The following is a 144,179-nucleotide window of genomic DNA, read 5'->3' as shown; positions in this document are numbered from 1 at the left end:
ACTTGACTAAGCAAAGAAACATACAGCCATCTGGTGATACAAAATATATAACTTAGTAACAACCCATCGAGTGTTCCTGTATAATACAAAACGCCATCAAGTTCCCCCCCACCCCTATTTGAACTTCCCCATTCCATACCCCTTCCCCTCCCCCCCCCCCCCATTAATATTCAACAGTTTTTTAGTGACAACAAATTACAAAACCACTAACACCAAAATAACATATTCACAGTATATTCTGCTGGTATATCACCCTGACAACATAAATCATTTTCATTGTATTTGGACCCATATATTCTCCTCCCTTCCTCTACACCCTCCACCCTCCCTATATTCCCATATAATGTTTTCCCCACCGTGCACCAGCATTAAGTATAATATCAATCATAATTTATTAAGAATTAGACTTCTTCCCCGTTGTGTTATCTTGGCCAGGTAGGGGTTCCAAATCTCAAGAAATCGGAGCTTACGTTTATAAGAACCTCTAGCTTCTTGTGCTTCCCAAGTAATTACCTGATGTACTTGATTTCGCCAGTGCCAGTATTCTGGCTTGTCTTGTGAAGCCCATTTTTGCAAGATGCACTTTCTTGCTATCAAGCAAAGCTTGCGACACAGCAAGGCTTCACCCGCTCTAAGCCCTCTAAATGTGTCCGGACAATCAAGCACCACCTGGGCAGGCGTACCCTGTACACATTTCGGCATCATAAGAGAAAGAAATGCCACCACCCTCTGTGTATAACTCTGTATGCACACTCTCTATATCCTGCACCATTAATTAATTGTGTAATGTTCTTAAGATGCGCTGTAATATCCCAAGATGCTAGATCTTGACCTACATCTACCTCCCAGCGTCTCTTAAGCTGAACCAGCTCCTTTTCAGGCACTAATGCCCAAAGTTTCTTCTGTAGATTAGAAATGGAGGGGGCCTCACTAGAGACTTCGGCAAATAGGGTTAGAATTCTCTCTCCTAAGTGAAACTGAAGTGCCACCTTGTCGAGAGAGTGAACATAATGTTTCAGCTGACAGTATGCAAAGGTGTCACCCCACCGAATGGACTCTTGAGGGACCAGGTGGTCTAAAAGTCTAGGCTCTGTTCTTCGCCATTTTAAAGGAGAAATTGTGTAGCGTTTCCTTGAATTCTGGATTGGATATCGTTATCCCCGTTATTTCCGACTTATAATTTACTTTAAAGCTAGACAACTCTTCAACTACGTTGAGCTCCTTGCATATTTATTTATTACATTTGTATCCCACATTTTCCCACATACAGTATTGTAGGCTCAATGTGGCTTACATAGTATCGGAGAGGCGTTTGCTGGCTACATGTAAGAGCAAATACAAAGTGGTGGTGTGGTAGGATAAAGATCATGTGGTATAGCCACAATTAGGGAATCATACAACATAGTAACATAGTAACATAGTAGATGACGGCAGAAAAAGACCTGCACGGTCCATCCAGTCTGCCCAACAAGACAACTCATGTGTGCTACTTTTGTGTATACCCTACTTTGATTTGTACCTGTGCTCTTCAGGGCACAGACCGTATAAAGCTGCCCAGCACTATCCCCGCCTCCCACCACCGGCTCTGGCACAGACCGTATAAGTCTGCCCAGCGCTATCCCTGCCTCCCAACCTCCAGTCCTGCCTCCCACCACTGGCTCTGGCACAGACCGTATAAGTCTGCCCCGCACTATCCCCGCCTCCCAACCTCCAGCCCCGCCTCCCACTACCGGCTCTACTATCCAATCTCGGTTAAGCTCCTGAGGATCCTTTCCTTCTGAACAGGATTCCTTTATCTTTATCCCACGCATGTTTGAATTCCGTTACCGTTTTCCTCTCCACCACCTCCCGCGGGAGGGCATTCCAAGCATCCACCACTCTCTCCGTGAAGAGTTATGTCCATTACGTACTTTAGTTTTATTGTGTCACAGAGGTCAGGCATTTAGGTTGGAGCGGCAGGGTATGCCTTTTTGAATAGGTTAGTTTTTAGTGATTTCCGGAAGTTTAGGTGGTTGTGCGTCATTTTCAAGGCTTTTGGTAATGTGTTCCACAGTTGTGTACTTATGTAGGAAAAGCTGGATGCGTAGGTTGATTTGTATTTGAGGCCTTTGCAGCTTGGGTAGTGCAGATTTAGATATCCTATATAATAATTCTCACCTCCAACGTTCGAATGTGCCTGGGACTTTAATATTCCCTTATCTCTTGTTTGTCCTGTTTGTCTGTCATAATTAGATTGTAAACTCTGACGAGCAGGGACTGTCTCTTCATGTTCAAATGTACTGCGTAAGTTTAGTAGCGCAATAGAAATGATAAGTAGTAGTAGTAAAAGAGACAGCTGAGGGGAGATATGATTGAGGTATACAAAATCCTAAGTGGTGTAGAATCCCTCTAACTTTCCTCACAGTTAAAAAAAAAAAAAGAGAGAGAGGCTCACTTTCACCGTGTGGCGATTTCTGAGACTTTCTCCAGAGCTCCTGGTACGGTGCAGCTTGACCGAAGCTTGTTTGATTCCTGAGGTGAGAGTGGTGCCCAGCTCCTCCGGGGAGGTTCCCACTGACAGCGCTCTGTGCGGGGTAAGTTTTGGTGCAAAGGCGCCATTTTGTTTTCTGTATTTGATGGCTGCTGAAGGGGTTAAGCGCTGCTCCCACTGTGGGAAACGCAGATCAGCAGCGGGGCTTTGCAGCACATGCTGCCTAGATGCTGTGCTGGAGGCGCCGCGTTACTCGATCCTCGCGGTTTCGGAGGAGTCTGAGTGCAGGGGGACGCCTCGTTTCGAGTTTTCTAGAGGAGCTGATGCATAAGGCCTTTATGTTAAAAAGAGCACTGCCTGAGGCTCCTGACAATTCCTTGCGTACTGGGTTGCCTCCAGTTCTTGATAACCCAGCATCTGCTGGAGACTTTATTTCTTCCCCTGAGATTTTGGCTGATGCTAAAAGTAGACGAGTGAATACCCCGTCTGAGGGAGACTCTTCACTCTGTTCTCCCCCGTGGTCTAGTTTCGGGGAGTCTGAGGGGTCTGGTAGGCCCTCACGGACTGATGATCCAGATGAGGGTGGCTGCTTGCCACAGGAGTTGGATGACCCTAAAGCGGTTCGGATTATCCACCGTGACGAGCTGCCAGCTCTCATTTCTGATGCCTTACAGGACCTTTGTATTGAAGATCCTGATGAGTGCGCTGCTTCTTCTGTTAATCCTAGGATGGCTAATACTAAGAAGCCTTCTCGGGCTTTTCCCGTGCATGCTTCCGTCCAAGAGCTTATTTCAGCTCAGTGGTCGGACCCTGATGGTCCCTTGAAGATGGCCAGGGCTATGTGTCACATTTACCCTCTGAGTGAAAGTCAGTTGGCCCTCTTTGGGATGCCTAAAGTTGGATGCGTTAGTCACAGCTGTGACTAAAAAGACTACTCTCCCGGTGGAGGGAGGGGTCGCTTTGAAAGATATGCAGGACCGGTGGCTTGAATCTGCGCTGAAGCGGTCCTTTGAAATCTCGGGCCTTTCCTTACGGGCGGCTATTTGCAGTTCCTATGCAGCCTGGGCCTGCCTTTCCTGGTTGCAGCAAGCGATTGAGCAGCCCGCCGATGGAGCGTGTTCCCTCGCTGAGGTCGGCCGCGTATGGAGTCTACTCTATTTTTTTGGGCTGATACCCTGTTTCATCTGGTCAGAGCTTCGGCTAAGCAGATGTCGGTGGCGGTTGCTGCCCGCCGCCTTCTTTGGCTCCGGCATTGGGCGGCTGACATGGCCTCTAAACAAAGGCTGGTGAGGTTACCCTTTCGGGGCCTTCTTTTATTTGGGGAGGATTTGGAGAAGATTGTTAAGGACCTAGGGGACTCTTAAGTCCCAACGGTTGCCTGAGGATAGGCCGAGGCCTTCTTCCAAAAGTCCTTCTTTTCCCTCCTCTTCCAGGCCACGTTTTCGCAAAGCTCGCAGGTATCGCCCGGGGCGCTCTGCGGAGTTTATTCAACGTACCCGTTTTCAGCAGAGGAACTCCTTTCATTCAGACAAATGCGCTGCAGCCTCCGGGCAACATTCAGGAGTTCAGGGGCGTCCTCCATAATGATGGGGCGCCGGCCACTCGTCGGTTCCCACAGTAGGGGGTCGTCTCTCCCTCTTTCTCGAGGAGTGGACCAAGATTACTTCGGATCAGTGGGTCCTGGACCTGATCAGAGAAGGTTACTGACTAGAATTCGCTGCCCCGGTGGGAGACGCGTTTTTGGAGTCCCGATGCGGCACTGCCGCCAAGCGGGCAGCAGTAAACGAGACCTTGCAGGTGTTGCTGAAACTCGGAGCGGTGGTTCCGGTTCCTCCCGCCAAACGTAGCTGCGGTCGCTACTCCGTCTATTTTGTGGTGCCTCAAAAAGGCGGGTCGTTCAGACCTATCCTCGACTTACGCAGAGTCAACGAGGGCTAAGGAGTGCAACACTTCCGCATGGAAATCCTGCGCTCTGTCATTGCGGCAGTACAGCCAGGAGAGTTTCTCACGTCACTGGACCTCAAGGAAGCGTATTTGCATATTCCCATCTGGCCGCCGCATCAGCGGTTTCTCTGGTTTGCGGTATTGAGCCAACATTTCCAGTTTCGCACCTTGCCTTTCGGCCTGGCAACTGCTTCTCGGACACTTTCCAAGGTAATGGTAGTGGTGGCTGCCTTTCTTAGGTGAAAGGGTATCAGAGTTCACCCTTATCTCGACGACTGGCTCATCAGAGCGGATTCGGCAGATGAAAGCCGACTTGCCACAGCCAGAGTTGTTACAGTTCTTCAGACTCTGGGCTGGGTAGTAAATATGCCCAAAAGTCACGTGACCCCCCTCTCAGTCTCTCAAGTATTTGGGAGTCCAGTTCGACACAGCTTTGGGGTTCGTTTTTCTTCCCGACAACAGGCGTCTCAATCTTCAGTATCAGGTACGCCTGCTGCGGATGCCTTGCCCTCGAGCTTGGGACTTTGTTCAGCTCCTGGGATCAATGACGGCCACCATAGAGGTGGTTCCCTGGGTGAGAGCTCACATGAGGCCGCTGCAGCTTGCTCTGCTCCAGCAATGGTCTCCGATTTCCCAGGAATACCAACGCAGACTAAAGTGGCTTCCTGCGGCCCAGCGCAGTATGGATTGGTGGCTTTCCGACAGCATGCTGCGGCAGGGGATGCCACTGGCTCTTCCTTTTTGGTGTCTGGTGATAACGGATGCTAGCCTTTCGGGCTGGGGAGCTCATTGCCGGGGACACTATGCTCAGGGTCTGTGGTCCACCGCGGAAGCGGGATGGTCCATCAATCGCTTGGAACTGAGAGTGATATTTCAGGCTCTTCTGGCCTTCCACAGGACGCTGAAGGGTCTTCCTGTCCGAGTTCTGCCAACAGCAGTGGCCTACATCTTTCGTCAGGGCGGCACTCAGTGCAGGGCCCTTGCTGTGGAGGCGTCTCAGATTTGCGACTGGGCCGAGCGCCACTGAGAGCTGCTGTCCGCGGCTCACATAGCTGGTCAGAGCAACGTACAAGCCGATTTCCTCAGCAGACATCAAATCGATTCAGCGGAATGAGAACTGGCAGAAGAAGTTTTTCTTCAGATTTGTGCCAAATGGGGGACTCCAGGCTTGGACCTCATGGCGTCAAGCGTAAACGCCAAAGTCCCTCGCTTTTTCAGGAGAAGGAGAGATCCTCGCTCGGCGGGGTTGGATGCCCTGGCTCAACCTTGGTGCTCGGGCCTCCTGTATGTGTTCCCTCCTTGGCCCTTGGTAGGGTGAGTGCTACTTTGGATTCGCCTGCACTGAGGATTGGTGATCCTCATCGCCCCGGATTGGCCAAGGCGTCCGTGGTGGTACGCAGATATCCGGCAGATGCTGGTGGACGCGCCTGTTCCTTTGACTTGGGTTCCAAACTTGTTAGTTCAGGGTCCGGTGATCCTTGCCGCTGTGGTCTTACGGCCTGGCTCTTGAGAGGGCGCAATTGAGGGACAAGGGCTATTTTAATAAGGTTATTGCCCTGCTCTTGCAGGCTCGCACACGGTCTACCTCTGCGACTTATGCTCGAATCTGGCACACTTTTGAGGCGTGGTGTACTCCAAAGTCTATCTCGCCGACTCTGGCAACAGTCTCGCTTTTGCTGGACTTTTTGCAGGACGGGCTACAAAAGGGCCTGGCCTACAATTCCCTTCGAGTTCAAGTGGCAGCGTTGGTCTGCTTCCGGGGGAAAGTCTCCGGTTTGTCCCTTGCTGCTCATCCGGATATTGTCCGATTTCTCAGAGGGGCGCTTCGTCTCCGTCCTTCTTTGCGGTCGCCCTGTCCGGCTTGGAACCTGTGGCTCGTGTTGAAGGCGCTCCAGCGATCTCCGTTTGAGTCTCTTAAACGGGCTTCTGAGAAGGGTGTGACTCTCAGACAGTCTTTTTAGTGGCAATGATGTCGGCAAGAAGAGTGTCTGAGCTTCAGGCTCTTTCCTGTCGGGATCCTTTTCTACAGTTCTCGAAATCCGGGGTAACTGTGCGTACTGTGCCTTCCTTTCTGCCTAAGGTGGTTTCAGCTTTTCACCTGAATCAGCACATTTTTCTTCCTTCCTTTTGTAAGAAGGAGTTTCCGGACTTCTGTGGGCAATTGCGCCTTTTGGATGTCCGCAGGGCTCTGTGGCAGTATCTGCAGATGTCAGATGAGTTTAGGAATTATGATCATTTATTTGTTCTGTTGGCAGGTCCCTGACGGGGGTTTCCAGCGTCTAAGGCCACTATAGCCCACTGGCTTAAGGAACTCATTTTTTCTGCTTATCTGCTTTCAGGGCGGTTGCTGCCTGAAGCGTTTAAAGCGCACTCTACAAGGGCAATGTCCTCTTCGTGGGCTGAAACGGGTGTCTTTTCTCTTCAAGAGATCTGTCATGTGGCTACCTGGGCTTCTCAGCTCTCTTTTGTAGGCATTACAGGCTGGATGTGGCAGCGCGGCAGGATGCGTATTTTGGAGCGCAAGGGCTTGCTCGCGGAGTTGCCTGTTCCCACCCTACTTAGGGAGTGCTTTGGTACATCCCATCAGTTAATAGATTCATCTGCTGTTGATGACAAGGAAGGGAAAGTTAGGTTCTTACCTTGATAATTTTCTTTCCTTTAGTCACAGCAGATGAATCCATGATCCCTCCCTGACTGGCTTTAGTTTTTGTACATATGTTGCATACAGACATTGTGCCTCATCAGGAGTACTTGAAGACAAGCTGTCAGAGTTACTACATGCTGTTTTTATTGCAGGAGGTTGATAACGTCCCTCCTTTGGTTATTGCTCCGGTTCAGGGGTGTTTGTTCTCTTGAGGAAAGTTTATGTTATTTTGCCTTTCTTATTCACTCTGCTTTGGAGATTTCATATACTGAAGGCAGAGGGAGTTGGGCATCCAGGAACACCATGTGCTTTCAGTGTTCCATATCTCCACCTGCTGGTAGGCGGATACAACCCATCAGTTAATGGATTCATCTGCTGTGACTAAAGGAAAGAAAATTATCAAGGTGTGAACCTAATTTTCCCTTAAAACAAATAGGAGGAAGTATTGTTTCACTCAACGAATAGTTAAGCTTTGGAACTCATTTCCAGAGGATGTGGTAACAACAGTTAGTGTATCTGGATTTAAAAAAAGGTTTAGACAAGTTCCTGGAGGAAAAGTCCACAGTGTGCTATTGAGATAGACATGGGGAAGCCACTGCTTACCCTGGAATTGGTAGAATGGAATGTTGCTACTATTTGGGTTTCTGCTGGGTACTTGTGACCTGGCTTGGCCACTATTGGAAATAGAATACTGGGCTAGATGGACCACTGGTCTGTCTCAGTATGGCTATTCTTATGCTTATGCTCTAAATCTGAATTGTTTAAAAATCTGCACAGTTACAACCCCAAAAACAAAGATAGGAGCTGATTTCAAATGCATTCTGAGTACCTCCCCGTGTCCCTGACTGTGTTTCTGGTTTGTGTTTCAGATGCAGGTGACATTTGAGGACGTCTTTGTCTCTTTCTCCCAGGAGGAGTGGGAGTATTTAGATGAGGAGCAGAAGGAGCTTTGGAGGGAAGTGATGAAGGACAACTATGAGATCCTGATGTCTCTAGGTAAGAGTTTCCCGTTATTCTTAAAATCTCTTCTCAGGCACATTGGCAGTGGGTGAGGCTCAGTGCAAGAAGCCTGGGTGACTGATAATGAATGATGACGAGATGACCCATTCCATATACAATGCAAGCAAGAAAGAAAGAGGGAATCAGCAACAGAAACCAAACAACACAACAGAAGAAGTCTAGTGAACCATGGATGGACCTCAGAGGCGAGGTCTTAGGCTGAAGGAAGCAAAGTTTATTGAAGGACCCAACACTTTACATACAAATAAAGCATTAAAACTATTAGTACAGACAATATAAATTATATAGTAAAAACATACAAATTAATTGTAAAAAATAAAAACATAATTGTAAAAAAGGGTACAGAAACCATACGATGTTCTCACAGCATAGCATCAGGGGCAGATTGACGTATCGGGCAACTGGGCAGTGCCTGAGGGCCCAGAGCAGTGGGGGGGGGGGGGGGGTGAATACTTCCTCCACAAATCTCTCTGTCCTCAGGTCTGGAACTCCCTCTCTCTTACCCCCTCTCTCGCTCTGGCATTTTCCGTCACTGACACTCCTCCCCCAACCCCAGCGCATTTACCTCAAACGTTCTTTTGACTTTCGATTTAAAAAAAAAAAAAAAAGGGATTTCGGAGAAGGGCCTTTCGGTCTTTTTCCCCTTCCCGTATTTCCAGTTTTTGGCCCCGTTAAGTTTTCTTTCGTTTTCGGGGTAGGCCCTTTTGAGGCCTCGGGTCGAGTTTTTTCTCCCCCTCTTTTTGGTGCCTTACCGCAATTACAAGTTTTGATTTCGCCGGCGTGATTTTTCCGCCCATGTCATCGAAGTCTCCCAGCGGCTTCAAGAAGTGCACCCAGTGCGCCCGGGTAATCTCGCTCACTGATAGGCACGCGTCGTGTCTTCAGTGTCTGGGGGCTGGGCACCACCCGCAGGCCTGTAGTCTTTGCGCCCTTTTACAGAAAAGGACTCAGGTAGCGAGATTGGCCCAGTGGAACGTTTTGTTCTCGGGCTCTTCATCGGCATCGGCACCGGGAGTATCGAGTGCGTCAAGACCTCCGCCCTCGGCCGCGACTGTATCGATTGCATCGAGGCATCAACCCTCTGCATCGTTGGGGCCGAGACATCGGAAGGGTGCGTCGGCATCGGTGGTAACGGGACCTCCACTAGTGCTGATGTCATCAGACGGTGGTGCTTCGACTGGAGTGCAGGTGAGGGCTGTCCATTCCCCTGCTGGTGGCAGTGAGCCTTCGGGTGGGTCTCCCCCTACCCTGAGGGCTCCTGCGGTACAGCCCCCCCCGAGACCGACCTTCTTCGGCCTCGGCCCCGAGGAAGCGACGGCTGGATTCTACGTCCTCCTCGTCGGTACCGGGAAGCTCCGGTGACATGCTTCGTTTGAAAAAGTCAAAGAAGCATCGACACCAGTCTCCTTCCCGCGTCGGTACCGAGAGCTCCGGGTCGCCGAGGGAGTCGGCACCCAGTAGGCATCGGCACCGGGAGGACCGCTCACCCTCTGTTCAGGAGGTGTCGATGCGCTCCACCTTGGACAGCCCGGAACTGCCTCCACGCCCGGAACAGACTCTAACTTCGACACCTGCTTCGGCTTCCATGTCTTTTTCCACAGCCGCCCTGCACGAGAGTCTCCGGGCCGTTCTCCCAGAGATCCTGGGAGAGCTGTTGCGTCCTTCCCCTCCGGTACCGGGGGGTGCTTGCGCCACCGGTACCGTCGAGTGATGCGCCGGCTGGCCCCTTGCCCAGGGTGAGGTCTCCGACATCGGTGCCGCTTGCGGTGCCGACTGCGGTCGCCTCCCAGGAAGGCTCCCCGACGACGTCGGCGGAGGGAGCTTCACCGGTGCAGGCGAGGGAGTCTACCTCTCGACGCTCACACCATGGCCGTGTTTCCACGGAGTCGAGCCGGGCACGGCTTCAGACACAGGTTCATGAACTTGTGTCTGATACTGATGGTGAGGCCTCGTGGGAGGAGGAGGAGGACATCAGATATTTCTCTGATGAGGAGTCTGATGGCCTGCCTTCTGATCCCACTCCCTCCCCTGAAAGGCAGCTTTCTCCTCCCGAGTCTGTCTTTTGCGGCCTTTGTCCGGGAGATGTCTACGGCCATCCCCTTCCCGGTGGTTGTGGAGGTCGAGCCCAGGGCTGAAATGTTTGAGCTCCTGGACTATCCTTCTCCACCTAAGGAAGCGTCCACAGTACCCATGCATCATGTCCTCAAAAAGACATTACTGGCGAACTGGACCAAGCCTTTAAGTAATCCCCACATTCCCAAGAAGATCGAGTCCCAGTACCAGATCCTTGGGGACCCAGAGCTGATGCGCACTCAATTGCCTCATGACTCTGGAGTTGTGGATTTGGCCCTAAAGAAGGCTAAGAGTTCTAGGGAGCATGCTTCGGCGCCCCCGGGCAAGGACTCTAGAACCTTAGACTCCTTTGGGAGGAAGGCCTACCATTCTTCGTTTTTCCGTCTTAGGCAAGCATTTTCAGTTTTGTGCGCTGCCTTTCGGTCTTGCGACAGCTCCCCGCACCTTTTCCAAGATTATGGTAGTGGTGGCGGCGGCATTGCGGAGGCAGGGCATTTTGGTGCACCCTTATCTCGACGATTGGTTGATTCGGGTCAAGTCCAAGACGGAGAGCGAAGTAGCTACAGCTCGAGTGGTGCATTTTTTGGAGTCCTTCGGTTGGGTGGTGAATCTGTCCAAGAGTCATCTCAGTCCGTCGCAGTCACTGGAATATCTGGGGGTTCTATTTGATACGGTAAAGAGCCGGGTATTTTTACCGCCCCTTCGGATTCTCAAGCTGCAGGATCAGATTTGTTGATTTCTTGCGGAGCGAATGCCGACGGCCCGTGCTTACCTTCAAGTTCTGGGTATGATGGTGGCAGCCATAGAAGTAGTTCCGTGGGCCAGGGCGCATATGCAACAGTTGCAGTCAGATCTTTTGAGCCGTTGGGCTCCTCAAACGCAGGAGTTGGAGATGCGTTTGCCATTGTCCAGAATTCCTCGTTGCAGCTTGCGCTGGTGGCTCCACATAGGCAACTTGAAAAAGGGAATGCCTTTATAATCCCCAGCATGGATAGTACTCACTACAGATGCCAGTCTGACAGGCTGGGGAACTCATTGTCTCGGTCAGGTAGCCCAAAGTCGGTGGTCTTGGGAGGAAGCTCAGTGGTCCATCAACCGGTTGGAGACTCGGGCCATTCGCTTGGCTCTTCAGTTCTTCCAGGTTCTCCTTCTCGGTAAGGTGGTCAGAGTTCTTTGCGACAACGCCACGGCCGTGGCTTATGTCAAACATCAAGGGGGCACAGAGAGCCGAGCGGTCGCAGAAGAGACGGCGCTTTTGTTTCTCTGGGCAGAACTTCATCTTCAGGCTCTTTCTGCAGGACATGTAGCTGGGGGGGACAATGTGGACGTAGATGATCTGAGCAGGCATACTCTGGATCCTGGAGAGTGGGCTCTCCATTGGTCAGTGTTCAGTCGTATTGTGTTGGAATGGGGTCTTCCAGTGATGGATCTCATGGCGACAGCAGGCAATGCACAAGTCCATCGGTTTTTCAGTCGCAGGAGTTACTGTATGTTTTTCTGCCGTGGCCCCTAGTCGGTTGAGTGGTTCAGCTCATCGAGTGTCACTCGGGTTTGGTGATGTTGGTTGCTCCAAATTTTCGTGGTACGGAGATCTGGTGCTTGCAGCTGAAGTGGATCCGATTTCTTTGACAGAGGAGGTTCTTTTGTGTCAAGGTCCAATTGTAATGCCAGATCCGTCTCCTTTCTCTCTTATGGCTTGGCTCTAGAGAGGCAAATGCTGAGAAAGAAAGGGTTTTCTTCTAGAGTTATCGCTACGATGTTGAGTTCTCGCAAGCTGTCCACTTCTCGGGCGTATGTTCGTGTCTGGAAACTTTTTGAGCACTGGTGTCAAGATCGGGATTTTGTTCCTCGTCGTGCTTCAATTGCGGAAGTCTTGGATTTTTTGCAGGATGGGTTGGACAGGGGTTTGGCCTTGTCTATTTTGAAGGTGCAGGTGGCGGCCTTGTCTTGTTTCTGGGGAAGGATTCAGGGCAAGTCCTTAGCCTTTTCACCTGATGTGATTCGTTTTCTGAAAGGGGTTAAGTTGCTTTGTCCTCCTCGTCGTTGATTGGTTCCTCCATGGGATCTGAATCTTGTTTTGGATGCTTTGGTTCGGCCTCCTTTTGAGCCTTTGGTTTCGGCTTCTGTTAAAGATCTTTCCTTGAAGGCTGTGTTTTTGGTGGCCATTACGTCAGCACGGAGGGTGTTGGAGCTTCATGCTTTGTCTTGTAGGGTCCCTTTCTTGTCTTTTTCCAAGGAAAAGGTTTCTTTATGACCAGTGCCTTCATTTTTGCCTGTTGGTTTCCAGTTTTCATGTGAATCAGGCGATTTCTTTGTCAGTTCTAGGGGATCCGGCAGGAGATCCAGAGCAACGTCATCTCGCAAAGCTTGATGTTCGGCAGGTATTACGTTGTTATCTAAAGAGAACTCAGGAGTTCAGGACTTCGGATCATAAGTACATAAGTAATGCCATACTGGGAAAAGACCAAGGGTCCATCGAGCCCAGCATCTTGTCCACGACAGCGGCCAATCCAGGCCAAGGGCACCTGGCAAGCTTCCCAAACGTACAAACATTCTATACATGTTATTCCTGGGATTTTGGATTTTTCCAAGTCCGTTTAGTAGCGGTTTATGGACTTGTCCTTTAGGAAACCGTCCAACCCCTTTTTAAACTCTGCTAAGCTAACTGCCTTCACCACATTTTCCGGCAATGAATTCCAGAGTTTAATTACACGTTGGGTGAAGAAAAATTTTCTCCGATTTGTTTTAAATTTACTACACTGTAGTTTAATCGCATGCCCCCTAGTCCTAGTATTTTTGGAAAGCGTGAACAGACGCTTCACATCCACCTGTTCCACTCCACTCATTATTTTATATACCTCTATCATGTCTCCCCTCAGCCGTCTCTTCTCCAAGCTGAATAGCCCTAGCCTCCTTAGTCTTTCTTCATAGGGAAGTCGTCCCATCCCCGCTATCATTTTAGTCGCCCTTCGCTGCACCTTTTCCAATTCTACTATATCTTTCTTGAGATGCGGCAACCAGAATTGAACACAATACTCAAGGCGCGGTCGCACCATGGAGCGATACAATGGCATTATAACATCCTCACACCTGTTTTCCATACCTTTCCTAATAATACCCAACATTCTATTCGCTTTCCTAGCCGCAGCAGCACACTGAGCAGAAGGTTTCAGTGTGTTATCGACGACGACACCCAGATCCCTTTCTTGGTCCATAACTCCTAACGTGGAACCTTGCATGACGTAGCTATAATTCGGGTTCTTTTTTCCCACATGCATCACCTTGCACTTGCTCACATTAAACGTCATCTGCCATTTAGCCGCCCAGTCTCCCAGTCTCCCAGTCTCGTAAGGTCCTCTTGTAATTTTTCACAATCCTGTCGCAAGTTAACGACTTTGAATAACTTTGTGTCATCAGCAAATTTAATTACCTCGCTAGTTACTCCCATCTCTAAATCATTTATAAATATATTAAAAAGCAGCGGTCCTAGCACAGACCCCTGAGGAACCCCACTAATTACCCTTCTCCATTGTGAATACTGCCCATTTAACCCCACTCTCTGTTTCCTATCCTTCAACCAGTTTTTAATCCACAATAGGACATTTCCTCCTATCCCATGACCCTCCAATTTCCTCTGTAGCCTTTCATGAGGTACCTTGTCAAACGCCTTTTGAAAATCCAGATACACAATATCAACCGGCTCCCCTTTGTCCACATGTTTGTTTACTCCTTCAAAGAATTGAAGTAAATTGGTCAGGCAAGATTTCCCCACACAAAAGCCGTGCTGACTCAGTCTCAGTAATCCATGTCCTCGGATGTGCTCTGTAATTTTGTTTTTAATAATAGCCTCTACCATTTTCCCCGGCACCGACGTCAGACTCGCCGGTCTATAATTTCCCGGATCTCCCCTGGAGCCTTTTTAAAAAATGGGCGTTACATTGGCTACCCTCCAATCTTCCGGTACCACGCTCGATTTTAAGGATAAGTTGCATATCACTAGCAGTAGCTCCGCAAGCTCATTTTTCAGTTCTATCAGTACTCTAGGATGAATACCATCCGGTCCAGGAGATTTGCTACTCTTCAGTTTGCCGAACTGCCCCATTACGTCCTCCAGGTTTACCGTGAAGTCAGTAAGTTTCTCCGACTCGTCCGCTTGAAATACCATTTCCGACACCGGTATCCCACCCAAATCTTCCTCGATGAAGACCGAAGCAAAGAATTCATTCAGTCTCTCCGCTACGTCTTTGTCTTCCTTGATCGCCCCTTTTACCCCTCGGTCATCCAGCGGCCCAACCGATTCTTTTGCCGGCTTTCTGCTTTTAATATACCGAAAAAAAATTTTTACTATGTTTTTTTGCCTCTAATGCTATCTTTTTTTCGTAATCCCTCTTGGCCTTCTTTATCTGCGCCTTGCATTTGCTTTGACACTCCTTATGCTGCTTCTTGTTATTTTCAGACGGTTTCTTCTTCCATTTTCTGAAGGCGTTTCTTTTAGCCCTAATAGCTTCCTTCACCTCACTTTTCAACCAGGCCGGCTGTCTTTTGGAGTTCCGTCTTTCTTTTCTAATTCGCGGAATATGTATGGCCTGGGCCTCCAGGATGGTATTTTTGAACAGCGTCCACGCCTGTTGTACAGTTTTTACTCTCTCAGTTGCCCCCCTAAGTTTTTTTTTTACCGTTCTTCTCATTTTATCATAGTCTCCTTTTTTAAAGTTAAACGCTAACGTATTTGACTTTCTGTGTACAGTTACTTCAAGGTCGATATCAAAACTGATCATATTATGGTCACTGTTATCAAGCGGCCCCAGTACCATAATGTCCCTCACCAGATCATGCGCTCCTCTAAGGACCAAGTCTAGAATTTTTCCTTCTCTCGTCAGCTCCTGCACCAGTTGTTTGTTCTGTATGGCGGGGCCAGGAAGGGTGCAGCCGCTTCCAAGGCAACTATAGCCCGGTGGTTAAAGGAGGCGATTGCATCTGCCTATTTATTGAAGGGTCGTGAGGTACCTCAGGTATTTACAGCTCACTCCACTAGGAGAGTGGGGTCCTCCTGGGCTTCACGTCTACCCGTTCCACTCCACACATTATTTTATAGACCTCTCCTCATATCTCCTCTCAGCCATCTTTTCATCAAGCCGCTTTAGCCTTTCCTCATATTTTCGTTGCCCTTCTCTGCACCTTTTCTAATTCCACTGTATCTTTTTTGAGATGCGGCGACCAGACTAGCCGCCCTTGCTAGCCACTTTCCAAGACTGTGTTTGTTCCTAGTGTTAGACTAGCCGCCCTTGCTAGCCACTAACCCAAGACTGTGTTTGTTCCTAGTGTTAGACTAGCCGTCCTTGCTAGCCACTATCCCAAGACTGTGTTTGTTCCTAGTGTTAGACTAGCCGCCCTTGCTAGCCACTATCCCAAGACTGTGTTTGTTCCTAGTGTTAGACTAGCCGCCCTTGCTAGCCACTATCCCAAGACTGTGTTTGTTCCTAGTGTTAGACTAGCCGCCCTTGCTAGACACTATCCCAAGACTGTGATTGTTCCTAGTGTAGACTAGCCAGCTTAGGCACCGTCTGGCTTGTAGCCTGTGCATAGCTCTGCTAGTTCTCTGTGTTTGTTCCTGGTGTAGACTAGCCAGCTTAGGCACTGTCTGGCTTGTAGCCTGTGCATAGCTCTGCTAGTTCTCTGTGTTGGTTCCTAGTGATAAACTAGCCAGCTTAGGCACCGTCTGGCTTGTAGCCTGTGTATAGCTTTGCTAGTTCTCTGGGTTTGTTCCTATTACTTGACTAGCCAGCTTAGGCACCGTGTGGCTTGTAGCCTGTGTAAAGCTTTGCTAGTGTTCTGCATTTGTTTCCAGTGCATGACTTGTTAGCTTGGGCACAGCTTAGTTGTTAGCTGGTGTATAGCCTTCCAAGTCTCCTGAGTTTGCTCTGTGTATGTTCTTGTGTATGACTGGTTTGCCTGGGAATAGCGTTCCTATTAGCCTGGGTACAGTTTACTAGTCATTGTGTTGAATCCTGCCGACTGCCAGAACCCGGACAGTCCCTGCCTGTCTGCCTTGCCTTCGCCTAGGTGCCAGGGGGCACTCCTGGATCTTCATTCCTGCTGTTCCTGTAAGTCCTACCGGCTGCCAGCACCTGAGGGCTCAACCCTCGGGGAAAGGCAGTCAAGTGTAGGTGAAGCCTAGGTCCAGGGTGTTCCAGTTCCGCGGGTTCCGCTCCAGTGTGTTCCAGTCCAGCGGGTTTCACTTCTGTATGTTCCAGTCCAGTGGGGCCACTCCAGTGTGTCCAGTCCAGCGGGCCCCACTCCAGTGCGCACCCGTCCGGTGCGTTCCAGTTCCGAGTGTTCCGGTGTAGAACTCCAGTCCGGAGTTCCGGTCCAGTTTTGTTTCCTCTCTACCTGGAAGGTGATTTTGCCTGCCACGGCCGCTCCGCGGGAGTGGCCTATGGACTCACAAACCCCGCGCTCCCGGGGAAGAAGCCTGAAGGTATGCCAAGGTCCTCGAGAGCGCGGCAAGCGCGAGAGACGCGACACTAAGGGGACATTTAGATTTTCTGTCTAAAATAAGGTCTTGTATTTGATTTAAATCACCACCTATCACTATATTCTGAGAACCAAATGAAGCAATCTCTGAGATTATGTTGTGAAAAAACACAGGAGAATCAACATTTGGAACATGTAAATTAACTAACGAGAGATTCTAGTTTTGTAAAGATAATTTAAGTATTACCCATCTGTCTTCATTGTCAGAAAGTTGTTTTTCAATACAAAGCTGTAAAAATATACAGATTAAAATAGCTACACCGTTATGTTTTTGAGAAACAGGTGAGAGACTAGCAAGAGAGTAGAATTTGTCTTGTAGGCTCATACAATCTGACCTATTAAGATGGGTCTCTTGAATAAGGATTATATCTGCATTTAGATGCTTAAAGTATACTGACAGTTTTTTACGCTTTAAACGGTTGTTTAAACCCTGTGCATCAGGGGCGTAGCCATGGGCGGGCCTGGATGGGCCCAGGCCCAGCCACTTTCCCTGCAGGCCCGCCCATGTTGCTGTCGCTGCTCCGCCGGTCCGGGAAGCAGCGTTGCCTGCCTGCTTTTTAAAATAATTTGTCTCCCCAGGCTCCGCTGCAGTCTGGTTCAGGTTTGGCTCTGTTTCTGGCCTGCCTGTGGAAGCACAAACACTTGTTGATCTGAAATTGCCACGTACAGGGTTATTGATATACCGGCTAGTTGGGGTTCTGCACAGGTTATATATACAGTATCCAAAGCTCAGTGTTTCTCAGTCTCCCTCTGCTGGTAGGAGTGCATAACCCAAGCGTCTTGACCAACTCAAGACTGTTGGAATATTCTCGCATTTACAGAAAATATCAAAGAACCTTATGTAGCTGTTTCACTTGATGCCAAAAAAGCAATTGATAGAATTGAATGGCTTTATCTTTTTCATGTGTTAAAATGGTTCAATTTTAGCCCTCAATTTATTAAGATGGTTCAACTTCTCTCAATAAAAATATTTAAAAAAACAAAAGAAGAAGAAGAAAATCACAGTACAATAAATGAAACATTGATTACGTTTACTCAGACAAGGCAAGACCCGAACAACCACAACATGACGCCTGCCACGGAAGCCTAAGAGAATGTAGAAAGGTTGTTTTACCTGCAGTGCATAATTAAGCTGTTCGTTGTACCAGAGGATGTGGTCAAAGGAACTATGATAGAGGGGTTCAAAAGAGGAAAATCCATAAAAATATTTGTAGTCAGGTAACATAGTAACATAGTAGATGACGGCAGAAAAAGACCTGTACGGTCCATCCAGTCTGCCCAAGAAGATAAATTCATATGTGCTACTTTTTTATTTGTACTGTCCTCTTCAGGGCACAGACCGTATAACTCTGGCCAGCCCTATCCCCGCCTCCCAACCACCAGCTGTGGCACAGACCCTATAAGTCTGCCCAGCACTATCCCTGCCTCCCACCACAAGCTCTGGCACAGACCGTATAAGTCTGCCCAGCACTATCCTCGCCTCCCAACAACCAGTCCCGCCTCCCACCACCAGCTCTGGCACAGACCGTATAAGTCTGCCCAGCACTATCCTCGCCTCCCAACAACCAGTCCCGCCTCCCACCACCAGCTCTGGCACAGACCGTATAAGTCTGCCCAGCAGTATCCCTGCCTCCCACCACCAGCTCTGGCACAGACCGTATAAGTCTGCCCAGCACTATCCCTGCCTCCCAACCACCAACCCCGCCTCCCAACCACCAGCTGTGGCACAGACCCTATAAGTCTGCCCAGCACTATCCCTGCCTCCCACCACCAGCTCTGGCACAGACCGTATAAGTCTGCCCAGCACTATCCCTGCCTCCCAACCACCAACCCCGCCTCCCAACCACCAGCTCTGGCACAGACCGTATAAGTCTGCCCAGCACTATCACCGCCTCCCAACCACCAGCCCCGCCTCCCACCACCGGCTCTGGCACAGACCGTATAAGTCTGCCCAGCACTATCCTCGCCTCCCAACTACCAGCCCCGGCACAGACCGTATAACTAAGAATAAAAAACACATAGCACCCCACAAACCCCTCCCTTAAAAATATAAAAAAAAAGTTTATCTAGGCGGCTTTAGGTGGATTGTTTGTCCATTTTACAATTTAATAATTACTGGCTCATCATTGCTGTTTTTTGCCTGTGATACGTTTGGATTGTAAGATTGTTTTTATGTCTTTTCCTACAATAATACACAATGCTCTTTTTTTACTTTTAAGAAAAAGAGGACCCTAAAAACAGTAATACAGAGACACATAACTGGAAGCTCAGTGAGAAGCCTGAAGGGGAAAAGATGTTATCAGAAAGAGACAAAGAGAAAACTTCTTCCAGTTCTGACTGGGGAGAAAAGGAAAAGAATCAAAATAAACAAAAACCTTCACCAGGAGGCTCAGCTCTGTGTGAAAACAGTATCAGTAATCTCAAACAGGCAGGGGAAGAGGAGAGAAACCAGATGAGAGATCAAAGCTGTTCCTGTGATATTTGTCAGATATTCCTCAGCAATCATTTTGTTCTAAAATCACTTCTTAGATCTGATACTGAAGAGAGACCATCTACATGTACGGACAATGGGGGAAATGTCAGTCTAAAGAGAGAACTAGAAGGACAACAGAAAACAGTCCTAAAAGAGAAACATTTTACAGGTTCTGAATGTGGGAAAGGTTTCAATAGGAAGAAAAAGCTAATGCAACACAAGAAAACTAATAAAGAAACTACAATGTGTACATTTACAGAATATGGGAAAAGCTTTACGAACAAAGCAGACATTATAAAATATAAGAAAAACATCACTGATGAGAGAATATCTTCATGTCCTGGATGTGAGAAAAGCTCCAACAAGGACAGAGATCAGCTCCAACAAGGACAGAGATCAGTTTCAAGTGCTGAATGTCAGAAAAGCTTTAGTCAAGAGGAAGCAGTCATAGATCACCAAAAAGCTCAAACTGCTGGGGAACCGGACACTTCTACTAAATCTGAACAAATATTTTGCAGGAAGGCAACGCTCTCAAAATACCAGGAAATCAAGAAAAATGAGAGATTATATACTTCTGCTGACAGTGGAATAAGTGCTTGTTGGAAAGGAAACCTCACAATGCACAAGAGACTTAATTCAGTAGTGAAACCATTTACCTCTACTATGTGTGGTAAAAGCTTCACTACAGACAGTCTCCGAGACCACCTGAAAACTGACACTGGAATGAACCCATTTACCTGTACTGACTGTAATAAAAGCTTCAGTCAAAAAGAACACCTCACAAAACACAAGAGAATCCACAGCATTGAGCCATTTCCATGCAATGAGTGTGGTAAAAGCTTTAGTGAAAAGGAAACACTGACCACTCACCAGAGAATGCACACAGGTGAGAAGCCATTTACATGTACTGAGTGTGGTAAAAGCTTTAGTAGAAAGGAAACACTGACCACTCACCAGAGAATGCACACAGGAGAGAAGCCGTTTACCTGTACTGACTGTAATAAAAGCTTCAGTCTAAAAGAACACCTCACAAAACACAAGAGAATCCACAGCATTGAGCGATTTCCATGTAATGAGTGTGGTAAAATCTTAAGTACGAAGAGAACACTGACCACACACCAGAGAATCCACACAGGTGAGAAGCCGTTTACATGTACTGAGTGTGGTAAAAGCTTTACTGAGAAGAAAAGACTGACCACACACCAGAGACTCCACACAGGTGAGAAGCCATTTACATGTACTGAGTGTGGTAAAAGCTTTATTGTGAAGGAAACATTGACCAAACACCAGAGAATCCACACAGGTGAGAAGCCATTTACATGTACTGAGTGTGGTAAAAGCTTTATTGCGAAGGAAAGACTGACCAGACACCAGAGAATTCACACAGGTGAGAAGCCGTTCACATGTAGTGAGTGTTATAAAAGCTTTACTGTGAAGCAATCACTGACCATACACCAGAGAATCCACACAGGTGAGAATCTGTTTACATGTAGTGAGTGTTATAAAAGCTTTACTGTGAAGCAATCACTGACCATACACCAGAGAATCCACACAGGTGAGAAGCCGTTTACATGTACTGAGTGTTATAAAAGCTTTACTGAGAAGCAAACACTGACCAAACACCAGAGAATGCACACAGGAGAGAAGCCGTTCACATGTAGTGAGTGTGGTAAAAGCTTTACTGAGAAGAGAACACTGACCAAACACCAGAGAATGCACACAGGTGAGAAGCCGTTCACATGTAGTGAGTGTTATAAAAGCTTTACTGAGAAGAAAACACTGACCATACACCAGAGAATCCACACAGTAGAAAAGCCATATAAATGTAGTGAGTGTGATAAAAGCTTTCGTAAAAAGGAAAAACTGACCACACATCAGAAAATCCATACAGGAGAGAAGCCATTTATATGTAATCAATGTGGTAAAAGCTTTAGTAAAAAGGGAACACTGACCATACACCAGAGAATGCACACAGGAGAAAAGCCATTTACATGTAGTGATTGTGGTAAAAGCTTTAGTGTAAAGGGAACACTGATCAAACACCAGAAAATCCATACAGGAGAGAAGCCATTTACATGTAGTGAGTGTGGTAAAAGCTTTACTGAGAAGCAAACACTGACCAAACATCAGAGAATTCACACAGTAGAAAAGCCATATAAATGTAGTGAGTGTGATAAAAGCTTTCGTAAAAAGGAAAAACTGACCACACATCAGAAAATCCATACAGGAGAGAAGCCATTTATATGTAATCAATGTGGTAAAAGCTTTAGTAAAAAGGGAACACTGACCATACACCAGAGAATCCACACAGGTGAGAAGCTATTTCCATGTCCTAAGCCCATCTAAGCTCAGTCACTCTCAGACAATGGACTAGCAGATGTCCAGGCAGGAAGTCTTGTGATGTCATTGAGCATGTGACCTGTTGCCATGCTCCATCTCAAAGCCAGATGCCCAGAATTCAGCTACCCAGGAGCTTTCTAATTGGACCAAGGGCAACCACCTGACGATAAATGCCCAGTTCAGACACTTTAAAAGCAGGGGCTCTTTCTTTAGAAGGAGAGTTCTTCCTGGCTGTTCCTGATGCTCCTGTCCTAGTCGCCGCTGCCCTGAAGTGATTAAATCTAAAAGCAAGCTAGAATCTCCTGGAATCCTGACTTCTCAAGCTGGACATCACATCCACCTGAAAGAAACGGCTTCAAGCTCCATCAGACAGCAAATCTACAAAGAAACTTCCTGTTCCAGCAAGGATCTCCTGCATCACTCTCCATAGCAGCCTCCATCAATGTGAGTTATCCAGCTTCATTTACAATCAAACCTGTTATTTTGTAGCATACTTCCATTGGTAAAAGATCCTCTCTAAAATTGCCTCTCTATTGTAAATTTGTTATCTTGCCTGTATTAGAAATAAACATTTTCTTTTTAAAGTTAACTATCTGGCCTTTATATTGGTGAAAAGCACATGTCCTCACATGTGCAAGCTCCAAATGCTTTAAGCACATGTTCCTAAACGTACAATGCAGGTTAATGTAATTAATTCAAATTTAGTGTATTTATTGGGGAATAATAAAACAGAATAGAATCAAAATATAAATACAGCACATGTTGCGACCACATGCTCTGAGCGATCCCCTCTATTCTTAAACATCATTTTGGAACTGTAACATTTCCAGTAACACCTCCAGCAAATGTTCTTTCTTTTGAAGAAGCTTAAGTAAATGGGTTACCTCCTTTGTATAGGTCTTGTGGTGCTCCACTGGGGCTAGTTTGCACAGGGCTTTTGCCATCTTAACCTGCTTCCCCAACTCCACCACCTCCTTTTCTGTACTTTTTATCTTACATAAGTACATAAGTAGTGCCATACTGGGAAAGACCAAAGGTCCATCTAGCCCAGCATCCTGTCACCGACAGTGGCCAATCCAGGTCAAGGGCACCTGGCACGCTCCCCAAACGTAAAAACATTCCAGACAAGTTATACCTAAAAATGAGGAATTTTTCCAGTCCATTTAATAGCGGTCTATGGACTTGTCCTTTAGGAATCTATCTAACCCCTTTTTAAACTCCGTCAAGCTAACCGCCCGTACCACGTTCTCCGGCAATGAATTCCAGAGTCTAATTACACCCTTTTAATCAGGCCACTGGTCGGGACCTCTGGATCCTGAAATAGTCTGTGAAATCTTCCTCCTCTGAAGAGTCACTGTCCTCCTCCTCTGACACCGGTAGGGCCTCCCGGCAGATCTCCATGACCTCTTCTCTCTCCTCCCTCTCCTTCTCTGACCTGCTCTTCTCTGGGGCCTCCCCCAGCTCTCTCCCCCCCTCACCTGCTAGATGGTGTTTGTTTACTGTAGCCCCTGACGCAACCCTTGGTGGGCGAAACACGGCCTGTGTCGGGCAATTTGTTTACATGCGGTATCTTCAATAAAATCTTTCTGATGTTATATTGATCTGCTGGCTTCTTTTTCCATAGTCCTCCAGGTTTACTTAATGGCATCAACAGATCCCAGTTCACAAAGGGTATTAAAATATGAAAGAAAACCTCCAGAATCCTTTTGACAAGTAGAAGGAGTGGGTGAAAATCTGTCGGTGCCAAAAGGGATGGAAGCAACAGAATTTGTGAAGAGAACAAAACTTTTCAAGGAATTGGATCAGCAGGGGAGAAACAACAAATGGGATAATGTCATACCAGAGTTCAAATTATATTGCAGTGATAGGGCGGATTAAATTGGTGGAGTTATAGCACTGTATGTTAAGGAAGATTCTTGAATTGAATAGATTAAAAATTCTGCATATCACAACGGACTTTCTCTCTTGCAGCTTTGGTCCCAGGGGGGCATTACGTTTTGTTGGCAGTCGTTTTCTCCAGATGCCTGTACTACCGGGGGTATCACTCCTCCTGTTACTGCTCCTGTTGTTCTCTCACACTGCAGTCTGCCGGCTCACTGATACTCTCTGAGGGTTCTTGTCATTTCTGGCAGTCTGCTACCTTGAAGGTCTCTGGTTTTGTGGCAGTGCAGTTCCTGCTTTCTCTGTGGAGGGGTTTGCAGTTTCCAGGGTTTTATTTCTCTCCTAGGTACCTCTTCTGGTCTCTCTTCTTTTTGCATAGTCTCCTTCGCAGTTTTCCAACGATATTCCATGCCTGTGATGCCATTTTCCATGATTGGTTCCTATGAACCTAACCTGTACTTATATTGTCTTTAGATGAAAATAGTCTCTGTTAATGTACAAGGTTTAAATAATCCTATAAAACGTAAGAAGGTTTTGATGTATTTTAGAGGGCTGCAGGTTGATATTATTCTAGTTCAGGAGACGCATCTTCTTGCATCTGATGTGGCGGGATTCCAAGACCAGTTCTATTCTCTTGTTGCTGCCTCCTCTGCGGTGCATAAAAAGAATGGAGTTGCAATTCTTGCTCGCACCTCCCTTCCACTTTCCATTATAAAACAGTGCTCCGATACTGAGGGGAGATGGATATTAGTGAGCTTAAAACTGCACGATTCTAATTGGTTATGCACCAAATTCTGACTCTCCCTCGTTTTTTCATAATATAATTACTGAGATTGTTTCCTTTGGAGCCAGCAATATTAGAGTGGTGACTTTAATCAAGTGCAGGATGTTATCCTGGATAGGAAATCCACCTGTCCTCCCAGGCTGTTGAAATCATTGGATAGGATCCGGGATCTTAAGACCTCTCTGGGATTGGTGGACCCCTGGCGTCTTTTTCATCCCACAGAGAAAGACTTTACTTTTTACTCTCCTCCGCATGAGAGTTTTTCAAGGATTGACTACTTTTTAATCTCCTCCAATTTATTGCCACATATATGTAATTCAGAAATACTGAGTAAGGTTTTCTCAGATCACTCGCCAGTGTGTCTTAGTTTAACTGCGGTATTGCCTAGTCGGAGTGCACCACCTTGGAGATTTAATTCTCTGCTGCTGCAGGATGATCGCTTTGTTCAATTTATTAAATCCAAGATGGATGAATTTTTTCATTTTAACCCATTGGAGGAGGGTAAAGCACTCTTGTGGTGGGATGCTTTTAAAGCTACAATTAGAGGGCATATAATTAGTTATTCTGCCATGCACGCTCATCAGCGTAGATGAGACCTGGAGGTTAAAACTGCTCAACTTAAGCTATTGGAAGACCAGTTTGTCGTTGATAATGATTCAACGACTCTTTTGTGCTTGCAGAATTTGAGGTACGATTTTAATACCACTCTTTCTAAAGATGCGCTGGAATTAATTCATGCTCATAAGTCGACATTCTACGCTGAGAGTAATAAGGCCAGCCATCTTCTTGCGCAATACCTTAAAACTAAGAGAAATAGGATTAGGGTCTCGCAAATAGTTGACTGCGCACAGGTCATATATACCTCGGATGAAGATATTGCCCAGCAATTCCAATCGTACTACCACAAATTATATGACTCTGAGGTACATTTTTCATCAGGATCCTTTGGGGACTTTGGGAACCATCTTGATAGGCCTCTACTTGATGGGTCTCAACAGCACGCTTTGGAACAACCCTTCTCCCAACAGGAAATATTGGAGGCTATTCATTCCCTCTCTAAAGGTAAATCACCAGGTAATGATGGTCTCCCTGTGGAATTTTACCGGATGTTTGCAGATCTTCTGGTGCCCAAGTAACATATTATCTATAATTCGCTCTTACATTATGAAGGTCAAACTGGCTCTTTCTATCAATCTAAGATCATTGTTATACCCAAGCCAGATAGGGACCCATCTAAAGTTGAGAATTATAGGCCTATTTCTTTGATTAACATTGATAACAAAATCTATGCCAAAATCTTGGCCTTGCGCCTTCAACATATTGTGCCGGATATCATCCATAGAGATCAAAATGGGTTTACGATAGGCAAGTTGGCTAGCGATAACTCTAGACTCTTTTGGAATGTCCTTGCACATGTTGAGGGCTCAAGTGAGCCGTTTATAGCGGTCTCACTTGACGCTAAGAAAGCCTTTGACAGAATTGAATGGGATTACTTGTTTCACACTTTGGCTTGGTTTAATTTTGGTCCATCTTTTATTAAAATGGTCAAAGTTTTATATACTGATCCGATGCCTTCAATCTCAGTGAATGGTACAAATTCTCAACTTTTTCCTCTCCGGCAGGGTACTAAACAAGGCTGTCCATTGTCTCCTCTCCTTTTTAATATTGCCTTAGAGCCATTGGCTCTGGCTGTCCGGGCTCATTCCAATATCTCTGGGGTGTCTGTGGGAGGAGAGGTATTCAAACTTTCTATTTATGCTGATGCTATTTTACTCTATACCACCCCAAACTCCCTGCCAATTATTTTGGATGTAATCAATTCCTTCTCCTCTCTGTTTGGCTATAAAATAAATTGGTCTAAATCAGCCATCATGCCGTTAAATTCCCTGGTGTATAGATCTCAGATATCTCAATATCCATTTGCCTGGGAACCTTCTAAACTTAAATATTTGGGAGTTTGGTATTCCAGGTCGGTGGATCAGACCATGTCTCTTATTCAGAATCAAATTTTGAATTTAACCACTTCACTCCTGGGTTTATGGTCTCCGCTTTATTTGACGTGGTGGGGATGGATTGGGGCTATCAAGATGGTTCTGGCTCCGAAGTTGAATTATATATTTAGTATGACTCCCTTCTCTTTTCCAAATTCTTTGTACGCCAAGATTGACTCCTTGTTACTTAAGTTTCTTTGGAGACAAAAACCACCTCGCAATGCACTGAAGAAGCTTAAGATGCCAACTCATTCAATGTCCCTGATTTAAAAAATTATCACATGGCTTTTCGCCTATCACAGTCTTTAATGTGGTTCCAAAGGGAATTCTCTCATCTGACGCCTAGGTGGCTGATTTTTGAGGCCGCCTTGGTGCGCCCTTGCCCCTTATATCTTTTACCCTCTGCAGATTTGTATCCATATACCAAGCACTTGTGGTTGTTGAAGGCCTCTGCCTCTGCCTCTAATATCCGTTTAGGGCTGGTCTTGGAGTTAGCGCTGCCTCCCTGGAGGATGTCTCCCTCTTGTATAACTCTAGCTTGCAGTCTGTTCACCTGCAGTCCCAAAAAGCTGGTAAAGGTATATGGCTGTTATCACACCTTTATATTGCAGGTACGTTGTTGTCACCGGATGCTTTGGCTGCACTATACGATGTTTCTTTGCTGGCCTCTCCCGTGTGGAAGGATATCTCTGCCTTTTTCTCGACCTTTCAGGTCTCTAATTCTCTGCTCACTACTCCTTCAGATTTTGTTGCCCTCTGTCTCAGTATTGTAACTGGTAAGAAGAAAGCATCTGTCCTTTATAAAAAAACTTCAGGATTCGTGTGTTGATGCTGTTGCTCCTGTAAGAAATATAAAGTGGAAAGAGTTGAAAAGTTCACAGCAGCAGGAAGTGCTGACAGTGATTAATGCAACCTCCCCCCCCCCCCCATGTCTTGAGAAAGAATGTGCTGAAGTATGAAGGAAAATGGGCAAGGCGCCTGACTGTCTGTGAGAAAAGGAGGGGGGAGTGGTGAGGGGAACAGACGCAGCATGTTCTGCTCAAGATCAAAGATTTATGGTATGGTACAGCATGCACGTGATGTCAGGAAAAGATTAGTCATATAGCAAAGACAAACAGTATATAAGCAGGATAGAATAAATATGTAGCAAGCATTCTGACTTCTTTGCCTGTACATTGCTTGTTTGTGCAGATATGCTTCCTGTATAGACCATTGATGCTATACAGTAAATTGTAAACTAAGAGGTGAATAAACATTTTATATTAAATGTAAAATTCGTCTAGCCTTTTCTTCAAAGTGGCGACCGCGGCAGGACTTATGCCGCACATGGAACGAAAGGGCGAGACGAATGACAAATTAAGTGTTTGTTGTTAACGAAAGTTTTACAGGATTTTGAGAGCAAGCGTTGTCTAGCCTGACTTCTGTGCACCACTGACGTGGGAGTGATCAACCTACTGACGTGGACATACTCCTGGGCTTGCTTAAAAAGAAATAAGAAGACGCGTGAGTAATAGTGCACACTGACTTTTCTTTTTGTATATTTGTTTTCTTTTGTAGTTCTCTTTTTTGTATATATTCTTTGTTTAAGTACCTTAGTATATTTTTGTAGGTTGTGGTTATATCGGAGAAATTGTAATAGTCAGAATAAAATGGAAGGGAAAGGGGCAGATAAGAAAGAAAAGCCCTCTGTATACACTTTGTATTTAGATTTAGATAGTTCAAAAAAATGCACCCCTTTGCAGCACGTCATAGAATTATTCCCGTTAGACAAAAAACAGATTGAAAAAACACATGAGAAATGGGTCAAATATGATGCAAAAGATTCTTTTTTGAGCTGGTCTCAGTATGGATCGTTTGATCGCCCAAAATTGTTGTCTCTACTGAGATACATACAAGAAAATAAGAAAAAGCAGAAAAGTTTAGAAAAACATCTTACTATTTGGAATTTATTTTCAGTCGCGTCTGATTTATTCCATGCAGATGTAGAAAAAATACAGCAAGAACAGGAAAATTATAAAAAACGGCCACCTCCTTATGAGTCAGGTGGAATTACACGAGAAACCCTTTGCCCAATAAGGGACAAAGGATTGAAAGGAGAGCAGAAGCGCCCTAAACCGTGTGAGGGATTTTCTGCTTTAGACGACCCCTCCAGTGATAAAGGGTATGATACATACCTGTAGCAGTTGTTCTCCGAGGACAGCAGGCTGATTGTTCTCACGACTGGGTTGACGTCCGCGGCAGCCCCCACCAACCGGAAGAAGCTTCGCGGGACGGTCGGCACGCAGGGCACGCCCACCGCGCATGCGCGGCCGTCTTCCCGCCCGTGCGCGACCGCTCCCGCCAGTTGAATGACTAGCAAAAGATGAAACACACAACTCCAAAGGGGAGGAGGGAGGGTAGGTGAGAACAATCAGCCTGCTGTCCTCGGAGAACAACTGCTACAGGTATGTATCATACCCTTTCTCCGAGGACAAGCAGGCTGCTTGTTCTCACGACTGGGGTATCCCTAGCTCTCAGGCTCACTCAAAACAATAACCCAGGTCAATTGAACCTCGCAACGGCGAGGGTACAACGGAAATTGACCTACGAAGAACAACTAACTGAGAGTGCAGCCTGACCAGAATAAATTCGGGTCCTGGAGGGTGGAGTTGGATTTACACCCCAAACAGATTCTGCAACACCGACTGCCCGAACCGACTGTCGCGTCGGGTATCCTGCTGGAGGCAGTAATGAGATGTGAATGTGTGGACAGATGACCACGTCGCAGCCTTGCAGATCTCTTCAATAGTGGCTGACTTCAAGTGGGCCACCGACGCTGCCATGGCTCTGACACTATGAGCCGTGACATGACCCTCAAGAGTCAGCCCAGCCTGGGCGTAAGTGAAGGAAATGCAATCTGCTAGCCAATTGGAGATGGTGCGTTTCCCGACAGCGACCCCTAGCCTGTTAGGGTCGAAAGAAATAAACAATTGGGCGGACTGTCTGTTGGGCTGCGTCCGCTCCAAGTAGAAGGCCAATGCTCTCTTGCAGTCCAATGTGTGCAACTGACGTTCAGCAGGGCGGGTATGCGGCCTGGGGAAGAATGTTGGCAAGACAATTGACTGGTTAAGATGGAACTCCGACACCACCTTCGGCAGGAACTTTGGGTGAGTGCGGAGCACTACTCTGTTGTGATGAAATTTAGTATATGGAGCATGAGCTACTAGGGCTTGAAGCTCACTGACCCTACGAGCTGAAGTAACTGCCACCAAGAAAATGACCTTCCAGGTCAAGTACTTCAGATGGCAGGTATTCAGTGGCTCAAAAGGAGGTTTCATCAGCTGGGTGAGGACGACGTTGAGATCCCATGACACAGTAGGAGGCTTGATAGGGGGCTTTGACAAAAGCAAGCCTCTCATGAATCGAACGACTAAAGGCTCTCCAGAGATGGCTTTACCTTCCACACGATAATGGTAAGCACTAATCGCACTAAGGTGATTCCTTACTGAGTTGGTCTTGAGGCCAGACTCTGATAAGTGCAGAAGGTATTCAAGCAGGTTCTGTGCAGGGCAAGAACGAGGTTCTAGGGCCTTGCTCTCACACCAAACGACAAACCTCCTCCACTTGAAAAAGTAACTCTTTTTAGTGGAATCCTTCCTAGAGGCAAGCAAGACCCGGGAGACACCCTCAGACAGACCCAACGCAGCGAAGTCTACGCCCTCAACATCCAGGCCGTGAGAGCCAGGGATTGAAGGTTGGGGTGCAGCAACGCTCCGTCGTTCTGCGAAATGAGAGTCGGAAAACACTCCAATCTCCACGGTTCTTCGGAGGACAACTCCAGAAGAAGAGGGAACCAGATCTGACGAGGCCAAAAGGGCGCTATCAGAATCATGGTGCCGCGGTCTTGCTTGAGCTTCAGTAAGGTCTTCCCCACCAAAGGTATGGGAGGATAAGCATACAGGAGGCCGGTCCCCCAATGGAGGAGAAAGGCGTCCGACGCTAGCCTGCCGTGTGTCTGAAGTCTGGAACAGAACAGAGGCAGCTTGTGGTTGGTCTGAGAGGCGAAAAGGTCCACCGAGGGGGTGCCCCACTCTCGGAAGATCTTGCGTACCACTCTGGAATGGAGCGACCACTCGTGCGGTTGCATGACTCTGCTCAGTCTGTCGGCCAGACTGTTGTTTACGCCTGCCAGGTACGTGGCTTGGAGAAGCATGCCGAACCGACACGCCCAACGCCACATACCGACGGCTTCCTGACACAGGGGGCGAGATCCGGTGCCCCCCTGCTTGTTGACGTAATACATTGCAACCTGATTGTCTGTCCGAATTTGGATAATTTGGCAGGACAGCCGATCTCTGAAAGCCTTCAGTGCGTTCCAGATCGCTCGGAGCTCCAGGAGGTTGATCTGCAGATCCTTTTCCTGGGGGGACCACAGACCCTGGGTGTGAAGCCCATCGACATGGGCTCCCCACCCCAGGCGAGATGCATCCGTCGTCAGCACTTTCGTGGGCTGCGGAATTTGGAATGGACGTCCCAGGGTCAAATTGGTCCGTATGGTCCACCAGAGCAGTGAAGTGCGGCAACTGGTGGAGAGGCGGATGACATCCTCTAGATTCCCGGTGGCTTGGAACCACTGGGAAGCTAGGGTCCATTGAGCAGATCTCATGTGAAGACGAGCCATGGGAGTCACATGAACTGTGGAGGCCATATGACCCAGAAGTCTCAACATCTGCCGAGCTGTGATCTGCTGAGACGCTCTGGTCTGCGAAGCCAGGGCCAGGAGATTGGTGGCCCTCGCTTCGGGAAGGTAGGCCTGAGCCGTCTGGGTATTCAGCAGAGCTCCTATGAATTCCAGAGACTGGGTTGGCTGGAGATGGGACTTTGGGTAATTTATCACAAACCCCAGCAGCTCCAGAAGCTGAATAGTGCACTGCATGGACCGGAGGGCTCCTGCCTCCGAGGTGTTCTTGACCAGCCAATCGTCGAGATATGGGAACACGTGCACTCCCAGCTTGCGTAGGTAGGCCGCTACCACCACGAGGCACTTTGTAAACACTCGTGGGGCAGAGGCGAGCCCAAAGGGCAGCACACAATACTGAAAGTGCCGTGCGCCCAGGCGGAATCTGAGATACTGTCTGTGAGCTGGCAGTATCGGGATGTGAGTGTAGGCGTCCTTTAAATCCAGGGAACATAGCCAATCGTTTTTCTGAATCATTGGCAGAAGGGTGCCCAAGGAAAGCATCCTGAACTTTTCTTTGACCAGGAATCTGTTCAGGCCTCTCAGGTCTAGGATGGGACGCATCCCCCCTGTTTTCTTTTCCACAAGGAAGTACCTGGAATAGAATCCCTGCCCTTCCTGCCCGGGTGGTACGGGCTCGACCGCATTGGCGCTGAGAAGGGCGGAGAGTTCCTCTGCAAGTACCTGCTTGTGATGGGAGCTGAAAGACTGAGCTCCCGGAGGACAATTTGGAGGCAGGGAGGTCAAATTCAGGGCGTATCCGCACCGCACTATTTGGAGAACCCACTGGTCGGAGGTTATGAGAGGCCACCTTTGGTGAAAGAATTTTAACCTCCCTCCGACCGGCAGGTCGTCCGGTACGGACACTTGTAGGGCGGCTATGTTCCCGTGGATCCAGTCAAAAGCCCGTCCCCGGCTTTTGCTGTGGAGGCGCAGGGGGCTGCTTAGGCGCACGCTGTTGACGGGAACGAGCGCGCTGGGGCTGTCCCTGTGCCTGACGAGGCCTTCGGGCCGGCTGGTTGTACCTACGCTTCGCAAAAGAATAGGGTGCAGCCTGCCGAGCCCGGGAAAAACGCCCGCCCGCGGGGGCGGGTGCTGAAGGCGCCCGGTGGGAGAGCTTGTCGAGAGCGGTTTCCCGCTGATGCAGTTGGTCAACCATCTGCTCGACCTTCTCGCCAAAAATATTATCCCCCCGGCAAGGGACGTCAGCCAGTCTCTGCTGGGTGCGGTTGTCCAGGTCAGAGGCACGCAGCCATGAGAGCCTGCGCATCACTATACCTTGGGCCGCAGCACGAGATGCCACGTCACAGGTGTCAAAAATCCCCCTGGACAGGAACTTTCTGCACGCCTTCAGCTGCCTGACCACCTCCTGATATGGCCTGGACTGCTCCGGCGGGAGCTTATCGACCAGGTCCGCCAGCTGTTGCACATTGGTCCGCATGTGGATGCTCATATAGAGCAGGTAAGATTGGATGCGGGTCACGAGCATGGAGGATTGGTAGGCCTTCCTCCCAAATGAGTCCAGAGTGCGAGACTCCCGCCCCGGGGGCGCCGAGGCGGTATCCCTCGAACTCCGTGCCCTCTTGAGAGCAGAATCCACGACCGCTGAGTCATGGGGCAACTGGGGCCGCATGAGCTCTGGGTCAGAGTGGATCCTGTACTGGGACTCTGCTTTCTTGGGAATGGTGGGGTTAGTTAGTGGTCGCACCCAGTTCCGAAGCAGCGTCTCCTTCAGGACATTGTGCAGCGGTACCGTGGAGGACTCTCTAGGTGGTGATGGATAGTCGAGGACCTCGAGCATCTCGGCCCTCGGCTCTTCCACAGAGACCACGGGAAAGGGAATGCTTATAGACATATCCCGCACAAAGGAGGCAAAGGAGAGACTCTCAGGAGGTGAGAGCTTCCTCTCCGGTGACGGCGTGGGGTCCGAGGGAAGGCCCGTAGACTCCTCTGAGGAGAAATATCTCGGGTCTTCCTCTTCCCCCCACGAGTCCTCATCCTCGGTATCGGACATGAGCTCATGTAGCTGAGTCCGGTACCGGGCCCGGCTCGACGTCGAGGCACCGAGGCCTCGGTGTCGTCGAGCGGTGGACTCCCGCGCCGGCGGGGACGGAGCTCCCTCCATCGACGTCGACGGGGACTCCACCTGCGTGGCGGTCGAGACCGGCACCGCAAGCGGCGGCGGTGTCGACAGCCCCGGCGCCGGGCTAGAGCTCGCCGGCGCCACAGTCATCGGCGCCGGGGGCGCAAGCACCCCCGACGCCGGCACAGCCTGGCGCATCAGCCCTTCCAGGATCCCCGGAAGGATGGCTCTGAGGCACTCGTCCAGGCCCGCTGCCGGGAAAGGCGGTGGGGCCGGTAAGGGTGTCGGTGCCAGAAGCTGCTGGGGGCCAGGAGACGGCACCGAGGTGCCGGAACCCCGACGCGTCGGTACCTCCACCACCGACGGAGATCTCTCCTCTCTGCGATGACGCTTCGGCGTCGACTCCCCTTCAGGGTGCACCGAGGGCTCCCGGTGACGGCGCTTCTTGTCTTTTTTCCGGTGCACGTCACCGGCGCCGGAGGGCATGGAGGAGGAGGAGGTCGATCCCCCTCGGTCTCGAGGTACCGGGTCCGACAGGGTTCGGTCCCGTGGCTCACGAGCTGAGGGAGTGACCGGGGCCGACAGCCCACGCGGCCTCTCAACCCCACTCTCACCGGCGGACCGGCGGGCCGACGGGACCTGTTCTCCTGGGGTCGCTGCCATCGGTGCCGATGTCTCGGGCATCGATACCGGTACCGAAGATCCGGCCTTCGATACCGATGCCGTCGAGGTCGACGTCGAGGGGCCGGCGCAAGTTCCAAAAAGACGGTCCCGCAGAACTTGCCTCGCAACCTGAGTCCGTTTCCGGAGACCGAGACACAGCGCGCACGACTTGAGATTGTGCTCCGGCCCGAGGCACTGGAGGCACCAAGCGTGGGTGTCGGTCTGCGAGATCGGCCGGCCGCAGCGACCACACTTTTTAAATCCACTCGGGACCTTCGAGGACATCGACGGAAAAATCGCGTCGGCGAAGTCAAAGTCGGCAATGGTGGCTAAAATCACACCACGAAAAAATTAGCCGACCGAGCGGCCACTAGGCCGCAACGAGGCGTCCCCGCTGGAAGCGAGGGAAAAGGGGAGCGCGTGCTCCACACGCGCAGTCTTTTTTTTTTTTTTTTTTTTTTTTTAAAAGAAACGATAATAAAAGGAAATTAAATTAAATTAACGAAGCGCGATCCGCGTATACGCGATCGCAAGAATCCGGCGGCTGAAGTAGAGAGAGCGGCAAAGCACGACTCTCTCCAGGCGCGGAAAAAAAGGAACTGGCGGGAGCGGTCGCGCACGGGCGGGAAGACGGCCGCGCATGCGCGGTGGGTGTGCCCTGCGTGCCGACCGTCCCGCGAAGCTTCTTCCGGTTGGTGGGGGCTGCCGCGGACGTCAACCCAGTCGTGAGAACAAGCAGCCTGCTTGTCCTCGGAGAAAGATGGTTCAAAGGGAGGGGATAATGAGGACAGCGATGTGGGGACTAGGGAACAGAAAAGAGAAGCAAAACGAGTAAGACAAAAAGAAAAGGGGAAAGGTAGCACAGAGGAAGGCAAATATCCTGTTTTGAAAACTCTGGCTACGTCTGAAATGTATGATTTGGCCACCCAATTTGAAATTGAGGGACGACTGCGGATGTACTCCGAGCCTCCCATGACCACGTCAACCCCAACTCATAAGCGAACAAAAACTATGCCAACATCTTTAACCCCAGGGCCCCCCAGGCCAATTTTTCGAGGCATGCATGTGGCTGCAGAACTTATGAGACTGAATAATACTAAATATGGTGAGGAATGGTGGGGGGCTACTAGACACTTGTTAAATGTAAAACGGCTCCCCTTGCCGTGCGATGAAAATGGTCCTAGTACACATGAGGACATTCAGGAATTATTAAAGGTTGTCAACAAATATTGCCCGGGTATAGGGAGTGGAACATTTGTAAAAGAGGGATTAGAATTCTGGGATAATTGGTTCCACAAAATAAAATGTGATTTGGAAGAAGAACAAAAGCAGGAAGTCTGTGGGGCGATGGCCTCCAGCTTCAGTGAACAGGTCATGCCAGTTATGACACGGGTGGACGCGGCTGGCAACCGAATACGCCATTACAAACCATACACCCCTGTAGATGTTACAACTTTAGTTGCAAAAATTCCCAGTATAGTGAAAGGAGCTCGTATGTGGTTAGATGGGATAGAACAGGCAACTGCAGGGACGCAATTGACTATAGGAGACTTTAAAGCTCTGTGTGCGGCATCGGGAGTCAGTATACCTCAGCTTGCGGTACAATGCGGGTATCAGCGTTTGATGTCACACACAGCAGATGGGGATGTATATGTAGGAGATATCAAGGCTGCTCTTTCTGCAGCCCTGCATGTGATGTATCCAACCCCGATTGATTTTTCAGCCATAACGGCAAATAAATGGGACCCTAAAACTGATTTTTCGGCGCATTTGACAAAATGTATATATTTGTATAAGGCTCAAACAGGGCAAGATGCGGATGTGGACCATAATGTAGCAGTATTTTTACACCTATTCATGTCCACACTGCCTGATAATATGCGTAAGAATTTAGACGCTGTCATTGCCCTGTCCTCAAAGCCGTGGCCAGAAATAAGAGAGACGTTGATGCATTTTAGCAATGTGCATCTTAAAATGATAGAGACCCCTCAGAAAGAACATGCTAAATTAACTTCTAAGTTAATGACTATGCAGTTAAAGGATTTGGAAAGCAAGGAACAGGATAGAAACAAAAAACAAGAAACAATTATGACGCCCTCTGCTCCACCTCCACAGGTCATTTACTATGTACAACCGGGATATAGCCGGCCGTACCAACCAAGGGGACGAGGCATGGTTAGAGGAAGGGGTAGAGGTCGAGGGATGCAAGGATCAGGACCATCACCTAATAGAAGGGCACATGTACAATGTTGGGGATGTCAGCAATATGGTCACTATGCCTCAGAATGTTATCAGAATACAGGAATGCCCCAAGTACAAATGCAGACGCAGCAAGGATTGATGCCCCAAGTAGTAGGGATACCTGCGAGTGCCCCGCAGACTGCAATACAGCAGCCGGCGACGCAATCACAGGGACCAGGAGCGGCAGTACAGGGACTGGGCACTGTGAATGCCTTTCCAACTTGGCAGAATACTCCAGACCAGTGCTATTGACTGGAAGCGGACCCGTGTCAGGAAGAGGGAATGATTTTCAGGTTAGACACAAGGGAGCCCTTTATTACATTGACAATTGGAAAATATGGAACTCCTGTGAGATTTTTGATAGATACATGGGCGAGTACCTCTGTGTTATGTGCAAAACCGCAGGGAGTTAAACTTTCAAATCAGTATAGAACAACAGTGGGATTTACGGGGATAGAACAAAGAAAAAGGCTAACGGAGCCGACTCTGGTGCGCCTGGAATGCCAACCGCACGGTTCAAGGGAGGTTGTGGTACCCTTCTTAGTGGCACCCGATTGCCCAGTAAATTTGTGTGGTAGAGACTTGTTGTCTCGATTAGGACTGTGTTTAGATTTTGGAGATAATGAAATACCAAGTTTGCTCACCATGGTCCAACAGTTGAATAATGAAAATAAAGTAAGGGTTATGGAAGAATTACCGCAACATATTTGGAGTACAAGTGAGTCACCATATGGACTAGCCGTAAATGCAAAACCCCACAAGATAGAATTAATAGAAGGGGCACAGGGGCCGAAGCAAGACCCTTACCCCATACGACCTAAATTAGTATCCAAAACCCTGGAACACATTGGTAAATTATTGAAATGTGGTATTATTGAACCTTCAGTATCCCCGTACAATACCCCATTGTTTCCGGTCCCGAAAGGGGAAAACAATGTAAGGATAGTACATGATTTAAGAGAGCTAAATGAGGTTACAAAAAATCAATTTCCGATTTGTGCGAACCCCGCTACTCTTTTGCATACCCAGAATATATATGCGTACAATACTGTCATTGACTTGTCTAATGCATTCTTTTCAATACCTCTTCATCCAGAGTCTAGGGATTTAACGTCATTTATAGTACAGAATGAGACATACCGGTGGACTAGGATGCCGCAAGGCTTTACTGATAGTCCATCGGTATTCTCAAAACAACTAATGATGGATTTAAAGGATTTCAGGAGTCAATTGCCTGACACGGTGTCATTGTTTGTCTATGTAGATGATATTCTACTGTCTGCTGAGACTGAAGCAGAATGCCTAGAATGGACTAGAAAATTATTTTTGTTATTAGGAGAGTTAGGATATAAATGTAACAAGGAGAAATGTGTTGTAGCTCAGTCTACTGTCACCTTTTTAGGACAAAATGTTTCAGCAGCACATAAGGTCATTATACCGGAAGTTATATCTATTTTAAATGAGACTCCGGTACCGCAAACAGTTACCCAGTTACGTGCTGTTTTGGGAATGTTAAATTACTGCAGACAATGGATACCAAATTATACACAAAAAGTAATGAGACTTTATAAACATTTGAAACTGCCCGCAGCTACACCAAAGAATACACTAATTGTGTTGGAAGAGCAGGATAAGATAGTACTGGCTAAGATTGTGAGGGATTTGTTATCCCCAGGACCTTTAGCAGTAATAGATATCCAATCACCTGTGCATCTGTGGGTAAAAGACATGGGAAACAGTTGGGCAGCTATGATTAATCAAAATAATGAAGTAAATACACCAGTAGCTTTTTTATCAGGCTCTTTTAATCATGTGGAAAAGGGAATGAAAGAAATACCAAAGTTATTGACAGCTATTGTGGCAGCAGTAGGCAAATGGAGAGCACAAATGCCTTTTGTGCCTATTGTAATACATACCAACCACACGATTAAAACGCTGTTGAGCCCTAGCCAGACGGCATTGACAGCCACTAGATTTGGAAAATATCAAGCAGTACTTTTAGGACAAGATATAAGAATAATACCATTAACAAAAGAACAGAGAAATAAGATAGATCTGCTTTTTCCTGTCGATCAAGAGGGTGAGATCGATACTATAGAAATCCCTACATTTCACTGTCTTACTTTTGAACCCTTGTCTGATGGGTTGGTATGGTTTACAGATGGAGCTTGTGAGAGGACTGTTGCAGGCTTTGCCTGCGTGCAGGTAGATGAGAATCTAAGAAAGATAATGCAAGTACAATATAAAACCCCTCCTGACCATACTGCACAGCATGCTGAACTTTTGGCCGTTATTACGGCCTTACAACAAACTGATATGACTCAAGATGTTACCATATATACTGATAGTGGTTACGTTGCAAGTTCACTACAGTATCATATATTAAAATGGCAACGTAGGGGGATGATAACCAGTGCAGGTAAAAATCTACAACATTACACATATTGGAATTTGCTGTTTGAAATTTTGGCGAGAAGGGAACGAGAAGGTAGGAAAACGGCAGTTGTGTGGACCCCGGCCCACACTGAAAGGCCAACCTTTGAGGCACTAGGTAATGCAATGGCTGATGCAGCAGCAACGGAGGTGGTTAAGCAAAGTGAAAAGATCTTGTATAATACTAGACAGACACAGGAAGGGCCACTTACGAATGTAGATAAGATTGAAATGTGGCAGCCAGAGGAACAGGAAAGTGAAAAATGGTTGAAGAAGGGATGTATGAAATTGGGAAGTGAATGGTTTAATGAGGAAGAAGGATTACCTTGCATGCCAATGAGCCAGGCGATTAAGGTATTGACTGGGTGGCATGCAACCATGCATTGGAACAGAGAAACAATGAAACAACAATTTGAGCAAAGATTTTGGACTTTGAAAATTGATAACTTGATTCAACAGGTTGTGCAAAATTGCATGGTATGTAATATTAACATACCTAAACGAGGTCCTAAAATATCACCTGGGACACTTCCAATACCAGAAGGCCCAGCTAAGGAATGGTACATTGATTTCACTGATATGATTGTTCCAGTGCAGGGAAAAAGATATTTGTTAGTTTGGGTGGATGCTTTCTCAAGGTGGATAGAAGCATTTCCATGTAAAAGGGAGACAGCACATGAGGTGGTACAATGCCTGGTAACTCACATTATGCCAAGACATGGGTGTCCGTCTAGAATAATTTCTGATAACGGGACACATTTCAATAACAGTATTTTGAAAGAAATGGAAACGATTATGGGTTTGACACACAGGAAAGTATCAGTGTATCGCCCCACCTCCAATGGTTTGGTGGAGCGCTACAATGGTATTTTAAAAACAAAATTGAGAGTCTTACTAAAATCTCTCAATAAAGAAATGGTGGGAAAATTATATACATGGCTTGATGTATTGCCATTAGCATTAATGACAATAAGGGCCCAACCCAATGGGCGTACTAAATTGACCCCATTCCAAATTCAGACAGGACGTCATTTCTTCCCGATGCAGACAGCAAGTACTGATAATACAACTCAGTACTGGCAAAAATTACAACCAATGCTAAATTTGACCAGTGACATGATTCGTACCAATGTGTCACATCAGGTAGGGAATAATGATGTTTGTGCTTTTAAAGTAGGTGATCTAGTACTACGAAAGAACTTTACACATAAAACGTGGAAGGATCCTGTGTATGTAGGGCCTTTTGCTATCACGGCCCTTACTCAGACCGCTGCCCATCTGGAAGGTCATACTTCTTGGATACATTTATCAGATATTCGACGAATTAATAATATTGAAATGGACAAAGAATAAACAAACATCATGTCCCTAAACATGATGGTATTGGGATGTTGTTGTTTGTTAATGGACAATGAACACATATGAGAATAGACTTGTTACAGCGGCCAAGATGTTGAATTTGACTGATTGTATCATATGTGCCCACATCCTTGTCCTTGCCAGCCATGATATATGGGACTACAATGATAAAATTGAGTGGGCACCATGTCTGTTATCCCAATAATACCTGTGTAAGGGATGATGGAAACCTTCATTGGACAAATGAGACTATTTATAAGCAAGCCTTGCTTACGGACGACATCATTTTGGTGTCTGATTAATAGTATGACAACTGGAAACATTCCCCCGATAAAGTGCAATTACACGCACAATGTTGTAACAGGTAATTGGTCTATAGGAGGAAGTACAGTGATTATAAATGTCACAGCCACCAAAGAAAAATGTGGCAATAAAACAAGCTGCAATAAGACTTTAACTCAATGGTATGTAACAACTGATTCAATGAATGTTATGCTTTTAATTTGTGTAATTTTTAATACCACATCAGTTAATGCAATTAGGCATTATCCTTATAATTGTTCTTATATGAAAAGCAAGAATGACAGTGTACTTCCCTTTGATGAAACTCACTGTCTGTATTCAAAAGAAATATAAATTTTGTACCCTAGTACAATTGAATCTGTTTAATGCTGTGTAACATGTGTATTAGCATGTTTGCAAAAGATGTGCCAGGACGCTTTTAAAATGACAATGGTAACTGAAATCAAGAATGAATAGAACTTTAATATGTCAGCCAAAAATATTGAAAAAGCATGCAGAAACTGAATGCCACAAACATGGGGGAGGAGATTTAGAAGGGAGGTAAGGAGAAACAGACTGGAGCTGAAACAGATGTATGAGTCCTGGAACACCAGAACTCAAGGGAGGATTTGTTGAATAAAAGCATGAAAGATGGGGAGTGGAAGGCTCCATGATTACAACAAGCTGTTTCAACACTAAACCTCCTGAGGCATGAGAAAAGAATGTGACGGACATTAAACATCAGCCAAAGGCATGGCTCCAGAAAGTCTGTGGGCAAGAAGGGGGAGCAATAAGGGAAAGCAGATGCAGCACGTTCTGCACATGATTAACAGCGTTGTGGTATTCAGAGACTTGCACAGGAATGTTGTGTGAGAATTAGTCAGATGCCAAAGAAGAACGGTATAAAAACAGAGTGGAACAAAGATGTAGCAAGCATTCTGACTGCTTTGTCTTTACATGCTTCCTGAATACCCCATTGACGGTATACAGTTGTAAACTAAAAAAATTGAATAAACTTTTTATATTGAATATGAAATTCGGCTAGCCTTTTCTTCATTCCGTTTGAAGGAAGCGGAGGCAGAGGAGGCCAACTTGCCCGGGCGATACCGACGGGCTTCCTGGAATCGGCCCTTAGAGGAACCAGGACGGGCACTGCCGGCCCAAGTCCTGACCTCCGGCAACCTCTTGCCCTTGGACGTGCCGAGCTCCGTCACAATCTTGTCCAGCTCATCCCCAAAGAGCAGCTTGCCTTTAAAAGGCAACTTGGCTAGGCGAGATTTAGAGGCATGGTCAGCAGACCAGTGCTTAAGCCAGAGCCACCGCCGCGCAGAGACCATCTGAGCCATACCTTTGGCCGAGGCTCTCAAAACATCATACAGCAAGTCTGCCAAGTAGGCCAAACCCGACTCCAGGGTCGGCCATTCCGCCCTCCAGGAAGGATCCGAGGGGGAAGCCCGCTGCAAAACAGTCAGGCACGCCCTAGCCACGTAGGAGCCGCAAACCGAGGCTTGCAGACTCAGTGCGGCCGCCTCAAAGGACGAATTTAAGGCTGCCTCCATTCTCCTGTCCTGAGCGTCCTTCAGGGCAGTGCCACCTTCCACTGGCAGCGCCGTTTTCTTAGTCACAGCAGTGATTAAGGAATCTACCGTGGGCCAGACAAAGGCTTCCCGTTCCCCCTCAGGCAAGGGGTACAGACGGGACATAGCCCTGGCTACCTTCAGGGGCATCCCATTGCGCTGAAATTAAGGTCTGCATGGTTTCATGAACGTGGAAGATTCTAGGCGGGCGCTTCGTTCCCAGCATAATGGCGGAGCCAGTAGAGGCTGAGAGAGGGCCTTCCTCTGGAGAGGCAATCTTCAAAATGCTCATGGCCTGCACAAGCATGTTGGGCAAATCCTCTGAGCGAAAAAGCCGTGCTGCAGAGGGGTCGTCCGCTCCATCCGAGCGAGGATCAGTCTCTTCCATAGAGTCCGCTAAGGATCTCTGTGAGAACTCAGACATGCTGCCGTCATCCACATCAGAGGAGACCGAGTCCCCCGGGGGTGGAAGATCCACCCAAGGGCGCTTAAGCATAGAGGCCTCATCACCCCGCCCTGAACGTCACTAACCCCGCCCAAAACATCACTAACCCCGCCCCCTGCGGCCGAAAAAACCACTTAGAAAACCGCCCAAAAGACACAAAACAAGCCCAAAAAACCGCCCACCTGGCAACACTGCTGGGCAGGGCAACCTTTTCTCCCACTCCATGGTAGCTGGCTCCTCTCCCTTAGGCAGCTCAGTCTAGTGGCAGGCTACTTCCTTCCTCTTCATACTCCATGGAATCTCTCTCTCCATTCCTCTCTCCTGGTGACTGAGAGCCTCCAGGAAATCTGCTCTTCCCTTCTCACAGCTGGGGGGAATTATATACTGACTAGTAAAAAAGGCCCGTTTCTGGAATGAATGAAACGGGCGCTAGCAAGGTTTTCCTGGGAGTGTGTATGTTTGAGAGAGAGAGCCAGAGTGAATGTGCGGGTGTGTGACAGAGTGAGACTGTCTGTGTGACAGTGTGTGTGTGAGAATGAGAGTGTGTGACAGGGCCCCCTCCCCTGTTCCTAATGCTTCTCACCCCGTTCCCTCCCCTCCTTTTCCTCCTCCTTCCCTCACTTTGGGTTCCTTAAGGCTTTCAAAAGTCTATGTACCCCCGTGGCCCTAATGCCTAGTATCCGGATACCCCACCGCTTTCCTCCTCACCCCTCCCCCAAGATGTAATACTTTCACTTCCTTCATTTTTTTAAAAAAGTGTCCTATCTACCCTGTGTACAAATGGCCGGCATTCAGATTGTGTTCCTCCCGTAAATTTTAATTTCTTTCATTCATTCATTCATTCAGAACTTGCCCCCCCCACCCCCCCGAACACTTTCGGTTCCTTCAGTCTTTTAAAACTCTCCTATCAACCCTGTGTCCTAATGGCAAGCACTCAGATTGTTTTGCTTTGCCAAATTGTCTGTCACTGATGTCACTGAGGTCAGTGCGTGCCTGCCTAGCAGACCACTTCCAGCAGGCACGGTCCCAGGCACATCCTGTTGGAGGTGAGAATTATTATATAGGATGGCAAAGCCAGGAAACTGAGCTTCATTCTTCCCTCGCCCTCTAGTGGGGAAGGGAGTAACAGGCTTAACCTGCCTTGAGCCATTGCTCCCCCTGCTGGGAATGGAAATCCAGTCCATCTTTTTAGGACTACTCTTCTCACTCATTGTCAGGTTCTCAGGTTCAGAGCCCGCGGGGCTGGGCTCTGGAGCAAACATGAGCCCTTGGGCTGCTGACGAGGAGCGACAGCAGCAGGCAAAACCCACCAACCAACGCTGGGCAAGCACAACGACACCGGCAGGGACTGCAGGCACCGCCCAGCGAACCGGAACACATGGACTGGAATCCCCCGGACTGGAGTACACAGGACTGGAACACACACCGGACCGGAACACACTGGACTGGAGCACACCCGACTGGAACACACACCGGACTGGAGCACACTGGACTGATCCCCCGGACTGGAGGACACAGGACTGGAACACGGGACTGGAGCACACTGGACTGGTCCACACAGCTTCACCTGCACTTAGCTACTAAGCCCCCCAAGAGTTGAGCTCATGGGTTCGAGTAGCCGGCAGGACTTACTGGATACCGGATGACATAGGGACCAGGACTGGAAACAGAAGTGCTCCTAAACCTAAACTGATCTACGTGCTCCCAAGCCCTAAACCAGCAGGAGTGTTCCTAACAGTAAACTGACAAAAGGACTTCCTAAGCCCTATACTAAACAGGAGCTCCTAATCCCTGCTTAAGAAAGGGACTTCCTAAGCCCTAAACTAACAGAGCAGGGAACTAAACACAAAGCTAACACAGGTGCTACTAAGCACCAAGCTACAAGCAGAGCTCTACACTAATAAGCTAAACACAAAACTAACAAGCTACCTAAGCACTGCTCTAGCAAGCTAGATACAAAACTAACAAGGTGCTTCCCAAGCACTACTCTGGCCAGCAACCAGAAGAGCTCCTAACACTAAAAGGGAAGACAGGGGAGCCACAAGGAAAAAGCAGTGAAGCTAACACATAAGCCAAAAGTGCTTCTAAAGCACCAAACACCAACAGCAAAGACTGCAATGCTCCCAATAGCACAAACACCAGAAGTACTTCTAACAGCAAACTCTGCAGTGTTCCTAACAACACCAAACCCTGAAGTACTTCTATCAACAACAGAGCTTCCAAAGCCCTACACACAGCAATGCTTCCAAAACCAAGAGGGAAAAGCAGGGGAACCATAAGGGAAAAGCAAGAAAGCTAAACACACAAACACCAGTGCACACTGCACTAACACTAACCTCGCCCTTAGCAAAAGCAAGCAGGGAAACTAGACACAACGTCAGAAGTGCACACTGCACCACCCTACCTAAAGCAAACACCACCGTTGCAAAGGCTCTGAAGGAAACAACACCACTTCCTTATCAAGGCCCTCCCTGATGATGTCACACTCCCTAGACCTAGGCAAAAGCACACTGACCCAGAGAGGCCCAACCCACACCAATGCAAAACCGTGAAACCCTTGAAGCCAGTACACCCAAAGAGAGTTAGAGCAACTCAGGCAACACACAGCTGTAGTAAAGTAAACCAATTAACCCCATGCTGCTGGAAGCTGCCAGCACAGAGAGACAGAGCCAGCTCAGAAAGGACAGAGAAAAGAAACAGAAGCCAGCTAAGAAGCTGACCCCCAGGAAAGAGGTAAGTTTGAGAGGGGTTCAGACCCCAATCATAACACTCATTCTTGCAAGGACTTTTGGGACCCATAGTTCTGGGGTCAACTGCTTCACTGGGGAATCTCTGGGGTTTGCCTTGTCACAGGGGACAGGAAATTGTAGCAGAGGGAAAGCTTTCAGGGCTGCCAAAAGCAGTATGCTTACCTCACTGACAATGACACCAACGCTGCCAGCGACCCGGAAGATTAAAGACATGCAAGGAGCAGGAAAGGAGAGGGAGGTGCCAAATCATGTGGGGGGTGGGGAGGAAACAAGAAAAGTCAGACCACTGGGATGGGGGAAGGGAAGGGAAGGCAAGAGATGCCAGACCACAGGGGGAGGGAATAGGAGAGATGCTGGACTCAGGAAGGGAGTGAGAGAGGGTGAAGAGTCCTGGATTTGATGTGCAGCCTTTCTGTGGTACAACCAATGTAGTTTTGAGAGAGATGTTATACCATGGGGAAAGGGCAGAGGAGATAGTTGGAGAGATGCTGGCTTCAGGATGGGGATGCAGGAGAAACAGAAGAGGGGGGAAAGTTGGATAGGGGGGAGGAACGAGGACACAGAGGGGATGTGCAGGACAGGACAGATAAGAACACAGAATGACGGTGAACATGGAGATGGAAGAAATATCAAATGAGCAGGAGACGCTGGAAAGAGCAGAAGATGGATGGGACGTGACGGGTGAAGGAGAAAGGGAACAGAGCATAAGATAGATGGACTGGGGGGGGAGGAAGGAACACAGCAGAAAGGAGAAACAGGGGTGATATGATACAGATGTTCAAATATTTGAAAGGTATTAATCCGCAAACGAACCTTTTCCCACGCTTTTTTGAATTCTGTTACCGTTTTCATCTGCACCACCTCCTTCGAGAGGGCATTCCAAGTATCCACTACTCTCTCCGTGAAAAAATACTTCCTGACATTTTTCTTGAGTCTGCCCCCCTTCAATCTTATTTCATGTCCTCTCGTTCTACCACCTTCGTATCTCCGGAAAAGGTTCGTTTGCGGATTAATACCTTTCAAATATTTGAACATCTGTATCCTATCACCCCTGTTTCTCCTTTCCTCCAGGGTATACATGTTCAGGTCAGCAAGTCTCTGCTCATACGTCTTGGAATGCAAATCCCATACCATTCTCGTAGCTTTTCTTTGCACCGCTTCCATTTTTTTTAACATCCTTCGCAAGGTACGGCCTCCAAAACTGAACACAATACTCCAGGTGGGGCCTCACCAATGACTTGTACAGGGACATCAACACTTCCTTTCTTCTGCTGATCACACCTCTCTCTATACAGCCTAGCAACCTTCTAGCTACGGCCACCGCCCTGTCACACTGTTTCATCGCCTTCAGATCCTCAGATACTATCACCCCAAGATCCCTCTCCCCGTCCGTACATATCAGACTCTCACCGCCTAACACATTCGTCTCCCGTGGATTTCTACTCCCTAAGTGCATCACTTTGCATTTCTTCGCATTGAATTTTAATTGCCAAACCTTAGACCATTCTTCTAGCTTCTGCAAATCCTTTTTCATGTTTTCCACTCCCTCCGGGGTGTCCACTCTGTTAACACCCTGGAGGAAGTGGAAAAAAAGAGAGAAAGAAAATTGCAATCCTATCAGCTTTTGTAACAATTAGTTTAGCTCACATAAGAAAATACACTTCACATATGACAAGAAACTTTGGTTTGACTTGGGGATTCTACATTAAATATTTATTTAAAAATGTATACCCCACTTAACTACTAAGCGGTTTACACCAGAACATTCACAGTAAAATACAGATAAAACATAAAATTCAAAATCAAATAAATCCTAATGCAACATTACCTGCACCATTGAGACCTCAAAAGTATCAGATATTAAAAGCATGGAGAAAAATACGTTTCCAGATCTTTCTTAAACTATGTACAAAATCTCAACAAACCCACCTCCCCACTCCCCCCCGTTTTCTATTTCTGTTGATGGCTCTGTCATTCTCCCTGTCTCCTCAGCTCGAAACCTTGGGGTCATCTTTGACTCTTCTCTCTCCTTCTCTGCTCATATCGAGCAGATCGCCAAGACCTGTCGTTTCTTTCTTTACAACATCCGTAAAATCCGCCCCTTTCTTTCCGAGCACTCTACCAAAACCCTCATCTACACCCTTGTCACCTCTCGTTTAGACTACTGCAATCTGCTTCTTGCTGGCCTCCCACTTAGTCACCTCTCCCCTCTCCAGTCGGTTCAAAACTCTGCTGCCAGGGTCGCTTTACTCATACTACCCCTCTCCTCAAGACCCTTCACTGGCTCCCTTTCCATTTTCGCATCCTGTTCAAACTTCTTCTACTAACCTATATTTATTTATTTTTGTTACATTTGTACCCTGCACTTTCCCACTCATGGCAGGCTCAATGCGGCTTACATGGGGCAATGGAGAGTTAAGTGACTTGCCCAGAGTCACAAGGAGCTGCCTGTGCCGGGAATCGAACTCAGTTCCTCAGGACCAAAGTCCACCACCCTAACCACTAGGCCACTCCTCCACTATAAATGTACTCACTCTGCTGCTCCCCAGTATCTCTCCACACTCGTCCTTCCCTACACCCCTTCCCGTGCACTCCGCTCCATGGATAAATCCTTCTTATCTGTTCCCTTCTCCACTACTGCCAACTCCAGACTTTGCGCCTTCTGTCTCGCTGCACCCTACGCCTGGAATAAACTTCCTGAGCCCCTATGTCTTGCCCCATCCTTGGCCACCTTTAAATCTAGACTGAAAGCCCACCTCTTTAACATTGCTTTTGACTTGTAAACACTCGCTTCCACCTACCCTCCTCTCCTCTTTGAGCAGGGACTGTCTTTCTTCTATGTTTGTGCAGCGCTGAGTACGCCTTGTAGCGCTATAGAAATGCTAAATAGTAGTAGTAGTAGTAGTAATTTGTATGTTTATACGGGCAAAAGCGAGTCACTCAACTCGCTCCCCAGCCTGTGCAAAAGCTTTACAGAGCTTTTGCCTCATTTTTAAAATTTGGTTTATTCTGATTTCATCAATGTTTTATTATACTACTAGTAAAAAAGGCCCGTTTCTGACACATATGAAACGGGCGCTAGCAAGGTTTTCCTCATAATGTGTATGTTTTGGAGAGTGTATGTGAGAGTGACTGTGTGTGATAGAGAGAGTGAAAGTGTGAGTGTGTGTGTGTGAGAGAGAGAGTGAGTCTGGGTGTGAGCGTGTCTGTGAGAGAGTGTGTGTGTGAGAATGAGAGTGTGTGCAATTGCGTATGGGAGACACAGTGTGATAGAGAGAGAGTGTGTTTCACACAGATACAGTGTGTGCGTGAATGAGAGTGTGTGTGAGGCACAGATTGTCTGTGAGACTGAGTGTATGAGACCAAGCGAGTATGTAAGTGACTGTGTGACACATAGAGAGTGAATGTGATACAATGTGAGACATAGAGTGTATGAGAGTGAGAGACAGAAACATATTTTCTGTGAGAGAGAGAGTGTGTGTGTGTGTGACAGAGATACCTCCCTCCCTCCCTCTCTCTCTATGGTGTCAGGCCCCCCTCTTTCTCTGGTGTCTGAGATTGCTGCCACTGCACCTAAGCAATTGTTGTGCTGGAGGAGAGGAAGAGAGAGAGAGAGAGTGTGTGTGTGGGGTGGGGGGGATGTGTTGGAGGGGTTCAGCTTGGAAGAAGAGGGGTGTGGGGGATTCTGGATGCGCTGCCAGATGAAAGTAAGTGAGTATGTGTGTGTGTGTGTGGGGGGGGGGGGGGGTTCAGGAAGCAATGGCAGATGACAGAGTGAGGGAGTGTGTGTGTGTATGGGGGGGGGGGGCAGGGGGTACAGGAAGCGCTGCCAGATGAGAGAGTGAGTGTGTGTGTATGGGGTTTCATGAAGCGCTCCCATCCTTGAACCCCCTCCCCACCTCAGTCCCCTTCTCTCATTCAAGAACCCCCTCCCCAGTCTCTCCCATCCAAAAACCCCAGTCCCCTCCCCACCCGTCCCCTTCAACTATCCAAGAACCCCCTCCCCACCCCCTTCTGCTTCTCCCATCCATGAACCCCTCCCACCTCAGTCTCCTTCCCATTTGAGAACCCCCTCCCCCCCACCTGAGAGCCCCACACCCTTCTCCCATCTGAGTCCCTCCCCACCTACCAGCTCCATTCTCCTGCCGCCCAGGCCCACCACCCTCACTGCCTTAAAAAAAACCCCAATTTGAAGCACTGGAGTAACAGGCAGCAGCGCCTGGCGTCTGCCCTTCTACTAAAAATCTCTTCCACGACGTCATTGGGCCTTCCCACATTGAGTCCCACCCGCCCTCGCGGTAATTGGAAGTTACCTGAGAGGAGGGCGGAACTCAATGTGGGAAGGCCCAATGACGTCGTCGAAGAGATTTTTAGTAGAAGGGCAGACGCGAGGCGCTGCTGCCTGTTATTCCAGCGCTTCAAATTGGGTTTTAAAGGCAGGACAGCGCCGGGAGCGGACTCGCAGCACCCCCCACCCGCTGACATCTGGGGCGGAGCGCCCCACCACGTCGCCGTCGCGCGTTGCTGGGAGAGGACTCGGAGCACCCCCCACCCGCTGACATCTGGGGCGGAGCGCCCCCACCACGTCGCCGTCGCTGAACTTGGGAGGGAGGGAGAGTGGTGCTCGGGCGGTCGGGGCGGGGCTACCTGAGGCGCGTGGCGCGGTTGGTAGCCAGCGTTTCCTTGGCAGGGGGAGGAGTAGGGAAACACGCTCCGCGTGTTTCCCTACTCCTCCCCCTTCCTTGATGCGGTCCCTGCTTTCATTTTTCTGTTGGTTTTCCGCCCTCGACGTCATGACGTTTGACGCGAGGGCGGGGCAGCAAGTCGTTCAGTGGCTTCACCACCACGAACTTACGAACCGTTCTGGGAGTCTGAGTGACTTCAGAACGTTGTCCTCAGAACGTTGAGGGTGCCTTTTATTATATTAGATATTACAGAAATTCAATAAAATTACTAACAAAAAAAAAATCAAGTGCTGGAAATACCAAGGAGGTTTAATAAACAGGAGTGGAAATGAGCATATCTAGTCCATTGTAAGCAAGGAAGCCAATTAGGACAGTCTGACTTTCCCCCTCCCAGCGCAGCCGCCATCCCCGTTCACCCAAAGCAAGCAAACCTATTACCTGCTTGAGTTTCAAAAATAATTCTGTAGCAAAGGATTCTTTGTGATTATATTTAAGAGCTTAATAAAAATCTCTCTATATAAAACGCACCTCCAACGTTCTAATGAAGCCTCTGTTAGCCAACATTCTAAAGTGAAGGGGGTGAGATCGCATTGTGTCTGCCCCGCCCACGCGTCAAACGTGATGACGTCGAGGGCGGAGCAATGACACTCAACCAATCGCAACGCTCGGCAGCGAAGCGTCAGGGAAGGAGGCGGCGCTCTCGACGTCTAGCCTTCCCTTCGCTGTGTTCCGCCTTCTTCTGACGTCAAGGATGACGTCAAAAGAAGGCGGAACACAGCGAAGGGAAACCTAGACGTCGGGCGCGCCGCCTCCTTCCCTGACGCTTCGCTGCCGGAACCGGCACGGAGGTAAATTTAAAAACAAGAAAAAAAAAAAAAAACCAACCATGTTGGGGGGAGAGAAGAGGGTGGCCACTAAAGAACAACAATGGGAGCGGCAGGGCAGGGGAGAAACGACAGCATGGATGCGAAGGGGGGGGAGAAGAGGGCGGCCCAGGCTGGGACATGGGAGAGAGAGGAGCATGGATGCAAGGGGGGTCATGAAAGGGAGACAGGGGACTTGCTGCAAAAGGATGAATGGAGGCGGCAGGGGACAGAGGAGCATGGATTGGGATGGCAGGGCTCAGGAAGAGAGGGCAATTGCTGGAAAGGGATGAATGGAGGGGGCAGGGGACAGAGGAGCATGGATGGGCATGGATTGGGAGGGCAGGACTCAGGGAGACGGGAATTGCTGGATAAGAATGAATGGAGGGGACAGATGGCCATGGATGGATATGGATTGCAGGGCAGGCCTCAGGCAGAGAGGGGAAATGCTGGATAGGGAAAAATGGAGGGGCCAGGTGACAGATGAGCATGGATGGGCATGGATTGGAAGGGCAGGACTCAGGGAGACGGGAATTGCTGGATAAGAATGAATGGAGGGGACAGATGGCCATGGATGGATATGGATTGCAGGGCAGGCCTCAGGCAGAGAGGGGAAATGCTGGATAGGGAAAAATGGAGGGGCCAGGTGACAGATGAGCATGGATGGGCATGGATTGGAAGGGCAGGACTCAGGGAGAGGGGAATTGCTGGATAGGGATGAATGGAGGGCACAGATGGCCATGGATGCATATGGATTGCAGGGCAGGCCTCAGGCAGAGAGGGGAAATGCTGGATAGGGAAAAATGGAGGGGCCAGGTGACAGATGAGCATGGATGGGCATGGATTGGAAGGGCAGGACTCAGGGAGAGGGGAATTGCTGGATAGGGATGAATGGAGGGGACAGATGGCCATGGATGGATATGGATTGCAGGGCAGGCCTCAGGCAGAGAGGGAAAATGCTGGATAGGGATGAATGGAGGGGGCAGGGGACAGAGGAGCATGGATGGGCACACACACACACTCTCTATCACACTGTGTCTCACATACACACTTGCACACACTCATTCTCACACACACACTCTCTCACAAACACACTCTCTCTCTCACACACTCACACTTTCACTCTGACTCTCAAACAGTCACTCTCACATACACTCTCCCAAACATACACACTCCGAGGAAAACCTTGCTAGCGCCCGTTTCATTTGTGTCAGAAACGGGCCTTTTTTACTAGTATAAAATAAAATAAAAAGAATCTCAACTTCAGGAAGTAGGCGAAAGCTTAGCTCTTTTTCCAAGCCTTTAATGGAAGAAGCAACTAACTAGTCTTACCCACACGATACCCAACACCTTTCCATCTAAATCCTCATTTACCCTCAGCTTATTATCGACTGTATCTAAGATTATGTAATGACTATATCATATTAACACCCTGTAAGCCACATTGAGCCTGCAAAAAGGTGGGATAATGTGGGGTACAAATGCAATAAATAATAATAATAATAATTACCACCAGCCTTACAGAACTGTAGCAGGACTTGGCTTATCCACTCCTACCCTAGTTGAGATCATTTTCATGTACCTTTCTAACTTCTCATGCAACTTTCTTTAGGTTTTAACGGTTTTTATTGATGACAAATCATAAGATACAGCCATTGTTTCGTCATCAGTTTTCAAAGCAAAAACACAACAAAATTATAACATTCCATATAGTCATCAAACTATTATAGGTTTAATCCCTCCTACCCCCTTTCCCTAGACTCCTGCAGAACTTTATATAGTCAGCCTCAAATTTTCCCCCCGTTCTTGAAACATTTCCAGAGTCATAATCAATAACCCCTTCAAAACCTAGCTAATACTTTTCGAGATTCCTTTGCACAGTGATCGTGACCCTCCCCCTCCATGTCCATAGGGTCTGGACTCTTATAACCCCACAGACCATGGGCCGAGAGTTCTACTTAGTATATCCGCGCCTGCCTGTGCAGATGAGGATTCAGTCAAGGCAAGCTAATAGTCTTCAGAGTCACCATGTAGGTTCTAGCTTCCATCATTCCTCTATGGATGGTATTTGACCCATGTTATCGACCAGGCAATAAAACCGAACCCCCAGATTCCTAGCAAGTACAAATATGGGTAACTTAAACTAGAATTAAATCCTGCCTCCCCTTCCCTTCCCGTTCTACCTGAGTAACCCCCAATCTCCAAGAAGGAGGAACCGCAATCGTGATTAAGTAACCCGTGTGGCTGGAGTAGTATTAGACAATGCACTGAGTTTATTAAGAATCTTCGAGTTTTGGGAGACATCACATTGATGTAACCTATCCAAGTTAAATAAAAGTGTTTTTGTGTTTTGAAGTTGAGCAGAGAGTCCTGGAGTTCCATCAGAAGTAAGGCATGAAAGCGGTTGCGCCATTGCCAGAAAGAGGGGGCCCACTCTAAAGTCCAATTTACCAGTATACATTTCATCCCCACCAAGTAGGCTTTATGAGCAAGTGCACTCTGATGAACCGTTCCCCCCACTACCGGTGCTTGACATCCCAATAAGATACATTTTGGCAGTTGTCTGACCCGGGAACCCCCAATCCTGCCCATAAACCTAGTTATCCTGCTCCAAAAAGCCGTGATAGCCAAGCAGCGCCAAAAGGCATGGTAAAAGTCATTCTGTGGCGCCCCACATCGTTTACACTGAGCTGATTCTAAATACCCCATGCGATAAAGGCGTGTTTGTGAGGTGTATGCTCTGTAGATCACTCTGGCCTGACATTCCCGAAGTTCTACACTCCGTGTCCATTTCCAAACTCCTCTCAGACCCTTCAAAAGGTCCTGGGTCGAAACCGACGTCTGCGTATCCTGGGCCCACCTGATTGCCACCGAGTCCAGATCCCTCTGCGGCCAGGCTACCCTCAATCGTTTGTATAACAGAGAGATGGAGATAGGGTTGCCCGACAGCACCTCAAAAAGATCTTCCAGCTTAGTGTTCAAATCAACAGCCAGCGCTGCACTGGGCAGGGAGACCACATAGTGTCTCACCTGCTCATAGGCGAAGCATGAGCCCCAGTCTGAGGGAGTTAAATTAAGCTCCTCCATAGTCTTAATTGCCCCAGATGACTTCAGCACATGATGTAAAAATGTAATCCCCTTCTCTCCCCAGGCCCGCAGACCGGGGTTTTCCGTGCCCGGACGAAAGGCATCATTCCCCTGCAGGGAAAGGAATCTACTACACCTGCTATCAAAGGCCCACATCCTTGCCAAGACTCTCCACAGCTTCCTCAGTGGCCCTATCAGGACACTAGATTGCACCTGTGGATTCACCTCCTTACCTACAGCATGTAACATATAAAAATTGTGCTGTGGACTGCACATCGCTATCTCCATGGCTAACGGAGTCTAGGCCTCTGTCTGCTGGTACCAATCCCCTAAATGACACAAAAGGCATGCTATATTATAAAATTTAATATCTGGGACTCCAAAGCCCCCTTCCCTCCCATTCCCCATAAGGAACTCAAACTTTATCTGAGGTCTCTTCCTAGCCCAAAAGAATTTAGAAAGCATACTGTGAAGCGCCCGTATGTCCCGTTGTTTAAGGTAAAGCGGGATGGTTTGCATAAAATATAACCACTTGGGGAACAGCACCATGTTAAACAGTGCGATACGGCTCGTCAGACAGCAGTAACCCTTCCCATCTCCCAAGGGCCTCTTTTGTGTTGGATAACAAATGCTTTACATTGAGCTCGCCAAGACGTCTAGGGTCTTTGGTAAGCTGGATTCCTAGATATTTAAACGCTGCTTCCGCTCTACTAAATGGGCAATGTAAGCTGTCCCACTGATTTTCCCTCATATTAAAGGCCATAACCTCCGATTTATCTAGATTAAGTCGGAAACCGGAAAAATCCCCAAATTCTGCAAAAAGCTCCATCAGAGAAGGAAGGGAGTTCCGAGGGTCCTCTAGCACTACAAGGAGATCGTCTGCAAAAGCAGAAATCTTAAAAACTTCTTCTCCTATCTGCACGCCTCTCACCTCCCCCGTCCGCTTGATGTCCCTAATAAGGGGATCTAGCACCATTACGAAAAGAAGTGGCAAGAGAGGGCAACCCTGCCTAGTTCCTCGAGCTATCCTAAAAGGGGCTGAAGCCTGTCCATTGACCCAGACCTCAGCACTCGCTCCGTGGTATAGGGCCTCTATAGCTTCTTGGAAAAACCCCTCCATACCATATGCTCGCAAAATGACAAACATAAAATCCCAATTTACATGATCAAAAGCCTTTTCGGCGTCAAAACTAATTATTAAGGCTAAGGTAGAGTGGTGATGTATGTTCGTTCTCTAAGGCCCCTAAAACTTTCCTCATATTGCGTGCTACTGTTCTGCCCCGAACAAAGCCCACCTGAGAATCATCCACTACCCGAGGCAACACCTTAGCTAATCTGTTTGCTAGTATTTTTGCAAACAGTTTCGTTTCAAAAGGCAACAGGGAAATAGGTTTGTATGAACCTGGTTGTAAGGGGTCCCTACTACTACTACTACTATTTAGCATTTCTATAGCGCTACAAGGCATACGCAGCGCTGCACAAACATAGAAGAAAGACAGTCCCTGCTCAAAGAGCTTACAATCTAATAGACAAAAAATAAATAAAGTAATCAAATCAATTAATGTGAACGGGAAGGAAGAGAGGAGGGTAGGTGGATGCAAGTGGTTACAAGTGGTTACGAGTCAAAAGCAATGTTAAAGAGGTGGGCTTTCAGTCTAGATTTAAAGGTGGCCAAGGATGGGGCAAGACGTAGGGGCTCAGGAAGGGGCTCATATGAACACACGCAATCTGTGATGTTTAGAGAATTCCACTGCGTAGAGTAGACGTCCCTCCCTGGTTTTAACATAACCACTATTTGCGCCTTTCGCAATGTTTCTGGTAAGACTCCCATCTGAACAAATCGATTAAACACCACCCTTAGGCAGGGCACTATATCCTGGGCAAGAAGTTTGTAGAATCCAGCAGCAAACCCATCTCCCCCTTGTGTTTTGTGCAAAGGGCTATCCCGTATTCCCCAGCTCACCTCGTCCTCTGTAATTTCCCCATTAAGACTGTCTTGCTGTTTCCCTGTGATCTTGGGAAGTGATTGGCCTGTCAAGTACCATTCAGCCCGAAGTCCCTGGTCTTCTGGGGCAGCGTATAAAGACTCATAAAACTGCTGAAAAACCTCATTCACTCCCTCTGCTGTGTGCTGAAGACCTCCCTTCATATCCCTGATCTGCGGCACAAAGCGTGCGCCTCCCATTTGTTGCACCAACCGTGCCAGCAATTTCCCTTGCTGATAGGCATGTTTATATAGTTGGTAGCGAAAATATTGATTAGATTTTTTGGCTTTCGCGTGTATTAATTGGTTCAAGGAAGTCTGGGCCTCTAACAACTGATTTTTTTTTTTTTTTTTTGTTACATTTGTACCCCGTGCTTTCCCACTCATGGCAGGCTCAATGCAGCTTACATGGGGCAATGGAGGGTTACGTGACTTGCCCAGAGTCACAAGGAGCTGCCTGTGCCTGAAGTGGGAATGGAACTCAGTTCCTCAGTTCCCCAGGACCAAAGTCCACCACCCTAATCACTAGACCACTCCTCCATTCCTCGACTCTACTAGAGAGCTTGCCTCCAAACCGCTGTCGCGCCTGCCCCACTATCTTCCCCAGGCGGAGGATCTCTGCTTGCTTAGCTCTTTTCTTGTGGGTGTAGTATGAAATGATGGCACCTCGCAGAACGGCCCTTAGCCGCTTCCCAGAATAATACCGGGTCCCTGTGGTAAGTGTCTACATTGAATTCTGTGTACTCTTTCCAGTGTGCCCGGAGATATGGGAGAAACTGCCTGTCACAATAAAGTTCCCTGGGGAACCGCCATCTGGGTCTCTGCCCCCTCTCCAGCCCACAAGGACACCCACACCAACGCGTGGTCCGACACCTGAGTCGGTCCTATCTCCACCTGCTCCAACAATGTAACTTTACAGGATGAAACCAAAATATAGTCAATGCGCGACAACGCGTCATGCGCTCTAGAGAGGTGGGTATAGTCCTGATCCCCCGGGTGGAACAACCGCCATGCATCTACTAGGTCCAACAACGAGCAGAGCCGTGGGATTCCCTTCTGCAAGTTCACTGGACCTACTCTAGAGGTGCCCGTACTATCTAACAGTGGGTCAAACACCGAATTGAAATCACCCCCCATAATTATTGGCATTTGTTCAAAAGAGTGCATCCCTCTCACTATAGACTGATAAAACCTCTTATCATATTGGTTCGGCGCATAAACGTTCACCAGTAACAGGGGCTGATTATTCACTTGAACCTCTACCATGACAAATCTTCCTTTCGGGTCCACAACCACCCGCTTCCTTACAATGGGAAACCCTTTCCGAAATAAAATGACGAGTCCCGCCTTTCTGTTAGAAGTTGGGCTTTCCACATAGTCCTCCACTCACCATCTACAAAGTTTTTTATGTTCCTGTGAAGATAAATGCCCCTCCTGTAATAGTGCTATATGAGCTTTTTGCCTATTTAAAGTTTGTAGTATTTTACTACGCTTAATTGGAGATGTGACGCCCCCCACATTCCAGGATACCACTTTAACCATATTCTGTCTGAAGTGGACCAATAAAGCAGGTATGTATGATGTCCCAGCCTCCACCTCCCCCCTCTGCTTCTTTTCCCAACCACAACTCTCCAGTTCCTCCGGCTCCCTCTTCTCCTTCTTGAACTCAGGCAGAACTCCCCCCCCCCCCCCCCCCCCATCCTTCCCCCCCCCCCCCATTTCTCCCCCCTATCCACGAGTTCTCTAGAAGACCTCATGCAATTTTCTTTAAATTGTTCTCCACATTCACTATCTAACTCCTGTTACTCTATCTGTCCATATAAGCCTGGAGACCTATGATAGTAACTCAATAGATATAATCTATTTCTCTGAGACCCATTTCTACTTCAGAGCTAGGAAATGTACAGTCTAAGCCTAGAATGATTCTTATAAATGATCTCATGGGCATTGAGGAGTTTCCTCATTCATACAACCAGTTTTCCAAGGTCTTTAAGAGGCCAGTCTACACTGGCAAAGCTGTATGACAATGCGGATATTGCTGATTAATAGCCGCTTTAGAATCTTTGGTGGATTTTCAGAAATGATGACAAAGTGAAATTTTCAATACACTCAACATACGTAAAACATTTCTTTACACTGCGTATTACTTGGTGTCTTTTCAGGTCTGAGGACCAAATGAACCTTTTACCACACTTAGTATAATATAAAAGGGTTCTTTCCACTCTGCGTTATGTGATGTATTTTTAGCTATGATGTAAAAGGTTTCCTCCTGCTGTGGGTTATTTGGTGGATTTTCAGAGATGAGGAATGACTGAAACTTTTATTACACTCAGTGCAAGTAAAAGGTTTCATTCCAAGTGGATAATTTGATGACTTTTCAAATGTGACTGCTGAATGAAACTTTTACCACATTCAATACATGTAAAAGGTTTAATTTCGCTGTGAATGTTTTGGTGAATTTTCAGATTTGATGAACTGGCGAAACTTTTATTACACTCGGTACATGTAAAAGGTTTCTTTCCACTGTGGCTCATTTGATGAAGTTTTAAGCGTGACGAACAAGTGAAACCTTTATTACACTCAGAGCATGTAAAAGGTTTCTTTCCACTGTGAATCATTTGATGAGATTTCAGGTGTGATGACTGAGTAAATCTTTTATTACACTCAGTACATGTAAAAAGTTTCTTTCCACTGTAGCTCATTTAATGAGCTTTCAAGTGTGTGTGATGAACAAGTGAAACTATTACAATCAGTGCATGTAAAAGGTTTCGTTCCACTGTGGATCATTTGATGAGTTTTCAGGTATGAAGAAGAACTAAAGCTTTTACTACACTCAAGAGCATATAAAAGGTTTCTTTCCACTGTGAAGCATTTGATGAGATTTCAGATGTGATGACCAAGTAAAACTTTTATTACACTCAGTACATGTAAAAGGTTTCTTTCCACTGTAGCTCATTTGATGAAGTTTTAAGCATGACGAACAAGTGAAACCTTTATTACACTCAGAGCATGTAAAAGGTTTCTTTCCACTGTGAATCATTTGATGAGATTTCAGGTGTGATGACTGAGTAAAACTTTTATTACACTCAGTATATGTAAACAGTTTCTTTCCACTGTGAAGCATTTGATGAGTTTTCAGGTGTGATGACTGAGTAAAACTTTTATTACACTCAGTACATGTAAAAGGTTTCTTTCCACTGTGGATCAGTTGATGTTTTTTCAAGTATGATGAACAAGTGAAACTTTTATTACACTCAGTACATGTAAAAGGTTTCTTTCCACTGTGAATCATTTGGTGAGTTTTCAGGTGTGATGACTGAGTAAAACTTTTATTACACTCAGTACATGTAAAAAGTTTCTTTCCACTGTGGATCAGTTGATGTTTTTTCAAGTATGATGAACAAGTGATACTTTTATTACACTCAGTACATGTAAACGGTTTCTTTCAACTGTGAAGCATTTGATGAGTTTTCAGGTGTGATGACTGAGTAAAACTTTTATTACACTCAGTACATGTAAACAGTTTCTTTCCACTGTGAAGCATTTGATGAGTTTTCAGGTGTGATGACTGAGTAAAACTTTTATTACACTCAGTACATGTAAAAGGTTTCTTTCCACTGTGGATCAGTTGATGAGTTTTCAGGTATGAAGAAGAACCAAAGCTTTTATTACACTCAGTACATGTAAAAAGTTTCTTTCCACTGTGGATCAGTTGATGTTTTTTCAAGTATGATGAACAAGTGAAACTTTTATTACACTCAGTACATGTAAACGGTTTCTTTCAACTGTGAAGCATTTGATGAGTTTTCAGGTGTGGTGACTGAGAAAATCTTTTATTACACTGAGTACATGTAAAAGGTTTCTTTCCACTATGAATCATTTGATGAGTTTTCAGGTGTGATGACTGAGTAAAACTTTTATTACACTCAGTACATGTAAAAGGTTTCTTTCCACTGTGAATCATTTGGTGAGTTTTCAGGTGTGATGACTGAGTAAAACTTTTATTACACTCAGTACATGTAAACAGTTTCTTTCCACTGTGAAGCATTTGATGAGTTTTCAGGTGTGATGACTGAGTAAAACTTTTATTACACTCAGTACATGTAAAAGGTTTCTTTCCACTGTGGATCAGTTGATGAGTTTTCAGGTATGAAGAAGAACCAAAGCTTTTATTACACTCAGTACATGTAAAAAGTTTCTTTCCACTGTGGATCAGTTGATGTTTTTTCAAGTATGATGAACAAGTGAAACTTTTATTACACTCAGTACATGTAAAAGGTTTCTTTCCACTGTGGCTCATTTGATGAGTTTTCAGGTGTGATGACTGAGTAAAACTTTTATTACAATCAATGCATGTAAAAGGTTTCTTTTCACTGTGGATCATTTGATGAGCTTTCAAATGTGATGAACAAGTGAAACTTTTACTACACTCAGAGCATGTAAAAGGTTTCTTTCCACTGTGAATCATTTGATGAGTTTTCAACTGTGATGAACATGTGAAACTTTTACTACACTCAGAGCATGTAAAAGGTTTCTTTCCACTGTGAATCATTTGATGAGTTTTCAGGTGTGATGACTGAGTAAAACATTTATTACACTCAGTACATGTAAAAGGTTTCTTTCCACTGTGGCTCATTTGATGAAGTTTTAAGTGTGATGAACAAGTGAAACCTTTATTACACTCAGAGCATGTAAAAGGTTTATTTCCACTGTGAATCAGTTGATGAGTTTTCAGGTATGATGAAGAAGTGAAACTTTTATTACACTCAGTACATGTAAAGCGTTTCTTTCCACTATGGGTCATTTGATGCATTTTCAGCTCTGACTGATCACTGAAACTTTTACCACATTCAGTACATGTAAATGGTATCTGTCCACTGTGAATTATTTGGTGCCGTTTCAGAATTGAGAACAAACTGAAAGTTTGACCACACTCAGTACATGGAAAGGTTTTCTTTCTGCTGTGGATGATTTTGTGCGCTTTCAGAAATGATGAAGTAGTGAAACTCTTATTACACTCAGTACAAGTAAAGAGTCTCTTTTTGATGTGCTTCATGTTTCCAGTGTGTGTCCTTTGGTGTGTAATTAATGATTTCCGATGACAAAAACTTTTGCTACATTTGTTACATGAAAATGACTTAAGTTCAGCATTAATTCTCTGGTTTAATTTCAAATTTATATTCTGTTTGAAAGTCTTTTCACACTGAGAACATGAAAAAGATCTCTCCCTACTATCGGATCTCTTATCCAATAAGAAATTATCATTCCTATTGAAGATTATTCCACAGTTGTCACACACAGAGGGTTTGTTCCCTTTCCTCTCTTCTTGGGGGAGTTTAGAAGGTTCTGGATCACTGTTACTATCGTGGAAGGGACTCTTTGTTCTCAAGTGTCTCTGGTGCTCAGGGATGTTTGTGAGCTCCCTGTCACTTCTCTCACACTCAGTAATTCCACAAGGTGTTTCTCCGGCTTGGTCTCTCTCCTCCTTCTCCTGCTGATGATTCCTTGGGTGTCTCCTCTCCATCCTTTGGGAAATATTCCGATCGTCATTTCCTTCCGTTTGTATAACAGATTCTTCTTGATTCTGCTCTCGCTTGAGCTCCTGTTCAGCCTCATTAACTGTTGGGATATGAAAAGCAAGAAAGACATTAATTACATATTACTTCTATGGAAAGCTACTACTGATCAAGGAAGAGAATTTTCTGGGCCAGTGCATCAGACGCACCAAAACTGGCAGGAATGTGAAAAAGTGCACCAAGCACCCTTCTATAATGTTACATCTAAGCGTTATAGCATGTAAATAGAAGGGGGGGGGGGGGGGTAAACATGAGAGCATCATGGGAGTGTCTCCAACTTACACATGTAACTTACACAAAACTATAAATTACGCGCTTTGCGATGGGCACTTAGGTGCTTCTTTACACCTGCCATAAAGCTAAGCCTGAATTTTGGCACGCCAATTCGGTTTTATGCCACTAATCTTCAATGACATCTTAGTTCGTAGATGTCATGATACACAGTGTCTAGAAAAACAAAACAGGAACCCCCCCTCACCAACATTTTTCCAAATAATCCCAAAACGTCCTCCTGCAGCAGTCTCACTCCAGTTGCTACCCAAAAGTGCAGAGGCGGTCTGCCAAGCAGCGACGCGCGACGGGTAAAATGCCTGAGGCCTGTTACATCAGAGGATGGAGGCAGAACCTGCTCCCACGCCGAATTAGATGAAAACAGCAGCGTGTACACCATTATCAAGGCAGCAGAAAGGAAAAGCTTAATGTAAAGTCGGTGGGGCTCAGGATTTAAAATGCCAGCAGCATGTTGTGTCACCGTTTACGATCTGTGGAACCCCATGGTCCTAACATGAGGGTTGATTGGTCTGCTTTTTTCTAAAGGGTAGCGGCATTCATCACGTTTGTTAAAGTTCCATGTGCTGGATCAGGCGACCCTCAGGGGGAGGAATGCTGGCTTCAGCCTAACCCCTGGTAAGCCTTTCCTCAGCTGAGAGGTGCCCAGCTCTACCACCGGCTGCCTTTCAGGTGCTGTGGAGGACTTGCAGCTCATCTGCCTATCCTTACAGCCTTCTCCGAGGTGACACCCAGGTCCACTCCGATCCACTCAGGGCCTCCGCTCTAGGTGCACAGCGCTCCCACCAGGTGCTGTGGAGGACTTGCAGCCCTTCTGCATTTCCTCACGGCTGTATCCGGGGTGACTCCAGTTCCACTCCGATCTTCCCAGGGCCCTCGCTCCAAGTGCACAGAGTTTCCAGGTGCTTGTTGGCTAGGATCAAGCGACCCTCAGGGGGAGGAATGCTGGCTTCGGCCTAACCCCTGTTAAGCCTTTCCTCAGCTGAGAGGTGCCCAGCTCTACCACTGGCTGCCTTTCAGGTGCTGTGGAGGACTGCAGCTCATCTGCATATCCTTACAGCCTTCTCCGGGGTGACACCCAGGTCCACTCCGATCCACTCAGGGCCTCCGCTCTAGGGGCATTTTTCTCTTTTATGGCCCCTATTCACATTCTCTTCCTAGCCCTGTCCCTTCCTAATCTTTTCCCTCACCCCCTACCTCTCTCCGCTACAGGAACTCACTGCCCATCCATCGACTTCATCACCTCACCTTCTCTCCTACCCTCTTCCTCCCTCTTGGCTTTTAATCTCCGCCTCTTTCTTCCGTCCATTTTGCCTTCCCCATTCCACCTAAATACCTCTCGCCTTCGTGGCCACACCTCTCCTACTCTCCTCTGCTCTCTTTTACTCCTTCTCTTACTCTCAGCCAGTGACATCAATCCCAATCCTGGCCCCCCTCACCAACTATTATCCCATCTCTACAGATCTCACCGCGACCTCTCTAACCTCATCTCTATTTCTCTACTCCCCTCCTCTTCTCTGCCCTTCTCTTGCGCCCTATGGAATGCCCGCTCTATCTGTAACAAACTCGCCTATATCCAGGACCTCTTTATCTCGCGTCACCTCCATCTGCTCGCCATAACAGAAACCTGGCTCTGCCCTGATGACTCTGCTTCAGTCGCAGCCCTGTGCCATGGCGGTTATCTATTTTCACATACTCCTCTCCCTGCTGGCCGTGGGGGCGGTGTTGGACTACTTCTCTCTCCCTCCTCCAGATTTCAACCCCTTCTTCCACCTCAATCTCACTGTTTTTCCTCCTTTGAAGTCCACTCTATCCGCCTTTTCTCTCCTCTGCCTCTTCGAATAGCGGTCATTTATCGTCCCCCTCATAAGTCCCTTTCATCCTTTCTCAGTGACTTTGACGCCTGGCTTGCCTTCTTCCATGATCCTTCTTCCCCCTCTCTCATCCTTGGTGACTTTAATATTCCTGCTAATGATCCTTCCAACTCTTATATTTCCAAATTACTCGCTTTAACGTCCTCCTTTAATCTCCAACTATGCTCCACCTCCCCCACTCATCAAAATGGTCACTGTCTTGATCTCATCTTCTCCTCCAACTGTTCACCCTCTAGTTTCCTTGCCTCTGATCTTCCCTCCTCTGATCACCATCTTATAACTTTCACACTTAAATCTCCTCCCTCCCAGTCCCGTCCTATCTTATCTAATTTATCTAGGAATCTTCACGATATTGACCCTTCATCTCTATCCTCCCATGTTTCAAACCTCCTCTCTACTGTGGCACCATCCACGTCTGTCAACGAGGCTGTTTCTTCTTACAACAATACTCTATCCTCTGCCTTAGACACTCTTGCACCTTTGATGACCCGCCATGTAAGGCGTACAAAACCCCAACCTTGGCTGACTTCTAATATCCGCTACCTATGTTCCTGTACCCGCTCCGCCGAACGCCTCTGGCGGAAATCTCGGGCCCTTGCTGATTTCTTACACTTTAAGTTCATGCTGACCTCCTTCCAATCTGCTCTTTTACGTGCCAAACAGGATTATTATATCCAACTGACCAACTCTTGGCTCTAATCCTCTTCACCACATTGAACTCTCTCCTCAAGGTGCCCCCTCCCCCAACTCCCCCTTCATTATCTCCTCAGACCCTTGCTGAATTCTTTCACAACAAGGTTCAAAAGATAAACCTTGCTTTCTCTACCTCACCACCTCTCCCTCCACTAGTCCGTTCCCCTCTCTCTCCTTCCCCTCATTCCCTTTCCTCCTTTCCTGAAGTTACTATTGAGGAAACTACACTTCTCCTTTCTTCCTCAAAATGTACCACCTGTTCCTCTGATCCCATTCCCACCCACCTTCTTAATGCCATCTCTCCTGCTCTTATTCCTTTTATCTGTCATATTCTCAACCTCTCACTTTCCACTGCGACTGTCCCTGCTGCCTTTAAACATGCTGTGGTCACACCTCTCCTTCAGAAGCCTTCACTTTACCCTACTTGTTCCTCTAATTACCAACCCATCTCCCTCCTTCCTTTTCTCTCCAAATTACTTGAGCGTGCTGTTCACCGCCGCTGCCTTGATTTTCTCTCCTCACATGCTATTCTTGACCCACTACAATCTGGTTTTCGCCCTCTCCACTCAACCGAAACTGCGCTTACTAAAGTCTCCAATGACCTATTACTGGCTAAATCCAGAGGTCAATATTCCATCCTCATTCTTCTTGATCTTTCCGCTGCTTTTGACACTGTCGATCACAGCATACTTCTCGATACCCTGTCCTCACTTGGATTCCAGGGCTCTGTCCTTTCCTGGTTCTCTTCCTACCTCTCCCTCCGCACCTTTAGTGTTCACTCTGGTGGATCCTCTTCTACTTCTATCCCTCTGCCTGTCGGCGTACCTCAGGGTTCTGTTCTTGGTCCCCTCCTCTTTTCTATCTACACTTCTTCCCTTGGTTCATTAATCTCATCCCATGGCTTTTCCTACCATCTCTATGCTGATGACTCCCAAATCTACCTTTCTACCCCTGATATCTCACCTTGCATCCAAACCAAAGTTTCAGCGTGCCTGTCTGACATTGCTGCCTGGATGTCTCAACGCCACCTGAAATTAAATATGACCAAAACCGAGCTTCTCATTTCCCCCTCCAAACCCACTTCCTCGCTACCCCCGTTTTCTATTTCTGTTGATGGCTCTCTCATTCTCCCTGTCTCCTCAGCTCGAAACCTTGGGGTCATCTTTGACTCTTCTCTCTCCTTCTCTGCTCATATCCAGCAGATTGCCAAGACCTGTCGTTTCTTTCTTTACAACATCCGTAAAATCCGCCCCTTTCTTTCCGAGCACTCTACCAAAACCCTCAACCACACCCTTGTCACCTCTCGCTTAGACTACTGCAATCTGCTTCTTGCTGGCCTCCCACTTAGTCACCTCTCCCCTCTCCAGTCGGTTCAAAACTCTGCTGCCCGTCTCGTCTTCTGCCAGGGTCGCTTTACTCATACTACCCCTCTCCTCAACACCCTTCACTGGCTCCCTATCCGTTTTCGCATCCTGTTCAAACTTCTTCTACTAACCTATAAATGTACTCACTCTGCTGCTCCCCAGTATCTCTCCACACTCGTCCTTCCCTACACCCCTTCCCGTGCACTCCACTCCATGGATAAATCCTTCTTATCTGTTCCCTTCTCCACTACTGTCAACTCCAGACTTCGCGCCTTCTGTCTCATTGCACCCTACGCCTGGAACAAACTTCCTGAGTCCCTACGTCTTGCCCCATCCTTGGCCACCTTTAAATCTAGACTGAAAGCCCACCTCTTTAACATTGCTTTTGACTCGTAACCACTTGTAACCACTCGCCTCCACCTACCCTCCTCTCTTCCTTCCCGTTCACATTAATTGATTTGATTTGCTTACTTTATTTATTTTTTGTCTATTAGATTGTAAGCTCTTTGAGCAGGGACTGTCTTTCTTCTATGTTTGTGCAGCGCTGCGTACGCCTTGTAGCGCTATAGAAATGCTAAATAGTAGTAGTAGTAGACCTGAACCAGGATACTGCTGGGTGATTTCTGATTATTTTATTCTTAACTTCTCAACTTTTTGGCTATAGGTTTAGCTGCCTGATATTCTCTTTAATTTAATGCTTATTGCTTAATTAATTTGTCCTGTGAATCTGTATTGTGGTGCACTTCTCTGCCTTCTAACCCAGCCCCCCCCCCTCCCAAAGAGACAAAAACAACAGCAGAAAAATAATACCCTTTTTCCTTTCCTGCCTAGCTCTGATAGAGGATAGGCTTTTCTAACTGCTTCTGGTCCTGTAGCATTCTAACTTTGTGAATTTGTATTGTGGTTATAAAGTTGCATTTGACATTGATGAAACTGCTATAATTACTGAGAATATTTAGATTTATTTACTAAAGGAAAGCTATATTCTAGTGGAATTTGAAAGTTAAATCAACTGAAAATTTTTTGATCAGACTGTATCATTTCTGCTCATACCTAGAGAACCTTTTTTGATACAGCACTTGGCTGACACAGTAGAAGGCGGGGGGTGGAACATGGAGGCAGTTCACTTCAAGTGATCACCCCCAGCTAAACTTAAAGACAAGATGCGACAGTAGAAAAGAAAGCAATGAAAACAACAATCTTAGCAAATCACTTCTTAACAACAACAGCAGGAAGTGAGACTAAACAACAAACTAAACAGAAGATTAAAAAAATTCCACTGAAATGTAGATGGAAAGCGATGACCACAAATGCTCACAGACTGAGCAATAAAGTTCATGACCTGCAAGCCATGATGTTGGAGGCAGACTCAGACGTTGTTGCAATCACAGAGACGTGGCTCAATGGTTCCCATGAATGGGACGCAAACATACCAGGCTATAATCTATTTAGGAAGGATAGAGTTGGTCGTAAAGGTGGAGGAGTAGCTCTGTGTGTGAGAAATGATACCGCAGCGACGGAAATGACAGGGACCTGGGGAAAGGAAGAAGCGATATGGATCACCTTAAAAAGAGATGATAGGAGGTCACGTGCTGCCATGATACGGGGCGGACGCTGAAAAGCAGAGCTCCGTGCGCGCCTCCCACAAATTGGCGAAATATCAGCGAATTAACGAAAGAACCACGAAAACCCTGATGGGTTGGTAGAGGAGAAGAATAACCCAGTGATATTAAGTAAAAAGGAGAGAGAATACGCTGAAAACGGCAGGTGAGGCAGACTGAAAACAAAATAGCCAAACCACGCACTCCGAGAGAGACAACAGTAATCTCCATGTGGGTAGCGGAAATAACGGCTGAAGTGACGGCGGCGGTTGAAGCAGCGTTGGATAAAAAACTACAACAAACATATGATCGAGCGGAGGAGGCACATGAACGAATAGATAGCGTATATCTGGAACTGGATTCGGGGTTGCAGCGCATATCAGACCTGGAGGACAATGTGGGGCCCTAAAGGAATCCAACTCGAAATTGCAGCAAAAAGTGGTGGAATTAGAAGCGAAAGTGGATGATTTGGAGACGCTCCTGGATAAAGATCTACCATCATTCTTAGAAGAGTGGATTCTGCGGGGGCTGCAGATCGGGGTCCAGCTGCAACACTTTTGTGTGGAAAGAGCACATCGAATGGGGCCGATTAAAGCATCAGTGAATAGACCCAGAGTGGTTATTTTCAAAAGCCTGAACTTCAGACATAAGCAATTAATATTGGCGGAGATGCGGAAATGGCGCCAGCTTACCCATCAGGGGCACAACATATTGCGTTTTCAGGACTATTCTGAACATGTGCAGCAATTACGGAAAGCGTTCTCGCCAATATGCACTGAACTATTCAAGAAGAAAATCCGCTTTGCATTGCTATATCCGGCTAAACTGAAGATAATGGTGGATGGAGTGGCCAAACATTTCGACCAGGTGACAGAAGCCAAAGCATATGTGCAGCAAATGAACATGGAGGCGAGTTGAGCAGAGAGCGCACTGAAGCCATAGCAAAGAAGCTGGACTGGATGGAGTATATTGACTGGTGGACTCTCAGAAACGGAACTATGGGACTCATAGTGGACGGAGAGACTGCGGAGGGGAAGAGAGGAGGGAAAGGACCTCATGATTCCAGGTTTAAATACAGGTTTATCTAGAGTATATGTTGCCAGAAGAATGAGCGATTATGTCAGTCGGGGGAGGACTGGGACAGGGGAGATTATATAATAGGATAATGAAAGCCCTGATATGAGTGATTCTGGAATGGCATTACAGGGGAGGAGGCGTGGGTGGCGGAGGGTGACCTGTTCCAATGAAGAAAAGGGGGAAGTTCGGGGGTGGAGAGGTGTCTATTCATGGGTAATAAAGGGGATATGGAGGATGAATGATATTGCGCAGATGTAGAGTGTGATTGGAGGTTGGACCGGGAATCTGGGACAAAAGAAAGGTGGAACGGATGTGGATACATAAGTACATAAGTAGTGCCATACTGGGAAAGACCAAAGGTCCATCTAGCCCAGCATCCTGTCACCGACAGTGGCCAATCCAGGTCAAGGGCACCTGGCACGCTCCCCAAACGTAAAAACATTCCAGACAAGTTATACCTAAAAATGCGGAATTTTTCCAAGTCCATTTAATAGCGGTCTATGGACTTGTCCTTTAGGAATCTATCTAACCCCTTTTTAAACTCCGTCAAGCTAACCGCCCGTACCACGTTCTCCGGCAACGAATTCCAGAGTCTAATTACACGTTGGGTGAAGAAAAATTTTCTCCGATTCGTTTTAAATTTACCACACTGTAGCTTCAACTCATGCCCTCTAGTCCTAGTATTTTTGGATAGCGTGAACAGTCGCTTCACATCCACCCGATCCATTCCACTCATTATTTTATACAGGGTGTTGGAGCTGGGACAGCACGTTCGCATGGAACGGACATTAAATCTGCCAACAGCAAGAGTACGGGAGGTAATAAGGGAATGGAATTGAAAATATACTCTTGGAATGTGGGTGGTATATCCGCCCATTAAAAGAAAGAAAATATTGCATAACTTAAAGAAGAAAAGGGCACTGATAGCTATGTTACAAGAGACACACTTATCATCTTTAGAACATCAGAAGCTACACACAAGGCGGGTGGAGGACATGATAGAGGCGCTAGCAATGGGGAAAAAGGCAGGGGTAGCGATCTTATTCCATAAATCTCTGTTTGGGGCTAACGGATAAGTAAATTGAACATAAGAGGAATTGGGTACAGAAGGAAGTAGGGATCCTATTCCCATCAGCAGAAGTCGGTATCAATACCAGAGGAATAATTCAGATCCAGAGAGTTGGACCGGTGCCGTTACTTAAATTCTTCAAGCAGGTGTCTTTCCATCCCATTTCCCTCCTTGTCCCCTTTGGGCATCACACAATTTTCTCGATTCCGATAAAGAGACCAACTTTGTGCTCTGATAGATTCATTTCTAGATAAGTTTCCAAGCTAAAGCCTTGTTTCATGTACTTCTCTCTCTGCGATCACCCCACCAGTTTTCGCCAGGGTCGGCCCTTGTGGAAGATGAATGTTTAAAAGACGATGTAATGTTCAGCTCTGGCTAGAATTTCGAGATGCGTTTTCTTCTTTTTGCTTAGATTGATGCATAATATGTTAAGTTGTATTTTTAAGCTTATTATGTTGCTTTCGGCACCTAACCTTTATACCTCTCAGGAAATCCTGACTGCCCCAATCTGACGACCCCTACTTGACTGTTTGTACATTTGTCCATTAGATTGTAAGCTCTTTGAGCAGGGACTGTCCTTCTATGTTAAATTGTACAGCGCTGCGTAACCCTAGTAGCGCTTTAGAAATGTCAAATAGTAGTAGTAGTAGTAATAGTTGGTTGAAAGGCATTCACTCTGCAGCTCCTCAGTACCTCTCCACTCTCATCTCTCCCTACATTCCTCCCCGGGAACTCCGTTCACTGGGTAAATCTCTCTTATCTGCACCCTTCTCCTCCACCGCTAACTCCAGACTCCGTTCCTTTTATCTTGCTGCACCATATGCCTGGAATAGACTTCCTGAGCCGGTAGGTCAAGCTCCATCTCTGGCCGTCTTCAAATCTAAGCTAAAAGCCCACCTTTTTGATGCTGCTTTTAACTCCTAACCCTTATTCACTTGTTCAGAACTCTTATTTTATCATCCTCACTTTAATATTCCCTTATCGCTTGTTTGTTCCGTTTGTCTGTCCTAATTAGATTGTAAGCTCTGTCGAGCAGGGACTGTCTCTTCATGTTCAAGTGTACAGCGCTGCGTACGTCTAGTAGCACTATAGAAATGATAATTAGTAGCAGTCTTTGGAATTCCGGAATCTTGCTACTCTTTGGGATTCCAGAATGTTGCTACTCTTTGGGATTCCAGAATCTTGCTTCTCTTTGGGATTCCAGAATGTTGCTACTCTTTGGGATTCTGCATGGAATCTTGGTACTCTTTGTCCTTATCTCTTATTTGTCCTGTTTGTCCTAATTAGATTGTAAGCTCTGTCGATCAGGGACTGTCTCTTCATGTTCAAGTGTACAGCCCTGCGTACATCTAGTAGCGCTTTAGAAATGATAAGTAGTAGTATACGCTGATACCGAAGGGAGCTATATTGTGGCCAAAGTATTGATAAATGGAGCACCTTACCTCCTTGGGAATTTATATGCCCCCGATATCTATACTAAGCAATTCTACAGTCAATTCATAAAGAAGCTGCAATCTGTTAATCACAAGGAGATGATGATAGGGGAGACTTTAATATAGTGGCGGATCCAACCATAGACAGATCCCACAATAGGCGGGGATTGACCAGCGACAACTCAAAAGGCATACCGCTGCTTTGTGACCAGTGCTTTTTTTGTAGAAAAAAAGGTGCCGGTACTCATTGTGGGCGGGGCCACCACATATGGCTCCACCCCTATGATAGCCACACCCCTTATACCAGCCACGGCGCATATAAACAGATATCATTGAAAATATATTATACTAGTATAGAAGAAAAAAAGTAACATGATTATTTTCATTATAAATAATTTCTGTAAGCTCTTACAGCTCCAGTATACCCAGTGCAAAATAAGACAGCGAATGTAAATTCTCAAATTGGACATATTCCAAACACTAAAATGAAAATAAAATGATTTTTTCTACCTTTGTTGTCTGATGTCTTTGTTTTTCTGATCATGTTGGTCCTAGTCTCTGATTCTGCTGCTCTCTATCTGTTCTCTTAACTCCCTTTCCAGGGCTTCCTTTCCATTTATTTCTTTACTTTCCTCCTTTCTTCTTCATTTCTTGTCCTGTATCCATAAGTAAAAGCTGGGTCCTCCTCTGTGGAATTGACTGGAGGAGGTATAACGTGGATCCAGTTTTTGCCTATTTTCTCCATCCATGTGCAGTTTTTCTCCTCTTCCCTTTCCCTCTCCCTCATCTCCATCCATGTGCATCTTCTTATTTTTTCTTTTTTCCCCTCCATCCATGTCCAGCACTTCTCCTCTCTCCTCCCCTCCACCCATGTCCAGCACTTCTCCTCTCTCTTCCCTCCCCTGTATCCATATAAAGCAATAATTCTCTCTTCCCTCTCCTCCATCCAAGTCCAGCATTTCTCCTCTCTCCCCGCCAACCCCTCCATGTCCAGCAATTCTCAGAGGAGAGGGAGGACAGGAGATACCCTCTCCATCCATTTCCAGCATTTCTCCTCTCTTCCCATCCATGTGCATCTCCTTCCTCTCTTCCCTCCCCTCCATCCATGTCCAGTGATTCTCCTCTGTCCCGTCCTCCCCTGCCATCCATGTCCAGCGATTCTTCTCTTCCCCCTGCCATCCATGTCCAGCAATTCTCCGTTCCCTGCCCTTCCCTGCCCTCCCATGTCCAGCAATTCTGTTCCCTTCCATGCCCTCCCACGTCCAGCAATTCTGTTCCCTTCCATGCCCTCCCATGTCCAGCAATTCTGTTCCCTTCCCTGCCCTCCCATGTCCAGCAATTCTGTTCCCTTCCCTCCCATGTCCAGCAATTCTGTTCCCTTCCCTGCCCTCCCATATCCAGCAATTCTGTTCCCTTTCATGCCCTCCCATGTCCAGCAATTCTGTTCCCTTCCATGCCCTCCCATGTCCAGCAATTCTGTTCCCTTCCCTCCCTTGTCCAGCAATTCTGTTCCCTTCCATGCCCTCCCATGTCCAGCAATTCTGTTCCTTTCCATGCCCTCCCATGTCCAGCAATTCTGTTCCATTCCCTCCCATGTCCAGCAATTCTGTTCCCTTCCATGCCCTCCCATGTCCAGCAATTCTGTTCCCTTCCCTCCCATGTCCAGCAATTCTGTTCTCTCCCATGTCCAGCAATTCTGTTCCCTTCCCTGCCCTCCCATGTCCAGCAATTCTGTTCCCTTCCCTCCCATGTCCAGCAATTCTGTTCCCTTCCATGCCCTGCCATGTCCAGCAATTCTGTTCTCTCTCATGTCCAGCAATTCTGTTCCCTTCCCTCCCATGTCCAGCAATTCTGTTCCCTTCCATGCCCTCCCATGTCCAGCAATTCTGTTCCCTTCCCTTCCCTCCCATGTCCAGCAATTCTGTTCCCTTCCCTGCCCTCCCATGTCCAGCAATTCTGCTCCCTTCCATGCCCTCCCATGTCCTAAAAAAGACAGGTACAAATCAAGGTAAGGTATACACATATGAGTTTATCGTGGGCAGACTAGATGGACCATGCTGGTCTTTTTCTGCCGTCATCTACTATGTATGTTACTATGTCCATCAATTCTGTTCCCTTCCCTCCCATGTCCAGCAATTCTGTTCCCTTCCATGCCCTCCAATGTCCAGCAATTCTGTTCCCTTCCCTCCCTTGTCCAGATGATCCGATTTCCGGAAATCATTGGTCACTTCCAAGTATCTGATGATGACTCGTCTCACATCTTGATATTTGAGAGCAGAGTACTCCTCTGGGTAGTCCTCCCTACGAAAGGATGGGAGACAGAGCTGCTGATTCACATGGAAGCGAGAAACAATCTTGGGCAGGAAGGAAGGCACTGTGCGAATAGACACTCCTGCCTCAGTGAACTCCAGAAAAGGCTCTCGACATGATAGCGCCTGGAGCTCGGAAACTCTTCTGGCTGAAGTGATAGCCACCAAAAAGACTGCTTTCAACGTCAGGTCTTTCAGAGATGCCCTCGACAGGGTTCAAAAGGCGGCTTCTGCAAGGCTCTTACCACCAGATTGAGATTCCACACAGGTACCACTGAGTGCAGAGGAGGGCGCAGGTGATTAACTCCCTTGAGAAAGCGCACCACATCTGGCTGCGAAGCCAGGGAAGTACCCTTCAGGCGGCCCCTGAAGCAAGCCAGAGCCGCTACCTGGACTTTAAGGGAACTGAGCGACAGGCCTTTCTCCAGACCTTCTTGCAAGAACGCCAACACTGAAGAAATTGGAGCAGTGAAGGGAGAAAGGGAGCCTGCCTCACACCACGATGCAAAGGTACGCCAAACCCTGGCGTAAGCAGTAGAAGTAGAGCGCTTCCTCGCTCTCAGCATAGTGGCGATGACCTTGTCTGAGAAGCCCATCTTCCTCACACGCTGCCGCTCAATAGCCAGGCCGTAAGACCAAAGGGGGAGGGATCCTTCATCACCACGGGACCCTGATGCAACAGGCCCGGCCCCACTGGCAGCCGCAGAGGGCCGTCCACTGAGAGCCTGATCAAGTCCGCATACCAGGGACGTCTGGGCCAGTCCGGACCCACCAGGATTATCCTGCCCGGATGCTTTGCCACCCGGTCTAGCACCCTGCCCAACATGGGCCAGGGCGGGAACACATAGAGAAGCTCCTGTGTCGGCCACTGTTGGAGAAGAGCATCTACTCCCAGAGATCAAGGGTCCTGTCCTCTGCTGAAAAAGCGCGGCACTTGGCAATTGGCCGATGACGCCATCAGATCCAGGCTCGGCTGGCCCCAGCGCTTCGTGATGTCCAAGAACGCCTGAGCCGATAGCTGCCACTCTCCGGGATCCAAGGTATGGCGACCGAGAAAGTCCGCCTTGACATTCATGACTCCGGCAATGTGTGCCGCCGACAGCTGTTCCAGGTTCGCTTCCGCCCAATGGCATAGATTCATGGCCTCCTTGGCTAGAGGGGCGCTCTTGGTACCTCCTTGGCGATTGACATAGGCCACAGCCGTGGCATTGTCCGACAGGACCTGTACCGGCTTCAACGCCAGTACCGGGAGAAACTCCAAAAGCGCCAACCGAATGGGTCTGAGTTCCAGGAGGTTGATAGACCACTTTGCCTCTGCAGGAGACCAGAGCCCCTGCGCTGTCCTTCCCAAGCAGTGGGCTCCCCAGCCCGTCAAAGAGGCGTCCGTGGTGACGATAACCCACTCCGGGGTCAAAAGAGGCATCCCTGCGGACAACTTGTCTGTCCTCAGCCACCAGCTCAGCGCCTTGCGCACCGCTGGGTCCAAGGGAAGGCGCACAGCGTAATCCTCCGACACTGGAGTCCAGCGCTGCAGCAGAGAGAGCTGTAGTGGTCTCATATGAGCCCTGGCCCAGGGCACTACTTCCATCATGGCCGTCATAGAGCCCAACAGCTGCACATAGTTCCAAGCCCGAAGAGGAGAGGCTACTAGGAACTGGTCCACCTGAGCCTGAAGCTTGACAATCCGATTGTCTGGCAGGAACACTCTGCCCACTTGGGTGTCGAAATGAACTCCCAGATACTCCAGGGACTGAGTCGGGTGCAGCTGGCTTTTCTCCCAGTTGATGATCCACCCCAGGGAGCTCAAAAAAGCAATCACCCGGTCTACAGCTCTGCCGCACTCTGCATAAGAGGGGGCTCGGATCAACCAGTCGTCCAGATAAGGATGGACTTGTACTCCTTCCTTTCGTAGGAAGGCTGCGATGACCACCATTGGAGAAGGTCCGCGGAGCAGTAGCCAACCCGAACGGGAGGGCTCTGAACTGGAAGTGTCGGCCCAGTACTGCAAAACGCAGAAAGCGTTGATGAGGAGGCCAGATGGGAATATGCAAGTAAGCTTCCTTGATGTCCAAGGATGCCAGGAACTCCCCTGCCTTGACTGCCGCTATAACAGAGCGGAGAGTCTCCATTCGGAAGTGCCGAACTTTCAAGGCCCGATTGACCCCTTTGAGGTCGAGGATAGGCCGTACAGAACCTCCTTTCTTTGGTACCACAAAGTAAATGTAGTAACGTCCCTTGCCAAGCTGCTCTTCTGGCACCGGAACGACCGCACCCAGGCGGATCAGATTGTCCAAAGTCTGCTGCACTGCCACAGCTTTGACCGGAGACTTGCAGGGAGAGAGCACAAACCCGTCTCTTAAGGGTCGGCAGAACTCTAGCTTGTAGCCGTCTCTGATGACTTCCAGCACCCAAGCGTCTGAAGTTACCCTGGTCCACTCGCCCAGAAACGAGGACAGGCGTCCTCCAATCTGCACTGGGCCATGGACCAGGGCCCCGTCATTGGGTATGAGACCCTGGGGGAGGACCGGAGGACGCACCTCCGGGACGGCGGTCTCTGCGAAAGGAATGCTGCTTGGGGGAGAAGTTCCTCTTGAAGGAAGAGGGGGCAGAGGAGCTCGACTTGCCCGGGCGATACCAACGGGCTTCCTGAAACCGTCCTTTGGAGGAACCGGGGCGAGCCCCACTGGCCCGAGCCCTGACCTCTGGTAACCTCTTGCCCTTAGATGTGCCGAGATCGGTCACAATTTTGTCCAGCTCGACCCCAAAGAGCAGCTTGCCTTTAAAAGGCAACTTAGCCAGGCGAGACTTAGAGGCGTGGTCAGCAGACCAATGCTTCAGCCAAAGCCAACACTGCGCAGAGACTGTCTGAGCCATACCTTTAGCTGAGGCTCTCAAGACATCATACAGCAAGTCTGCCAAATAAGCCAAGCCCGATTCCAGGGCCGGCCAATCAGCCCTCAAGGAAGGATCCGAGGGGGAAGCCCGCTGCACAATCGTCAGGCACGCCCTGGCCACGTAGGAGCCGCAAACTGAGGCCTGCAAACTTAAAGCAGCCGCCTCGAAGGACGACCTTAAGGCCGCCTCCAATCTTCTGTCTTGGGCGTCCTTTAGGGCCATGCCACCTTCCACCGGCAACGCCGTTTTCTTAGTCACCGCAGTGATTAAAGAATCCACGGTAGGCCAAAGAAAGGCCTCCCGTTCACCTTCAGGCAGAGAGGATAGAGGCGGGACATAGCCCTAGCCACTTTGAGGCTCGCTTCTGGGACATCCCATTGAGCCGAAATCAAGGTGCGCATGGCCTCATGCACGTGGAAGGTTCTAGGCGGGCGCTTCATCCCCAGCATAATGGCGGAGCCAACAGAGGCTGAGGGAGAGACGTCCTCCGGAGAGGAAATCTTCAAAATGCTCATGGCCTGCACTAACAGGTTGGGCAAATCCTCTGAGCGAAAGATCCGTGCTGCAGAGGGGTCATCCGCTCCATCCGAGCGGGAATCCGTCTCCTCCAAGGAATCCCCAAAGGACCGTTGGGAGAACTCAGATACGCTGCCCTCATCTACATCAGAGGAGACAGAATCCTCTAGGGCCTGGAAATCCACCCGAGGGCGTTTGCTTCCGGAGGCCTCAACCCCTTTATCAGACAGGGGGGCAGGGGCAGCGTTTTGCATAAGAAAAGCCTGATGCAGCAGCAAAATGAACTCGGGGAGAGGCCCCCCGAACTGTGCACTTCTGCAGCTTGGGCCACGGCCCTAGATGCGCCCTCAACCGGCGCTCGCAAGAGCGGGGGAGAAACGTGCTGTGCATCCAAAATGGCGTCCGGCGTGAAACTCCGAGAAGGAGCCGCGCGGGAAGAACGGCACTTAACTTTGGCCGCTTTCTTACCGTCGTCCGAATCAAGGGCGACCATAGTATTAACGTCTCCCAGCTCGAGGGCGGCCCAAGAAGAAGCCGTCTGAGCAGAGTGGCCGGCCAAAATGGGGGGGGGGGGGGGCGAGCAGCGGGGGATGGGCGCTTATGGCGGGAAAAACCGCCGCACCGGAGGAAGAACCGGGACACTGACCGGCCTCCAAACTGACACCCAACAAGGGCGAATCAGACTTTAAGACCCCCGCATCCCCGCTAGAAGCCCACACGCGGTCCAGGGAGCGATTCTTCGCGCCCTCGCCCTCCGACGCCATAGGCCACATGGAGATCGATCGGGGAACCCCCTGCCCGCTATAAAAAGGTAAAATTACCTGCTTCTCGCTCCGAGCTGTAACGAACTGGTGTCCCAGTGAGCAGCTGCAATAAACGTTGAAATTAAACGCCCTTAAAGGACGTCCAAATTTTTTTTTTTTTTTTATACGGAGCCAGCGGGAGGGGGGAGAAAAGGAGGGACCTGGCATCACCAGGTTTGCACTTGCTCAAGAAGAGCCCTCAACCCCAGGTACTCAACAAAACCTAAAAATTAGGCTTGGAGACCTACCGTAGCCAGAGCTGCTGCTGTGTGTGACCACCACCTGCTGAGATAGAGAACATACTGAGGAGTTTCCGGCAGCACATGACCACATATAGGGAGGCAAAAGGATTGCTCTCTATCTCCACCTGCTGGTAGATGGGCACAACCCACCAGTCTATGGATTGATCAGCATGATGATATGGAACCCACAATGGTTCCCACATTGCTCGGAATCTCAGGCCTTGAATATTCTCCAGGTCTGTAACTCCACATCTATCTATGCGCATTTGTTTTATTAATTGTGATCTCCACACTTGTATCAGAGGTCCCTCTTTAAGTCTCCATGACTGTAATATGGAGGTAATGCCAAAGTAGACAGCTATCTTCATAAAAGCTTTAAATCCCTCAGGGGGGTCTGTCGAGTACTTAAAATTGTTAAATAGCAATAATGGGTCAGAGAGTAAGGTACAATTCCACAGCTGCTCCACCCTCTTCAATGTTTCCTTCCAAAAATTTTTAATAAGTGTGCATCGCCAAAACATACGTCCCAATGTGGCTAAATGTTGTCCACACTTGGGACAATCGCTACTAGCCTCAAACCCCGCCCTAAATGCCCTGCGTCAGACCAATCAAGGGCGAGGCGCACATAATCCAGCTCCGCCACTGTATCCTTCAAGTGCTGATGATGGAATTTCAAGGGGACAGAAAGTTGTGCCCCCAGAGTGAACTCTTCAGATAAAACCTCCACTACATCTTCTGTCAAATCAATCCACTCTAGGGAAGCGATGTAGTGTTTTAATTGGAAATACTCAAAAACATTGCCTGGGGGAATCCCATATTGAGATTGCAAATCTGCGTAGGTGCGGATTCGTCCCTCCTCCGTTATGTTTTGTTACTGTTTTGTTTGACCTCGTTTTAGTCCTCTTTGAGTTGTTCCATATGGAGAATTGAACGTATTAAGTTCATCCAGAAGATTCTGAATTGTTTTTCTTACTTCCACTGTCACCCAGTCCCATGGGGGTCTGTTCTGGGCAGGCATCAACAGCCGCAATTCGAAACTAATTCCCATAACTACTGCTTTCTGTCTTTCTGCATCTAGGTATATTCTGGGCCATTTATGTTCCCACATATATGCTATTAGAATCTATCAGTATTTTATGCACCAAATGAGTGTCTGGTGTGCGTTTAGTTTTGTTTAGTTATTAAAATAAGGAATACTTGAAAATAAAGACAGAAATAGATTTCAGATAGAAAGATATTTATTCTTACCAGAGTTTCAATTCAGTACAGACATCGGACAGATTCTGGGTTCAATAGCACAGCGTTCTGGCGTCTGAGAAGTGCGGACGACGACTCCTCAAATTAAGGCAAAATCTCTCTTCTTTTATACCCTTACCTCTCCATAGAAGTCTATGGAGAGGTACAATTTTTGTCAGTTATTTCTCAATTTCTGCGGTTATACTTTCGCGTCCTGCCATCTGTGCATTTGTACCCAGCTCCTTCCGTTCTAGCTATTGCAAGTTATTTCGCAATTTCCTCTTTTGTCAACATGTTTTTCTCTTCTGCCAGAACATCTTATTTTTAGCATATCAGTTTCACTTCCTCTTTTTTTTTTTATCATCTTATGATCTCAGTTTCATCTTATAGAAAGACAAACTCCATTTTAATAAGTGCTACATTCAATTTGTACCTGATTTTGTTAAGACTCATCTATAAGGCCATTAGTAGGTTATCAGGCCTAGTCAGTGCTTTTCAGCTGTACAAAGCTATGTAGCTTGGCCCACCACTATTCCAGTGGTGGAATAGAACACATATTAACTTGCAGGAAAAGCAAGTCCTTGCTCAGCCAGTCATAGATTTTTAAACCTAGCTGGTATTTTTACAGCCTGAGTCCTAACATCTGGCCTTCCACCCTTCCGGTGGGCATCCAGTGAGGGCCTCTTGCTGTAGTATAATTATACATTCCCCACTTGTCACCCCCTCTGGAGAGGGGTGACACAAAGCTCGTCAAGCTTGTCATCATCCATTCCAGAAGGTGGTAAGCTATCAAACGAGAGGGGGAGTTTTGGTCTTACTAATTGTTAGAAGGTATGGTGCAAGATAGGAAACTTCATTCTCAGGTGATATATTATTTGGGCATATGGAATTCCCTTTATATTACCCAATCCCTTGGGCCTAAATCTTGATGTTACCCCTCTTGAGGCTAACTCAAACCTGTAGTGAGAGAGGTTTTATGAATGGGACAAATCCATGAGTTCATCTGCAAAATCTCATGAAGTATAGGTATGTGGGTAATAGCAATTTAAGGTGGATCGTACTAATAAACACTTTCAGGTCTTTCTATGGCTTCTATTGTATCTGTTGCATAGTGCATGGGGAGATAATCTAATGTATGTATCTCAGTGGTCTTGGGAAGGAATAGTGGTTTTGATTAAGCATTGTTATGGGCTCAACAAATATATGGTTAGTACTCTGATTGCAGGCTGTTTTAGGTTGTAGGTATTCAGAATCCTTAAACAAGTATGAGGTTGTCTTATACAGCAAAAAAGGGTCAATCCTAGGAAAATTTATATTAACAAAGGTCATGCATGGATTTTGACATATGCATAATGACCTGGAAGTATGGGAAGCATTTTATATATCCGTTACCCCACTTGGAGCTTAGTCAAACCTACAGAAAGACATGCAGCTTAAGTAAGCCTACACCAAAGTTAAACAATTGCATAACTGGTTGATACTAACAGAGTTTACACCTACATTATGATATCATAGCCAGTATTAGGGTTTGATGTTACCCTTGTATCTGAGCAATATCAACTTCAATTTAAATTACATAAACAGAAATAACGGGGAAACTCTTAGAAAAACAATTAGAACAATAAAGGAAATAATAGGAAAAATAAAAATAAAACCTTTTCAATATATAGACAGGATTACTGCTAAACTGAAAATAAAACAAAATATGAATCTATAATGTCCATAAACAGCAACAGCAATTCTCAAATTAAGTATCAGTTCTAAAGTCTCTTTCATCGATCATGGTTGAGACGGTGGAAGCGCTGAAGAATCTGGACGGAGATCTGGAAGATCTAACAGGGCTGGATTTTCAGGCTGGCCTGCTGAAGGGAGTGGTTGGTCTTGAGATGGTTAGGCTGGTAACATCTGGTTCTGCGGCTGAGTAAACCCGTATATCTTTCACATGGACCCAAAACTTGTGGTCCAGTAGTTTGCAAGGTGTAAAGATTATTGCCACAACCTTGGGGGATCTAACATCATTTGGGCCTGGATAGATCTTGAAGACGTATTTATGGTGTACAAACTTGGATCTTTCCATGTCTTTATGCTAGGCATGTACCATCATAATCAGTCCATCAAGAGTCAGATAATATATAGATGTCAAGAGAAATGAAAGACAATGTAAACATGGAGAAAACAGTGCTAATTAAGTACAAAAGCAAAAGCGAAACCATAAGGGCTCAATAATGAAAAGCCAATTTACATAAATAGCAATAGTATATATAAAATTATATCTCCTGTTTGGTAGGGGTCAATTGCAACCCTCTTAATACTAGAAATTGGGATTTGCATAATATATCCCCACTTCTGGCTTGCATAATGTGCAAGACAGATTGGTAATTATTACAAAGAGATGATCAAATAACAATAGTAAAATATATGGAACAAACGAAAAGGGTACAACAAACAAACAAAAAAAACCCACAATAAAATTATTGATGTATGGAGGGTCAGGAATATGGTGAACAAAAATAGGCAAAAGGCACGGATAATGCGTTGCAATGTATGGCCAGTAGGTATAGAGTCTTCACCTGCAATGACTACCATTCACCAAGGGTTGAGCCCCCAGTTGCAGGAGGCCAGCAGGACTTACGAGCTAGACGATTCAGAAAGAAGGGTAGAGGCCAAAGCTTCTTGCAACTCCAGTAAGTGGAGAGCCTATCTCTTTCGCTCATGGACCAATCGATGCATCAGATGAAACTCACTCTCAATAATGTCTCGTATGTAACACCGGGTAATGTTGGGGTCTATGCATCTGTCCTTTAATCTAGCGATTCTTTGCTGCAACATAGCCTTCAGATCAGAAACATTATTGGGTAGCTCTTCTTTGCTAGCAGTCGTCTCCTCGGTGAGGGACGTCAATGGAATTCCTGTATCCATCTGGGGAAAGGCAAAACTTAAACAGACCAGTAGTGCAATTTATGTGCTTAATTGATTGGAAGAAGTCATAATGCTAGCGGGAGTCATGAAAAACCATAGCGTAAATACAAGAATTAGGCATGGGGTTAGGAGGCGGGTCGTGGGTATAAATGGGGGCCAGGGAGGAGGATATGAGGGAAAATCGGAAGGAGGAAAATAAATAAATTATGTAAGAGGAGAGCATCAGAGAGGAGGGCAGGGAAGAAAATAAAAAGGTGCAAGAGTCGGTAGACCATCAGAGGGGATGGCCGTGAGGTGTATCCCAAGTATAGTGCGTCCCAAAACAAAAAAGCATCGAAAATGAAAAATTAAAAAAAAATTATAGAAAAACACCCTGAGGGGTGTAAGATAAAAATAGGATAAAAAAAATAATACTATTCCTTTCTGGGCCCACTTACTAAATACACTAGTACCTTGCCCCAGTGGCGTACCAAGGGGGGGGGGGCAGTGGGGGCAGTCCGCCCCGGGTGCACGCCGCTGGGGGAGTGCCGCACGCCAGTCAGCTTCGTTCGTTTCCATGCTCCCTCTGCCCCGGAACAGGAAGTAACCTGTTCCGGGGCAGAGGGAGCATGGAAACGAACGAAGCTGACCGGCGCGCAGCACCCCCCCCCCAGCGGCGTGCACCCGGGGGGGGGGGGGTTCTTTCGCCGGGGTGGGGAGGGTGTCCTTTCGCCGGGGGGGGAGGGGGGTCGCGCTGCACCGTGGAGGGGGGGCGGGGCGTATCGGCAATCCACCCCGGGTGTCAGCCCCCCTAGGAACGCCACTGCCTTGCCCCGGAGGGAACGCGGGATTACTGCATATTGATAACCAGGGGCTTGAAGTAGCTGAAAAATGGTGTCCGCTTCGTTCGTTTCCATGCTCCCTCTGCCCCGGAACAGGAAGTAACCTGTTCCGGGGCAGAGGGAGCACAGAACGAATGTAGCGGACAGGCGCGCGAATCCCCCCCCCCCCCCCCAGCGGCGTACACCCGGGGCGGACCGCCCCCCCCCCCCCTTGGTACGCCACTGGTCACTACTCCACATGTTGTACACATGCCCATGTATAGAAGATTTCTGGAATAAGATATGGCAATACTGTGGGGGTCTAATCAGGAAAGAGCTTCGACTATCACCTAAAGATATCGTGTTGGGATTGGAGAGGGGTAGAATGACGCTTAGAAGGGGAGAACACTCACTCATATATAAAGCTCTGATCATAGGGAAGCAGTGCATATTACAATATTGGACCCTGGAGGCAACACCATTATTTTGGCACTGGAGGAATGCATTCCATGGATCGATGGTGATGGAAGCGAGAGATGCTCGGTGTACGGCCAATCAGAAGAAACAATTCTGGGAAATCTGGGAACCATATATCCAATCATTGACGGGACGTGCTCGCAGCTTAATTCTGAACTCCATGTCATTGTGAAACTTCAGGGAGGAGAGGGGAAAGAAATAAGGCGAGGGGGCTCCGGGGAATTTAGAGTTACATGGGTAAGGGTGGACCCGAATTCTCAACACAGGTCATATAGGAATTAGGGTAACACTATGTTAGGAGTGCTCAAGAGGGGGAGGGGAGGGGGGGCGATATTAATGATAGGTGTGGTGGGGAAGGGCGATAAGAGACATAGCTCTCAACTGCACACTTAAGGTTGTAAAGTATTAAGGGAGGGGGGAGGGAAGGTAAAATTATGTCTTACCTGATCATTTTCTTTCCATTAGTCCCATCAGATCAATCCAGAGACTTGTGGGTTATGTCCCTCCACTAGCAGGTTAGATAGAGAGAACACCGAAGTTCGCCACAAGAGGGCATGTGCAGCGATTCCAACTTCAGTATACAATACCAAAGCAGTAAGAAATCCTTGGAACCACAGGTCACTCTCCTGCCTCTCTAACAGAGCAAACGAGCTGCAAAAGAAATCCTTGCAGCTGCTTACAGTAACAATTAATTTAATAACTGATTTAACCCGACTCGCAGACTACAAGAAGAACGTGAACATAACTGTAATCACATCAAAGTCTTCAATATATACATCATACAGAAACAGCTAAAGTGAACCCCAGGGAGGGCCTCTGGATTGATCTGATGGGACTAATGGAAAGAAAATTATAAGGTAATACATAATTTTACCTTCCATAGCGTCCCCAGATCAATCCAGAGACTTGTGGGATGTACCAAAGCAATCCTCAAGAAGGGTGGGACTGCCTACTCCCTGAAGACAGCACCGAAGCGCCAAAGAATGCATCCCGCCGCGCCGCGATATCCAGACGGTAATGTCTAGCGAAAGTGTGCACCGAGGCCCAAGTAGCCGCTCTACAAATCTCATCCAATGGCACCAGCCGGTACTCCGCAACGGATGTGGCCTGAGCCCTAGTCGAATACGCGCGAACCTGAAGAGGAACCGGTTTCCCATGGAAAGATACGCCGAGCCGATCGCTTCCCGCAACCACCGAGCGATCGTAGACTTAGAAGCCATCTGACCCTTTTTGTGACACGCAAACAACACAAAGAGATGATCTGACTTCTGGAAGGCATTAGTCACCTCTAAGTATGCGATAAGAGCCTTTTTGACATCCAAACACCGCAACTGACGAAACTCCTCCGGGTAATCTTCCCGCTTTAAGGTTGGCAAATGTACTTCCCGATTTAGGTGAAAACGCGAAATCACCTTCGGCAGAAAAGATGGGACCGTACGAACTGAGACCCCAGCCTCTGAGAAACGGAGAAAGGGGTCCCTGCACGACAGGGCCTGCTATTCGGAGACCCATCTTGCCGAAGCCATGTGGCCACCAAAAACACCGTCTTCAACGTGAGATCCTTCAAAGACTCTTTCTCCTCCTTTCCTGACATCATCGAGGAGGAAACCGCTCGCCTTCTTTCCTCCTCGAAATGCACCACCTGCTCTTCTGATCCCATCCCCACCAACTTACTTAACATCATCTCTCATACTGTCACCCCCTCCATCTGTCATATCCTCAACCTCTCTCTCTCCACTGCAACTGTCCCCGACACCTTCAAGCACGCCGTAGTCACACCTCTCCTCAAAAAACCATCACTTGACCCTACCTGTCCCTCCAACTACCGCCCCATCTCCCTCCTACCCTTCCTCTCCAAAATACTTGAGCGCGCTGTTCACAGCCGCTGCCTTGATTTTCTCTCCTCTCATGCCATCCTCGATCCACTTCAATCCGGTTTTCGCCCTCTACACTCGACAGAAACAGCACTCTCTAAAGTCTGTAATGACCTGTTCCTGGCCAAATCCAGAGGCCACTACTCCATCCTCAACCTCCTCGATCTATCCGTCGCTTTTGACACGGTCAAGCATGACTTACTCCTTGCCACACTGTCCTCATTTGGGTTCCAGGGCTCTGTCCTCTCCTGGTTCTCCTCCTATCTCTCCCACCGCACCTTCAGGGTTCACTCTCATGGATCTTCCTCCACCCCCATCCCGTTATCTGTTGGTGTTCCCCAGGGATCTGTCCTTGGACCCCTTCTCTTCTCAATCTACACCTCTTCCCTGGGCTCCCTGATCTCATCTCATGGTTTCCAGTATCATCTCTATGCTGATGACACCCAGCTGTATCTCTCCACACCAGACATCACCGCGGAGACCCAGGCAAAGGTATCAGCCTGCTTATCCGACATTGCTGCCTGGATGTCCAACCGCCACCTGAAACTGAACATGTCCAAGACCAAGCTCATCGTCTTTCCACCAAAACCCACTTCTCCTCTTCCTCCACTTTCTATCTCAGTTGATAACACCCTCATCCTCCCCGTCTCATCTGCCCGCAACCTCGGAGTCATCTTTGACTCCTCCCTCTCCTTCTCTGCGCATATCCAGCAGATAGCCAAGACCTGTCGCTTCTTCCTCTTTAACATCAGCAAAATTCGCCCTTTCCTCTCTGAACACACCACCCGAACTCTCGTCCACGCTCTCATTACCTCTCGCCTTGACTACTGCAACTTACTCCTCACCGGCCTCCCACTTAGCCATCTATCCCCCCTTCAATCTGTTCAGAACTCTGCTGCACGTCTTATATTCCGCCAGAACCGATATACTCATATCACCTCTCTCCTCAGGTCACTTCACTGGCTTCCTATCAGATACCGCATTCAATTCAAGCTTCTCCTTCTTACTTACAAATGCACTCAGTCTGCCGCCCCTCACTACCTTTCTACCCTCATCTCCCCTTACGTTCCCATATCTCCCCTTACGTTCCCACCCGTAACCTCCGTTCACAGGACAAATCCCTCCTCTCAGTACCCTTCTCCACCACCGCCAACTCCAGGCTCCGCTCAATCTGCCTCGCCTCACCCTATGCTTGGAACAACCTTCCTGAGCCCTTACGCCAAGCCCCATCCCTGCCCATCTTCAAGTCTTTGCTTAAAGCCCACCTCTTCAATGCTGCGTTCGGCACCTAACTCTTACCGTTCAGTAAATCCAGACTGCCCCAATTTGACTGCCCCTTTCGGACTGACTGTTCACTTGTCTTTTAGATTGTAAGCTCCTTGAGCAGGGACTGTCCCTCTATGTTAAATTGTACAGCGCTGCGTAACCCTAGTAGCGCTTTAGAAATGTTAAGTAGTAGTAGTAGTAGTAAAGACGTCTTACTCAAGGGCTCAAACGGGGCCCGCTGGAACACCCTCAGGACAAGGTTCAAATTCCATCCCGGAACCACTGGAAGCCGGGGAGGCCTAACATGACTAATGCCCCTGAGAAAATGAACCACATCCGGATGAGCAGCCAAAGAGTGACCACCCCAGCGACCTCGGAAACAGGCCAATGCTGCTACCTGTACCTTGAGAGAGCTTAAAGACAGGGCTTTATCAAGCCCCTCCTGCAGAAAGGCCAAAATAGACCCTAGAGAGGCCGATTCCGGCGAGACGCCTGCCGACGAGCACCAAGAGACAAAGGTTCTCCAGACTCTAGCGTAAGCCGCAGAAGTAGACCTCTTACGCGCCTGCAGCATCGTTCCAATCACCGATTCAAGATAGCCCTTGCGCCTGAGCCGTGACCACTCAATAGCCAAGCCGTAAGCGCAAATGGAAGAGGATCTTGCATGCTCACTGGTCCCTGCACCAGAAGATCGGGAATATCCAACAGACGCAACGGTTCGTCTATCATCAGACGCACTAAGTCCGCATACCAAGGGCGCCTGGGCCAATCCGGAGCTACCAGAATGACTACCCCCGGATGATGCATGATCCTGCCGACCACCCGACCGACCATGGGCCAAGGAGGGAAGACATACAGCAGGTCCAGCGGCCACTTTTGTAATAATGCGTCTATTCCGTCGGACCCGAATTCCCTGCCTCTGCTGAAGAATCGAGGCACTTTGGCATTGGATGAACGGGCCATCAGGTCCACTACCGGCATCCCCCAGCGATCTGTAATCCAAGAGAACGCCACTCGAGAGAGCTCCCACTCCCCCACATCCAACTGATTCCGGCTGAGAAGTCCGCCTGCACATTCAGGACTCCCGCGATGTGCGCCGCTGACAATAGAAAGAGCCACGTTTCCACCCACCGGCAGAGAGCCAGAGCCTCCGTTGACAACTGAGCGCGCCGCGTGCCCCCCTGGCGATTGATGTAAGCCACCGCTGTCGCATTGTCGCAAAAAACGCTTGAAGCGCCAGCCGAATAGCCCGCAACTCCAGAAGATTGATTGATAGGCGGGCCTCCGACGGGCTCCACACCCTCTGCGCTGAATGACCTAGGCAATGAGCCCCCCAACCAGAGAGGCTGGCATCTGTCGTGACCACCCTCCATTCTGGAGAGGCGAGGGGCATGCCGCGCCTCAGGGGATCCGGCTGGAGCCACCACCGGATGGCAAAACGAGCTCGGGCCTGCCATGGAATCCGGACCGCATAATCCTCCGATAATGGGGACCAATGACTGAGCAGAGACCACTGCAACGGCCGCATGTGACTCCTGGCCCAAGGGACCACGTCCAGCGTCACGGCCATCGATCCCAGGACTTGAACATAGTCCCATGCCTTCGGAAAGGCTACCTGAAGAACAGAAGAAACCTGCCTCGAGAGCTTCAACCTGTGAGGTTCTGGAAGAAACACTCTGCCCTGAGCGGTGTCGAACAGCACTCCTAGATATTCCAACGTCTGGGTTGGAACGAGATGACATTTGTGAATGTTGATCACCCAACCCAGCAAACGTAGAAGATTCATTACCAACTGCGTGCCTTACTTTGAGTGCTCTGTTGACCGCTTTGAGATCTAGCACGGGCCGACATCTTCCGTCCTTCTTTGGCACAACAAAGTAAATAGAGTAGTGACCCTGGCCGACTTCGGCCGAAGGCACCAGCATGACTGCCCCTAGGCGCAGTAATTCCACCAGAGTCTCCTGCACTGCTGCTCTCTTTAGCGGAGACTTGCAAGGAGACTCTAGGAAACTGTCCGAGAGAGGACGGGCGAACTCCAACTTGTATCCGTCCCGAATAATGTCCAGTACCCATTCGTCTGTGGTAACCCCGGCCCACGCCTTCCCAAACTGAGACAGCCGTCCCCCTATGGCCGGAAAGGAATGGACCAGGGCCCCATCATTGGGCACCTCTGCCACCCTGCTGGGGGCGAGAGGCCGAGGCAGACTGGCGATGATCCTGACGAAAGGACTGCTGTCTCTGCTGAAACCGAGACTTAGAAAATCCCCCGGATTTGCCAGGCCTATAACGTTTGGCCTCCTTGAAGCGGGGTCTGAAGCTCTTCGCCCGAGTCTTACTTTTGTCCTCTGGCAAGCGCCCTTTGGAATCACCTAATTCCTTCACAATCTGAGCCAGTTCTTTTCCGAAGAGGCGGCGTCCCTTAAAAGGCAGCCTCGCCAAATGGGATTTAGAGGCCACATCTGCGGCCCAGTGCTTCAGCCAAATCCATCGACCGGCCGAAACAGCCAACGAAATTTCCTTACCTGAAGCCCTGAGAATGTCATATAGAACATCCGCCAGATACGCCAATCCCGACTCCAACGCCGGGAGGGATTCGATGAGATCGTCAGCAGACGTCGCCTTCTGCACCCAGGAGAGGCAAGCCCGTGCCGCATAAGACCTGCAAATGGAAGCCTGCAATGACAAAGCTGCAACCTCAAACGAAACCTTCACCGAGGACTCAAGCCTCCGGTCCTGCGGGTCTCGGAGGGCGGTGCCTCCCTCTACCGGCAAGGTAGTCTTCTTTGTCACCGCCGTAATTAAAGAATCCACAGCTGGCAAACGCAGTGACTCTAAGTCTTCCTGCATCAAAGGACATAGTTTGGCCATAGTCCGTGCCACCCTCAGGCTGGCCTCCGGCACGTGCATAGCCTCATGAATGTGAAAGGCTCTAGACGGAGACCTGGTACCCGACATAATAGAGGGCGCAGCCCCTGACTGCGAATCGGGCTCGGGGCCAGAAATGTTTAGTATCTCCATAGCCGTCACAATCAAGGACGGAAGTTCCTCCTTACGGAACAGCCTGGCTGCAGTAGGGTCATCCACTTCCCCCGCCGGCAGTTCTCCGTCCTCTATGGACTCTAGGGAGCGAATCTCCTGACAACGGCACCTCATCAGTCTGACTGTCCCGACCCCTCAGCTGCCGGGCTAAAACACTCCAATCGGGCCCTTTTATGGCTTCTATGGGAGAAATCAGTCAAAGAGTCACGCTGCCCCTGATCCACAAAGGCCTCCATAGAATCGCCCCCCGCCGCTTTCATTAGGAAAGCTTTGTGCATAAGCAGCACAAACTCTGGGGAAAACGCCGCCGTATGCGCTGTCCCTGAGGGGGGAAAGTCTAAAGTTTTGCAATCCGTCACAGATCCAGCTGAGAGCTGCGTTCCCGCCGCCACGCTTGCTGGCGGCTGAGGGAGGAGGAGAAAATGGCGGCGGCAGATCCACGCGCCACAGCTACCAAGCGGGAATCGTTCGACTCAGCCGCTTCCCCCCCCCCCAACGCTCCAGTTGATCTGACCGGGGCTTGCCCAAGGCCCCGGTACAGCTCTCGCACACCCCGGACGCCGTCTTTCGTGCCCTGCAATGCGAGCACCGTTTAACAGTTTCAGAGGCCGACATTGCGCCAAAACCAGACTCCCCAGTAGTTCTGTCACGTACCTCAGAGTCTGCAGAGGGAAAACGCTGTCTTACCACCAATTTGGATTGCTCCGTTAGTGAAATCGCCTGTGTTGACTTTTTTTTTTTTTTAAGAGAGGCAGGACAGAATCACAGGCTGACGGGGGGAGACAGGCAGGGACCTGGCACCACCAGGTGTAGCCCAAATGTGCCAGAAAGCACCTCAACCCCAAATTAGGCTCAACAATCCCCGAGGGAATGGGTTAGGAACCAATTCACTGCAAATCAATGCAGAGCTGCACAGTATGTCTCTTCACCTGCTAGACAGAGAGAATACTGAAGTTGGGATGGCTGCACATGCCCTCTTGTGGCGAACTTCGGTGTTCTCTCTATCTAACCTGCTAGTGGAGGGACATAACCCACAAGTCTCTGGATTGATCTGGGGACGCTATGGAAGGGTCTATATATGGTGAAAATGTGTATCAATACCTTGTGGATATTGTTAATGTATTTTAATAATAAAAAACAGTGCACAAAGAGGTAGAAGGGGGGTGGAAGGGGGATAATAAAAAAATTTTATATCGGATGGTGTAGCATAATGTCAGTGTGAATTCTGGCTAGTTGCATTGTTGGGGTTTTCCACGATGTGTCATTTGTTGTTCGTATATATGTTTGTGACCATCAATAAAAATTATTGAAACATAAATAGTAAAAAAAAAAAGAGATGACAGAACCTCTGTCCACATGGGTGTTGTCTACAGACCTCTGACACAATCAGAGGAACTAGATAAAGATCAGATCACAGATATTCAAAAGTTGGGAAAGAAGAGAAAGGTGCTGTTGCTGGGAGATTTCAATCTGCCGGATGTAGACTGGAAGGTTCCATCTGCAGAATCGGAAAGAAGTAGAGAGATCGTGGAAGCTTTTCAAAGTGCTCTGCTCAGACAAATGGTGACAGAATCCACGAGGGAGGGAGCGACGCTGGATCTGGTGCTCACAAATGGGGATAGTGTGACAAATGTCCGAGTGGGTGCCCACCTGGGCGGCAGTGACTATCAAACAGTTTGGTTTGATATGACAGCTGAAGTGGAGGGCGGCCACTCAAAACTCCTGGATTTCAAGCATGCTGACTTTAGTAAAATGGGGGAATACCTGAGAAAGGAGCTGATGGGCTGGGAGGACGAACGAGAAGTGGAAGGACAATGGTCCAGACTGAAAGAAGCTATAAATAGGGCCACAAACCTTTATGTAAGGAGAGTAAATAAAAGCAAGAGAAAAAGGAAACCGATATGGTTCTCCAAGCAAGTGGCTGAGAAAATAAAGGCTAAAGAGTTGGCGTTCCTGAAATTCAGAAAAACTCAAGAAGAGGAAAACGGAGAAGAATACCGGATGAAACAGAAAGAAGCCAAGAGAGAGATACGTCTGGCGAAAGCACAAGTGGAAGAACAAATGGCTAGAAAGGAGGGGTGACAAAAATTTCTTCAGGTATATAAGTGAAAGGAGAATGACTAAAAAGGGAATTGTGAGACTAAAAGATACTGCGAACCGCTATGTGGATAATGATGAAGAAAAAGCAAATTTGCTAAATAGATACTTTTGTTCTGTTTTCACTGAAGAAAATCCTGGAGAAGGACCATGATTGACTGGCAAAAGTACATATGAGAATGGAGTGGATATAGCACCGTTCACGGAAGAGAGTGTGTATGAACAACTTAAAAATCTAAAGGTGGACAAAGCAGTGGGACCGGATGGGATCCACCCCAGGATACTGAGGGAGCTCAGAGAGGTTTAATAAATCCTTGGAGACAGGAGAGGTTCTGTGGGAGTGGAGAACAGCGGATGTGGTCCCTCTTCACAAAAGTGGCGATAGGGAAGAAGTTGGAGACTACAGGCCGGTAAGCCTTACTTCGGTTATTGGAAAAGTAATGGAAGTGATGCTGAAGGAAAGGATAGCGAATTTCCTGGAAGCCAATAAGTTGCAAGATCCAAGACAACATGGTTTTACCAAAGGGAAATCGTGCCAAATTAATCTCATTGAATTCTTTGACTGGGTGACTGGAGAACTGAATCATGGACGTGCTATAGACGTAATCTACTTAGATTTCAGCAAAGCTTTTGACACGGTTCCCCACAGGAGGCTCTTGAATAAATTTGACAGGCTGAAGATAGGACCCGACGTGGTGAACTGGATTAGGAACTGGTTGACGGACAGATGCCAGAGGGTGGTGCTTAATGGAATTCGCTCAGATGAGGGAAAGGTGAGTAGTGGAGTGCCTCAGGGATCGGTGCTGGGTCCGATTCTGCTCAATATATTTGGGAGTGACATAGCCGAAGAGTTAGAAGGTAAAGTTTGCCTTTTTGCAGATGATACTAAGATTTGTAACAGAGTGGACACCCAGGAGGGAGTGGAAAACATGAAAAAGGATTTGCAGAAGCTAGAAGAACGGTCTAAGATCAATGGAAAGTGATGTACTTAGGGAGTAGAAATCCACGGGAGACGTATGTGTTAGGCAGTGAGAGCCTGATATGTACAGACGGGGAGAGGGATCTTGGGGTGATAGTTTCTGAGGATCTAAAGGCGACGAAACAGTGTGACAAGGCAGTGGCCGTAGCTAGAAGGTTGCTAGGCTGTATAGAGAGAAGTGTGACCAGCAGAAGAAAGGAAGTGTTGATGCCCCTGTATAAGTCGTTGGTGAGGCCCCATCTGGAGTACTGTGTTCAGTTTTGGAGGCCGTATCTTACTAAAAATGTAAAAAGAATTGAAGCAGTGCAAAGAAAAGCTACGAGAATGGTATGGGATTTGCGTTACAAAACGTATGAGAGACTTGTGGACCTGAACATGTATACCCTGGAGGAAAGGAGAAACAGGGGTGATATGATACAGAGGTTCAAATATTTGAAAGGTATTAATCCGCAAACAAACCTTTTCCATAGATGGGAAAGCGGTAGACCTAGAGGACGTGAAATGAGATTGAAGGGGGGCAGACTCAAGAAAAACGTCAGGAAGTATTTTTTCATGGAGATAGTGGTGGATACTTGGAATGCCCTCCCGCGGGAGGTGGTGGAGATGAAAACGGTAACGGAATTCAAAAATGCCTGGGATAAACATAAAGGAATCCTGTTCAGAAGGAATGGATCCTCAGAAACTTAGAGGAGATTGGGTGGCAGAGCCGTTGGTGGGAGGCGGGGCTAGTGCTGGGCAGACTTCTACGGTCTGTGCCCTGAAAATGGCAGATACAAATCAAGGTCAGGTATACACATAAAGTAGCACATATGAGTTTATCTTGTTGGGCAGACTGGATGGACCGTACAGGTCTTTCTCTGCTGCCGATATCATCATCTACTATGATATAGATTTACGCTAGTATTTCTATAACTACACCTGGGTGCCCTGGTGTTACAGAATATGCTAACTGGAGGTGTGCTGTTCTTGAATTACCAACCCACCCCCCTAAGGGGTAATTTCATAAGTGAAAAATAAGCACATGCTTTTGAAAAGGGCAAACTCCATGAATGATGTTAACACAGATATGAAGAGCCTGTGGGAGTCTCTGAAACTATAGGCCAATTGTGTGCAAGACCTGCAGAAACTGGATCATTTTCTCTGTTTAATAGCAGAAATGTATTTTGTATAAACAAATAATGTTGTTTTGTAACCTTCCTGTGTGTTTCAATAATTGTTTGGGGTTTTTTGGTCATACAAAGAGGAGAAAGGAATGACCTGCTTCGGTCCTATCCAGCTATGGAAAGGGTTGAAATTTCTGGCTATTTTCATGGTGTCACAGACCAGGGGGCCGAACCTGACTGATTCTCTCTAGAAACTGTTGAAAATCCTCCAAGAAATAGTGGGTGTGGAGGATAACCAACTCATTGGCACACGCAGAAGTTTCAATCTTTGTGGAAAATCAAATGTTGAAAAGAGCAGGAACAAAGACTGATGATCCTTGTCATGACCTAGAACCTTCCTCTCTAACTAACACATGGAAACAGCAGTTAATGATGATTTCTTGTATTACTCTTATCATGTGTTGATCCTGGAGACAATTCTGCAGCTTCGCAGTGTCAAAAGCCCAGGAAAGGCCAATGAACACAGTATCACACTTTTGATTGGTCTCAGCAGCTACTTTGATACACTGTGTTACAGCCAGGACCTGAGCATTTTCAGCCTCAATGCAAGAACTGGAGGAAAATCTCTCTAGGAGGAATCTTGTAGGACACACAGGAAGCTCTTAGGAGTGCCTCAGTCCTGCCCTCACACTGTCATCCTAAGACAGAGAGCATGGCCAAGAGAAATCCTGATCACAGCTGGAAGTTTCAGAAGTGGAGGAGCTACAGAAAATATCTCAAATTACTTTTAATAAATCAGATGCTGAAAATGCAGACAAAGCTTCTTACCTAGGGAGATCAGGGTCTCATAATTGTCCTTCATCACCTCCCTGTAAAGCTCCTTCTGCCCTTCATCTAAATACTCCCACTCCTCCTGGGAGAAAGAGACAGTGATGTCCTCAAACGTCACCCGCATCTGAAACAAGACCCAGAAACTCACTCAGGGACGTGTGGAGTTGCTCAGAATGCATTCGATTTCAGCTAGTTTTATTCGTCTGTCATTTGGGGGATGATTTTAGAATACCGGTGACCTGTGCATATGTAAAACACCAAATTACACGTGTAAATCAGCAAACAAGGACTTTAGGAAAGGCGGCTACTTCTACATGGAAGTGGCAGCACAGGGATACGTTACAGAGACATGTTCTGGGTGTGGTTTGGGTGATCCCTAACATTACATGAGGATTTTGTATTATATAATGACGATACATATATACAGTGGAAAATTCCCACATTAGCATTATACCTGCATGTCGCCCTGAGGGATGCTGTTCTTTTTTTTTTTAACTTATGCTTTTGTAAAATGACTTTGTCTAATATGTGTCCCAGCAAATACACATCTGTTTTTATTTTCACTGTGCTATACAGATCTATAGCTCTGTCGTGTTTTCAGAATATCCACAATAAATATGCATGAGACAGGAGTAGTGGAAGAGTGGCCTAGTGGTTAGGGTGGTGGACTTTGGTCCTGGGGAACTGAGTTAAATTCCCACTTCAGGCACAGGCAGCTCCTTGTGACTCTGGGCAAGTCACGTAACCCTCCATTGCCCCATGTAAGCCGCATTGAGCCTGCCATGAGTGGGAAAGCGCGGGGTACAAATGTAACAAAAATAAAATAGATACTATTGGAGATTCTACATGGAATGTTGCTATTCCACATGTAGAAGGCTGCGCAGGCTTCTGTTTCTGTGAGTCTGACGTCCTGTACGTACGTACGTGCAGGACGTCAGACTCACAGAAGCAGAAGCCTGCGCGGCCACATTGGTGATCTGCAAGGGCCGACTTCTACATGGAATGTTGCTAGTGGAATAGCAACATTCCATGTAGAATCTCCAATAGTAGCAACAGTGGAGGAGTGGCCTAGTGGTTAGGGTGGTGGACTTTGGTCCTGGGGAACTGAGTTAAATTCCCACTTCAGGCACAGGCAGCTCCTTGTGACTCTGGGCAAGTCACGTAACCCTCCATTACCCCATGTAAGCCGCATTGAGCCTGCCATGAGTGGGAAAGCACGGGGTACAAATGTAACAAAAATAAAATAGATACTATTGGAGATTCTACATGGAATGTTGCTATTCCACATGTAGAAGGCTGCGCAGGCTTCTGTTTCTGTGAGTCTGACGTCCTGTACGTACGTACGTGCAGGACGTCAGACTCACAGAAGCAGAAGCCTGCGCGGCCACATTGGTGATCTGCAAGGGCCGACTTCTACATGGAATGTTGCTAGTGGAATAGCAACATTCCATGTAGAATCTCCAATAGTAGCAACAGTGGAGGAGTGACCTAGTGGTTAGGGTGGTGGACTTTGGTCCTGGGGAACTGAGGAACTGAGTTGGATTCCCACTTCAGGCACAGGCAGCTCCTTGTGACTCTGGGCAAGTCACGTAACCCTCCATTGCCCCATGTAAGCCGCATTGAGCCTGCCATGAGTGGGAAAGCGCGGGGTACAAATGTAACAAAAATAAAATAGATACTATTGGAGATTCTACATGGAATGTTGCTATTCCACATGTAGAAGGCTGCGCAGGCTTCTGTTTCTGTGAGTCTGACGTCCTGTACGTACGTACGTGCAGGACGTCAGACTCACAGAAGCAGAAGCCTGCGCGGCCACACTGGTGATCTGCAAGGGCCGACTTCTACATGGAATGTTGCTAGTGGAATAGCAACATTCCATGTAGAATCTCCAATAGTAGCAACAGTGGAGGAGTGGCCTAGTGGTTAGGGTGGTGGACTTTGGTCCTGGGGAACTGAGTTAAATTCCCACTTCAGGCACAGGCAGCTCCTTGTGACTCTGGGCAAGTCACGTAACCCTCCATTGCCCCATGTAAGCCGCATTGAGCCTGCCATGAGTGGGAAAGCGCGGGGTACAAATGTAACAAAAATAAAATAGATACTATTGGAGATTCTACATGGAATGTTGCTATTCCACATGTAGAAGGCTGCGCAGGCTTCTGTTTCTGTGAGTCTGACGTCCTGTACGTACGTACGTGCAGGACGTCAGACTCACAGAAGCAGAAGCCTGCGCGGCCACATTGGTGATCTGCAAGGGCCGACTTCTACATGGAATGTTGCTAGTGGAATAGCAACATTCCATGTAGAATCTCCAATAGTAGCAACAGTGGAGGAGTGACCTAGTGGTTAGGGTGGTGGACTTTGGTCCTGGGGAACTGAGGAACTGAGTTGGATTCCCACTTCAGGCACAGGCAGCTCCTTGTGACTCTGGGCAAGTCACGTAACCCTCCATTGCCCCATGTAAGCCGCATTGAGCCTGCCATGAGTGGGAAAGCGCGGGGTACAAATGTAACAAAAATAAAATAGATACTATTGGAGATTCTACATGGAATGTTGCTATTCCACATGTAGAAGGCTGCGCAGGCTTCTGTTTCTGTGAGTCTGACGTCCTGTACGTACGTACGTGCAGGACGTCAGACTCACAGAAGCAGAAGCCTGCGCGGCCACATTGGTGATCTGCAAGGGCCGACTTCTACATGGAATGTTGCTAGTGGAATAGCAACATTCCATGTAGAATCTCCAATAGTAGCAACAGTGGAGGAGTGGCCTAGTGGTTAGGGTGGTGGACTTTGGTCCTGGGGAACTGAGTTAAATTCCCACTTCAGGCACAGGCAGCTCCTTGTGACTCTGGGCAAGTCACGTAACCCTCCATTGCCCCATGTAAGCCGCATTGAGCCTGCCATGAGTGGGAAAGCGCGGGGTACAAATGTAACAAAAATAAAATAGATACTATTGGAGATTCTACATGGAATGTTGCTATTCCACATGTAGAAGGCTGCGCAGGCTTCTGTTTCTGTGAGTCTGACGTCCTGTACGTACGTACGTGCAGGACGTCAGACTCACAGAAGCAGAAGCCTGCGCGGCCACATTGGTGATCTGCAAGGGCCGACTTCTACATGGAATGTTGCTAGTGGAATAGCAACATTCCATGTAGAATCTCCAATAGTAGCAACAGTGGAGGAGTGGCCTAGTGGTTAGGGTGGTGGACTTTGGTCCTGGGGAACTGAGTTAAATTCCCACTTCAGGCACAGGCAGCTCCTTGTGACTCTGGGCAAGTCACGTAACCCTCCATTGCCCCATGTAAGCCGCATTGAGCCTGCCATGAGTGGGAAAGCGCGGGGTACAAATGTAACAAAAATAAAATAGATACTATTGGAGATTCTACATGGAATGTTGCTATTCCACATGTAGAAGGCTGCGCAGGCTTCTGTTTCTGTGAGTCTGACGTCCTGTACGTACGTACGTGCAGGACGTCAGACTCACAGAAGCAGAAGCCTGCGCGGCCACATTGGTGATCTGCAAGGGCCGACTTCTACATGGAATAGCAACATTCCATGTGGAATCTCAAATAGTAGCAACAGTGGAGGAGTGGCCTAGTGGTTAGGGTGGTGGACTTTGGTCCTGGGGAACTGAGTTCGATTCCCACTTCAGGCACAGGCAGCTCCTTGTGACTCTGGGCAAGTCACTTAACCCTCCATTGCCCCATGTAAGCCGCATTGAGCCTGCCACGAGTGGGAAAGCGCGGGGTACAAATGTAACTAAAAAAAAAAATTTAAACTTACCAATTAAGGTAATATGATTATTTCAGATTAGATGGTACAGCAAATCAGAATAATTCATAAGCGATTCTCATACGAGAGTGGTAACCGGGCCACAAAGAGCGTTTCCACAGGCATTACTTCTCTAACTACTAATGATTACAACTGTCAGTTTTATACCCTTCTAATCGCATGCTATTTCATCAAAGATACAGATGTCTCATATTTCTTGTGCAAGTAGTGATTTTCCATAATATCAGCATTTATTTATTACATTTGTATCCCAGAAGGCAAAAGTAGAGACTAAGAGACGATTCACCACTGGAGACGTGAGTCCAACAGTCTTTATTATATCAAAGATAACGACCCGACTCAGGCCGTGTTTCGACGCTAAAAAAGCGTCTGCATCAGGGGTCGTCAATAAATACACATATAAATGAACCACTTAGGGGGGTCCCAGCAAGGTATTCCTTGCTATCTTCTGCAGATGAAATCACATTTAAAACAAAGCAGTCAAAAACGCCCCTTGGACCGTGATCTTCTTTCTTAAATTAGGGACTCGCTGGATGCATTTTCAGGCAAGTCAGAGCTTTGTGAGAAGCGAGCTGAACCCGCTTCCAACTTCCCCAGCTTGCAGCGTTAAAGTGAATCGACTGCAGCACTGGGGACGTTGTATTTATTGACCCCTGATGCAGACGCTTTTTTAGCGTCGAAACATGGCCTGTGTCGGGTCGTTATCTTTGATACAATGAAGACTGTTGGACTCACGTCTCCAGTGGTGAATCGTCTATTAGTCTCTACTTTTGCCTTCTGTGATTCGTCATCGTAGAGAACTTTTTCTGTTCTATATTTTACATTTGTATCCCATATTTTCCCACATATTTGCAGGCTCAATGTGGCTTACATATTACCGTTAACGGCGATAGCCGATTCCAGTATGAACAAATACATGGTGTGAATAATAGAAAGTGATATTGTGGTGGAATGAAGTACATGTATGGTAGGTTGGATTGGGGGGTCTTAGAGAGGGAGAGGGGAGGAAGAGTCAAGTAATGCTCATTAAGGTCTTTGGTTTCATTATGACGTAGGTGTCCAGGTATTTTATGTTGAGACGGTGGGGTATGCTCTTCTGAACAGGTCTGTCTTTAGTGCTTTCCGGAAGTCTAGATGGTCGAGCGTAGTTTTTACTGCTTTTGGCAGTGCGTTCCATAGTTGTGCGCTTAAGTAGGAAAAGCTGGTTGCATAGATGGATTTGTATTCGAGTCCTTTGTTGCTTGGGCAGTGGAGGTTTAGGTATGATCGTGTAGATTTTGTGGTGTTTCAGGCTGGCAGGTCGACTTACTTAATCATACATTTAGAGTAATTTTGCCTACCCTAATTACCATAAAGGTCATTCTCACTTGCAACATACATTTTCCAGTAACCATGGTTCTGCTTTATTTCTTATCACCTGTTCAGCTACCAAAAATTCCCCTAACGTCAGCAAAGGCTATAAACCATTTTCCAGTAAAATCACATTTCTGTTCCTTAGCAAGCTGCATTCACTTCCTTATCAGCTTGTGTTGCAAGCCTCTAGGAGAGCATCTGTCATGCTCGCATCTCAGTGACTGTACTTTTGACCTTCAATTGAGGCCTAGCTCAACACACAACTATGCAGGCTACTGCTCAGCCTCTTCTATGGTTCTATAGTTCATGTTCAGCATGTTCCATATATTAACAACCCCCTCCCCCTCAACTCCCTCCCTTGATCACCACTACTACTACTACTACTTAGCATTTCTATAGCGCTGCCAGGGTTACGCAGCGCTGTACAAGTTTAGACAAGGGGAAGGACAGTCCCTGCTCAAGAGAGCTTACAATCTAAAGGTAATAAGCTATGTAGTCAGTGTATGTATCGGGAATGGGGAAGGTGGTTAGGCGCCAAAAGCAAGAGAGAAGAGGTGGGCCTTGAGTAAGGACTTGAAAATGGGCAGGGAGGGCTGCACGTCGTATGGGCTCAGGAAGTCTGTTCCAGGCATAAGGTGAGGCGAGGCAGAAGGGGCGGAGTCTGGAGTTAGCGGTGGTGGAGAAGGGTACAGATAGGAGTGATTTGTCCTGAGAGCGGAGGTTACGGGTGGGAACATATGGGGAGAGGAGGGTAGAGAGGTAATGGGGGGCTGCAGATTGAGTGCACTTGAAGGTCAATAGGAGAAGCTTGAATTGTATACGGTAGTGGATCGGGAGCCAGTAAAGCGACTTGAGGAGAGGGGTGATATGAGAGTATCGGTTCACGCGGTAGATAAGACGTGCAGCGGAGTTTTGGACAGATTGAAGGGGGGATAGGTGGCTAAGCGGGAGGCCAGCGAGGAGAAGGTTGCAATAGTCAAGACGAGAGGTAACGAGTGAGTGGACGAGAGTTCGGGTGGTCTGTTCAGAAAGGAATGGGGGAATTTTGCTAATATTATAGAGGAAGAAGCAACAGGTCTTAGCTGTCTGCTGGATATGGGCAGAGAAGGAGAGGGAGGAGTCGAAAATGACTCCGAGATTGCGGGCTGAGGAGACGGGGAGGATGAGGGCATTGTCAACAGAGACGGAGAGTGGGGGAAGAGGAGAAGAGGGTTTGGGTGGGAAGACAAGGAGCTCAGTCTTAGCCATGATCACCACAAGTTGTCACTCCCTTACCTAACAACCATCTTCTCCATCAAGTAATCCGCCTATGCCATGGCATCCGGTCCCCTTTTCACACGCTTATCTTCATAACCATTAATCAAATATTTCACAGTATGATACAACTCCTGCGGCCTATTCAACGCCTCCCAAACCCGATTATGAAAGTCATCGTTTTTCAACCGCTCGCATAAATCAAGATATTCTAACAAACTTTAGGCTTCTAGATTTATGGTCCAGGCATAGGATCTGCTTGAGCACCCCCAATATTGAGAAAATTGCTTGTATGTATCCAGAGAGCAGTTATTTCCATTGGGCTTAATGTCAAGACTTTCAAGGCTTGTTAACTGTAAAGTCTTGATATCTTGGAGTATAACCTTGGCACATCAGAACACACCTGAAGTCTCTATTATTTTTCTGAAGTTTCTTTATTGAATAAATCACAGATAATTTACTCACAGTCAGATGTTCAGAAGTATTGCTCCAGGGCACAGAGACTCCGTAATCTTTAGATGTCACGATTGTGACTATATTCCCTGTCTGACTTGCTTTGGGGTTCCTCCAGCCAAGTCGTCTGTTTGTAAATACTGAAGCCTGTGGGAAAATCCTGAAATCTGTTCCAGTCCAGTCTAGTCCATTCCGGGATCCTGTTCCAGCCAAGCCGTGCTCTGCTGTTGTTGCTGCCAAGCCCCACCCTTACTGGTGATCTCATCTGTAGTGCCTTTATTACCACCTGGGAGTTTCTCATCTGTGACTGTTTGTTGCAGTGCTAACCGGCTTATTTCTTATTGCGGCTCGACCGTGCTTGTTTCCTGAAGTATTCTACTGTTGCTGCCTGCCCTCGACCCTACTTGTTTTCTGGAGTATTCTACTGTTACTGCCTGCCTTGGTTCCTGGGCTACTTGACTGTTTGCTAGCCGCCTTCTGGACCCTGCAGTTCTGGTTTTCCCTTCTGTCCCATAGTCCTGCCGCCCGCCCGCACCCAGGGGCTCAACCCCTGGGGAACAGCGGTCAAGTGCAGGTGAAGTCTAGCTGTTACTGCCCTGCCTGTTCCAGCTTGTTCTGCCTCAGCTGCAGCTTCAGTCCTGTGGTTCCAGTTCTGTTTTTACCAGTCCGTCTGTGTTCTGCCTTGTTTGGGTGGTTCTCCTGCCACTGCCACTGCCACTTCTAGGCAGTGGCCCAAGGGCTCACAAGTCCAGATTATCCTAGAGACTCTGACATGAGAGCTGTTTCAGTGGTTGGAGGTGGAGATCTGAAGAGAGGTAGCTTTATTGCAGAGGTGAGAAATAGTTGAGCAGATAGAAGTGGCTCAAAGCTGGGTGACTCGAGAGTGCAATATCTTATTAGGAAGATATATTCAAGGTAAAAAAACAAGTTCGTTCCAGGGAGCTTGAAGCAGGACAAGTGCTGGTCTGAAGCAAGATGAAGAATGCCTCATGGCGAGGGGGAAGGACAGGCTAAGAAGGGCTCACACGACGGCCCAGGGAGGAGGAGATAAATAGACCAATGGGGACAGAGCCTGCCATCGGGTAGCAAGGGGTGGTCCTAGAGGACAGCCCTCGATTGGAGGGAAAGGTCATGCCTGGCTGACCTCTCAGGACACAGATAGTAAGAATGACCAGGAAATTATAGCAGGTAGACAAAGGAGCCAAGCTTGGCTGAGAAAGAGAGGAGGTCTAGGCAGCAGTACAAACCAATGGTAACAGTTCTTATACAGACAGGAGGGTGTGGCTGCATTGACTGTGAACTACATTACACACAATGCATTGCTCACATATCTTTGTAGTGGGAACTGCAGCAGTGAAAGTCCTTAGAAATGAGAATAACGGTAAAAACATTTTAGGGTCCCATTATAAACTAGTGCGAGGCTGTCAGAGGACAGAACACTTAACACCCCCAATAATTTTGAAAAGTTGACTCCTATGGGCCCAGGTGCTGCTCTTTTTGGAAGTGCGGGCTTTTTTACTGAGTTCAATCAGCACCTCCAATCTTTTTCAAATAGTGGGTCTTAGGGTCCCTAGGTCTCAGAAAGGGAAAGGGAAATGGGACTTGATATACCACCTTTCTGTGGTTTTTTGCAACTACATTCAAAGTGGTTTACATATTATATTCAGGTACTATTTGTACCAGGGGCAATGGAGGGTTAAGTGACTTGTCCAGAGTCACAAGGAGCTGCAGTGAGAATCGAACTCAGTTCCCAGGATCAAAGTCCACTGCACTAACCACTAGGCTACTCCTCCACCAGCAGCATTCCATGTGGAATCTCAAATAGTACCAACAGAACCTCAACATTCCATGTAGAACCTCAAATAGTGGCAACATTCCAGAATCTTGTTAATGGGACTTGATATACAGCCTTTCTGTGGTTTTTTACATTCAAAGTGGTTTACATAGTATATAGAGGTACTTATTTGTACCTGGGCAATGAAGGGTTAAGTGACTTGCCCTAACCACTAGGCTACTCCTCCACTAGCAACATTCCATGTAGAATCTCAAATAGTAGCAACAGAACCTCAACATTCCATGTAGAACCTCAAATAGTGGCAACATTCCAGAATCTTGTTAATGGGACTTGATATAATGAAGGGTTAAGTGACTTGCCCTAACCACTAGGCTACTCCTCCACTTACTGTCTCACACAACACAGATACAGACATGAAGCCAATTAAACTTAGACATAAAGGAAATCCAAGTGTCCTTACGGTCTTTGAAACGTCTGGAACCAGCATCTCCTCAGCCTCCAAACTCCACCTCGGAGGTGGCTGCATAAAGAAGAAGAAGCCTCTGAAACACACCGGGAAGAAGCAATGGTGAAACCAGAATGAGGCTTGGAACACACTGAGAAAGGCTACTGGAGTGTGAAAATGAGGCTTGGCACTCACAGAGAGACTATTGCAGCACCAGAATGAGGCTTGCAATGGACTGAGAGAGGCTACTGGAGCACGAGAACGAGGTTTGGAATGCAGAGGGAGGGGCAGGAAATACTGTGTTTGATACAAAGAACGGTGAATAAAGCAGATGGGGATGACGTTACAATGTTGAAGCCAATTTGGTAAATCGCTGTTTCCCATTCCCCGCGCGTAGTCGTCATCGCCATACACTCAAAACAAGGCAAACTAACTTATGAGCTGCGGCACCCACGTTGTCTTTCTTTATTGTTGGCACCATTTTTATTTAATCTCACTTATATTTTCAAACATGCCAGCTTCTGCAGCACACGGATGTACACAGAGGATAACTTTTCATAGGTAGAGTAGTAACTTGTTATAAATGGTAATCACTCAGTCATTTGGAGGGGCTGGTTATAGGGACACCATAGCATGTGTTATATTCATGCAAAGATTTTTTTTTTCTCCTGGTAAAGGGCCACTAAAACAGACATCATGTTATGAGAATCAGGTTCTCAAAATTCAGAGTTTCAATTTATTTATTTATTTTATTTATTTATGACATTTATAGCCCACATTAAACATGAATTTGACTGACTGTACATTTGTCCTTTAGATTATAAGCTCCTTGAGCAGGGACTGTCCTATGTTAAACTGTACAGCGCTGCGTAACCCTAGTAGCGCTTTAGAAATGTTAAGTAGTAGTAGTAGTAGAATTAGGTTAAACCTGGGAGCTTTTAAAATGGTTTTTTTCCTGTGCCTAGATCAAAAGAGAAAATGATCTGTGGCAATTTGCTCCTTTTGTTTTGTGTAATACAATGTGGTATATTATACAAAAGTACTTAATATTGTTTGTTACTACAATTTTTAAGAGAGATATCAAATAATGTATATAGATGCATCCTGGGAATATTTATGGCTATGGGGAAGCAGCATTGACAGTTTGCTGATGCTCTATGACTTGCTGATTGGTAAACCTGAATATCAATTGAAATTCCTGTGTGCATTTAAATAAAGCCAAGATTACATGGATTTATTTTTTAGAAACATTCGATGTCTGGGGGCAGTAACAACAGCCCATCACCTAGGCAGTTCATTGCTGCTTATAGAAAAATGCTTGTGCATAATGATCTGCAAGATATCCTCCGAGGTAATTGCCTGCCTCTGGAAACTGTTCCCATTTTAACTGAATCAAGCAATTTCATAGCCAAAGTAACACCCTCAGCATCAGTCCTTAACAATTCTAGCGGTAGACACAGACTCATTGATCCTGTTGAAAGTGTAATACCAGAACACGATTACACCTGTATCCCAAGACCTGCCAAGCTAGCCATGTATTCAGAAAAAAATTGTATATCTTGCTGGATTTGTTGTTTGTAAGTTGCAAACATCTCTACATTGTGAGACCTGCATAAACACTGCATATTCCTCCCTATACTAGGCCTGTAAGATGGGCCTGCTAGCCCTCAGATTTGCTGTCATCAGCATATTTTTAGTTTCTCCCTGCAGCTGATTGTAAGCAGAGTGCTTGATCAGTACATGGAAAGTATTGGTCACATGTCAAGGAGGAGGAACTGAGGCTATGCGAGAAACAAATGCATATAAACTTGATGCTGAAGAGAAACTGAGGACCCTGCAGAGACCAAGATGTTCCACTGGAAATATGTGTTCAGAGAGAAGGACACCAGGTGTTTCATACTACTTGTTTGCTACAAGGTTTTTGCACACTGAGATCATGCTTTACTGATAATGGATTAGCCAATGGCCACAAAGTGTGCATGTGAGCACAAGCAGGAGAGGATGATAGAATAGAGGAAATTGCCATTTTTGTATACATATAAAAATAACAAAATACTACCATATATGTGTAATGGAAGAAAACAGGAAAATCCTTATAGGGACTAATAAATTAGATTAGGAGAAATCACATGATTTAGGAGAAATTAAACTTATAACAGTATATACAGTGGGGGAAATAAGTATTTGATCCCTTGCTGATTTTGTAAGTTTGCCCACTGACAAAGACATGAGCAGCCCATAATTGAAGGGTAGGTTATTGGTAACAGTGAGAGATAGCACATCACAAATTAAATCCGGAAAATCACATTGTGGAAAGTATATGAATTTATTTGCATTCTGCAGAGGGAAATAAGTATTTGATCCCCCACCAACCAGTAAGAGATCTGGCCCCTACAGACCAGGTAGATGCTCCAAATCAACTCGTTACCTGCATGACAGACAGCTGTCGGCAATGGTCACCTGTATGAAAGACACCTGTCCACAGACTCAGTGAATCAGTCAGACTCTAACCTCTACAAAATGGCCAAGAGCAAGGAGCTGTCTAAGGATGTCAGGGACAAGATCATACACCTGCACAAGGCTGGAATGGGCTACAAAACCATCAGTAAGACGCTGGGCGAGAAGGAGACAACTGTTGGTGCCATAGTAAGAAAATGGAAGAAGTACAAAATGACTGTCAATCGACAAAGATCTGGGGCTCCACGCAAAATCTCACCTCGTGGGGTATCCTTGATCATGAGGAAGGTTAGAAATCAGCCTACAACTACAAGGGGGGAACTTGTCAATGATCTCAAGGCAGCTGGGACCACTGTCACCACGAAAACCATTGGTAACACATTACGACATAACGGATTGCAATCCTGCAGTGCCCTCAAGGTCCCCCTGCTCCGGAAGGCACATGTGACGGTCCGTCTGAAGTTTGCCAGTGAACACCTGGATGATGCCGAGAGTGATTGGGAGAAGGTGCTGTGGTCAGATGAGACAAAAATTGAGCTCTTTGGCATGAACTCAACTCGCCGTGTTTGGAGGAAGAGAAATGCTGCCTATGACCCAAAGAACACCGTCCCCACTGTCAAGCATGGAGGTGGAAATGTTATGTTTTGGGGGTGTTTCTCTGCTAAGGGCACAGGACTACTTCACCGCATCAATGGGAGAATGGATGGGGCCATGTACCGTACAATTCTGAGTGACAACCTCCTTCCCTCCGCCAGGGCCTTAAAAATGGGTCGTGGCTGGGTCTTCCAGCACGACAATGACCCAAAACATACAGCCAAGGCAACAAAGGAGTGGCTCAGGAAGAAGCACATTAGGGTCATGGAGTGGCCTAGCCAGTCACCAGACCTTAATCCCATTGAAAACTTATGGAGGGAGCTGAAGCTGCGAGTTGCCAAGCGACAGCCCAGAACTCTTAATGATTTAGAGATGATCTGCAAAGAGGAGTGGACCAAAATTCCTCCTGACATGTGTGCAAACCTCATCATCAACTACAGAAGACGTCTGACCGCTGTGCTTGCCAACAAGGGTTTTGCCACCAAGTATTAGGTCTTGTTTGCCAGAGGGATTAAATACTTATTTCCCTCTGCAGAATGCAAATAAATTCATATACTTTCCACAATGTGATTTTCCGGATTTAATTTGTGATGTGCTATCTCTCACTGTTACCAATAACCTACCCTTCAATTATGGGCTGCTCATGTCTTTGTCAGTGGGCAAACTTACAAAATCAGCAAGGGATCAAATACTTATTTCCCCCACTGTAAATGAAAACTGAGAAAGTTTTGCTGAGCAGATTTTGTTATTCAGTCTTTGCGTCTGGCTTTTCTGTGTGACAACCTGCTCCAGAGAGAACAATTATTTTGAATTGGCTTAGTGAAATACCAATAAAGATTTTTACTGGTTGCGCCCACACCTAAGTCTGATTGTCCCACTAATTCCAGCCATTAGGGCTGAAGTGTTTTCCGCTTCCCAGGGGCAAGGGACGGGGACTACACAACACTTTGAGTGATGATAGTGGCAGCGAACTGTGGGCTCCTTTTTACTAAGCGGCAGTAAGCCCAACATGGGCTTACTGCTCACTATACAGGAAGTACTTCCCACTCTAGCACGCTGTCACTTCCAGTGCTACAAACATTTATTTATTTTTGTAGCACCGGAGTGTGCCATGCGCTGCCCGGTTACCACCGGGTTAAAATTGGAGCCCTTACCGCCACCTCAATGGGTGGCGGTAAGGGTTCCTCCCCCCCCCCCCAAAGACCTACTTATTCATAAAGGCGTACAATAAAGATTCCCCATAACGATCTGACTTCCTAATTATTCCAATCACAACTATTAAGGAACCCTCCTATCTGTACATCCTAATTACATCCTCACAACTGAATATTATATCTTGTCCTGATATCATTATGTTATGTTATGTTGATTTTTCAATCCACTTCCAATCCAATGATTTACTTATGCACTCTTATTTGTAATAATTGTAAAATTATTATTCCGTTATTATGATTGCTTTGATAGCTGGGTGGCTGGTGGACATGAGGATCGCCTGGTGACTTGCCTGCCTGGTGCAAAGGTGGCGGACCTCACGCGTCACCTAGATAGGATTTTAGATAGTGCTGGGGAGGAGTCAGCTGTCTTGGTACATGACATAGGAAAATGTGGGAGAGAGGTTCTGGAAGCCAAATTTAGGCTCTTAGGAAGAAAGCTCAAATCCAGATCCTCTAGAGTGGCGTTTTCTGAAATACTACCCGTTCCACGCGCAAGGCCCAAGAGACAGGCAGAACTCCGGAGTCTTAATGCGTGGATGAGACAATGGTGCAAGGAGGAGGGTTTTAGTTTTGTCAGGAACTGGGCAACATTCTGGGGAAGGGGGAACCTATTCCGAAAGGATGGGCTCCACCTTAACCGGGATGGGACCGGGCTGCTGGCATCATCATTTACAAAAGAGATAGACCAGCTTTTAAACTAGGAACGGGGGGGGGGGGGGGGGGGGGGGGGGGGGGAAGGCTGACAGTCACACAAAAGCGTATGGTTCGGAATAAGGTATCTTGCAAAGATAATGCCAAACAGGGAAGACAGGGTTTCTTGATAGTGAGGTTGCAAAAGATACTGTAGTAGATTCAATGTCCTTAAATAAAAATAATAAAAACCAGACAAAAGATAGTAAAATAGTACTGTCAAGTAATCAACATGATGTGATAAGGAATAACAAGTCTAGCTTGAAGTGTCTATATGCAAATGCTAGAAGCCTAAGACATAAGATGGGAGAATTGGAATATATTGCACTGAATGAAGAAATAGACATAATAGGCATCTCTGAAACCTGGTGGAAGGAGGATAACCAGTGGGACACTGTATACCGGGGTACAAATTATATTGTAGTGATAGGGTGGACCGGATTGGGGGAGAAGTAGCATTGTACGTTAACAAGAGACTTGAATCAAATAGATTGAAAATTCTGCAGGAAACAAAAGACCTCTTGGTATCATTATGGATCGAAATTCCATGTCTAAAGGGGAAAAGGACGGTGATAGGGGTGTACTACCGTCCACCCGACCGGGATGAGCAGACGGACACAGTCATGTTAAAGGAAATTAGTGAGGCAAATAAATTAGGCAATGCAATAATAATGGGTGATTTAATTACCCTCAACAATAATCTCACAATCCTGCGCACTGTGCAACGTGTTTGAGGGACACACTGGTAAATAATACAAGAAAAAGTGGAGAAAAAAAAGACCTCAGGTTATTCGGCTACTCCTCGTTTTTAAAGGACAAGCCTTTTGTATAATGGGGAGGCTTATCAGTCACAGGTCTTAAAAAAAACTCCACACTACTACATTACTCGTTAACATTGCTTGAATGTTTATGGAAATTGTGTCTCCTTTGCAACTGCTTGTTGGGATTCATGGTAATATTAACGAGTAATGTAGTAGTGTGGAGTTTTTTTTAAGACCTGTGACTGATAAGGCCTCCCCATTATACAAAGGCTTGTCCTTTAAAAACGAGGAGTAGCCAAATAACCTGAGGTCTTTTTTTCTCCACTTTTTCTTGTATTATTTACCAGTGTGTCCCTCAAACACGTTGCACAGTGGGTAGGATTGTGAGATTATTGTTGAGTGTTATCCTACATATTCCAGATAATCACAGTGATTTAATTACCCCCATATAGACTGGGTTAATGTAACATCAGGGCACGCTAGGGAGGTAAACTTCCTCGATGAAATAAGGACAGCTTTATGGAGCAGCTGGTACAGGAGCCGATGAGAGAAGGAAAAATTCTAGACTTAGTCATTTGTGGAGCGCATGATCTGGTACGGGAGGTAGCAGTCTGGGGGCCATTTGACAACAGTGATCATAACATGATCGCCTTTGAAATTTGCTTTCAGAAAGGTAAATTTGCAGATGACACAAAGTTATTCAAAGTCGTTAAATTGCGGGAGGATTGTGAAAAATTACAAGAGGACCTTACGAGACTGGGAGACTGGGTGTCTAAATGGCAGATGACGTTTAATGTGAGGAATTGCAAAGTGATACATGTGGGAAAGAGGAACCCGAATTATAGCTACGTCATGCAAGGTTTCACGTTAGGAGTCACGGACCAAGAAAGTGATCTAGGTGTCGTCATTGACGATACACTGAAAAATTCTGCTCAGTGTGCTGCTGCGGCTAAGAAAGCAAATAGAATGTTAGGTATTATTAGGAAAGGAATGGAAAACAAAAGTGAGGATGTTATAATGCCTTTGTATCGCTCCATGGTGCGACCGCACCTCTAATATTGTGTTCAATTCTGGTCGTCGTATCTCAAAAAAGATATAGTGGAATTAGAAAAGGAGCAGACTGTTGCATCCCTACCTGGTTCTTCTGGCGGCGACCATTTTGGAAGGATCATCTGAACAGCAACCATCTTGGGAAGATCTTCTGAGGGTCAGCCATCTTGGTAGGTTCATATGTAGAGCAGCCATCTTAGGTAGTTCATCAAGGTGGCTGCCATCTTGAGTATCCTTTTGGGCGTGCCTTATGAGATCTCTGCTTTGCAGCTGTGACCAGGATCCTCTGGATTGGAGGCCTATTTAAGAGCTGGCCTGTGACCACCATTTTTGCTTCAGCTTTTATCTTGTTAGAAGTTTGGGTGCTGCTGACTGAGCGTTCTTCTGCTTCATACCTGTTGATGCTGACCTGGACTGAACCTGACGATTCTCTGCTTGCTGCCGGTCCTGACCTGTGGATTGAACCTGACCATTCTCTGCTGGCTGCCCGGTCGATCTGCGTCCCGGATCTGTCCTCCGCCTGCCTGCTATGGCTGGTGGCTGTTCGACCCCGACTGTATCCAGAAGTCCTGGTGGCCATCTGCATTTGGGAGCTCAACTCCTGGGGAACGGTGGTCACTTCCCAGGTGAAGCTAGGGGTTGTCCGGCTGCCTGACCGAGTGCAGTGCTTCTCAGATCCTCCGCGCTCTGTCAAGGTGCAAGGGCTCACCTCTGCAGTGGCAACAGTAAGCCAAAGCCATGAGCTCGCCGGATGAAACCGAGCTGGTCCGACCTGTCTCAAGTATTACGGTGGCAAACAGGCTCAGTTGAACCGCTGTCGTTGTATCGCTCCATGGTGCGACTGCACCTCGAGTATGTGTTCAATTCTGGTCGCCGCACCTCAAAAAAGACATAGTGGAATTGGAAAAGGTGCAAAGAAGGGCGACAAAGATGATAAAGGGGATGGAACGGCTTCCCTATCAGGATAGGCTGAAAAGGCTGGGGCTCTTCAGCTTGGAGAAAAGGCAGCTGAGGGGAGATATGATAGAGGTCTATAAGATAATGAGTGGAATGGAACGGGTCGATGTGGAGCGTCTGTTTACGCTTTCCAAAAATACTAGGACAAGGGGGAATGCGATGAAGCTGCAGTGTGGTAAATTTAAAATGAATCAGAGGAAATTTTTCTTCACTCAACGAGTAAACTCTGGTATTCGCTACAGGAAAAGGTGGTTAAGACGGATAACAGCGGACTTCAAAAAAGGGTTGGACGGCTTCCTGGAGGAAAAAGCCATAGAATGTTATTGAATGGACGAGGGAATACAGTATTTCTAGGATGGGCAGGACAAATTGCTTGTTCTTTTGTCCGCTGTCGGTGACAGGGTGCTGGGCTCGATGGACCCTTGGTCTGTCCCAGCATGGCGATGCTTATCTACTTATGTACATGTAAAAGACACACCGATGCCAGCACCAGCCCTTTTGTCGCTTCGTAAAAAGGGCCCCCGTGTTCATTTATAACACAGAATAGTAAAGTGGCCTTAGTTACCCCTCAACAGGTGTTATTGACATTTGTATGAAGTGTGAAATGTTTTTTTAGATGCTATGTCTCCAATTCAGCTAGCCCAGCAGCTTCCATTTCTCAAGTTTCTTGTTTTGAAATAGTGTAGTCTGTGTTAACAAGCTTCTCAAACAGAACTATCTTCCCAGTTTTGTCAGGTCACTTGTTATGAATATGATCCAGTAGGAAATCGTGTGCTTTCGTTAATTAAAGCTGTGGCAGAAAATATTTGCAAGTCCAATTTTATTATGCAGGAAAACAATACACCGCCAAAATACAAAATAGCAAGCAGCACAGTACTAGCCACCAAGTTCATACAAAGTTAATTATTTTCAGTGGGAAATAAATCTGTTGGCTGCCTGCTATGTGAACATTCCATCACTATTTCATTATTGCTACCAAGTATTACATATTTGGTGCATATGCCTTAAACATAGATTGTTTAAATTCATTTATATAGACCTTGCACATGGTGTTGCTTGTTAAACCCAAAGCAAAACCTATTGATGGTTAAACAATTTGGTATAAACTGTGTTTATGACTTGTTCTGTGCTGCTTTGGGTCCTACTGATCTGTACATCCGTTGTGTTATTTTGGCCGATGGAAAGTCTGGTGGGTTTATAGGGAGGGAGGGGAAGGGTTCTTGGGGTATGTTCTCTGTAAAAGTTTATATTGTGCCATGATGGATGGTTCACTGGTTTTTCTGTTCTGTATGAAGCTTATCAACCAACATGTTTTGCTTTTAATAAAAATGATTAAAACATAAAAATAAGTTTGGATGTTACTGAATTCTATTATTCTGTCTCACTGTATTTTTTTTTTTTTTGTACCCCGCACTTTTCCCACTCATGGCAGGCTCAATGCGGCAGGCAACGGAGGGTTAAGTGATTTGCCAGAGTCACAAGGAGCTGCCTGGGCCGGATTCGAACTCAGTTCCTCAGTTCCCCAGGACCAAGTCCACCACCCTAACCACTAGGCCACTCTCCACTTCCAGTTTGGGCACAGTAGAAGCCATCATAAAAACAAAATATAAGAAAACCAATGGACTGCATTAGGGGCTTATAGCCCATTTAGTTATACCTTCAACAAATGAGAGACACGCATGAAACAAAATACTTATTTTTATTACTTTGACTTACAAACCATTTGTCCCTGAAACATGCTCAAAACAGAATAATCCATTTACAAAAGAAATGAGGTGAAGACGTGATTCCATGTTTACTTCCATTTAATTTCAGTCTATTCCATCTTTATAACACCAGGCTTCCTACCAGGTTGAATGGACAGATGTATAGATTTTGGCACCCTAAACACTGAAATTGTTTCCAGATACTAAGAAAGAAGTTACTGTAGTACCGAAGCCTCCTGAATGATGGGAGTTTTGTGTTATTGATCATAGATCTAGCCAAGAGGGTAAATTATATTGTAGCCTTTCTAAATAACGTTTTCATTTATGATTTTTCTTGTTGTTTACTGACATATCTCTCATGTTCTGTATCCTTTTCCCTCCTTTTTGTTGAGGAACTTGGATATTAAGAAATATTAATCTCTTGAATATCAATTTGTTAATTCCTGCTTTGTTACTATTACCTGCTTCAGTTTCAAAAAAATTCTGTAGCAAAGGTTTCTTTGTTATTACATTTAAAAGCTCAATAAAAATGTAAAATAAAAAGAATCACTACTTCAGGAAGTAGGTGACAGCTTAGCTCTTTTTCCAAGCCTTTATTGGAAGAAGCAACTAACTAGTCTTACCCACACGATGATTACCACCAGCTTCACATACAGCAGGACTTGGCTTATCCACTCCTACCCTAGCTGAGATCATTTTCATGTACCTTTCTAACTCCACATACAACTTTCTTTAAATTGTTCTCCTTATTCATTATCTAACTCCTGTTACTCTATCTGTCCTTATAAGCCTGGAGACCTATGATAGTAGCTCAATAGATATAATCTATTTCTCTGAGACCCATTCCTACTTCAGAGCTAGCAAATGTACAGTCTAAGCCTAGAATGATTCTTATAAATGATCTCATGGGCACTGAGGAGTTTCCTCATTCATACAACCAGTTTTCCAAGGTCCTTAAGAGGCCGGTCTACAATGGCAAAGCTTTATGGCAGTGCAGGAATTGCTGATTAATGGCTGCTGCGGAACCTTTGGTGGATTTTCAAATATGATGACAAAGTGAAATTTTATTACACTCAGCACATGTAAAACATTTCTTTACACTGCGTATTACTTTGCAGGTCTGAGGACCAAATGAAACTTTTACTACACTTGGCACATAAAAAAGGTTTCTTTCCATTATGAATTATTTGGTGGATTTTCAGATATGATGACCAAGTGAAACTTTTATTACACTCAGTGCATATAAAAGGCTTCTTTCCACTTTGCATTATTTGGTGTATTTTTAAGCTATGATGTAAAAGGTTTCTTCCTGTTGTGGGTTGTTTGGTGGATTTTCAGATATGCTGAACGACTGAAACTTTTATTACACTCGGTGCAAGTAAAAGGTTTCATTCCACTGTGGATTATTTGATGACTTTTCAAATGTGACTGCTGATTGAAACTTTTACCACATTCAATACATGTAAAAGGTTTAATTCCGCTGTGAATGTTTTGGTGAATTTTCAGATTTGATGAACTGGTGAACCTTTTATTACACTCAGTACATATAAAAGGTTTCTTTCCACTGTGGATCCATTGATGCCTTTTTAGCTGTGAGAGCTCAATGAAACTTTTACAACATTCAGTACATGTAAAAGGTTTCCTTCCATCGTGGATTATTTGGTGCATTTTCAGATTTGATGAGCTGGTGAAAACATTATTACACTCAGTACATGTAAAACCACTGTGAATTATTTGATGCCTTTTCAGCTGTGACAGCTCACTGAAACCTTTACCACATGGAAACAGTTTCTTATCATTGTGGATTGTTAGGTGGCTCTTCAGGTATGATGAACGAGTATAACCTTTATTACATTCAGAGCATGTAAAAGGTTTTTTTCCACTGTGAATCATTTGATGAGTTTTCAGGTGTGATGACTGGGTAAAGCTTTTATTACACTCAGTGCACGTAAAAGGTTTCTTTCCACTGTGGCTCATTTGATGAGTTTTCAAGTATGATGGACAAGTGAAACTTTTATTACACTCTGTGCATGTAAAAGGTTTCTTTCCACTGTGGATCATTTGATGCCTCTTCAGCTGTGAAGAATCACTGAAACTTTTATCACACTCATTACATGGAAAAGGTTTCTGTCCACTATGGATTAATTGGTGCCTTTTCAGAACCGAGGACAAACGGAAACTTTTATCACACTCGGTACATGTAAGGGTTTCTTTTCCACTATGGATGAATTTGTGCACTTTCAGATAAGATGAAGTAGTGAAACTCTTATTACACTCAGTACATGTAAAATGTTTCTTTCTGATGTGCTTCATGTTTCCAGTGTGTGTCCTTTGGTGTGTAATTAATGATTTCCGCTGACCAAAACGTTTGCTACATTCATTACATGAAAAAGACTTAAGTTCAGCATGAATTTTCTGGTTTAACTTCAAATTTATATTCTGTTTGAAAGTCTTTTCACACTGAGAACATGAAAAAGATCTCTCCCTACTATCGGATCTCTTATCCAATAAGAAATTATCATTCCTATTGAAGATTATTCCACAGTTGTCACACACAGAGGGTTTGTTCCCTTTCCTCTCTTCTTGGGGGAGTTTAGAAGGTTCTGGATCACTGTTACTATCCTGGAAGGGACTCTTTGTTCTCAAGTGTCTCTGGTGCTCAGGGATGTTTGTGAGCTCCCTGTCACTTCTCTCACACTCAGTAATTCCACAAGGTGTTTCTCCGGCTTGGTCTCTCTCCTCCTTCTCCAGCTCCTGCTGATGATTCCTCGGGTGTCTCCTCTCCATCCTTTGGGAAATATTCCGATCGCCATTTTGTTCCGTTTGTATAACAGATTCTTCTTGATTCTGCTCTCGCTTGAGCTCCTCCTGTTCAGCCTCATTAACTGTTGGGATATGAAAAGAAAGACATTAATTACGTATTACTTCTACGGAAAGCTACTACTGATCAAGGAAGAGAAATTTCTAGGCCAGTGCATCAGACTCACCAAAACTGGCAGGAATGTGAAAAAGTGCACCAAGCACCCTTCTATAATGTTGCATCTAAGCGTTATAGCATTTCTCCTATAATTTTTAGCTATAAGCTATAAAGTTCTACTTCAGGTATGCTGCATTATTTCCCATCCCCCTTCTCTCTTTTCCTATCAGCCACATACATGAATTTCTGGCTAGTCACATGCTCTGATGGTGAAAATGTTGTTAAGGCAACTCAGCTACCTGGTATATCCTGTTACAAAAGTAATTTACTGAGAAGAGGTATGGCAAGCTTCCAGCACATATGAAAGATCCAATTACAAGTCTCCAGCACATATGCAGCACCTATGATTGGTCCAGGGTGGAGGAGAGGTGGATGCTCACCACAGCCTATAAAACCACGCTGCAGACAAAGAAACTCTGAAAAAACTAGGCATGCTTGGAAAGAGAGTTTCAGATCCAATGGCCTATTTTTTCCCCGAAGAGGTTTGCTCTCCCCCCTTCGTAAAAACTAATTCTCTATATCTAAGAATCTTTCTCTCTCTCTGTTCTGTGACCTTTGTATGAGGAACAAACTTTTCTTCCTTCTTCATATAATTAGTTTAATCACTTATAATTACCAGAGGTACTGATGTTAGATTTTGTAAGTTTTGTTTAACTTTCTGATGTCTGATGTTGTGCTGGTGGATGAGTAATTAAACTTTTAATTCTTTCTGATTCATTTACAATTTTTCTACAATATTTTATAATATTTCATAACTTGTTATTGTTATTATTATTGCATTGTACCCACATTTTCCCGCCTATTTGCAGGCTCAATGTGGCTTACAGAGTGTTGTTATGACATAGTCATGAGAGGATCTTAGATACATTCAGTGGTAAGCCAAAGATATTAGAAGATAGAGTAGGGGGTGTTAGATAGGGTGGTGTAGGAGGTGTATTTATATGATTGGGTGGGTTGTGTGGTGATTTGTGTCTTTAAGGGTTCTTTTTGTAGGCTCTATTGAAGAGATGTGTCTTCAAAGATTTGCGAAAGTTGCTTAGATTGTCCATAGTTTTTAGGGCTGGGGGTAGCGCATTCCATAGCTATATACTTCTGTAAGAGAAGGTAGTGGCGTATGCCTGCTTATATTTAAGTCCTTTACAACTGGGGAAGTTCAGATTGAGGAATTTGCGGGCTGATCTCTTGGCGTTTCTGGGCGGTAGGTCCACTTTAACATGTAAAGTGGGGCATCTGCGTGAATGATCTTGTGTACGGTCGTGCATATCTTGAATTCGATGTGTTCCTTGAGTGGTAGCCAGTGAAGTTTTTCTCTTAAGGGTTTCGCACTTTCGTATTTGGTCTTTCCAAATATGAGTCTGGCTGCGGTATTTTGGGCTGTTTGGAGTTTCTTAATAGTCTGTTCTTTGCAGCCAGCGTACAGAGTGTTACAGTAGTCCAGGTGACTTATTACCATAGATTGTACCAGGGTACGGAAAATGTTTCTCGGGAAGAAAGGCTTAACTCTTTTGAGTTTCCGCATCGAGTAGAACATCTTTTTTGTCATGTTCTTCACATGGGTATCGAGAGTGAGGTTTCAGTCGATGGTAACTCCAAGAATCTTCAGGTTTTCTGAAATAGGAAGAGTGCAGTATGGTGTGGTTATAGTGGAGTAGTTGTTTGTGTTGTATTGAGAAGTGAGTACTAGGCATTGAGTTTTTTCTGCGTTGAGTTTTAGCTGGAATGAATCTGCCCAGGTGTGCATGGTTCTGAAGCTTTGGTTGATTTCGTTGGTGATTTCGTTTAGATTATGTTTGAACGGGATGTAGATCGTGACATTGTCTACATATATGTAAGGGTTAAGGTTTTGATTGGCTAATAGTTTGGCTAGTGGTATCATCATTAGGTTGAAGATAGTTGGTGAGAGGGGGGATCCTTGAGGAACTCCGCATTCCGGTGTCCATGGAGGTCATCTTTCGGCATCCGTTATTACTTGGTAGGATCTGGTGGTGAGGAATCCCTCGAACCATTTGAGGACTGGGCCTCCGACTCCAAAGTATTCTAGTATATGAAGTAATATTCCATGATCAACCATGTCGAAGGCGCTTGACATGTCAAATTGTAGTACGAGTATGTTCTTACCAGTTGCAATTGTTTTTTTTTTTTGAATGAGTTGATTGCCGCCACTAGTAAAGTTTCGGTGCTGTGATTTAATCGAAATCCTGATTGTGGCTCATGTAGAATTGAGTGTTTAGTTAGATATTCAGTGAGTTGTTTCGTAACTATGCCCTCCATTATTTTGGTTATGAGCGGAATAGATGCAACTGGTCGATAATTAGTTAGGTCCATTGTGCTTTTCTTAGCGTCTTTTGGCAGAGGAGTGAGTAGGATGTTTCCTTTATTTGTGGGGAATAAACCATTTTGGAGTCTGTGGTTTACTTGGTTCGTAAGGTCTTTCTTAAATTGTTTGGGGGCGGTTCTTATTAGGCTGACAGGGCAAATGTCTAGTTTGCATTGAGACTTGACATATTTTTTAAGCCATTGTGAGAGTTCATCTACTGAGATTTTGTCGAAGTTGGTCCATGAACGATCTGCTGGGTATTCCCCTGGTTTTGGATCTAGGCATTCAAGGATGCTTGTATAATCGGTGGTATTAGTAGATATCATGAATCTGAGTTTTATAATTTTTTCGTTAAAATATTTCGCTAAGTTGGCAGCGGATGGGGTGTCTGTGTTGTTAGAGGTAACCAGTGTAGTGTATAGGAGTTTGTTCACGAGTGAGAAGAGCTTATGTGTATCCTTGTAGTTGGGTCCTATTATGGTTTTGTAGTACATTCTTTTGGTTTGTCTGATTTTGTATTTGTATTTTCTTTGCAACTGTTTCCAGTCATTAAGAGTGAGTTCGTCTTTTTTATTGCTCCATATTCTTTCCAGTCTTCTGACCTGTGTTTTTAAGTCTTTCAATTCTTCGTTAAACCATGGTATTGAGTTTTTTCTTTTTGAGGATCTAGTTTGGAGCGGTGCTATACTGTCTAGTATTGCTGTGCATCTGTTGTCCCATTCTTGCAGAAATTGGGGTGCGTCTGTAGGAGTTGCCCATTCGTCAGTATAAAGTTCTTGCCAGAATGTTAGTGGGTCTATTTTGCCTCTTGTCGTATAGGTTCTTTTTTCTTGTTTTCGTTGTGACCCTTTTGTTTTCCAGGAGAGGGAGGTACAGTATTTGCTTTGTAGTGGTCTGACCATGGTGTAACTGTCCATTTTGTGTCTGTGATAGTGAGGATGGGCTCTGATGAAAATTTGTGAGTTATAATGTCTAGTGTGTGTCCTTTGTTGTGGGTGGGTTGCATGTTAGGCCAGTGGAGCTCCCATAGTTGGATGAATTCCTTGCATTCGTTTACGTTTTTAATGTTAGTGTCTTCAAGGTGAAGGTTGATGTCCCCTGCTATGAGAAGGTTCTGGGTGGACACGCAAGTGTTTGATATGAAGTCCATAAAGTGTGTTTGTGAATCTTGCCAATAGCCAGGGGGCCTGTAGAAAATGATTAGGTTTAGTTGATCAAGTAGATCGGGGTGGTTGATTCTAACTGAGGCTATTTCAAGTTGGGGTAGGATGGATTCTGCTGTTGTGAATTGTGATTTATAGATTATTGCTATGCCTCCTCCTCTTTTTCCTTCTCTTGTCCAATGGGTGATTTTGTATCTTAGTGTACATAGTTCTAAGATTATTGGGTCTTTGGAATCATGGATCCAGGTTTCACTAATGAGTAGGAAGTCAAAGTGATCTTCCGTAATCCAGTCGGTCAATGTTGTGGTTTTCTTGATTACTGATCTGGCATTAGTGTAACCTATTTGTATTAGTTGGTGTTGTTCTCTTGGATTCGGGTTTGTGGTAATATTTATTAGTTGTCTGTCTCCTTGATGTGATGGTTTGGAACGTTCTTTCTTTCCTATTCTTTGATGGGGTCTGTGGATGTTAAGTTTTTCATGGTCTTCTTTGTCTTTTTGTGTGTGCATGTTGTGTTCGTGAGTTGTTTGTGGTTTGTGAATTGTGAAGCTGTTATTGTCTGTGTCTGGGGTTGTAGGTGTGTGTTGGAGTAGGGCGAGGCAGTAAATGGTTAGGAGTATTTTACTAGTGTTCATATCAGTATTAGTATGCACGTTAATTTGTGTGTTTAGAATGTTAGGGGCTTGGCAATCCTGTGAAGCAAAATCTAGGTCAGTATAAGCATTATATTCGGAACAAAGCGAGCAAAATTTAAATCATTGTAAACAATGCACTTAGATCAAGGTAGGCAGAGTCATTAGAGGTCTTTCAGCATTTTACATCGCATATAAAGCGTTTAAACATCTAATAAGCTGCCGAGCATACAAACAGTGTTTGCAGCATAACGTTTTACAGCATTTAAAGGAAGCTTTCAAACAAGCTGCCATGCATGTATGATATGTTAGGCATATAAAGTAATTTAGCATTTAGATGGAGTCTTTCAACATCCTACATCGCATATATAGCATTTAGCCTTTGTAGGAGGAATTCTAGCAGAACACATTAAAAATACAACATACATAACACAGTAACATAGTAAATGACGGCAGATAAAGACTTGAACGGTCCATCCATACAAGAGGGCGTAAACCTGAGAGGATCATGGAAGTGTCTCCAACTTACACAAAACTATAAATTATGCACTTGGCCATGGGCACTTAGGTGCTTCTTTACACCTGACATAAAGCTTTAAGCCTGAATTTTGGCACGCCAATTCGGTTTTATGCCACTACTCTTCAATGACATCTTAGTTCGCAGATATCATGATACACGAGGCCCGGAAAAAAAGGGGAAGCCCCCCCCCCCCCCCCCCCCACCAACATTTTTCCATAACCCCAAAACGTCCTACTGCAGCAGAAAAGTCTGCCTGAACTTCGAGACATTTCCAAGTACTTCGTTTTTCAACAGGATGGAGCTCCAGTGCGTCGAGCTCGCAAATCCGGTGAGCTCTTAATTAAGGAAACCTCAGAATTCAGTCAGCCAACAGCTCACAGGCTTTGAAGACATCGTGAATTTGTCAAGGTTGAAGGAGGACACTCTGAACACAAATTATAAATTAACGCATGTATTTTCAAAGGTCATACTAAGTTTCAAAATAGCAATTGTTTAAACGCTATGTAAGGAGTCCTCTTTTTTCCAGACATCATATAGAATTGGCAATCCTCGTTGGAGGAGCAGAGTAGAGAGTTGCACGGGGACAGAAATCTTACCCATCCCCGCCCGTCCCCGCTGGAATCTTACCCATCCCCACCCATCCCCGCTGGAATCTTACCCATCCCCATCCATCCCCGCAAAAATGTAACCCATTCTAACCCATCCCCACCCGTCCCCACTAGAATCTTACCCATCCCCGCCCGTCCCTGCTGGAATCTTACCCATCCCCACCTGTCCCCACTGGAATCTTACCCATCCCCATCCATCCCCGCAAAAATGTAACCCATTCTAACCCATCCCCACTAGAATCTTACCCATCCCCGCCCGTCCCTGCTGGAATCTTACCCATCCCCACCTGTCCCCACTGGAATCTTACCCATCCCCATCCATCCCCGCAAAAATGTAACCCATTCTAACCCATCCCCACTAGAATCTTACCCATCCCCGCCCGTCCCTGCTGGAATCTTACCCGTCCCCACTAGAATCTTACCCATCCCCATCCATCCCCGCAAAAATGTAACCCATTCTAACCCATCCCCACCCGTCCCCACTAGAATCTTACCCATCCCCGCCCGTCCCTGCTGGAATCTTACCCATCCCCACCTGTCCCCACTGGAATCTTACCCATCCCCATCCATCCCCGCAAAAATGTAACCCATTCTAACCCATCCCCACTAGAATCTTACCCATCCCCGCCCGTCCCTGCTGGAATCTTACCCGTCCCCACTAGAATCTTACCCATCCCCATCCATCCCCGCAAACATGTAACCCATTCTAACCCATCCCCACCCGTCCCCACTAGAATCTTACCCATCCCCGCCCGTCCCTGCTGGAATCTTACCCGTCCCCACTGGAATCTTACCCATCCCCATGCATCCCCGCAAAAATGTAGCCCATTCTAACCCATCCCCACTAGAATCTTACCCATCCCCGCCCGTCCCTGCTGGAATCTTACCCATCCCCACCCGTCCCCACTTGAATCTTACCCATCCCCATCCATCCCCGCAAAAATGTAACCCATTCTAACCCATCCCCACCCGTCCCCGCAAGAATTTAACCCATCCCCACCCGTCACTGTAAGAATTTAATGATACATAAAAGAAAATTCCAATCGGTGAGGGAGCTCTCTCTGGATTTGAGCCACAGCACTGTAGGCAAGGAAGGAAAATGGAAGCTGAAACGTGGAACACTCTGGTGTGCACATGTAAGATTTGTCTCTGATTTACTGGCACTGTGTGCTGAGAGGTCACCACATGCACACGCCAGTAGGTCAGGTGACATCTGATGCTCATGCCTGGGTCAGAGCTGAGGTCTGCTCATCAGCCCGGGAGCAAAGAGGATTAATTGTAATATAGTAAGTGACAGCAAATAAAGACCTGAATGGTCCATCCAGTCTGCCCAATAGTCACACTCATTATCAATTCATGACTAAATCAACGAGTGTGATATTATGTACTTGATTATGGTCTTTCTTTTGTGTTTCTGGAACATAGAAGTCTATCTGGCCCTATCCTTATGTTCCAACTGCTGGAGTTGTCGTTGAAACCCACTCCAGTCTATGCATCTTCTCATTTGTGGTACACAGATTGTAAAAATCTGTCCAGAACTGTCCTTATGCTCCAGCCACTGAAGTTGCTGTCTAAGCCCTTTCCAGCCCATCCTAAACCAGACTGCCATATATTAGACACAGACCATACAAGTCTGCCCGGTATCGGCCCTAGTTAATCACAGCCAGAGTCGCCATCTAAGCATTACTTCACACATCCACATACACATGCAGCCATTTAAGTTTAGGTTTTTTATAACTTCCATTTTCTAATTAGAGATCCTCTGTGTTCATCCCACGCCTTTTTGAATTCCATCATCATTTGTGTCTCTACCACCTCCTTAATAGAAGACTTTCCACATTTGTGCTGTTAAAGCGAGGAGGAGGAGGAGGAGACAGCAGTCAAAGAACTTGGTACTCGGTAGATGAGAGGCTGGTGCAGGTGTAGCTTACATTTCCACGAGAACCCTGCAGAACTGCTTCCGTCCCTGCGGGAACCCCGCAGAAATGCTAAATAGTAGTAGTAGTAGTTCCCGTGCAGCTCTCTAGAGCAGAGTTATACAGTAGAAATGCCAGGGCTGGTTTTAGACATGCTGGGGCCCAGGACAGAAAATAATAAGGGAGCTCCTGATCCCCTATCCTCCCCCCCCCCCACCCCATCTGCCATTACTAACCACACATAAAACAACTTTAAATGACTTCTTCACACACAAAACTTCACCAAATAGAGAACAAGGGATCACAAATAGAACTAGAACTGGGAACCCCAAGAAATTAAACTCAGGAAGTACTATAACACTGGAGAAATAAAAACAGATATGCACTTCTTTTTGTACTGAACACATAGGGGTCCTGGGCCTAGGCTACCCCCAAATTAGCCACCTCCCTTGCTGTGGCTGGTGAGAATCCCAAAGCCCTGCCAGCTGAAACCACCTCCGGTCTGGCAGCCAGAAATCTCCAAGCTCCTCAGCTAGCGGCAGTGTCCCCGAGTTGCTACGAGCTGCAGAGCTTGGAGATTTCTGGTCACCAGACTGGAGGAAGAGGTCTTCAGCAGGCGGGGCTTGGGGATCCCCACCAGCTTAGGTATTTATATTTTGCATTTGGGCAGGGGGCATGAGGGAGGGCAGGGAGAAAATTTAGTGGGTGGCCCCTCCTCCCCCACCAAAGCTAACATATTCCAGTTAATTAAAAAAAACCAAAACACTTTTTTCTACCTTTTTTTTCTTAAAAGAAAGTTCTTTTCTGTTCTTTGCCTGAAGGAGAGGTAGCAGTGCTACTGACCTGCATACAGTGTTAATTAAGATGTGAAGACAGTAGAATAGCTGCAAAGGTTACTAGGACAACATAGTAAATGTGTTCAAAGGGTCTATTTGAAGCAATCACCTTAGAATAATAAGAACATAAGAATAGTCATACTGGGTCACACCAATGGTCCATCTAGCCCAGTATCCTGATTCCAGCAGTGGCCAATCCAGGTCACAAGTACTTGGCAGAAACCCAATTAGTAGCACCATTCCATGCTACCAATTCCAGGGTAAGCAGTGGCTTCCCCCATGTCCATCTCAATAACAGATTTTGGACTTTTCCTCCAAGAGCTTGACCAAACCTTTTTTAAACCCAGATATACTAACCACCGTTACCATATCCTCCGGCAACAAGTTCCAGAGCTTAACTATTCTTTGAGTGAAAAAATATTTCCTCCAATTTGTTTTAAAAAATATTTCCATGCAATTTCATTGAGTGTCCCCTGGTCTTTGTAGTTTTTTGAATGAGTGAAAAATTGATTCACCTCCACTCGCTCCACCACTCAGGATTTTGTAGGCCTCAATCATATCCCCCTTCAGCCGTCTCTTTACTAAGTTGAATAGCCATAACCTCTTTAGCGTTTCTTCAAACGAGAGGAGTTCCATCCCCTTTATCATTTTGGCCGCTCTTCTTTGAACCTTTTCTAATTCCACTATATCTTTTTTGAGATACAGCGACCAGAATTGAACACAATACTCAAGGAATTGAACACAGTACTCAAGGTGAGGACATTTCTCTGGATAAGTTTCTCTGGTTGATATAGAGGGGCATTTTCGAAAGAAACGACTAAGTTGGAATTTGGACGTCTTTGTAAAACGTCCAAATTCGGAGGCGGGGAAAAGGTCATTTTCGAAAAAAGATGGATGTCCATCTTTTGTTTCGAAAATACCATGGACGTCCTTGGATTTGGACGTCTTTGACTTTTGGTGATTTTCGAAAACAAAGACGTCCAAGTCTAAAACGTCCAAATTCATGCCATTTGGACATGGGAGGACCAGCATTTCTAGTGGACTAGTCCACCTGACATGCCAGGACAGCAATTGGGCACCCTAGGGGGCACTGCAGTGGACTTCATAAAATGCTCCCAGGTACACAACTCTACTACTACTACTTAACATTTCTAGAGCGCTACTAGGGTTACGCAGCGCTGTACAAATTAACGAATAAGGACGGTCCCTGCTCAGAAGAGCTTACAATCTAAAGGACGAAATGTCAAGTTGGGGTAGATGAGATTTCCTGAGAAGAGATGTAGTGATTAGGTGCTGAAGGCGACATTGAAGAGGTGGGCTTTGAGCAATGATTTGAAGATGGGTAGGGAGGGGGCCCGGCGTATGGGCTCAGGGAGTTTGTTCCAAGCATGGGGTGAGGCGAGGCAGAAAGGGCAAAGCCTAGAGTTGGCGGTGGTGGTGAAGGGTACTGAAAGGAGGGATTTGTCTTGAGAGCGGAGGTTACGGGTAGGGACGTAAGGGGAGATGAGGGTAGAGAGGTAAGGAGGGGCTGCAGATCGAGTGCATTTGTAGGTAAGGAGGAGAAGCTTGAACTGTATTCGGTATCTGATCGGAAGCCAGTGAAGTGACTTGAGGAGAGGGGTGATATGAGTATATCGGTTAAGGCGGAAGATAAGACGTGCGGCAGAGTTCTGAATGGACTGAAGGGGGGATAGATGGCTAAGTGGGAGGCCGGTGAGGAGTAGGTTGCAGTAGTCAAGGCGAGACGTAATGAGAGAGTGGATGAGAGTTCGGGTAGTGTGCTCGGAGAGGAAGGGGCGAATTTTGCTAATGTTATAGAGGAAGAAGCGACAGGTCTTGGCTATCTGCTGGATATGCGCAGAGGAGAGGGAGGAGTCGAAGATGACACCGAGGTTGCGGGCAGATGAGACGGGGACGATGAGGGTGTTATCAACTGAGATAGAGAAGTGGGTTTGGGTGGGAAAACAATAAGTTCAGTCTTGGCCATGTTCAGTTTCAGGTGGCGGTTGGACATCCAGGCAGCAATGTCGGATAAGCAGGCCAATACCGTGGCCTGGGTTTCCGCAGTGATTTCTGGTGTGGAGAGATAAAGCTGGGTGTCGTTAGCATAAAGATGATAGTGGAAACCATGAGAAGAGATCAGGGAGCCTAAGGAAAAGGTGTAGATTGAAAAAAGAAGGGGCCCAAGGACAGATCCCTGAGGAACTCCAACAGAGAGCGGGATAGGGGAGGAGGACGAACCATGAGAGTGTACTCTGAAGGTACGATGGGAGAGATAAGAGGAGAACCAGGAGAGGACAGAGCCCTGGAACCCAAAGGAGGACAGTGTGTCAAGAAGTAGGTTGTGATTGACAGTGTCAAAAGCGGCGGATAGGTCGAGGAGGATGAGGATGGAGTAGTGACCTTTGGATTTGGCGAGGAACAGGTCATTGCAGACCTTAGATAGTGCCGTTTCTGTCGAGTGTAGGGGGCGAAAGCCGGATTGAAGTGGATTGAGGATGGCATGAGTGGAGAGAAAATCAATGCAGCGGCTGTGAATGGCGCGTTCAAGTATCTTGGAGAGGAAGGGTAGGAGGGAAATGGGGCGGTAGTTGGAGGGACAGGTAGGGTCAAGTGATGGTTTTTTGAGGAGTGGTGTGACCACAGCATGCTTGAAGGTGTCCGGGACAGTTGCAGTGGAGAGAGAGAGGTTGAGGATATGACGGTGGGGTGATAGTAGAAGTGATGGTGATAAGTAAGTTGGTGGGGATGGGGTCTGAGGAACAGGTGGTGGATTTCGAGATGGAGAGGAGATGGGCGGTTTCCTCTTCGGTGATAGCAGGAAAAGAGGAGAAGGAGGCCTGGGTAGGTTGGTTGAGAGAGTGGGTTATAGGATGAAGAGGAGGAGAAGGTTTGGTGGTGAATTCGAGGTTGATCTTCTGGACTTTGTCACGGAAGTAGTCGGCTAGAGAATGAGGAGAGAGTGGGGGGGGGGGGGGTGGGAGCAGAGGGCACTTTGAGGAGGGAGTTGAGGGTGGCGAAGAGACAACATGGGTTAGAGCTGAGGGAATTAGTCAGTTGGGTGTAATAGTCCTGTTTAGCGAGGAATAGGGAGGATTGGAAGGAGGATAGCATGAATTTGAAGTGAATGAAGTCAGTATGGGCGCGAGATTTCCTCCGAACGGGCGCAGGAGCGAAGGTTACTCTCTTACCTTGTGTGTTGAGCCCCCCCCCAAACAAAAAACCCACTACCTCCCAACTGTACACCACTACCATAGCCCTTATGGGTGAAGGGGGGCACCTTTATGTGGGTACAGAGGATTTCTGGTGGGTTTTGGAGGGCTTGCTGTTTCCTCCACAAATGGTAAAATTATGTATAATCATACCTGATAATTTTCTTTCCATTAATCATAGCTGATCAATCCATAGACTGGTGGGTTGTGTCCATCTACCAGCAGGTGGAGATAGAGAGCAAACTTTTGCCTCCCTATATGTGGTCATGTGCTGCCGGAAACTCCTCAGTATGTCGATATCAAAGCTCCATCCGCAGGACTCAGCACTTAGAGAATTACACCCACGAAGGGACACTCTGCCCAGCTCACCACCGCCGAAACGGGGGAGGGGAATTAACCCAGCTCATCCCCACACAAGTGGGGGAGGGGAATCCGTCCAGCTCATCCCCGCGGAGCGGGGGAGGGACACCACACCCGCCGATGCGGGGGGATCTGGCTTATCCTGCAACCGCAACCGCGGGAGGAGCTGACTGACCCTAACACCGCCGAAGCGGGAGGGGTACAAAGCTGCCCTACAGCCGCACGAAGCGGGAGGGAGTGCCGGCAGAATTTATGTCTCAATCCAGCCCCGTAAAACGGAGGGGAGAGGAATGCAGCAGCTCACTGTAACACAAACTCGTCTCAACTCTTGAAGAATCCAAGTGAAAGAAGAACTTGAACACGAAGTCCTCCTGAAGTAACTGAAGGCTAAACTTGAACCTAAAATTCAACCAGAATATAAACAGTACAGATATCTGGGAGGGGCTATGGATTGATCAGCTATGATTAATGGAAAGAAAATTATCAGGTATGATTATACATAATTTTACCTTCCATATCATCAAGCTGATCAATCCATAGACTGGTGGGATGTACCGAAGCAGTACTCACCCAGGGCGGGACATAGAAATCCCTGACCTCAACACTGAAGCTCCAAACCGGGCCTCCGCCCGTGCAGCCACAGTCAAACGGTAATGCTTGGAGAATGTATGAGCCGAAGCCCACGTTGCCGCCTTGCATATCTCTTCCAAGGAGACGGATCCGGCCTCTGCCATCGAGGCCGCCTGAGCTCTCGTGGAGTGAGCCTTCAGCTGGATAGGCGGCACCTTCCCCGCGGCCACATAAGCCGCTGCAATGGCTTCCTTGACCCATCTTGCCACTGTAGGCTTAGCAGCCTGCAGACCCTTACGAGGACCTGCAAACAGGACAAACAGATGATCCGATTTCCGGAAATCATTGGTCACTTCCAAGTATCTGATGATGACTCGTCTCACATCCAGATATTCAAGAGCGGAGTACTCCTCTGGGTAGTCCTCCCTACGAAAGGAAGGGAGACAGAGCTGCTGATTCACATAGAAGCGAGAACCAATCTTGTGCAGGAAGGCAGGCACTGTGCGAATAGTCACTCCTGCCTCAGTGAACTGCAGAAAAGGCTCTCGACATGAGAGCGCCTGGAGCTCGGAAACTCTTCTGGCTGAAGTGATAGCCACCAAAAAGACTGCTTTCAACGTCAGGTCTTTCAGAGATGCCCTCGACAAGGGTTCCAAAGGCGGCTTCTGCAATGCTCTTAGCACCAGGTTGAGATTCCACGCAGGCACCACTGAGTGCAGAGGAGGGCGCAGGTGATTAACTCCCTTGAGAAAGCGCACCACATCTGGCTGCGAAGCCAGGGAAGCACCCTTCAGGCGGCCCCTGAAGCAAGCCAGAGCCGCTACCTGGACTTTAAGTGAACTGAGCGACAGGCCTTTCTCCAGACCTTCTGCAGGAACGCCAACACTGAAGAAATTGGAGCAGTGAAGGGAGAAAGTGAGCCTGCTTCACACCATGCTGCAAAGATACGCCAAACCCTGGCGTAAGCAGTAGAAGTAGAGCGCTTCCTCGCTCTCAGCATAGTGGCGATGACCTTGTCTGAGAAGCCCTTCTTCCTCAGACGCTGCCGCTCAATAGCCAGGCCGTAAGACCAAAGGGAGAGGGATCCTCCATCACCATGGGACCCTGATGTAACAGGCCCTGCTCCACTGACAGCCGCAGAGGATCGTCGACTGAGAGCCTGAACAAGTCCGCATACCAGGGACGTCTGGGCCAATCCAGACCCACCAGGATTACCCTGCCGGGATGCTTTGCCACCCGGTCTAGCACCCTGCCCAACATGGGCCAGGGCGGGAACACATAGAGGAGCTCTTGTGTCGGCCACTGTTGGAGAAGAGCATCTACTCCCAGGGATCGAGGGTCCCGTCCTCTGCTGAAAAAGCGCGGCACTTGGCCATTGGCCGATGACGCCATCAGATCTAGGCTCGGCTGGCCCCAGCGCTTCGTGATGTCCAAGAACGCCTGAGCAGATAGTTGCCACTCTCCGGGCTCCAAGGTATGGCGACTGAGAAAGTCCGCCTTGACATTCATGACTCCGGCAATGTGGGCCGCTGAAAGCTGCTCCAGGTTCGCTTCCGCCCACTGGCAAAGACTCATAGCCTCCTGGCTAGAGGGGCGCTCTTGGTACCTCCCTGGCGGTTGATATAGGCCACAGCCGTGGCATTGTCCGACAGGACCCGTACAGGCTTCAACACCAGTACCGGGATGAACTCCAATAACACCAACCGAATGGCTCTGAGTTCCAGGAGGTTGATAGACCACTTGCCTCTGCAGGAGACTAGAGCCCCTGCGCTGTCCTTCCCAAGCAGTGGGCTCCCCAGCCCATCAAAGAGGCGTCTGTCGTGACGACAATCCACTCCGGGGTCACCAGAGGCAATCCTGCAGACAACTTGTCTGTCTGCGTCCACCAGCTCAGCGCCTTGCGCACTGCTGGGTCCACGGGAAGGCGCACAGCATAATCCTCCGACATCGGAGTCCAGCGCAGCAGCAGAGATAGCTGTAGTGGTCTCATATGAGCCCTGGCCCAGGGCACTACTTCCATCGTGGCCGTCATAGAGCCCAACAGCTGCACGTAGTCCCAAGCCCGAATAGGAGAGGCTACTAGGAACTAGTCCACCTGAGCCTGAAGCTTGACAATCCGATTGTCTGGCAGGAACACTCTGCCCACTTGGGTGTCGAATCGAACTCCGAGATACACCAGGGACTGAGTCGGGCGCAGCTGGCTCTTCTTCCAGTTGATGATCCATCCCAGGGAGCTCAAAAGAGCAACTACCCGGTCCATAGCTTTGCCGCACTCTGCATAAGAGGGGGCTCGGATCAACCAGTCGTCCAGATAAGGATGGACTTGTACTCCTTCCTTTAGCAGGAAGGCCGCTATGACCCCCATTACTTTGGAAAAGGTCCGCGGAGCAGTAGCCAACCCGAAAGGGAGGGCTCTGAACTGGAAGTGTCGTCTCAGGACTGTAAAACGCAGAAAGCGTTGGAGAGGAGGCCAGATGGGAATATGCAGGTACGCTTCCTTGATGACCAAGGAAGCCAAGAACTCTCCTGCCTTCACTGCCGCTATAACAGAGCGGAGAGTCTCCATGCGAAAGTGCCTCACTTTCCAGGCCCGATTGACCCCTTTGAGGTCGAGGATAGGCCGGACAGAACCTCCTTTCTTTGGAACCACAAAGTAAATGGAGTAACGTCCCTTGCCAATCTGATTTTTTGGCACCGGAACGACCGCACCCAGGCGGATCAGGTTGTCCAAGGTCTGCTGCACTACCACAGCTTGACCGGAGACTTGCAGGGAGAGAGTACAAACCCGTCTCTTAAGGGTTGGCAGAACTCTAGCTTGTAGCCGTCTCTGATGACTTCCAGCACCCACGCGTCTGAAGTTATAGTGGTCCACTCGCCCAGAAACGAGGACAGCCGTCCTCCAATCTGCACTGGGGCGTGGACCAAGGCCCCGTCATTGGGTACGAGACCCTGGGGGAGGACCGGAGGGAGCACCTCCGGGACGGCGGTCTCTGCGAAAGGAATGCTGCTTGGGGGAGAAATTCCTCTTGAAGGAAGAGGGGGCAGAGGAACCCGACTTGCCCGGGCGGTACCGATGGGCTTCCTGCAACCGTCCTCTGGAGGTATCGGGACGAGTACTAACCCGAGCCCTGACCTCTGGTAATTTCTTGCCCTTAGACGTGCCGAGATCGGTCACGATTTTGTCCAGCTCGACCCCAAAGAGCAGCTTGCCTTTAAAAGGCAATCTAGCCAGGCGGGATTTAGAGGCGTGGTCAGCAGACCAATGTTTCAGCCAAAGCCACCGCCACGCAGAGACTGTCTGAGCCATGCCTATAGCTGAGGCTCTCCAGACATCATACAGCAAGTCTGCCAAATAGGCTAAGCCCGATTCCAGGGCCGGCCAATCAGCCCTCAAGGAATGATCCGAGGGGGAAGCCCGCTGCACCATAGTCCGGCACGCCCTGGCCACATAGGAACCGCAAACTGAGGCCTGCAAACTTAAAGCAGCTGCCTCAAAGGACGACCTTAAGGCCGCCTCCAATCTTCTGTCTTGGGCGTCCTTTAGGGCCGTGCCACCTTCCACCGGCAACGCCGTTTTCTTAGTCACCGCAGTGATTAAAGAATCCACGGTAGGCCACAGATAGGCCTCACGTTCACTCACAGCCAAAGGATAGAGGCGGGACATAGCCCTAGCCACTTTAAGGCTCGTTTCCGGGACATCCCATTGAGCCGCAATTAAGGTGTGCATGGCATCATGCACGTGGAAGGTTCTAGGCGGGCGCTTCGTCCCCAGCATAATGGCAGAGCCAACAGGGGCTGAGGGAGAGACGTCCTCCGGAGAGGAAATCTTCAAAGTGTCCATGGCCTGTAACAACAGGTTGGGCAAATCCTCTGGGCTAAAAAGCCGCGCTGCAGAGGGGCCATCCGCTCCATCCGAGCGGGGATCTATCTCCTCCAAGGAATCCGCAAAGGATCGTTGGGAGACCTCAGACACGCTGCCCTCATCTACATCGGAGGAGACAAAAGTCCTCCAAGGCCTGGAAATCAACCCGAGGGCGTTTACCTCTGGGAACCTCAACCTCTTTATCAGAAGAGGGAGCAGGGGCAGCGTTTTGCATGAGGAAAGCCTGATGCAGCAGCAAAACAAACTCGGGGGAGAAACCCCCCAGACTGTGCACTTCCGCAGCCTGGGCAACAGCCCTAGACGCACTCTCAACCGGCGCTCGCAATAGCGGGGGAGAGACATGCTGCGCATCCAAAATGGCGTCCAGCGCGAAACTCCGTGAAGGAGCCGCGCAGGAAGAACGGCGCTTAACTTTAGCCGCTTTTGTGCCGTCGCCCAAATTAAGGGCGTTCATGGCATTAATGTCTCCAACCTCAAGGGCGGCCCCGAAGAAGCCGTCCGAGCCACGTGGCCGGCCAAGATGGCGGAGGCGAGGAGCGGGGGATGGGCGTTTATGGCGGGAAAAAACCGCCACGCCGGAGGAACGACCGGGACATTCATCGGTCACTAAACTATCACCCATCAAGGGCGAATAAGGTTGTAAAACCCCCGCATCCCCTCTAGAAGTGCTCCAGCGATCCGGGGAGCGACCCTTTGCGCCCTCGCCCTCCGACGCCATTGCCACGAGGAGAAGAATCGGGGAACCCCCTGCCCGCTATAAAAAGGTAAAATTACCTGCTTGCCGCTCCGAGCTGTAATGAACTGGTGTCCCAGTGAGTAGCTGCAATGAATGTTTAAAGAAACGTCGAATTAAACGCCTTTAAAGACGTTTAAAAAATTTTTATTTATTTATTTTTTTTTTTTAAACGGAGCCAGCGGGAGGGGGGAGAAAAGGAGGGACCTGGCACCACCAGGTTTGCACTTGCTCAAAAGAGCCCTCAACCCCAGGCACTCAACAAAACCTAAGAATTAGGCTTGGAGGCCTAGCCAGAGCTGCTGCTGTGTGTGACCACCACCTGCTGAGATAGAGAACATACTGAGGAGTTTCCGGCAGCACATGACCACATATAGGGAGGCAAAAGTTTGCTCTCTATCTCCACCTGCTGGTAGATGGACACAACCCACCAGTCTATGGATTGATCAGCTTGATGATATGGAAGTAACAGGTAGGGGGTGTGTGGTCCTGGGTCTACCTGTCTGAAGTGCACTGCAAGTAATATTTTTAATCATGTTTTTTGAGGGTGGGAGGGGGTTAGTGAGCACTGGGGGAGTAACAGGAGGTCATCCCCGATTCCCTCCAGTGGTCATCTGTTCATTTTGGGCTCCTTCTTGTGCCTTATTCGTAATAAAAGCAGGTCCGGGTGAAAACGTCCAAGTTTTATCTTGGACGGCTCTGCTTTTTTCCATTATGGCTCAAAGACGTCCAAGTCTTAGGAACGCCCGAGTCCTACCTTCACCAGGCCTCCGATACGCTCCCCCACCCCCCCGTCAGATTTGGACGTCCTTGCGATGGACATCCGCTAGAAATGTCCAAAATCGGGTTTCGAATATACAGATTTGGACGTCCATCTCTTTCGTCAGTGTACCTAGCTTTTCAAAAAGCTTTTGACAAAGTTCCTCATGAGGGACTCCTGAGAAAATTAAAAAGTCATGGGATCGGAGGCAATGTCCTTTTAACTGGTTACTGTAGGTTTATTAATAAAGACAGTTAAAATTTAAAACAGCAAACAAGTCTCCATACCCTTATCCCCATAGTTTTAAAACTTGAACTTTCTGCTACAGATTACTACATTAACAGCAGGGCCTAGTTGAGTCTTCATTCCTGCCCACTTCTCCATTCATAGTCTTAATTTATAGTCAATGATTCTAATTAGGAGAACAAGAGGGGAGTTTTCATTAGAGCTTTAATTACTTTCTGAGAAGCAAACGCTAAATAAATCACATTATACCATTGTCGACGTGACAACCATGTAATCTTAAGGCTCTTTTTTAGTGTTTTTCGAAAGTTGGTTAATTCATAAATAGTTTTCAGATCAAGTGGTAATGCATTCCACAACCGAGTGCCAATGTAGGAAAAGCAGGACGCGTGTACTAGTTTATATTTTAGACCTTTACAACTGGTACTTTAAGCAGTTTTAGTTAAACAACACAATAATACTTAGACTTACAAAATTCCAGCAGCAAGAGGAGTGCTATCCAGTCTTTTGCACTGAGCGTCACATGTTTGATTATCTCCCAGTTGGCGAGAGGTTATATATGTGTGCTCGATGCAAAGAGCTCCTAGCTCTCAGAGAACTGGAGGGGAGGTGGAGGGTAGAAGACAGCCAATGCTGGTTACTAAGGTGGGGGGGGGGGGGGGGGGAAGGGTGGAGTTGAGAATTGGTGCCTCCATTAACACCCTACCCAAGACTCCAGAAAACCCATTGTTTCTAATAATAGCCCGGACATTTATCAGAAATAATAAGGACAATTAGAGCTAATTTATTCCTAACCCCAAAAGGCAATCAAAAGCAATCAAGAAGTAACCGATCCCACAATACTTACTTTATCTAAACTATCCTTAACTGGTTTATCTATTAAAAAAGAGGTTCCAGTACAAGGGATGAAAAAAACTTGTCTATTATGATAAAATCTTAATTACAAGAAAACCCCAAACAAACACAAGACGACACATGCAAGGGAGGGAAGCTGGGAGGGGCATGGGTAGGTCGGGGATGTTAGGCGAATGTGTTTATAGAATAGTAGCATTTACCCAGTTAACTGCCTACATCAAAGCGAGTTCACGTGCGTCGACCATTGATCTGACAGTAAGTGGTTGCAGCTACAGTTACGTGCATGAATGCAATTCTACGGACGGCAACTGAATGCACAGCTGCTGCTGTACAATTCACGCTTGGCCTGCTGTCTCACGGCGACTCACCGAAATATCTCAAAATTACTTTTAATAAATCAGATGCTGTTCCTCTTTTAAAAATGCAGACAAAGCAATTCTTACCAAGGGAGATCAGGGTCTCATAGTTCTCCTTCATCACCTCCCTGTAGAGCTCCTTCTGCCCTTCATCTAAATACTCCCACTCCTCCTGGGAGAAAGAGACAGCGATGTCCTCAAACGTCACCCGCATCTGAAACACAAACCAGAAGCACACTCAGGGACGCGGGGAGGTGCTCAGAATGCATTCGATTTCAGCTAGTTTTATTTGGCTAACATTTGGGGGATGATTTTAGAATGTAGATGCCCTGTGCAGGTGTAAGACACCCAACTGCATGTGTAAATCAGCAAACAGGGGTAAGTAGTCGCTTTAGGAAAGAAGACTACTTATAGATGGAAGTGGCAGCACAGGGATAAGTTACAGAGACATGTTCTGGGTGTGGTTTGAGTGATCCCTCACAGTATATGAGTATTTTGTAATGCATAATGGTAGACATGTATACTGTGGAAAATTCCCACATCAGCATTTATACCTGCATGTCGCCCTGAGGGTTGCTGCTCTTTTTCAGAATATGTACTTTTGGAAAATGACTTTGTCTAATGTGTGTCCCAGCAAATAGACATTTGTTTTTATTTTCACTGTGCTATATAGATCTATAGCTCTGTCGTGCTTTCCAAATAGATAAAGAACGATATTTTTGGTTTTTGGGACCCAGCTTCTTACTCATATGTTCTTTTAAATGACAAATTCAGCATCACTCATTCCCTCTTCTTCGTGTTACCACAACTAAATTCACTTTTTTAGGGGACCTCAGTAGCGTTTACTGCCAAAAACATGTTAATATGGCAGTATCAATAATAAAAATACTTGGTGGACATCCTGGGAATGGACAAGGACTCACTCCCTCCCATTACACGGGCTTATTACATCGGGAGTACTGGAGTGGAGGTGGGAAACTCCCCCCCCCCCCCCCCGTAATAGGGGAGGGAATGAATCTTACCTCATTCCTAGAAAGCTCATTAGAAATAGTTACTCAGAGGTTAACTCTGCTTGCCACTTTCGCGTTGGAGCCTGATAGGAATGCCGTACTACGGCTTTCGTTGAGACACTTAGAAAATCTGTTTTTGGGCTCAAAGGTCCGTATCTTTCCAGATCTCTCACGGCCTACACAGTTGAGATGAAGGGCCTTTTTGGAACTTCGCCCCAGGGTGGTGGCATTGGGAGCAAATTTTGTTTTGCGATTTCCTTGTTTTTGTAATGTGATGCTTGAGGGTAAACATTTTCAGTTTGTAGATCCAAAACAGTTGAAAGAGTTTATTGATGCAAGAGTTGATGTGAATATAGTAAACCTTCCCTAATTTAGCAGGCTGGGGTCTGAACAGAGGAAGCATCTATTGATTGTTAATTTTTGTATTTTTTTTCTTTTTTAATTTCCTTAATCTTGGAATCAAATTTCTTTAACTTGTGGACAAACGGGCTGTAAAGATATATACTTATCATTTTTGTTTCCTAATGTTAAATAATGCCGATTGCATATTCACTTTATGTGGTGATATATTGGAAAATTTAAATAAATAATTAAAAAAAAAAATAACTCAAACTTCGTCGGATTACACCCGATTAATATAATATACATAAACTTTTCTTATGAGAATTTACTTGTCAGAGCTGGCGCTAGATTAGATCTTAGGGAGGTCCTTCAGACAGCTCTTATTTGAGCGAAACATGCATGTCGGGCAGCAGAGCCCCTGGATCTGATTGTTGAAGATAAGTTTCACTATTAGATATAAGAAAGAAAAGAAAAGTTTATGTATATTATATTAATCGGGTGTAATCCGACGAAGTTTGAGTTATTTTTTTTTTAATTATTTATTTAAATTTTCCAATATATCACCACATAAAGTGAATATGCAATCGGCATTATTTAACATTAGGAAACAAAAATGATAAGTATATATCTTTACAGCCCGTTTGTCCACAAGTTAAAGAAATTTGATTCCAAGATTAAGGAAATTAAAAAAGAAAAAAAATACAAAAATTAATAATCAATAGATGCTTCCTCTGTTCAGACCCCAGCCTGCTAAATTAGGGAAGGTTTACTATATTCACATCAACTCTTGCATCAATAAACTCTTTCAACTGTTTTGGATCTACAAACTGAAAATGTTTACCCTCAAGCATCACATTACAAAAACAAGGAAATCGCACCACCACCCTGGAGCGAAGTTCCAAAAAGGCCCTTCGTCTCATCTGTGTAGGCCGTGAGAGATCTGGAAAGATATGGACCTTTGAGCCCAAAAACAGATTTTCTAAGTGTCTCAACGAAAGCCGTAGTACGGCATTCCTATCAGGCTCCAACGCGAAAGTGGCAAGCAGAGTTAACCTCTGAGTAACTATTTCTAATGAGCTTTCTAGGAATGAGGTAAGATTCATTCCCTCCCCTATTACGGGGGGGGGGGGGGGGGGTTCCCACCTCCACTCCAGTACTCCCGATGTAATAAGCCCGTGTAATGGGAGGGAGTGAGTCCTTGTCCATTCCCAGGATGTCCACCAAGTATTTTTATTATTGATACTGCCATATTAACATGTTTTTGGCAGTAAACGCTACTGAGGTCCCCTAAAAAAGTGAATTTAGTTGTGGTAACACAAAGAAGAGGGAATGAGTGATGCTGAATTTGTCATTTAAAAGAACATACGAGTAAGAAGCTGGGTCCCACAAACCAAAAATATCGTTCTTTATCTGTATGATAGTGGGACTGCTGAAGATTTGTTTTTTGACATAGCCACTGAATAGGTGTTTTCCAAATAGCCACAATAAATATGCATGAGACAGAAGGCCTCTGTTACAGGCAAATTTATTTCAAATCTCTCTCATGCACACGCATTGTGGTAATCCTGAAAATCTAACCCATGCAGAATCCCAAAGAGAAGCAAGATTCCATGCTATCGATTCCCAGGAACAAGGGGTGGCTTCCTCCATGACTATCTGAACAGCAGACTATGGACTTTTCCTCCAGAAACTCACCTAAACCTTATTAAGCCCAGATATCCTAACTGCTGTTACAAGCTGAAGCCACACAGTTAACCAAGACAAACGACTTGGGATTTTTTGGGGGGTGGGGGGGGGGGGGGGAAGATGAGGACCCCAGTGCTGTGGGAATGCCCCAGTACAAAAGGTTGGGAGCCACCACACTATGGAATGGAGACGTACTCTAGTCACAAGGGTTACATTATTGGCTTTATTTATCTGTACCACTTTTACCCCACTTATATCCTAAGTGGTTTCCATAAAAACATATAAAAATTCATAAAAACATATTAAAATTCCATAAAAACATATTCAAATTCAAATACATACATAACAAATAATGCTACTGTCACAAAATCCCAACCACATGTTAACTTAAAAAAAAAAAAAAAAAGCCTGCCGAAAAAGCTGTGTTTTTTCAACATATTCGTAAACTTATGTATACTAGAGATAATACGCAACTGACCTAAGGAGCTTAGCCGAGATTGGGTGGCAGAGCCAGCCGGTGGTGGGAGGTGAGGATAGTGCTGGGCAGACTTATACGGTCAGTGCCCTGAAGAGGACAGGTACAAATCAAAGTAGGGTATACACAAAAAGTAGCACATATGAGTTTGTCTTGTTGGGCAGACTGGATGGACCATGCAGGTCTTTTTCTGCCGTCATTTACTATGTTACTATGACCAGGCAAGGCGGTCCACGATAACGTCCCTGCAACTCAGAATGCTATTGCTCGAGTAATAGCATAATGCAGTGAAATTGCCAATCTTAAATCTAGACACTTAGGGCTCCTTTTTATGAAGCTGCGGCAAAGGGGGGGGGCTTGCGCTGGCGTGTGTTTTTGACGCGTGCCGAGGCCTTCTTTGTCTTTGTTTTTTTTCATGAAATGGCCGTGTGGCAAGTGAAGTGCTTACCACGTGGCCATTTCGGGGGGGGGGGGGGAGAGAAGCACTTACCGCCATCCACTGAGCTGGCAAGGGCTCCCACGGTATCCGGCAGCGAGCGGCACTTTCCAATTACCGCCAGGTACACACCGGTGCTCAAAAAAATTAAAATATTTTTGTAGCGCTGGATATGAGGCGCGCTGGGGGTGGGAAGTAATGCCGGGCTGCTGCAGTAGCCCAGCGGTACTTCCTTCTTAACGAGCGGTAAAGTTGCATTGGCCCCTTAGAAAAGTCAGATCGCAACGACCTCCCAGAAGACGACAAAAGAAAGACCTGAGCAAAATACCAAGGCATACTGCCATGAACTACTGTGAAATAAGAGAACTTTCCACATCCCTTACAAAACCAAACTGCAAGAAATCGCCAACAAACTTGAGCTAAGCCTGAATATCATGGACTAATGGGCCAATGCATTCCAACTAAAACTCAATAAAGAAAAAACACATTGCCTTGTCCTCTCGTCCCAACACAGCACGGATTACCCCACAAGCATCGACACCCCAGGTCACACCCTCCCCATCTCAGACAACCTGAAAATCGTTGGCGCCACAATAGTCCGCAACCTAACACTGGAGAGCCAAGTAAAATCCACCACAAAGAAAACGTTCCACTCAATGTGGAAGCTCAAACGCGTGAAACAATACTTCCCGAGGGATACCTTTCGTAACCTGATACAATCGACGGTAATTGGCCAACTAGACTACTGCAATAGAATCTACGCAGGATGGAAAGAATAAACCTTAAAGAAACTTCAAACCGCTCAAAACACGGCAGCTAGACTCATATTTGGAAAAACGCAATTCAAAAGTGCAAAACCCCTCCGAGAAAACCTACACTGGCTCCCAATCAAATAAAGCATTGCCTTTAAAATCTGCACCATGGTTCATAAAATTCTCTACACGATAGACTTAATCGACCTACCACCCAAAAACGCCTCCAAATCAACACGATCGTATCTATACCTACACTACCCAAGCTGCAAAGCTCTTAAATACAAATCTACTTATGCATCCAGCTTTTCCTACATAAGCACACAACTGTGGAATGCGCTACCAAAAGCAGTGAAAACGACCTACGACCACCTAAACGTTTGGAACATGCTAAAAACCACCCTGTTCAAAAAGGCATATCATCCCGATCCAACATAAAAAACTAACCTGGGCTACACAAGAAAACCAAAGCACTTATGATCACAACACTACTCTTCCGCATGACGACTATTCCGTGGCTTTGCCATATAAACTTCATCTCACCAGAACAGCACAATGTATTTGTTCACGCCGGAGACAGTAAATTCCGGCAATATGTAAGCCACATTGAGCCTGCAAAAAGGTGAGAAAATGTGGGATACAAATGTAACAAATAAACAAACTGCACCGGCAACAAGTGAAGGTTTTTCAACACCGATGTAATGTGGTCAGATTTTAAAGTCCCAACAACCAATCATTCCGCACAACTTGCAGAGCCCTGAGTCTGTACTATTGAACACCCAAATACAGGGAATTGCAATAATCTATTTTTGACAAAACCATTGCTTGAATAACACTCCGAAAATCCTGTAAACTAAACACAGGTTTTAAGTTAAATCACAAATGCAATTGATGAAAGGCTGATTGAACCACATGCAGGATTTGTGCTTTCATTGTAAGAGTGGAATGTAATATCACAAACAACACCTTACTTCCTTTCTTCACAGGTAAATTTATTGACCCCCACACGAAGAATCAAAGAACAACACTCATCCTCCACTCTCCCAACCACCAAAATTTCAGTTTTATCTATATTCAGAGTAAGCATATTAGCTGTCATCCAGGTACAGATCACATTCATATACGATGTCAGATGCTCCGACGGCTCCTCTCCCCACCCATCTACTGGGAAAAAGAACTGAATATCACCAGCATACAGCCGATACTCCACGCCCAGAGAATCAAGAACATCACACAGCCCCTTTTGTCCCAACAAAAGTGCGGACAAAGCATAACCTTGTGGAACTCATCTTAAATCAGAGAAGACACTCCCAACCACTTTGGACCAAAAAAAACCCCTCTGACAAAAAAAAAAAAAGAGGCAAACCAATAATAAACCAAACCCCCTATAGCCCCTAAACCCAACATAAGCCACCTCTTCAAAAGAATATTGCCATCAACAGAATCAAAAGCAGACGACACATCTAAAGAAATCAAACAATAACTTTGGTTCTGATCTATCCCTCTCCGCAATGAATCCAAAATCGAGATCAGCAAAGTCTCTATGCTACTGGTTTTCTAAACCCATATTGAAACCTGTGCAAACAACATTTTCTTCCACAAACGCCTCAAGTTGCATTAAAACAACCTTCTCAATAACCCTTCTCAGAAATAGGTCTAAACTACTCATATTTTTAGGATTCAATTTCTCATTCTTTAACAATGGTTTTACCGTAGCTTACTTACAAGCAGCTGGCAGCCGACCTTCACTAATGGACTTATTCACAAGACATGATAACGGTAAAGTGAGTTTACTTGCCATTTGACGGATTACACCTGAAGAGCAAGGGTCCCATACAGACCCAGTTGGCAAAATCATTGAGACACCCCGGGTCATTTCCTGCACCCCTTCCTCATCAAACTCAGCCCATTTCAACTCAAGAACTTGGACACCCTCCCCCCCCCCCCCCCCCCAACTCCATCCCTTGATCACCACAAGTTGTCACTCCCTTACCTAACAGAACCATCTTGTCCATCAAGTAATCCGCCTATGCCATGGCATCCGGTCCCCTTTTCATGCACTTATCTTCACAACCATTAATCAAATATTTCACAGTATGATACAACTCCTGCGGCCTATTCACCGCCTCTCAAACCCGATTATGAAAGTCATCATTTTTCAACTGCTCGCATAAATCAAGATATTCGAACAAGCTTTTAGGCTTCTAGATTTATGGTTGAACCAATTATGGCCCAGGCACAGGAGTGTGTCCAGAGAGAAGTTATTCCCATTGGACTTAGCACCCCCAATAATTTTGAAAAGTTGACTCCTATGGGTCCAGGTGCAGCCCTTTTGAGGAGGGGGGGGGGGGGGGCTTTTCTATTGCGTTCAATCAGCACCTCCAATCCTTTTCAAATAGTGGGTCTCAAGGACCCTGAGGTCTCAGAAAGTTCACTTGCTGTCTCACTGGCTCTCATAGGAGCCAACTTTTCAAAATGATTAGGGGTGCTGAACATTTTTTTTTTTTTTACAGGTGGTGCATTCCTCCTCCCTCCCCTCCCTCCGAGTTCCAGTCCCCCCACCCCATCTCCCTCCCAGTTCCAGGGCCCCCCATCTCCCTCCCTCCCAGATCCAGGCCCCCCTCTCTTTCCCTCCCTCCCAGTTCCAGGTGCCCCCCATCTCCCTCCCTCCCAGTTCAAGGGCACCCCATCTCCCTCCCTCCCAGATCCAGGCCCCCCTCTCTTTCCCTCCCTCCCAGTTCCAGGGGCCCCCCATCTCCCTCCCTCCCAGATCCAGGCCCCCTTCTCTTTCCCTCCCTCCCTCCCAGTTCCAGGGGCCCCCCATCTCCCTCCCTCCCAGTTCCAGTCCCCCCCATCTCCCTCCCTCCCAGTTCAAGGGCACCCCATCTCTCTCCCTCCCAGATCCAGGCCCCCCTCTCTTTCCCTCCCTCCCAGTTCCAGGGGCCCCCCATCTCCCTCCCTCCCAGTTCAAGGGCACCCCATCTCCCTCCCTCCCAGATCCAGGCCCCCCTCTCTTTCCCTCCCTCCCAGTTCCAGGGGCCCCCCATCTCCCTCCCTCCCTCCCAGATCCAGGCCCCCTTCTCTTTCCCTCCCTCCCTCCCAGTTCCAGGTGCCCCCCATCTCCCTCCCTCCCAGATCCAGGCCCCCCTCTCTTTCCCTCCCTCCCAGTTCCAGGGGCCCCCCATCTCCCTCCCTCCCAGATCCAGGCCCCCTTCTCTTTCCCTCCCTCCCTCCCAGTTCCAGGGGCCCCCCATCTCCCTCCCTCCCAGTTCCAGTCCCCCCCACCCCATCTCCCTCCCAGTTCCAGGGCCCCCCATCTCCCTCCCTCCCAGTTCCAGGGCACCCCATCTCCCTCCCTCCCAGATCCAGGCCCCCTTCTCTTTCCCTCCCTCCCAGTTCCAGGGGCCCCCCATCTCCCTCCCTCCCAGATCCAGGCCCCCCTCTCTTTCCCTTCCTCCCAGTTCCAGGGACCCCCCATCTCCCTCCCTCCCTCCCTCCCAGTTCCAGGGCACCCCATCTCCCTCCCTCCCAGATCCAGGCCCCCTCTCTTTCCCTCCCTCCCAGTTCCAGGTGCCCCCCATCTCCCTCCCTCCCAGTTCAAGGGCACCCCATCTCCCTCCCTCCCAGATCCAGGCCCCCCCTCTCTTTCCCTCCCTCCCAGTTCCAGGGGCCCCCCATCTCCCTCCCTCCCAGATCCAGGCCCCCTTCTCTTTCCCTCCCTCCCTCCCAGTTCCAGGGGCCCCCCATCTCCCTCCCTCCCAGTTCCAGTCCCCCCCCACCCCATCTCCCTCCCAGTTCCAGGGCCCTCCATCTCCCTCCCTCCCAGTTCCAGGGGCCCCCCCATCTCCCTCCCTCCCAGATCCAGGCCCCCCTCTCTTTCCCTTCCTCCCAGTTCCAGGGACCCCCCATCTCCCTCCCTCCCTCCCAGTTCCAGGGCACCCCATCTCCCTCCCTCCCAGATCCAGGCCCCCCTTCTCTTTCCCTCCCTCCCAGTTCCAGGGGCCCCCCCATCTCCCTCCCTCCAAGATCCAGGCCCCCCTCTCTTTCCCTTCCTCCCAGTTCCAGGGACCCCCCATCTCCCTCCCTCCCTCCCTCCCAGTTCCAGTCCCCCTCACCTCATCTTCCTCCCAGTTCCAGGGGCCCCCCATCTCCCTCCCTCCCAGATCCAGGCCCCCTTCTCTTTCCCTCCCTCCCTCCCAGTTCCAGGGGCCCCCCATCTCCCTCCCTCCCAGTTCCAGTCCCCCCCACCCCATCTCCCTCCCAGTTCCAGGGCCCCCCATCTCCCTCCCTCCCAGTTCCAGGGGCCCCCCATCTCCCTCCCTCCAAGATCCAGGCCCCCCTCTCTTTCCCTTCCTCCCAGTTCCAGGGACCCCCCATCTCCCTCCCTCCCAGTTCCAGCCCCCCCTTCTCCCTCCCAGATCCAGGCCCCCTCCCTCGTGGCTCTTTCATATGTGACTCTGTGACAATCTGTCCTCCTCCTCCACCACCGCATACAACACAAATACAGGTTGACTTAAAGCTAATTTAAACCTGTGCATAAAACAAATCTATATACAAAGAACATCCAGGCTTCCTTACAGTCTTTGAAACATCTGAAACCAGCATCTCTGCAGCCTCCAAACTGCACCTCGGAAGTGGCTGCACAAAGCCTGGGAAGGAAACACACAAGAAGAAGCAAATGATGACTTCAGAGTAAGGCTTAGAACACACTGAGAACGGGCGGCTACTGGAGTATGAAAACGAGGCTTGGAAAACAACTATTGGAGCACCAGAATGAGGCTTGGAATTCACTGAGACACCATTAGAGCACCAGAATGAGGCTTGGAACAGTGTATTTCAAGCCTCATTTTGGTGCTCCAATAGGTTTTTCTCAGTGAATTCAGGTGCATCAGCACCACTAGTCCCTCAGTGCATTCCAAGCCTCTTTCTGGTGCTCACATTGTGTTCCAAGCCTCATTCTGGTCTTCCTGGGGGGTGGAGTTTGGAGAAATGCTGTTTGCAGACGTTTCAAAGACAGTAAGGAAACCTGATTATTCTTTGCATATAGATGTTTTATGCTCTGGTTTAATTAGTTTTAGATATAAAATAAAAGCAGGCGTTGATGCAAAAATACAGGACTGGGCCTTTTGTAAAATATATACCAAAGTGGAAAGTGTAAGAATATTGTGCCCCTTCTGCAAAAGCTCAAATCGACATATTTGTGAGAATATAAAGAGAGAGACTTGGCTGAGTAAAGGAAACAAGAGAGACTTTTATTTACTGGGATGCATTCACCGGCTTTGTGAAGAGATTCACCTAAGTGCAATTACAATTTTGTTAATAGCATGACAACAGTG

General features: G+C 47.1%; 2 protein-coding genes across 3 annotated transcripts; one reads left to right on the top strand and one right to left on the bottom strand.

Annotated features, from left to right (window-relative positions):
* Positions 1–18,915: 18,915 nt before the first annotated feature.
* Positions 18,916–21,471, top strand: LOC115463234 (oocyte zinc finger protein XlCOF6-like; the record flags this gene model as incomplete). The annotated part of the gene is made up of 2 exons (XM_030193567.1): positions 18,916–20,629; positions 20,714–21,471. Coding segments are annotated over exons 1-2 (2,409 nt in total), but the record flags the coding sequence as incomplete, so codon positions are not given.
* A 37,615-nt stretch (positions 21,472–59,086) lies between these two features.
* Positions 59,087–143,514, bottom strand: LOC115463241 (oocyte zinc finger protein XlCOF6-like). Of its 2 annotated transcripts, XM_030193590.1 has the most exons (4): positions 143,422–143,514; positions 134,230–134,356; positions 114,602–115,086; positions 59,087–60,442 (listed from the first exon to the last, which is right to left on the bottom strand). In XM_030193590.1, the coding sequence occupies exons 1-4, from the start codon at positions 143,446–143,448 to the stop codon at positions 59,105–59,107; spliced, it is 1,977 nt and encodes a 658-aa protein (XP_030049450.1). In that variant the 5' UTR covers positions 143,449–143,514; the 3' UTR covers positions 59,087–59,104. The 2 variants fall into 2 exon arrangements, with proteins under 2 accessions (XP_030049450.1, XP_030049441.1); XM_030193581.1 differs by lacking the exon at positions 114,602–115,086 and having other exon boundaries at positions 59,087–60,942.
* Positions 143,515–144,179: the final 665 nt, after the last annotated feature.

This window comes from Microcaecilia unicolor, chromosome 1, assembly GCF_901765095.1.
Source record: "Microcaecilia unicolor chromosome 1, aMicUni1.1, whole genome shotgun sequence".
Classification (NCBI taxonomy): domain Eukaryota; kingdom Metazoa; phylum Chordata; class Amphibia; order Gymnophiona; family Siphonopidae; genus Microcaecilia; species Microcaecilia unicolor.
This window is presented reverse-complemented; position numbering and strand designations above follow the sequence as displayed.

Excerpts from the sequence above, each read along its gene's own strand:
- LOC115463241 (XM_030193581.1), bottom strand. The coding sequence starts at position 143,448 with ATGCTGGTTTCAGATGTTTCAAAGACT. Across the intron at positions 134,357-143,421 it reads TTTCAGATGTTTCAAAGACT|ATGCGGGTGACGTTTGAGGA; the intron begins GTAAGGAAGCCT and ends TTTGTGTTTCAG. Across the intron at positions 60,943-134,229 it reads TGAGACCCTGATCTCCCTTG|TTAATGAGGCTGAACAGGAG; the intron begins GTAAGAATTGCT and ends ATATCCCAACAG.